The 124,492-nt window shown below is 32.3% G+C and overlaps 1 protein-coding gene across 1 annotated transcript; it reads right to left on the reverse strand.

Annotated features, from left to right (window-relative positions):
* Positions 1–13,593: 13,593 nt before the first annotated feature.
* LOC142318077 (zinc finger-containing ubiquitin peptidase 1-like) lies at positions 13,594–119,613 on the reverse strand. The gene is made up of 10 exons (XM_075354603.1): positions 119,493–119,613; positions 106,287–106,999; positions 78,815–78,938; positions 66,428–66,543; positions 66,140–66,308; positions 45,631–45,754; positions 43,098–43,376; positions 28,476–28,603; positions 22,681–22,904; positions 13,594–14,020 (listed from the first exon to the last, which is right to left on the reverse strand). The coding sequence occupies exons 2-10, from the start codon at positions 106,989–106,991 to the stop codon at positions 13,976–13,978; spliced, it is 1,914 nt and encodes a 637-aa protein (XP_075210718.1). The 5' UTR covers positions 106,992–106,999; positions 119,493–119,613; the 3' UTR covers positions 13,594–13,975.
* Positions 119,614–124,492: the final 4,879 nt, after the last annotated feature.

The following is a 124,492-nucleotide window of genomic DNA, read 5'->3' on the forward strand; positions in this document are numbered from 1 at the left end:
GAACTTTACATGACTGTTAATAAAACAAAGAAAAATGAACAGAATAAAGAAAATGTCTAAACACTTTCTTTTATGTTTGCAGACTCTAAGGTACTTGCCATATTGACAATAAACAAATAATTTAAATATTTTTAAAATACCACAGAAAATGAAATTGTTTGAATACAGACAGAAATTTTGTTAAATAATTTGTAAACAATATAAACGAGACAAAAAATGACCACTGAGGAAATCATTATTTTTTTTAAATTTATGTTACATTTTTTATACATTAATAGTTTGAGCACAATAATATGTTTCATCACACAGGATAGCTTTAGATGACATATTTTTTTCTTTAATAAACATTAATACAATAAGGATTAACTACTTATATATTACTTTGTTTTGTACGTGTTAGTTATTAAACAATATACATTTATCGGTGTATATTTCAATGTTGAAAAGATAAAATTACAGTTAATTGCAAGAATTTTTATGATGCAATTACTGTAGGAGTGAATATTGCCCTCTAACCGGTTTCATATTTTTGATATGTTCCTGCTATTGAGATAATATTCCCCCGCTTTATAAATTAAAAAAAATATATATAATTATTTATTTTATTCTGGCAATTTTATAATGTAAACTTAACTCTTATTTAATTATTAAAATCCTATGTGCTGCTAACTTCAAAACTTATTAAATTTATAAATATTTTTAAAAAACCAGCAATGAATTGCATAACTTTCCTGGCTATGCTGCTGGTCTGGTCAAGTTATGTAACTTTCTGACTACGCCAGTAAGTTTTTTTCAATTCAGTCATTTTAGACTATCTGGGGACTCGTGCATCAAGGGGCTTCTTTTAATTAAAATATTCACTAAAATGATTTTAAATAAATTAAAATCAAAATTAATAAAAACAAACTTTTTTTAATTTTTTTAATTTGGGATGATAGTAAAATATAACTTTATTTCTCAATGTAAACCCCTACTACATTTATCCCAGCATTTCACTAGTGTTTGGATACCCACAGTATAGAAGGATTTGTTGCTATATCAAAACGAAGATAGGACTGACTGCTTCACCTCATCGTTGCTGTTGAAATACTGGCCTCCCAGGAACAATTTCAAGGGCCAGAACAGTTGAAAATCACTGGAAGCAAGGTTCGATCTATACGAGTGATCTGGCAATAACTCCCAGCCTAGATCTTGTATCATGCATGTTGTACAGTGGGGTGTATGCTGTTGTGCATTGTTCCATGGAAACAGAACGTATTTAGTGATCGCACCAGGCCGTTTTTTTTCTTGAGCATTGTGCACATTTTGAAGAACATTGCAGTAGAACTCGCTATTAATACTGACTCCATGGGGTAGAACATGGACATGAATAATGGCCATTTTTATCCAAAAAACTGAGGTCATAAGTTTGGTGGCTCCGAACCTCCTTGAACGGGATTGTCACTCACTGATGTATGGCTTTCTTTAAAACGTTTGTACCACTCAAAATGTTTCACTGCAACTAATAGTCTCATCACCGTACTGTGCAAGGAATCACAAATAAATTTCACTGGGTTTAAACCTTCACTCATGAGAAATTTCATTACAATGCACTGTTCCACATACCCATTAACTAAATTGGACGCCCTGTTGTTACGACTGTCTGTTATTGTTAACATTGCTTCACGCCAGCATGCCGTATGGCTGACACTTGCACCTTACGTGTACAACCAACAGAATATGCAGGAATCTCCATTTATACTCTAGTCTAACAGAAGTCTCAGACTGACATGAATATTTCTCGTAATTTTCTAAGGAAGAGGGTGAAAATTTTGAGATAATCTTTTTTTCAAAAATACTAGAGCAAGAGCTATCAAAAAATTAAATTTTTTACATTTTAAATGCAAATTGTAACTTGAAAGATGGATTTAAATTTAAAATAAAATTAAAATAATATCTTTTTGTTACGAAAGACCATTAGTGTGGGATGGGTAGAAAGGTTTTACAGGATTATTGATTAAAAAAATGTAGATGCAAAAAAAACTCCCATTAACTTATTTTCTGAAGAATTTTTTGGAAGGAAGTGAATATTAAATACATTTTTTTTTGTATTTGATCTCAATAAAAAAAGCTTTACTTTTATATGAAAATTATTTTGCTGAAGTGCCCCAGTAAAGATTTAAAATTTTATTTTAGCAAAAACAACCCCAACCCTTTTTAATTTTTGAAAATATTTAATACATTCTTTCACCTTGAAGGTAGTACCTATCTGTCAAATTTGAAGAAAATCAGCCAACAGGATCCAGAGTTATAAGATCAAATACAGGGTAACATACATTATTATATAATTATACAAATTTATAATATTTTAAAAAACCTTTCCTGGCTACGCCATCGGTCTGGTCAAGTTATGTAAATCATTTGCTTTTTGCAGCTGTGTATCTGCTGACAAAACCATGAAAAACAGGTTTTTTTGGACTGAGGAGTGTTGTAATAAAAATTAAAAAAAAAAATTATTTCAATTTATTTAAATCTTTTTTTTTGAAATTTTATTTTAAATGTCTCAAGTCACAAAACTTAAAAAAAAGCTTAACTTTTTTTAGAGTTTTTTTAAATACACTTTTTATTTATATACTTTCCCACTGTAGCTATAGCAGGATGTATTGCTATAACCAGGAAAGTAAAAATTTCTAACTTCTTTGAAGTTTCTGTTCATTTTGTTAGTTACTCCAAAAGAAATGGTTCACGCATCTGCAAAACTAGAGCCCTGTACATCTCATTTTTATAGAAAACTTACTTTGTAAAGAAAATAGCCGATTTTAAAAAAATATTTAAATGGATAATATTATGTAATTATTAATTACAATAAAAAAAATTTCTTCTCTTGGAGTTTTCAGAGATTTTGTCCTTTATGCTTAAAAAAGTAAAAGCATAATGAAAATAATATTACAAAATTTATGTTCATTATTTTTAAGGTGACTTTTTTCTCCATGCATTGGCTTTCAAGCACCATGCAAATATAATTTTGTGCAGTTTCTTTATTTTCTTCCAGAAGTTCATTATTTTGAATTACTTTGCTCTTCTTTCTTCAGTCCATTCTCCTCTGTTGAGTTTTTTCTTTAAAAAATTTTCTTGCTGTGTTCCTTTTGATTTAAATTCTGTAACTTTTGATTCATTTTCTGTAACGTTGAACTTTTTGAGCTCTTCTTTCATCTGTTTAACATAGCCACCTTGGCCTTTATAATTCCTGAGTTAAATCTGATGATTCCGAAGAAAATCTGTTTTTTAGCTCTGACTGACTCATTTGGACCATGTGTCCATAGAATAACCGGCTTTTATTAATGTAAAATTAAACAAATCGTATTAACTAGTTTAATTTTATCCCTACAGTACATTACTGAAGTGGTAATCTCCTTATGAGATACATCAATGAAAAGGTTCAACTTTAATTTCACATATAAATTAATTTTGTACATTCAAGAACATGTCAAAATAGATCTTATATATTATTTCTTAAAAACTTAAAATTATTATTTTTTTCTTTATTAATTTTTCTAATTTTCTATTTTGTAAATAAATTCTATTTCCATCAGTGAAATGTTTCTTTATTAAATAAAATAACATTATTTTAGAACTTTAATAACTTATTTATACAAATATATAATCATCTTAATAATTAATAGACTTTTATTTAGATATTTGTACTCTGTCAACACCTTTTAGTGCACCCTAAGAAAATGTTATTATTTCTAATCTTACAAAAATTTAATTAAACTTTATTCCAAATTTTGCAAATACCAAATGAAAATGTTGAGTAGTTATTAAGTTCACTAATATATAATGTTATTTATACACAATAAATTTATTTGGCAATTTTTTAATACATTAAATGAATAAACTTCCAAATAGGAAAGTGTTAGTGTATCATTTTATCATTTTTCAAAAGGCAGCTAGTTAACTTAATATTATTTTTTAATTTGCAGATGTTAAAAACAGTATGTATATATATTAAAAAATTATTACAAGAACATAAACAAATTTTGTATTAAGTTAAACAAACTTGTTTATAACATGTTTTTCATTTTAGCTTTTCTCAATTAAATTTCTCAAATTATTAATACATAAATAAAAAAATACTTTTTGTTTATTTTATGTTTTTTTTTATTGCTTTGTCAACTGATTGTTAATTTTTTAGATTAACTTTAAAAATATATATTGCAAATTAATTAATATATCTTAAGAATATATTGCTTTAAATTTTTGAATAGTATTTGTTTAAAATGAGACACCTAATACTTTATATTAATTCTAATATGCTTTATTACTTATTTCTAGGGCAAAATAACTACCTTTACCTCATGTTATGATATTTTGAATTATGCTCAATACAATCATAATACCTCTTTCAAAGAAATATATTAAATTAGATAACGGAGAGTTCTAACCTAAAATAATATATAGGAAATATTTACTGACTTCCTATTTTCTTTAATGATCTAAACTAATAAAAAGTAGCTGACAATATCCATAATTCTCCATAAGTTTTCTTAATTCTGACACCCTTAGCAACAAAAATTGAATTTTTTGTTAAAACTTTTTACAGTTACATGCAAACATGGATTTGTTATTTTAAAACATCAAGAGTTTACCCCACTATAGTCATTTCACTATAGTCATATGATTCAACACAATTGTAGTTGCCTTTACATGTAAGAAATACTGATTAAAAATGATTGACTGACTGATGTGAAGGTGATCCATTTAAGAGCAACAAATCTGGATTATAAAGCAGACTGACATGTAATTGATTTGAATTATTTTTTTGAGCAAACAATATTAAAAATTAAAGCGGAAAGCAAATTGAAGCTTAAAGAAAACTCTGAACACATTAACTGCCCGTTGCAACTCTAACTGAACTTTTTGTGTACAGTTTTCATATTTTTATGAAACATATGGAAGATATGGTTATAGACAAGATCTCAACATGATACCTCTATAATTCAAATAAAAATCCAGCTTTTACAATTAGAAATAACAACAGCTTAGTGGTTTTCCTCACTGGTAAGTAGACAGCCAAATCCGCAAACAGGCTCGGAAGACAAGTGTACCTAGCGTAAGACTGCATAAGGCCACAAACTACCTGGAGAGATGATTTAAAATTAATAACATCATCGAATTAAAAAAGGATCAGAATTACAGTACTGGTTATGAAAAGAGGAATGATTTCTAACTAAATAAAAGAGAAGAAAAAGGACTCAAAAATTTGTGTGCTTTTTATTACTCAATTTTAAGTGAAAAATAATATATTTATTTAAAAAAAAATATATATATTTAATTGTTAACTCATTTTTTGTGATCTGAAAATCTAAGTTTTAAATACTAGTTATGTTCTTACTATTTTGTTAGAAATTTAAAAAAATATAAGCTAATGTATTTCTACTTTAAATTGTCAACAAATCCAAGTTAAATCGCAAATAACAGATAAATTCCACTAAATTTAATCAATGTGATACTAATATAATCATTACACAGCAAACACATAACAAAGAATACCAAAATTTATATACATTGCAAATGAAAGGACAAAAGTAGTAAGGAATTTTTTATACAAAAGTATTAAAACAACTAAAAGAATAAGAAGCACTAAAAGGGATTAACCAGATAGATCAAGAAACAACATTATGTTTTTTTTAAAAACTAAAAAATTTGATATCTACGTTGCTGTAAATGATAAAAACAAAAACTAGACATATTCCACCACATGCACGGACAACATTGCAAATTGCATACATTATTTTTAAAAGAAAATTAGTTAGAAAAGAGGCAAAAGAATTACTTTTTCCTGATAAAAATATGACACTAATTATTATTTTAATTATAATTATTTATTAAAAAATAGATAGATAATTTGATCAGAATCTGAAACTGAGCTCTTAGAAATTAATATAAATACTAAAACAAATCATAAAATTAATTGATGAATATGCAGCTGTTGCAACACCAAACCAAATCATTAAAATAATATCTAACTTTTATTTTATGTTCCTTTTTACAGTTAACACCTCCTATTGTAATTAAGTAAAAATATTATTGTATGTTGAATAAATAAACTTAATAATATATCATACCTGAAAACGAGTTGTGGGGCATCAAGCAAATAAATACTACATAAAATGTAATCATAAATTATTCAATTAGAAATTTTTGTGATCAAGATTCCTTTAATACATTTAAATTCATCTAACACAAATTAACATAAACTAAACATTATGTATCCAATATAAGAAAAAACATCTATAGTTTGTTTTTGTTTTATTATAATAATATAATAAATCATACATAGCAGAAAAACATAACTCTTCAATAAACATTCACATATTATCTAGTTTCCACAAAAACAAGAACTTTCTAGTAACTGCGCATCAAACAAGATAAAACTCTTTTAAATTATTAAAATATTTATCTACTTTTAATATTTACTTAAAAGAAATAAAAATTTAAAATTATTAACCACTAGTAAATAATTTAACTATTCCAGTTACTATCAACAATAATTACTAATATAGTAGATATATACAAAACAAAATTGTTCTCATTTTGGGAACAATAACAATAATTATAGAAATAGTTAGATTTATGTGCACAAAAAATAACAAATTTTAGTAGTAGTTATATCCTCACTTAATATTACTGTTAAGTTCTACAAAGAAGTAATTTTAACTAAAATATATAATTCAGTTGTCATACAAAGAAAGAGGAAATAACATTTAACACAAAACAACAGTAATGTTAGGAAATAACATTACTCAGTTTTATCGAGTGGGATTTCTTTAACTGAGCACTCCAATTATGTGACTAACCAACTTAATCAAAACGATTTAAAAATCCTGTACAAATAATACATTTTGTGTCTTCAGTTAAGCTAAGCTCACATCCACTAAGAGTAAGCTTGTTTATTCTTAGTATGACCAGTTCACTTTTATCTATTTATAGTAAAGCACAGATAAAACTTTTTGCTTGCTTTTCTTTAACTCACAAGGTTTTTTTTCATGTTTGTCCTCAAATCTTGCGTCTTAATTTAACATACTTCCTGATATTGCCGATTGATGAAGTTTTGCACAGTTACTAAGATTGGGTGACAATACAATTACATACATTTCTTTTGCAAACATCCCCCCTGTATAGGGGTAAATTACAGGTGCAGGTGTAATAATTTAACATACTTTCTGACATTGCCTATTGATGAAATTTTGCAGTTACTAAAGTTGGGTGACAATACAATTACATACTTTACTTTTGCAAATATTCCCCCCTCCCTGTATGGGGATAAATTAAGGGTGTGCGGGTGTAAAAAATGGCAAAATCTGCAAAACGGCTATGTGGGGTTTTTGGAGTCACAGATGACAAATCAATACCCATTTGACATAAAAAATGACAAAAATTTGGTGCGGGAATTTTTGTGGTTTCAAATTTGACATTTTGTCATCACTTTTATATATATATACAGAAGGTTTTGGCAGGCAGTATGTTGAGACACAGCTCCTGACGATTTACATACTTCCTGGCAGTTCACTTGGCTTCATATGATAATTTGCAGTGTATGATGATTTGTTCATGCAGTATATGATAATTTGATTTAAAAAGTATAAAGTAAGTTTTTAGAAATGTTGAAAATTTTTTGTAATATTATTAATAATACAGTTACACATTATATTTCAAATAGTTTTCTGGTTAATAATTCAATGTATAAAGAAAAGTAGTAGACAAATTACAAAAATGCTAAAAAGCTCCAATTATATCATTAGAACTGAGCTTATCCGGTCTTTGGCTGACCACTTCTGATAGTGTCTTTAACTGAAACCTGGTTATCAAACACCAGAATACATCAGTATAGGCCAAAATCCAAATACAAAATGTAAAACCCTAACAAGTCTACCAATGCTGATTTGTAATCCATTAGAATAAATTACACCAATCATCTACGTTTTTGTATGAGATTAACATTATTACTGTAGGACCAAATATTCGATTAAGTTTTTAAAATCAACTATGACTGACTTTATTTTAAGGTAAAAAAAACTTTATGTGTGTGTGATCTAGCGTTCACTCAGATCCCCATCTTTGAAGAAACTTTGTTTAGAGTAAAAGCTAGTGCAGTCATAAATAATGTTTTTATATTTTTTTTACCTTAAAGAAACGCATATGTAGTTGATATAAAAAACTGATAACATTTTTTAAGCACGGTCGTCCTCATGGATGTGAAAATTGAAGCTAAAGATTGAGAAAACGGTACATTTATTCTTCTTTTCTTCTTATGTAATCCATGAAAAAATAAATTACTTTGTAAAAGTAATTGGATTTATGACTGAATGATTGTATGCTGAGGTTTTGAGTGGACAGTTGTGGTTTATCTTATGTGATAGTTAAGTTAATATTTATTTAATAATTGTATACCAGTATGTCATAAATTAAATGACATACATAATTAAATAAATTATATTTAATTAAAACAGTTATTCTGTTATAATTATTGTGTTTTTTACCTAATAATTTTTCATGTTGGCCCTTAATAAGTTGTGTTCTTGCCTTAAAACAGTGTGTGGAGTGACGAGTAATATGTGCAACAATGGTCATGGTAATTTTCACACTAATTCTATTAATCTCACTGAAGAAGATCTTTTCATTGAACAATAAAATAAAATTTGGAGATGTACTCTGTGTGAAAAATAAGAATGAAGAGGGTTGGCTTGCAAACTTGCTGCTGAAGAAGGTTCCATTACGATGAAGGATATAGCAGAATTATTGAACAAAATGAAAAATGAAAACTGAGAAATAGAAAGAAATTTAGATTATTCAGTTGTGGTATGTCATAAAGAAGTAGAAGGCACACCGGAAAATTTGAGGCTCAAGAGGAAGAAATACATGTCCTTAATGTCATTAAAGGCATATGATTTGTCAGGTGAGCTAAATGTAATACAGGTACAGTAATAATACTGTAATAGTACTTGTAGTAAGTACTATTACAGTATTATTACTCCTTCAGTTTTACATAGAAACATTTTACTATTTTGTATCCACAAGTATTTAAACCCTTTCTTCTTCAGTTCTCTTGCTATTGAAAACACTAATTTTGTTTTGCAAATTTATATTTTCTATTTTTTCGGCATTTAGCTCACCTGACAAATCCACCGTAGTGGTGGATGATAAAAAAAAACTTGATTAATGACTGACATGTTATGTAAATTATATTAATGCTTAGTTTTATTTTATTTTATGTCTTAATTAAATATGGAAGATAAATTTTTATTCCTAAAACATCAGAATATTAAGAGCATGTGCAGGAATTTTTGTTTTTATTTGAAATTTATAGTTTAAAGTTATTCCCAAAAATCAATGTATTAATTGAGATTTGAATTTACGAGATATTAATGAATAATTATTCAATTGAAGGTTATTACAGTTATAACCAAACTATTGGGCCTGGGGATATTGTTGCTTACATATGAAATGAGATTCCTTGAAAGGTCAAGAAGGTTAAAATACAACCTTCTTATCAATGGATGGTCTTTGTATTTCAATATCTGTTGATAAATGTGCTTGTGGTATTTTCACATTTTATAGATATCACTGGTAGGTAAAAATAAGCCAACAATTGGTTATCAATAAAAGAAGCCATTGGTTATCAAAGAATTAAATAAATTCTAAAAGGATACATCTATAACACTGTTGGTGGGGATATAAATTTAAATCTGTTAGAAGATAATTTGTAAATGATTATAAATTTGTCTTTATTCCCATGATATGGAATCCCTAATTAATACCCCTAAAAGATTAGAAACAAACTTTAATTAACCACTTTTTTAAATATGAAAAAATAAGAAATGCCATTTAAATTTTTCGCTGACATTGTACATACTGGTATTACTGACCCTTCACTTATACTGGTTTGGAATGATAAAAAAATATTAATCTTACAGAAAATTCTGAATGTAGTCCTAAAATTAAATATAATAATTTTAATTTAGTTCAGACATGAAATTTAAAATGATGACTAAAATAGTGTATAATGAAAAAGATACAGACAAAGCATTTAATCTGTTTTATAATTGTTCTGAGAAAAGTAAAGAATTTTAAGAAAAAACAAGAGAAATGTTATTAAAATAAAACCTTAGATTACAAACACAGCTTATTAGGCAAGATTAAAATAAAAAACTATTTTTAAAAATGTTAAAAATCAACCGTATCAAATTAAAAAGATATTGCAGTAGGTACAGGAATAGACTTACTTATGATATAAGGAAGGTTAAAGTATTATATTTTTTTTCTAAAAATGTTGGTAGAACTAGGGAACAGTGGAAAATTAATTGACAGTGAAAAATAATATATTCCTTGAGCCTACACACTATCTACAGATTGAAAACATTCTAAAATCCATGAAATGTGAAACATTATTTGGCTTCTCTTTCCCTTATGTATATAATCATCTTAAATCTTACGTTTTCTGCTTTTGTAAGTAATTTAAGTTTGGAATCAGGAATTTCATAAGCAACAGTTGTTCCAATTTATGAAAAAGGTGATTGCAATTATGTGAGAAATTTCAGACCACAGCCTTACTAGCATAATTTACTAAGGTTCTGGATGTTAACTGTTGAAAAGATAATATAATTTATTTTCTTAATAAAAATAATTTTTTCGATATAAATGAATTTGGTTTTCAGAAAAATTTGGGTACTAAAAATACTATGTTAAAATTTGTTTCACATTGGTAAATGGCCTTATTTATGGTTTTAAGATTACTGCTCTCTTTTTGGATATTCAGAATGTATTTCATGTCATGGATTCATGTATACTAACTACTAAATAAGCTGGAAAAAACAGGTGTGAGAGGTTTAGCTCATGACTGGTTTAAATTCTACTCAAGAAAAAGAAGCTAGAAGGATAAAACTAAAAATATTCTTAGTAAGGAAGGAATAATAGAATTTGGTGTCCCACAGGCTTGGTCTTATGGTTTAATTCTGTTCTTATTTTATATTGATGACTTCTGTTCTGACAAATTTCGAGGTCATCTGAACTCACTTGCAAATGATACTGCCTTTTTTTTCTCTTTCAAAGTAAAAGGTTAGACCAAGTTTTATATTTATTGAAGAAGATCTGTTTCAGATTTGTTTATGGTTAACAAAAAATGCAATTACATTAAACGTTTCTAAAACAAATTACCTAATCTTTCAGTTAAAGAGCAAAATAATTAGTATCTCGCATATCAAATACCACTGGCTCACTTGTTCCAGAAAAGTTGGATGGGGCTGCAAAAAAATCATAATATAAAATATTTAGGTATAACTTTTGATAATCTTTGTTGGGAAATACACATTCTTAGTCTAAAAAATGAAATGTACTGTTATGTGAAGAAATTGTACTATCTTAGATATTTTTGTCCAGCAGGTGTCCTAAAGATGCTTTACATGGCTTTGGTAGATACGCGATTAAGATATGGGATTGAGTGTTGGGGTGGTGTGTACTTTAATAAAATTTGAACCAGTTGTTGGCCAGGAACATCTTATTTGTATTATATGCAGAATGCCAATCATTACACATTCATTCCCACTTTTTTATATTCTAAACTTGCTCCCTTTAAGGCATTTATATTTTTATACGGTGGTTCTAATTTTCTTAGTAGCAGTTCTGGTAATGCACTTAAATATTGACATGTAGTGTGAATTAAGAAGCATGGGAAATTTTGTGCTTGCTAAATCTTATAAAGAGTGTTTTCAGATTCTTATGTATATAGTGCCAAAGATTTTTAACAATCTGCCAAGTTGTTAAAAATTGCAAGAAGATAAATTCATTTAAAATATTTATAAGACGCTGTACATGTTTACACAAATCTGATAATAATTTTTACTTGTGTTTTTTAAAATTATTTATTGAACCCAAAAAACATATGTGTTAACAAGTTACAATAGAAACAAATGAACTATATATTTTCCAATATCAGGTTTGTCACAGACTTTTTGAAATTAGTAATATTTAGGGATTAAGCTTTCAGGGAGTTCATTGTATCATTGTACAGGCATTGAAGTAATTCTTTTCCTGCCGATATTCTTTGCACTAGACAAAATATACCAGTACTGATGTGTCCGTATATAGTAATTGAATGTTACAGTAGTCTCTAAGCAATATCAGTATCTACTGGATTAATTGTAATTTTGTGAACTGGCTTTATACTGTCCAATATAACGATATCACAGACTGGTAGTAACTTAACTTTCTGTAAAGTTCACAAGTCCCATAAGTTTGAGTTTTAAAAAAAAAACACCTTTAGCAGTATGTTCTATGTCATTTTCATATCATTAATGTACCCAAAAGGTACAATTTTCATTTTTGTACCCAAAAGGCAGCAAGATAATTCAAGATAAAGTGAATATAAGCATTATAAATCTTGAATTTGATTTTTTCATTCAGTAGGTGTGAGCACTATACAAGGGATGAATAAATTTGTTAATTTTAATACATACAGCTTCTATGTGTTTATCAAATTGCAAGCTGTATCCAGTGTCAACATTACTAACTTCTTTAATAGTAATGTTGTTAAGATGCAAGCTGTGAGTATGTTAATGTGCTGAAGTTTTAAAAATCATGTAATTGCATTTACCTTGATTGAGCCTAATGTTGCTAGCTTTGGTCCAATCAGGTATAATATCCAGATCCTATTGAGCATCTGTGTAGATAGTATTGATAGATCCAGAATAAAAGATAGCAGTATTATCAGCAAAAAGAGAAAATTTGCATTTAACCTTGTTGTTGTTAGTTGGTTACATGTTAATAATAGAATAGGGCCCAGAACACTAATCTATGGGACGCCACCGATTATCACTTCAGGACTACTTGTAGTATTATTTACTACCACAGATTAAGTTTTGAGATTTAGATAATCTTTAAAAATATTTAGTGATATACAAACAATAGCAATACTAAACAGTCTTTCAATCAATACTCCATGAACAACAACTTCAAAAGCTTTCTGGAGATCCAAAAAGCAATTAATAACAGAGTTTCCATTGTCAACCTTTCTTAGATAAAATTCTACAAGAAAGGCAACGACAATCTGTATATTTTTCTTGTTTAAAAAATCATTTTGTCTTGTGTTAAAAGATGTGAATAACAAAATTATATACTAAAAAATGTACTAAGAATACTATTAAATTAACAAAACTGTGATGTTAAGTGAGGACATATAACATGCTACCATAAATATAAATATATTTTTAAGTATGATTTAGCAAAATATAGCACCCACAGCTAAGTGATAAATAAAAGTGCAATCAATATAAAATTCAATAGATATATAAATTCTAAATATTTAAGTGTAATAAAAAACAATTTATCACTCATTACACAGAACTCTCGTTAGTTCAGTCAAATCCAATGAAAGCAAGAACATCATTCATTAAATGAACTGATGTAATATAAAATGTGTGATGAAAAACAGAAAATGATACGAGAAAAATATTATCATAATCTTTTTCTAATAAAAATTTTTAATTGGAAGAAGTAAACAAATTTAAGTCAAAAATTCAGATTTTTTTTTTCATAATACATATCATAATATACTTATTTTATAATCCTTATATGAAAAAGTTTATTTAAGTCACATGGATAAAATTGAGTTATTAATGACATTTTGAAATCATTAACGTTTACGATTATGTATTTCGGTGAATTTAAAAAAAGAAATTAATTGCTATATAGTATTATGACAGGATATAGGGCTTACAGTCCCTAAGTGAATACACTCCTTTAAAGTAAATGTGAGCAAAGCACTTATTAACTTATTGATAAGCCAACCGGCAAAGTGGCAGTTAACAATATTATAACTTCCATTTAATAAAACTTGTACCAAAACAAATACTGAGCAAAACCAAATAAAATGGTTAATCATTCCGTTTTTACTTGAATGAGAATACAGGACATTAATAACCACATAAAATGTACTCAATCATCGCTCTTGGGGCACTCTGACAGATCGCAGCACTTTACTTTGCTGAAACAAATAATAAAAAACATGTCTGTAGAAATAATATCATCCATTTATTACCATTGCAAATAAAATCTATTACTTATTAAAGACATACTCCATATATTTTTAAAATTAAGCCTTGTAAAAAAAAAAAAGCAATAATGAGTGTGCAGTACATTTATTATTATTACTCATGCTTTCACCTTTCACATATGGTAGAAAACAGGTACTGAATTGATATGCTGCAAGTTCACAACCCTTCATCTCCTTATACCATCCACTCCACATTCTTAAATTATTGTGTTTACCAGTTAACAATGTCAATGTCATAATTATCAATTGATATCAACAACAGCTATTGCACAAAGCCTTTGTTCAAAATTAAGTGAACAGGAATTTTTAACTGGCTTAGAAGCTCATGTAACCGTTCTGCTTTATTTACTGGAGTCAAATAAACAGCATGAAAGAAATAAACATAATGAGAAGCAGTTTCCCCATTTCTTAGAAATGAAAATCTTATTGTACAGGTTGAAACTAGCTTTGCTAAGGAATTGAGTGGTTTAAACAGATACTTAACTTCTACTTCAACCTTCTAAAAAACTCCTTCCTTTAATCCTACTAATTCTTAACAAAAACTAGTTTTAAAGTGAAAAATTTTCACATTATTAAAGGTATGATAAGAAAAAAATTTGTTCACAAGTGATAATATTTATATTAGGGTTGCAGTGACAGAATTAAATTTACTTATTGAGTTTCTGGTATCCATACTACAACTGAGTTGCAGTGGAAATTATATAAAGAAAATAAAGAGGTTTATTAAAATTTTATTTAGTATCAAGAAATAATATTAAAATATAGTAATTAGGAATAACATTTGAATGAAAGCAGTACCCTATAAGAATATATTGTTACATTTTAAAAACGCTAAATTCTAAGTACGTAATAAATGTACGAGTAAATTCACTTAGCAATTACCAGCTGGGGAAGAAAGGTATACCATGTCCTAAGTAGAGGCTATATTAATTCAATAAAGATTGTAAACAGGTATGTGTATATATTATATATATGTATGTGTATGTGTGTGTGTGTGTGTGTGTGTGTGTGTGAGAGAGAGAGAGAAAGATAGAGAGAGAGAGAATTACTCATTTTACCATTTTGACTCATCCATATTATATTTCCTAAAACTATTCAACTTCCTTAAAAAATTCTTGGAACCGTTTTTTTACATGTGAATCAATCATTCTTTCTTTTGTTGTTACAATCTTATGCTTCTATATTAAGCTTATTCATGCACTGCTCTGCTCTTTCTCTCTACTTTTCACAATAACTCCTTAACTCTTTTTCTATATTTTTCCAGAGCACCAAGTTATCAGAAGAAAATTACTCATCTTATTATTTCTTGACAATACGTCTTACCACTTTAAAAATTCAGTATCCATCAACACAACAAATAAAGGTGAGTTTTATTACAGGTCAGCCCCACTATCTATACATGATCATTCAAAGAAAGGCTGCCAGGAAATTTTCCCCAAAATCATAATCCTTTGTTATAACTTCACTGTTAATATGAGAACAAGCTCAATCTGGTGGTCTTTGGAGGTCCAAAGTCACACAAGAGTGCTCCTTTCAGAACTTGGAACCTTCAACGTTTGCCCAAAGTCATCTCTCCAGTATGTGAAACATTTGGCCAAAATGATACATCAGACTAATTTCTTGATATCCTTCAATCTCATTCCTTTCTTGAAAATTCATTTGTGTAAAATGTTTTATGGAATAACCTTTTCCTGGAGTCTCCTTCAGTTCTAACACTCCTTGTCACACTGTCATATGTATTCAGACAGTTTTCATCAATCCTTTCCATTTTTGCTTGATAATCTCATAGAGAACCTTCCTATTTACGCAATACTCACTCATTTCATTTTAAATTATCACACTGAAAACTAGTTTAACTTACAGATGTTACAACAAAAATTTTATTCTTTCAAAATCTGTGAAAAGAAAAATATTAAGAAGCAGTTCAATAATAAATAAATACAGATATTACTCTGTCGACCACAGTAGTGGAGTGTATCTTAGCCTTTCAGCTACAGGTCTTGACTGGGACAAAAAAAACCATGCCTGACTAGACAATACTTTTTCATTTGACATAAAAATTAGTGATCTTCCAAAAAAAAATTCATACATAGGTTTTCCAGGAGTTTTCTGCTAAACTTTAGATATATTCCTCCGATTAAGACAATGAAAAAGATTCAAACAAATTTATTTACTTTATTTTCAAGCGGGGTTCCTACAGATTGCTTTGCATCCCACACCTCAATCTTCATACTTTCCTCTCCATCTAATCACCCTCCACCATTCCTTTCTCTTTCATTGGCCTCTGCACCCTTTTCACCACATCTTTCTGGGTCATCTCTCATCTTTCTTCTGACAGGACAATAATCTAGCACCCTTTTTGGCCACCTCTGCTCACTTATCCATTGAACATATGTCCATACTAAACTAATAGCTTTTCTTCAATTTTTTAATTTTGGAAGTTGTCCTGTCTCTAATTACCTCATTCCTTATTTGCTCCAATTTTGAAAGTCAGCACCGCTCTACAGAAAAATCCATTTTCAAAGCCTCCAAATGCTCCCTATTACTTTTGTTCATTTGCCAGTGCTCTGAGCCATAAGTCACAATAGGTTTAAGTACCACATTATACAACATCTGTTTGGCTCACTAGAGTAAGCTATTCAATTTCCAAATTTTTGCTCTTCCCTGACCAATCCTAGCTCTGATATCAACCTCACACCCTCCATCCTCAGAAATAAGTCTTCTCAGGTACTTAATCTTGTCACAATTTTGCACTCCCTCGACCTCTACAATTAAATCCTACCCTCTCTTACCCACTACAACGTACCCCATTTTCCTTAGATTAATTTTCATGCCCCATTTAAGGTATTCCTCTTTTAATTTCCTTAGCATATACGGGACATCCTCAGCATCATTAGCTAACACCACCTGATTGGCCACAAAGAACAGTATATACAGGCAACTGTTTTCCATGTCTATTCCTACCTTTCTTCTCCATATCTTTAACGCTTCTGTATATTTTAACTGTAAATATATTTTAAACAGAGGGTGACAAACAGCAACCTTGCTTCAAACCCTTAAGGGACACCTTAAAATTTCTTGAAATATTATTTTCCATTTTTCATTAAACATTCATAATTTTTATGCTAATTATATATTGCTCTGACATATACTTCATTTACGTTTATGTTTCCAAGAACAGCAGGATATTGTCATAAACCTTCTTTAAATCAATAAAAAGTATAGGCACCAACAAATTCCTCTCTCTTCTTTTCTCAATCATCTGTCTAAAGTCAAGATATTATCCAGAGATAAATAATGCCATCCCCTAAAACCATTTTGCTCCTCCAGATTAACAATATTGCTTTCAATCCCCTCTATTTATATTCAGCCATACAAACTTGCCAATGAATTAGTAGCATTAATGCCTCTATAATTACTACAGACCTTCTTGTTTCCTTTCTTGTATAGTGAAATAGTATAACAAATATTTCATTCTTTGTTAAGTCATCCCCTTCCATTAAACATTTTACAGATCCATTCTAATAATTCTATAGTCCCATGTTTCACAAATTCAATAGCAATACTTCCAGCTCAGGCACCTTCCCATTTAGTACCTTCACAATTCTTTCACCAGTTCATCCTTAGTCCTCATTTACATTCGGTATTATTTGTGCAAAATTAACTAGGTTATCCTCCTTTACATACTCTCTTTTATCTTCATTCAATAAAACCTTATAGTACTCCTCCCATTCCTTCAAACTGATTTTACTAACTGACTTCTTACATTTTTCTGATCTACCTTTCCTCAAATCTTTAATAAGCTCCCAAGCCCTTGATACCTTTCCACCTTTCTTTCTCCTACATTTGTTTTCCCATGCCTCCTCTTTAACCCTTATAGTTTCTTTCTTAACATCTTCTGTTTATTTGTTAATAAGCCTTCCTATATTCAGTATTCCTTGTCTGAATATATTTCAACTCCTTAAGCTTAACTTTGGTCTCTATATCCTTATTCCACCAACAGGTTGAGATGCACTCCTTTGTTCTAAACTACCCAAAGCTTCCTTTGCAGCTTGAAGTACAATTTGTTAATTCAGACAATAAATGCATTCTACACTTATTTCTTTCACCTACTTAGCTCTTTAGTTAGTTTGAGTTTTTACAAGAATTCCACTGATTCAACCTTCAAACCATCCAAACTGAATCTAGCTTCTCATTGTCCAGATGAATCGCCTCCGACTTTCTTGCTTTCCATGAGGAAATATACACAAGTTTTCGACCAAATGAAGAACTTTAGGTCAATCATAAATTATGTTATTCAGCATCAGAATTCTAATTTAAATGTAATGGACCTTAGGGTATATAGAAGGACGCAGTGTGGTTCAGATCACTTTTTGCTGGGTGTAAAGTGTTTCAAACAAACATATGTTAATAAATGCATTGTTTTTTATTTACCCAGTAAATAAGTTTAGTTATAATTTCTATTCTGATGGTAAAATGAAGCTACACTGAAATTTTTGGAATCCAAAATGTGAGGCAAAATTTATGGTTTGGTACATTTTTGATTTGAAAAAAAAAAAGACTGAAAATACAGTCCCAGAACTGAGACTGTATTTTTAGTATTTTATACGAAACTTGATATAAAGACCAAAATATTGAGCTTATAAGGCACACTTTTTAGATTTTGCATAAATGTTACTTGTTATACTAAAAAAAAAAAAATCACTATTTACACCATGCTCCTAAATTCGTTTATCTTTAATTCTGTATTTTTATTTAATTTAGTTTGGTCACTTTTCAGACATACTGTGTAGTGTTATAATACTTGCATCTGAAAACTTACAAAATTATTCAGCCAAATGGTGATCAGCTGTTAATATTGGCAACTTATGAACTACAAGATTTAACTTTTAAATTAAATTTTCAATATGAAAAGAATTGCATAATTTATATTAAAAAAAAAGTTGAATTGCTTGAAACTGGTCTTTTATAGATTTTGAGTAGTTAATCATGTTTTTACAATCTTTTTGCAGCGACAGAAATACTTTTTTAAAAATTAAAATATTTTTCTGCAACCTTTTGGTATGAAAAATAGTTTTAAATAAGTCTAGTTTTTTAAACCTTTACTTATACGCACTTGACCTAAATTACGCAATTTTCTCAGATTTAAATTCTCTACAAATTTTGTTTCAAGAACTTATTTGCTTATAGGCAACGTAACAAACTAAATTAACAACATACCGTATTTATTCGAGTTCCCCCACACTTTTTTTCTTTGAATTTGAGAGAAAAAATAAGGGTGCGGGGCTTACTTGCAACATAGCCTTTGGCCAGGATAATTTATGTAAATTAAATGTTTTCTTAGAAGTACCTAAATTCAATAACATAAATATAGTTAAGTTACATTAGGCTTTCGTTTATCAATACCAGATGCCGCTTATACAGAATACATCCTTAATTATTAACATCCTGTTCATATTATCAATAGGAACGAAGTTACAGTATTTTTATAAAACTGATTCATTCTGTATAGGCTGCATCCGGTTCTAATGACACTACAGTTACAGTATCAATTACCCATTGTCGTCTTGTCTATTCGCCATAGTCATTGTACTGTTTGTATATGTGGACAGTTATGTGTATTTTATCTGTTTAGTTTATCTTGTAAAGTTTAATACAGTGATTTATTTTAATTACGGCATTAAAATGAGTACAAAAGAACAGTGTCTATGATCTTTTACAGTAAATGAAAAACTGCGCATTATAGAAGAGGCTGAAAAAATTGGAAATCGGGCAGCAGGAAGAAAATTTTACATAGATGAAAGCTGCATTCGAGACTGGCGTAAGAAGAAACAACTTCTGGTGACAGGCACTGGTAATAAAAGGGCTTTTCGTGGCTTAAAACCAAAATACACAGACATAGAATGGAAAAAAGGAAATGCGGTTATGCTGTCACAACAGAAATGTGTTAATTATATGCTTGTGAAATCGCTAAATCATTGAATAAAGTAGATTTTAAAGCAAGACGTGAATACATAACATGATTTTTTGCACGAAATGATTTGTCAATAAGACCATTTCTCAACTTCTTCCAGATGCTTATGAACAAAAAATATTACATTTTCACAAATACATAATAAATCTTAGAAAAGATAAAGGCTATTTGCCTTCTCAAATAGGAAACGCTGATCAAACCGCCGTATATTTTGTAATGCCATTTGACAAATCCGTAAACAAAAAAGGTGAAAAAAAAGTGTTATGATTCGCACTGGTGGTAATGAAAAACAAAGGTGTATTGTTATGCTTTGCATTACTTCTGATTGATCAAAATTACCTCCATACATTGTTTTTAAAAGAAAAACTCTTCCTACCGTACAGGTAAATGGAGTTATTATCAGAGCACAGGAATCAGGTTGGATGGATGAAAACTTGATTTTAGATTGGATCAGGTGTGTTTGGCAAAAGCGATCAGGAGATTTACTTAATAAAAAAAAAATACCGGTATGCTAGAAATGGATAGTTGTTGGAGGCATACGACTGATAAAGTGAAAGACATTTTAAAAAAGGGTATGACAGACCAAGTAATAATTCCAGGCGGATTGACATCTCTATAGCAACCACAAGATGTCTGCATTAATAAACCGTTCAAATCTGCTTTAAAACTGTACAGTAAATGGATGGTTGATGAAAATTTCTTACTCACGCCTACAGGAAGAATCAAACGCCCAGATTTTAACCAGATTTGTGTTTGGATAAAAGATGCTTGGAAAGGTATTTCCACGGAATTAGTAAGGAAAAGTTTAAAAAAATGCAGAATATCTAATGAACTTGATGGTAGTGAAGACGATCACCTTTGGTGGAGTGACGTGGAGACTACCGGTAACTCTTCTACAGACATTGACAGTGACAGTGACTAATTAAAATTAAATCCCATATTTAAAAGTGTATTGAAATCATCCTTTTCAACATGATACTTTATTTTTAGTTTACTGGCCTGCTGATTCTGAACTAAACTAGTACTTACGGTAATTAATTATTAATGTAATATTTATACTAGGGTTATTTTTTTTCAAGGTCCAATCGGTCACAAAATTAAAACCACAGTGAAAATAAAAAATATTTTATTTGTAACAAGTACTTACATAGTTACGCTATTTCTCTACATAGTCGCCACTCCGATTTAGACATTTGTTGTAGCGTGGTACCAACTTTCCAATACCCTCGTCATAGAACGGAGCCGCCTGTGTTTTCAGCCATGTTTCTGTGCTGGTTTGCAGTTCGATGTCTGTGCCAAAAGTTGTCCTCCAGCCAGCATTTCATGTGAGCAAAGAGGTGAAAATCGGATGGAGCCAAGTCCAGGCTGTATGGTGGGCTATCAAGCACTTCCCAACAAAAACGCTGCAGGAGCTTCTTTGTTATAGGTGCAGTGTGTGGCCGAGCATTGTCATGGAGAAAGACAATGCCTGATGACAATATTCCTCTCCGCTTATTCTGAATTGCCCTTCGTAGACGTTGAAGAGTCACACAGTATGAGGCTGCAGTGATGGTTGTGCCACGTTCCATTAATTCCACCAAGAGAACTCCATTCCGGTCCCAGAACACAGTAGCCATACACTTTCTGTTGGAGAAGGTTCGCTTGAACTTCTTTGGTTTACTGGGAGAATGAGAATGCATCCACTGTTTGGATTGTTCTTTTGTTTCTTCAGTTTTGAAATGGACCCATTTCTCGCCCACTGTGACAATTTTGTTCAAAAAATCTTCTCCTTCATTGTGGTGGTAGCGCTGGAGAAACATTAGGGAGGCATCCATTCTCATTCTTTTGTGATGGTCGGACAGCATCTTGGGAACCCATCTCGCACACAGTTTGCGGTACTGAAGTCTCTAACTCACAACGGTATAGAAAGCTGACCTTGAAATTTCAGGAAACTAATCACTCAATACAAAAATTTTTAATCAACGATTTTCTCAAATTGCCTCATCCACTCGCTGATCGGTTGACACTCACTTCCTTCCCTGACTGCCGGCATCATGAACATCTGTACGTCCTGCTTTAAAGTTCTTGCACCATTGTCGCACTTTGCTGTCACTCATTAAAGTTTCACCATACACATTACTTATTCATCGATGAATTTCTGCGGCATTACACCCCTCAGCCAGAACAAATCGAATTACCGCACGCACTTCACACTTGGCAGGAGATGCTATTGTTGTAGACATGCTTATGTTAACTAAATGAAGTGATTGAAGACCATACTAGAGACGCTGCGCAAAGGTTCATCCGAGTTTTCCGCAGGTTTTTATTTCGCGACCGATCGGACCTTGAAAATAAAATAACCCACGTATTGTAATTTGAATGAACAAATTAAATGCTTTACTTTCTGAATATTTTTGTATTTACGTATTTTTTTAACATATCCGTTGCACTTTAAATACCGGTATGTACTCAATTTTATTTTTAAATTTTCGTTCTGGAAAATCGAGGTGCGGGGGCTTATTCGTTGGCGGGGGGTACTCGAATAAATACGGAATCTAAAAATTTTTCATAAGCTGTAACAAAAAAAAAAACAAACCACTTGTATGTATGTGTGTACACAAGTGTTAATGTTCACTACCTGATATTCAGCTTCTGTGTCCATTATACCACAAACTGCAACGACTTGATAATGTCTAGCTTTCATTGCAACTAATGATTTCCTTATAAGCCTCATGGCTCCAATAGCAGTTGATGTACTACGTAGTTCAGACATTTGCTGTGGTGAATGGCTAGGATCAAGGATTAGAAGGAAAACTGTTCCATCTTTTAACTGCTCACATCCTATAATAGTACGACTGTGACCTGTATTTTGAAAAAAAAACAAAAAAAAAACATAATTTATATGTAATTTTACCTATGATTCAATTAATTTTTAACAAAACTAATATTCACTGCATTCAGTAATATGATATACATGTATTTTAGGTGGTCTTTGTTTTGATTCCTGGCAAAGATGTGACATATTTTTACTTAACTTTCCTTGTTAAAAATAAGTGAAAAAGTATGCCCAAGGCTTAATAAAACAAAACACAATATGGAAGATTTTAATACTAATTTTTTTTTTTATTATCTGACCAATAATTATAATTCAACACCAAATAAGATAAATAACAGGCTAGCATAAATACGTTCGTAAGATTGCACTATAATAAATCAGTAAGACAACTCAAAGGTCTATAGATTTTTTTATCTTACCTTTATATAATGATTTTTTTCCAATTAATTAAAGACAAGATTAAAATAATTCCTGTAATATTTAACTAAGGAGTATTTGTGCAGAATGATGGAGAAAGGTGTGCATTAATTGATTGTCACCATATCTTTTTTTTATTTTAGATACATTATATTTTCCTAAAGTAATGTTTTACAATAGAAAAATTTTAACTGCTACATATAGGTATTTGTGCAATAAATAAGGCATGGGGATTAATAAGTAACATATGGAAAAAGTGAAACCAAAGTTTTTGTACTAGTGAATAGTCCAGAAACCCCTACATTAGTTATGATTATAACTTAACAACTATTTATAACAAAATATTTACAAGCCTTCTGCTTATATGGGTAATTGTCTTATCTTGTAATATTGGAGAAAGTATTCATTTTCAATGGATCACAATAATTGTCATCATTCTACATTAAATTATTTTGTTCAATAATGAGATCACATTTTGGATTTGCTATTATGTGAAATTAGAACTCTTTGGATGTCCTCAATTAGACTGATGCTGCAATTTAAATATCTCATTAACTGCTCTTGCTAGAACACTAGCTAACAAATGACAATGAATTAAGAAGTGAAACTGAATAATCAACATCTCCTAAGGCAAAACTTTCTTTTGTTTGTGTGCTACTCACATTTGATTCATCCTCTCATAGTAACTACTACATGCCAACATCAGGTTATTTTACATTTACCTTATAGTAAAATTAAGTTACATCACCTCTGATAACATCACTGTTAATATCACAAAATACTAATTTTTTTTCTTTCAAGGAATTATAACATCCATAAAAAGCAATGAAAGAAAAAAAATTAGTTGCTGAATTGACTTGTTTAACTTAACTCGATTCCCATTTATAACAACAAAAAAAATTAATCAATAATTTAAGAAAAATTATAATCACAAGATTAATATAATTTGATTTCTTAAGAAATGTTCTGACAAAATTTCATGTTATTTGTGTTGATGTCAACCTCAAAGGTGGAGTGATAGTAGGCAACTCAGCCTTTCATCACAAAGATCCTTGGCTTGATTCCAGGTTAGGCTTGGTATTTTTCATATGAAATGAAGTTTTTAAAACATGTTACAATCACAAACTTAGCTAATACAGTGAATTTATCATAAATGAGGGTCATTCAAAAAATAAAGTATGTTTGGCACATGTCTCTGGTCCCAGTGACCATCGTGGGCATTTCATTGAACTCCCTGTACTACAAACTCAGTCTGAACTAAACTGTGATGCTATACAGATGTTTGTATTTTTTTATGCTTTCAAAATGTTTGACAAACTAGAAAATCTGCCCAAATGTGTAGCGAGATTCAGTTTTTGATTGCAACAAAATTTATCTCACTGAAATTTACAGAGAAATAAACAAAGTTTATGGTGACAGTGTGACAAATGAACCATCATTTAGGAAGTGGTAAATTATGTTTTAACAAGGGACAAACAAATGTGCTCAATGATGGACATTTTGCTCAAACATCCATCATCACTGAAGAACTGATAAAAAAAAAGTTGATGACAAATTGCAGGAGGGTAGATGTTTCGGGTTACATGGTTTACAGTTTCTTTCCTGAAATTACTTCATTAAATTGTAACAATGCCTTTTGGTTATAAAAAAAATGTATACCAAATTGGTAACTTTGTTATTGTCAGATCATCACAAAAATTGAAGAATGGAAGCTACTTTGACTTTCTCATTCGTTGTACTCAAGATGGTAATAAACTTTTGGATTACATTTTTACTGGTGATGAAATATGGATTTTTCACAAAGCACTTGAATAAAGCATCAATCAAAGGAGTAGTATCATTCCAAATCACCAAAAAAGCATAACAAGCTCTCAGCATGTGCAAGGTGACGGCAATCATGTTACTCAGAAGCATAATGTTGCCAGTGCACCTTATAGAATAAATGGCACAGTATGTTGTCCAGTGGCATCGTCTATGTCCATTATTATGTTCACCTACACTCAACTACAGCAACTTGAGCTTTGCTTCAATGTTTCAGCAGAGATATTTTTCAGCAACCACCATATAGACCTGACTTGGAAGCAAGTGTTTATCATTTATTCCCTAAGTTGAAAAAATGTTTAGAAGCCAGGCAATTTCAAGTTGATTATGGGCTGAAAGAAGACCGATGAATGGTTTAAGAAGTTGTCGGCAGAAATAAGCAATGAAGATATAAAAAAAATGGTACCATGTTATGAAAAGTGTTTGAATTCATATGATGGCTGTTGAAATGCAGTTTAAGGATTCCTGTAAATATAAAATAAGAAATATTTAATTAATTCTTATCTTGACTTTTCTGTATCAAAATATTCTTTACTTTCTGGATGAGCTACATAATAAAAAATCCTATTGGTTTGAATCTACGAATATTCTAATAAATGAAGCACATTACCTTTTTTAAATGTCAAACTCGGTAAATAAAAGATTAACTTGGCAAAAGTTTTATAGGTATTTAGACAACATAAATTTACAATGACAATGTAATTCTAAGCTTTGATCATTATTATCATTGTTTTTACAAATTAAACAATTTTAATTTAATAAAATATTTTTGTTTCTGGTATTATACAACATTTGTGAGAACCTTTTTTTACATACCTAATGTGATAATTGCACTTAGGCTTACAAGTTGAGAAATCATGAAATAATAAAGCCAGAAAAATATTTTCCTTTCTACAAGCTCTCACCAACATTTGTACCTGTTATAAATAATAAAGTTTTGACTTAAAAGGAGTATTAAGCATCTTTGTTGATGACGATTATTAATGTTTATTTGACTGATTAACTGACACTACATAACAATATGGATGAAGCATAAACTTATTTATAGATACAAAAATAATTTAGAAGGCAAAATTTCCTTGCATATGTAATTCCAAACTATAAAGAAAAATCGATCATGGCCATTTATTATCATCAAACAATAGCACTGCTGTGCAAAAGTTTTGTTAGAGATCATTAGTTTTTCTATAATATTTTTAAGTTTGAAAATGTGTATGTAAAGTTAAAACAGAAAACATTTACTTAATATTTCAACTAATAATTAAAAGCTCAAGTTCCTCATTTCAAATAGTACATATTTTATTTCATAAAATAAAAAATAGTTAAGAAAAAATTAGCTAAATTTCCAAAATTACAAAAAAGGAAAATACAACTGAAGTTTATAAGAATTCAACAATTATAACAGAAGTTTGAAGCCTCCTGTATAAAAACATGAAATTTTAGTAAATTACACTGGAGTGGTTTTCATACAACTGCTTAACTTAAATACTATTGAATAAGTATTTGGTTGAAAGTAATAGTTCAGTGAATACTTTTACATGCCATAAAATTTTTGTATGGGAGAATAATCTTAGTGAAACATGACGTGTTTTTTGGGTGACTTTTAATATCTCTTAAATAAGTACATATTTGTAGAGCAAATATTTTGTGGTCAATACAAAACAGTTGATCAATAATGTATTGGATCTATCCTTAGTAGATTCCTTTGCAAGAACAGTTGAGGGTAGGATAGGCAGACTAGTTGGAAGGTCTTTGGCCCTCTACAATGCATTTTGTTTAATGTTACTGGATCTGTGATAAAATGTGGGAACTGCAAAGTTACTGTGTCCTTGGTATTTATGTACTTTGATGGGGAGTAATTCTGAATATGAAAATGTAGACTTTGTTTGTTTCCTGTACGCGATGGAAGGGAAGTCCCTTTACGCTAGTTATGAAGTTATTAGAATAGGTGCAGTTTACCTTCTATGGATCTAAAACATCTGTGCAGGTTCCACCATGTTCAAAGCACAGCTGTATGCACCTCCATGTCTGGTAGTTCATTTGCAACAGCATATCAGGGTGATCATTTCAAATGCTAAATGAACAGTGTTTTGGAGCTGCTCATTGTTGATGTATCTGCATTTTCAAATCTCTTCTTTTACAAAACCCCAGAGTGTATTGTCAGATGTGGTGAGGCAAGGGCTTCTTGCTGGCTAAGGAAATTTTTCTGACCCATGTCTGATCCAACAATTCAAAAAGATTTCATTGAGGCATCTGTGGACATTAAAAGTAAAATGTGCTGGAGCACCATCTTGTTGAAACGCAATGTCAATGATCCCTTTTGCCATTAATTCTAGAAGCAACAACTTGTCGATCATTCTCAGATAACTGTGTTGATTAACTGCGCCAACAAAAAAATAAGGACCAAGGAGATGTTAGCTGTCATCCCAGCTCAAATCATAACATGAGGCAAATGTTTGATTTCCTCAAAAAATGAGGATTGTCTTTCTCCCACAAAAAAACATTTTGGTTATGACAACTTCAATAAATTACACACTCATCTGAAAACATGATATTTTTTTATAATTTGCTCTCAGAAAGCATTAAAGCAATAACTGAAATGCATGTACACATGCATTTCAGTTATTGACCTTCATGATCGATGAAGGTCATTGTCACTCAACTCATTAACTGTGGCTGGATGAAAACATTTAAATTTCGAGTCATATGTTCTCATATTGTTGATATTGGAATGCCTAACTCTGCAGAACATTTACACGTTGATTTCATCGGTGATTGTTGAATCGATGCCTTCACAGCAGCACAAGTCTCAGCTTGAGTTCTCAGCCTCCCAGTGTATGGTGCATCAAAAACAATTCCCTATCAAAAGCTTTACTCTACCATGACAGTAATGTTTGTCGCGATGGTGATGATCTCCCAAAATGTACAAAGAAGTCATTTATAATGATTTCCACTGTTTTACTAATGTACATTCATAGACATACACAGAAGCTAACAAACGCTCTCTGACAGTAAACATACTTGGAACTACCATCATTCCACATTTGACTATACTAAAGTCATCCCACCATGAATGAACACACGGGGCGATTCCTAACATAGCTTATTCTCCCCACCTTTTTCAGCAGCAGTGAGCGGTATCAGTGGTGAGAATTGGCAGCAGTATAGCCTGATTAAGATAGATTTATTACAGTAAAAAGGGACTTCCTGCCCACCCCCATACAGTGACTGCTGTGGTTTAATAGATAAAGTTGGACCTCTTGCCCCTCCTAACACACAGATACATAATAAAATTAAAGTCAATAATAAAATAAAGATATTATTAATAAATAAAAAAATAAATAATACAAAAAACAAACCTTGGTGCTGAAGGTAAAGAGGAGGTTTGAAATCATCATTTGCTTGGAAATATTCCAAAACCCAATTGAACAGTTCAGGATGACTGCCATTAGGACTTGTAGGACGATGAAAATCAACCAACTGACACCTGAACATTTTTTAATATTATATTTTATATTATAAGAAATATAAACCACCAAAACTCAGTAATTAGATAAGTTAAACTTACCATATTAATTTCAAATAACCAATTTTTGTGGGATCCTGCATCTCCAGTTGGTATTGAATTCTATAACTACATTAAAAAGTATTCAATTATAATTTGTCATTTTTTGGAAATTTTTTTCTATTTTAAAACTTTGAAATTTATTATGAACATATATAGAAATTCTGTTGTTCAGTTACTGGTCAGCAGAATTCAATACCAACTGAAGATGCAGAATCTCGTGAAAATCGATTAATGGAAGGAAATTAATACGGTAAGTTTAACTTATCTAATTACTGAATTCTGGTGGTATACATTTCATATAATATTAAATTTTATTAATCCAGTGGTTAATATGTAAATGAATTATTCAAAGTTTCAAAAAATTAAATTTTATATATATGAAAAACTCAATCTCAATCCACCCAAGTATATTAATAAGACAACTCTTACCTTATTTTTTATTTTTAATATAATTTTTTACGAAGTACTTTTGCAGGATCCTGCATCATCAGTCGTATATAACATATTTATATAAAATTACAATCAAACATAAGAAAAATTAAAATTTTATATACAAAAACATAGGAAGTCAAATAAATAAAACAAAAATATATAATGACATATATATGGCTAGCCAAATACTACAGTACTGTACTATTTAAATAAATATTTCATGTAATATCTCTAAAGGTGCTGCTACCTACTGCACAGCTTTTAAGAGTCTATCTCCTTCAAATTCTGTCTGTAAGTTGATTAAGTTGAATCTTTGTTTATATATATATATATATATAATTTTTCTACAATAGCTAGGTTTTTTATTTATGTCTCCTTTTTTAATTTCTAATATTTCCAAATTAGCATGAGAAATCAATTATTTCCAAATTAACATCAGAAATAGAATGTTTATCTTTTATGAGGTAATCTGGAACATTAGAGAAGCCCAATTTTTTTATTTTTATAGTACCTAAAATGTTCATAAAATCTGGCTTTAATCGATCTATTAGTTTTACCTATATAAATATCCTCACAATCATTACACTTTATCTTATAAACCCTACATAAATTGTATAAATCAGTATTATTGTTTTTAAAATATTTTATTATGTGGTTGTTAGTTTTATATGCAGTTTTAAATTTATCCTTGTCATAAACTTTGGTTATGTATTCAACAACACTGTATTGTATGAATATTTTAGGTAAACATTGTCAATCTTCTGTGTATTATGTATTGGTTTTAAAGTTATTGTACTATTAAGTTTTGATATTTATTTTTTATATAAATTAACAATTAACAAAGTACTACATCCATTTTGAATTGCAGTTTGTTTTATAGTATTTATTTCTGTGTTCAATTTTTCTTTATTATTTTGTACATAATGAATAGCTCTGTTAATCATATTTGTATATATGTTAATTTTATGAGACCAAGGATGATTTGATTTTCTATGAATTGTTATTTTATTGGCTGTAGATTTCCTATATACCAAAGTTACAATTTGGTTATTTTTGTTAATTTCAATACTAAAATCTAGAAAATTTATTGTTTTGTTTATATCTATTTCACAAGTAAATTTTAAATCGTTATAATATGAATTAAGTTTTTTTTTAAAATTACGAAACGTTCATTATTTATAATCGGATCATAAATGACAGAAACATCAACATAACAAATCCATAATAAAACCATGTGTGTAGGAATAACATCATAAACTATTTTATTCTCAAAATTTTGTAAGTATATCTCCGACATAATAGCTGACAAAGGAAATCCCATAGGCAAGGTATTTTCCTGCGTATAACATTTGTCATTAAATTCAAAGTAATTTTGTTGACATATATTCCTAATAATAGTGATGATGTTATCAATAAAGTTATGGTATCATTATTTATTAGTTTATTTTTTATTTTATGAATTGTTTTATTAATAGGTATGCTAGGATATATGTTACTTATATCGTAACTTACCATCCTAGTGTTTTTGCTGACTAAGTTTTTTAATTTATTTACAAATGCATACCCATTTTTTATGTTGTAATTATATAATGTAAATTCATTTTTATCCTAAGGATTTTATCTATTATTTTGGAAATAGTATAAGATGGAGCAGATGTAAAATCAATCAAAGGTTGCATTGGGGTGCCAGGTTTGTATATTTTTGGAAGTCCTGTTAATTTTGAAGCGTCCGGTTCAAAAGGGTATAATCTAGTATGATATCTTAAATTATCGTTATAATTAAAAATAGTTTGATATTTTGATACTAAACTTTTTGTTATTTTTAGAAATTTATTAGTAGGGTCTTTTATTTCTTTGTAGTTATTTTCAATTACATGATGTTTCATCAAAATACATTTTTCAGTGTACATGATAACAGGTGGCATTAGTTTTATTAGATTTTAATACGATACAATTATTTTCATTTAATTTATTCTTTAAATAATGAATTACTTTTTTATTAAAAAGTGGTTTGTTAATAAATAAATTTGTACCTTTAATTCTATGGACATTGTTACTAATAATATTATGTAACTGTTCTTTATCAGAAGGATTAATTTTATTAATATTTATTTCAGAATAAATATTTTTTGATAATACCTACTCTTGTTATTTTCAAATAGATTAAATTTAAAAGCATTAGCAATAAGAGATTGTTCATTATCACCAAAATTAATATTTGTCAAATTTAAAAACTCATTATTAGTATTGAATACGTTTTTAAATTTTCTTGCGTATCAAAGAAACATGAAGCACAGTTTTTATTCACAACATTTTTTTGAAATTTATTATCATACAGATTTCTGTTATTATTATTTCTTACATTTATTAAATTACCAATTTTCATATCTTGAGATTCTTTTAACTTATATTTATGAATTTCAACATTAATGTTAATCAAATTTAGTACATAATCAAAGATACCTGTCCTAACATTTTTAACAATTGCAGATGTGTGTTATATAATCTAATATTTACATAACTCCTTTTGTAATAACTCTATTTAATTTCTAGTTTCATCCTAAATCTTTCTGCAAATTATTTTATTTTCGGTATATTTTTATTGAAATGAGAGTTTTTCTAAAATTATCCTAGCATATATGGAAGTTATTTTTAATCTAAGATATTTTATTAAAATTTATTAATGTATTACATTATAAAATATATAATTTATAAAATTTAAAAGATAATTTTGCTCGGTCAGCATTCACAATTATTTTTCTGTTCTTGGGTGGGCTGAGTTGAGTTATACATATTTAAATTATAGTGCAGGAAGGTTATGGAAGTCTTGTTGAGTGCGGTTGAGTTCTACTACACTCTGTGTTTTGTCACTATTACTGTGGTTTTTTATTATTATTTTTGTTGTTGTTTAGTTATTAGTTGTTTTTCATAGTTCAATTATGATTCGTTGACCGTTTATGTTTGTTAATTGTTATTATATATTTACTAGAGTTTATTTGGTTAATACCTACAGTTGTTATGGAGTATTTATCCGTTGCTAAGGCTTTGTTTATATTTTGACTTTTTTGTGGTTTTACTTGCTCAGTTGGGCTATAAACTAATTAACTTGGGTGCTTTTCACTCTATTAAGTGTGTTTGGATCAATATTTGTGGCTCTTTTATATTTACTGTGGAATTAATTGATTTTGTTGCGATAGCCTACAGTTGCCAAGGCTTGTTTACTTTGGTAGCCTAGTGCCCTATCATTTATTGTTTATGTTTTATGTTCTGTTTGTCTTTTGGTCAATGACCAACCCAACAGAGTCAGGGGGTACGCCCCTGACCTGGAAGCAGGGTTCGTGTAGGAAGAGATTGACTTGAGCGTCTCAGGAGGAGGTTTTGTGAGGGGAGCGAGAGTGACTGGACTGTGGTTATGGATGCAAAGGCACAGAGAATGTTAGAAGCCTTCTGCTTGGAGGCCAAGCGGAAAGAAGAAGAGTTTTTATCTACGTTGGTCAGATGACAACGATCATCGGCAGCCACATCTGCTGTGACTGGTGAAGACAGTGGGGATGCTGACAAATATGAGGTGCATTTTCCACCACTGTAGTCTAGTGACCACAAGAGCAAGGGCTGGCAAACAACGAAACCGATGAAAAACCGGCATCTGCAGTTCTCTCCTCCCATGGAAGGGGGACAAGAAGAAGTTGCAGGCTGACAGTAAGGAATCGCTGATGTCTGCAGGAGTAGTGGTGAAGATGGATAGGAGGGTGAGGATGAGATTGCAGACGTGGACCTAGAGGAGTTTGTCTTTGAACCGGAAGGGTTACAGAGTTATATTGGTGACTTGGTGCAGCTTGTCTCTTCAAATGACAACGAAGACTGAAATTAAAGATTGTTCCAGGATAATGGTCGGTTATGTGTCACGTATCAACGGGCTTTGCGTTGCTCGGCACGGTTTTCCTAACCGGGAGAATAAGGCCACACAGACACCTGTGGTGGGAAGCCGGGGTGATCACTGGGACTCTGGTGGCAAGATGGAGGTGCAGCGGGAAGATGTAGCCACACAGATGTTGCCTGTGAGCCCTGGCCCTGGTCAGGGTGGTCTGTGGACAATCAGGGATGGTGGTCTCCTACGAGCGCTTGAAGATGCGGTATCCAAAGAGGACTTGGTGCAGTCGGTTCACCGTAGTTGGCAAAAGGACATATTTCACTGTACCGAACTGCTGACTGACATCAATAGGTATGATGAGGTTCCTCAGGTGTGGGTGTTGGACTTGGGGATAGGTGTTGGTCACCCTTGCCACTCGCATGTCCTGAGTCGGGTGCCTTGGGTTGAGTACCTGGCACGTGATGGCAGACTTCAAGCAGGAAAAGTGCTTGTCGTAAAATCGAGTGCAGCTGATTTATCTGATAAGTCTATTGCTGTCGGGCAAATTGATTACATTCTAGTCATCGATTTGGCTAAGGGAGAGGATGGGGGTGATCTGCAACCTTATGAAGATCATACCTTAAGTCATTGCAGTGAACCATGACATTTGTTTCTGCAGACCCGCCGGGCAAGTTGGTTGGTATTTATATTGCTTAGAATACACTGCCAGGAGATGTGCTGGGAAGCTACTGGTTTACCTCAGTTGGCAGACGGTTGATGGTATGTCGGCAGATCAACTGAGGAAGGGTGCACTGGAGAAGAGGCCAACGTCATGGTGAAGGCGGAGGGAAGGTCCTATGTAGACCTCCTCTGGCAGGTTAAGAGCAGTGTATCACCAGAAGAGACTGGGGTTCTCTCAGCTCATCAGGGCCAGGGGGAGGACCTCCATATTTGGGTGCTGGCCAAAAGGAGTACCGCCGAAAAACTCAGTCAAGAAATTTTGAAGAAGGTTGAGGGCTTCACAACAGCACTGGTGGGGAGGGGAGTCGGCAAGTCCATATCCTGATTAAGGATGTGTTTGCACTCACTTCTCAAAAGGAATTTGTAACAGACCTTCATCGGGTAATGGGGGGAGGTGATGATGCGCTATGTATTGTTTACACGGTCGGCCTATGGGGCAACACAAGTGCTGACAGAGCCACCCATCCTCACCAAAAAGTTGTTGGCAAATGGTGAGGGGCATATAGGATGGTGGCCTGCAGAGTAGCGTGGTAATCCCTAGAGGACCGCTGCTTTCGCTGCTGGCATTTGGGGCACAAGGCAAAAGCATGTAGTGGCCCAGACTGTACCGGCCAGTTTTAATTACGGGGAGGCTGGCCAAGTCAAAAAGGACTGTCGCTGGGAGACCAGATGTTCTTCCTGTAATGTGCATGGACACACTCCAGGAGGCCGCGGTTGCAAATTGCCCATGCCGTGAGAGGATTGGCTGCTGCTGCACCAGGATACTACACGGTTCTGGTCTGGGAAAGCCCCATCCAGGAGAGGTGGGATGCTCTGGCATCTTACTTTCGATGATTGGGCGGGGACTCCTCCTGGAGCCGCTGGGGGAAAAATTAAGACCGTAGTCCTGGTGGAGGATCTCTTCAGGGATTCCCCATTTGAGGCAAGTTAATATAGAGACTGGAGTCCCAGTGGCGGTACCTCCTCAGGGGTCTCCTTATTTGAGGCATGGCAAGAAAAAAACAGACTGAGTCCCGGCTCCCTGGGTGGGGCCTTGAGAATGGCATAGCAGGGCCCAGAGTTATTGCCCAGGTGATTTGAGGCAATGAAAATGCAAAAAATAAATATCATTATTCCAGTATTTATAAAATTAAATGCAACAATTACGAAAAGATATCTATTAATAAAATGAACAGATCATTTGAAAATAGATTTAACGAACATTTTAGATCATTTAAAAATAGAAAGATGGGTTTCTCAAATGTTACTAAACATTTGATATAAAATAATCATAATATAACTAGTTTAGAAGATAATTTGGAAATAGTTGCAAAAGTTAATGTTGAAGATGAAAATGTAATAAAAAATTGGAAATTTAAAAAATATTGTATATATTTAATTGTGTAGATATAAATGTGAATTCAGCCTTATAAACCTGCAAACAGAATTTGATGGGGAAATTCTTAATAAAATTATTTAAGCTGGTATACAAAGATAAGATATGATAAATTAATAGTTATTGTAATACTTTTTCATTCTTGACTTAAAATATTTGTTCTGAATTTATTTTAAGGTTTTTAAAAATCTTTTAAATTAAAAAAATTTTTTTAATTTATTTTAAACAAACAATTTTTATAAAACGTAAAAAGGTAAAGATTTTATTGTGTAAATGCAAACAGTTTAAAAATTATAAAAACCATCACTGAGGATGAGCTTAGGCCTGAAAGTGCTTTAATGGAGTAAAAGATTAAAGGTAAGAGTATTTCTCTAATTATGTGCTTTGCGGAGGCTGAAAAAATATTATATATTAAAATTGTATATATATATACTTAGTAACATTTGGTCTTTTTTTATTCAAGATAACTTGATGGACACAGGTAAATAAAATTATCTTGATTTAATAATTAATCTTTCATTATAAGTTGTGAACATAATAATATATAGTACTACATAAAATATATAAATTTTATAAAAAAAAATAAATAAAATGAAATAATACTTCAAAATATCATCCATAACTTCACAATTATACTTCCAAGCGTAATCAAAAAGTGTTATTATATACATCAACCAAATTAAATACAAACAGCATGGACCTATTTTTCTAAGGGCACCTGCAACAACCCAATGATATGATTTCTCAACATTTATAGATTTATTATCTTTATATTGTCTTATTTATGGTTCTGTAAAATGACTACTAAAATAAGAAAAATTTTAATATGAAAGCATTATAAAAAAAAAGATAACAAAACATTTCTGTTATAATAATCACTAGATTAATCCACTATAGATCCTTTCAAAGCATATAACTGCAACAAATTTTCAGATTTGTTATGCTGGAGAATTAACCCCATACAACAGATTTCCAGTTCAACATAAATGATTTTTTTAAAGAAAAAGAATAATTACCGTAAAAGTTTGTAGAAAAATATTATATAGAGTTCATGTGGATAGAATTATAAAATCAAGAATTGAATTCAACATAATAGATACTGACATCCTAGCATATAAGATTAATGGAAGGATTTTAAGAAATTCAGCCTTCTGTTATTGCACAATTTGTAATAACAAATAATGAAGAGAGAGTATCGCTTTGGAAAATGCTGCAGATGAAGGCACTATTACCCTGAAAGTTTTAATAGTATTATCGATGAAATCAGAAAAGAGAATTGAGAAACGGTGAAGAATCTGGAAAATTCTTGAGAGATTCATCTGCAATCAAATTGAGATAATTACAAAAAATTTGGTGACAAAGAAACAAAAATACAAGATATACTAAATAGGGAATAGAGTGGAAATCTAACAAGTTAAAAGCAGAAAAATTAAAGAATATAAATTTCGGGAAAAATTAATGAAATGGAGCAAGATTCAAAATAAATTACCTAAATATTCTTGGTACACTGTAACAAAACTATGAAAATCTAGGAGCACTAATATAGATATGGTAAAGGCAATGGACTTTCCAATAACTAAAAATGAGGTTGATGTTTATCACAGAATACTGGATACAACTGGGAAATGTAACCTTGCAGCTTTTATAGTCTGATTTATTTGAAGAACTATCAATGAAGGCATCTTACTATGAAGGTTTGAGAAAAGGAATATTTCTAAAAGATGAAGCTCATGTACCTGCACGGATGAATTTCCTATGGATATCACTGAACTTCTTACTACTAAATGGAAGAAAGTAATCATTGAGAATGGCTAAGAAAAATAAAGACAGAAGAGGTACAAATATTTGTGGTAAAGAAATGGAAAAATTTTCTATGTAAAGCAGACAGTGCTTCTGTAATTGCTCTTAATGCAGTGAATGATAATAAAGAACTTTAAATTCAAGCAAAAACACAGCTTTAAAGTTAATTATTTAAATTTTATTATATTATTATTTTGTAATTGTTCTTAATGCAGTGGATAATAAAGAACTTTAAATTTAATTATTAAATTTTTTCTGTAGAAGTATAGAAGGTAGATCTTTATTTTTAATTTAGTAAAATATTAAGAGGCAATGAAAGAAATTTGTTTGCTTGTAAATGATTAATTAAAAAATCTGTCCAAATATTATTGTACTAATAGAATCGTAGATTTATTAAATAGAATTAAGTAATTATTAAACTGAGGGTTAAAAATGCTTGCTTGTTGCGATTAGACTTCTAAGGCAAGGGAATAATTGTTTAAATAATAATTGAAATTTCTTTTACTGTTGATAAAATTAATCTCTCATCTGTTAATGGTCTCAACATATCACCTCTATTGAAAAATGTATCTGTAATATTTTTGCCTTTTATAGATTTCAAGAACTGTAAAAAAACATATTTATCATTGAATTACATATCTCTTGGAAGATTCAATGTTATACCTATAGTATTCTTAATGGGGAATATAAACATTAACTTAGTAGTAGACAGCAATACTGTAAAAGATTATAAATCTTTACTTTAATATCACAGAATGGAATCTTTAGTAAATAGCCAGAAAAGGCTAGAATCAGACATGTGCATTAATAATGTATTTTTAAAGTATAAAAAAATTTTAATTTATTTTTTATCACTTATTAATGAATTGTGTTTATAAGAATAATGGATTTAAGACAAAAAAAAAATTAGAAAGTCTAAACAGTGGATTATACGGAGTGGTGCATGGAATGATCCAAAACATTTGGTTTTGTTAAAAAATATTTACTTGAATCGCAATACAGAGAAGTAAAATACAGTGTTTATTACATACCTGGAAATTATGTTTTGCTTATCACATATTTAATATGACCACCATCAACTCTAGCAACTTCTCCAACACAAACTCCTATGATGTTAATAACTCGACGACACATATCCTTGGTTATCTCCTTGCATGACTCAATGATCAGTATTTCGTAGTTCCATCACTGTACAAGAATGTTTAGGAAAAACTTTTCCTTCAAAAATCCCCAAAGAAAATAATCACATGGATTCAATCATGACTGTTTGGGGACTAGTTTTCTCCACATACAAAACAATTAGGAAATCGATTTGATATTTGCGTTAAAAGTTTCATGCAGAAAAGTCTAAAGCAACATTAGCTGTGTGCAGTCTGGCTCCAACCTGCATGAACCATTCGTTTTATAATTGAAACCCTTTTGTAAGAAGCTAATGAACAAAATTATTACACAGCATGTTTAGATAACATTCACTGTTTACTGTCTGTTCAAAAAACAATGGCCCTATTACCCCATGACTTGAGATAGCAGCCCACACCGTAATTCTTGGAGCATGATGCACCTTTTCATGAACCATGTATGGATTTTCGGAAGCCCAGAAATGCATATTTTGTTTATTAACAACCCCAATTTGGTGAAATTGTGCCTCATCTGAAAACCAAACATTGCTCAACAATGTCTTGGTTCACAGCCCATTCAGTGAATGCCATTCTTTGGTATTTGTTGTCAACTGTTAATTTAGACAACATTATTTTACGTACGCATACAAATGCAAATCAATTTTTAAAATTCGCTGTACAGATCACCAAGAAATCCCAAGTTGCGCTGCTACTTTTCTTGTTGATTTGCCCAGGCTCCTCAGCAACTCTGCTCTGACAGTTTCAACATTTTCTGGACAACGAACATTGTCAGGCCATTCATGCTTACCCTCAAATACAGAACCATCAATAGTAAATTTTTCATAAAGTTTATGTATTGTTTTAAATGAGGGCAATTAGAGAGTTTGAAAATGTACATGAAACCGTCTTTATGTAAGCACCATACTTTTCGTTTCATTAAAGAACAACATAGTCTTTATGCACTGTTCAACAGTCAGTCTTCTTTTGTCAGTCATCTTGGAATGATACACAAACAGCGCACTCGGAAAGAGAAGAAATTAATCTTCAAACTGCTGTCACTTCCACAAAGATAAAATGTCACATTAATAATTAATAACCTAAAACAATTATTGCCAAAACAAATGTTGGATCATTTGTGCCACCCTGTAGATATGAGGTCTGTTCAGAAAATAACCGAACTTTATTTTTTTAATCTTAATTATCAACTTTACTGATTATTGGTCCTTGTTCCCCACACATTTTTCCCAGCAGTGCTTTCACTTCATGAAGCAGTACTGGGTAGCTGCATTTGAATTTAGTTTAATTTCATCAGTCTCAAACAGCATCCTTTCATTACTGATCTTAATTTCAAAAAAAGAAAAAATTGCAAGTAGCCAAGTCTGGCGAGTAAGGAGGCGGAGGATAGTCATCTGATTTTTGGCACAAAACTGAGTGTGCGAGTGCATTGTTGTGGTGAAGGAACCATGAGTTGTCTCGACATAACTCTGATTTCTTTTTGCGGATTTTTTCACATAACCATTGTAAAACACCTTTATAGAATGCACAGTTTACTGTTTCACCTCGAGGCAAGAATTCAAAATGCACAATTCTATTAAAATTGAAAAAAACAAAGCGCATTACTTTGACACTGAATCGAGATTGACGCGTTTTCTTGGGGTGTGATCATTTGCCAATCCATTGTGATGACTCAACTTTTGTACCAATGTCGTAGCCGTACACCCAGCTTTCATCTACCATTACGATCCTTTGCATGAATGTTTTACTGTCATTGGCTTATTCAAAAAGTTGCTGACTAATGTCCACTCCATGTTCTTTTTGCTATTCGCTCATCAAACGACAAACAAACATTGCTGCAACTACATGGGTGTTCAATTTTTCAATCAAAATATCATGGCATGATACAGTTAAGATGCTAACCTCTTCTGCAAGTTCTCTGAAAGTCAATTGGTGATTTGCATGCATAAGATCATTGATTTTCTGAACATGACTGTCATCAATAATATAATGATGAATTGTCATCAATTGAAGTTGAAGGAATTCCTGGTCAAGGGTCATCTTCAATTGACTGACAACCACTTTTATTCGTAATACTGCGTATGACCAGACCATCATCTCCATAAGGTTGTTTCAAAAGTTGAAATATTTCTGTGAAAGTTTTCTCTATTTTCAAGCAAAATTTTACATTGTATCGTTGCTCCCGAAAATCATAATTATAAAAATCACTAATAACACTTAAAACACATTACACTTAAATAACAGTAACATAAAAACTAACCGAGATATCAACAATTCAAGAAAATGTGGTTTTAGAGGAGGTTATGCGAAACATAATGCTGCCGACTGCATGTCACTATTATCTTCATTGGCGCATATTTAAAAATGTTCAGTTATTTTCTGAACCTGTCCTCGTGTATCCAGGTGTCTAGAAAGTCTGGAAACAGCTTAATTATAGAAAACTGAGTGTGACTATGCTGCCAGAATAAATGTAATTGATTACTGTATCAAAAAAATTACTATGAGTTGTGTTTGAAGTTGTATTCAACTTCATTCAACTTATATTTTTTTCATATTAAACATAATTTCATTAGTTTTGAACAGCAAAAATGTTAGTGAAAATCTTGCATCCATAGCGTAATCAATGTTTTAGATATTGACCATTAAAGGGTAAAGATTGGGGTAAAATGACCATCCCCAACCTTCATTCAAAATAAATATTTTTGGTAGTAAGGGAGGAAAATTAATTACACATTCTGTAAACTGTTTTTCAAAATCTCTTCTCATTACTTAATTATTATTTGAAATTTATCATTGTAATATTTGGTAATAAAATTAGAAATAGCTGATTCAATGAATTTATTTATTTGCTATTTAATTAATTAATTATAAAAAAAATATTTTTTAATTATTTATAAAAAGTATTTTTTCAAGAAAATGAGTAACGTAATAAAACATAAAGAATGTGTACTAAAATCACATCTGATGTTCAATGTGGCCTCCTCCTACTAGTTTAAAAAATCCACATGTGTAAAAATTATGTACAGCACTCTGAATTAATTTCCTTGAGATTTCAGCAGCTTCAGTTAGAATTCTTTGTCTTAGCTCTTCCAGATTCTCCAGATTAGTTTTATAAACTGTCTTTTAAATATCTCCAGAAGAAGTAGTATAATGGACTTAAATCTGGTGATCATGGAGGTCACTTAATTTGTCCTCACCTATCAATCCATCTTACTGGGAAAATATTATTCAAGACAGTGCGAACTTGAAGAGAATAGTGGGCAGGAGTTACAACTTGCTGAAACTATGAATTGTTAAAATTTTGTCTACAATAATTTTCAATAACTGAATAATTTGATTTCGAAGCATATGACTCACCTGTCAAATTTCAATTTCCTTCAATTAAAAAAAGACCCAATTAATGAATCCAATACAAAGGCAGCCCAAACAGTAATTTTTCAAAGATGCTGGGTGTGTACTACTCATAACCAGTGTGGATTCTCAGCCCTCCAGTAATGGCAATTATATCTACTGACATCTCCATTTCAGCATAAAAGTCGCCTCGTCTGAAAAGACAACAACTGTTATGAAGTTTGGGTTCTCGATAATCCTGTTCATCATAATTTCACAAAAGTCAAAATGCCGATCAAAATCATTCTCTAATAATTCTTGATGCAGGTGAATTTTGTAAGGCTTTATGTAGCTTTCAGGCAAGACTTCATGGACAGAGGATGTATTCATATCAAGGTACCTACTAATAACCCAAATTGAGGTATGAGGATTCTCTTTTACCTTTAACATGACATCTAGGTTTACATCTTCACTTAAAGTGGATTTAGGTCTGCCAGATTTGCAACGATCTTTTATAATATTCTACATTCCACAAATCTTCATACTGTTTTGTACACTGTTGATTTTGCAAACAAAACATGATCAGAAAAAATATTATTAAATAAATTTTTTACTTGGTCATACAAGCTTACTCAATTGTCATACCCACACATCATTAGAATTATCCTTTCATATTCACTGAGTTCTATTACCTTAATAAAATAAAGCAAAATGAAAAGAAACATAAATTAGAACATCTGATAAACTAATTAATCAATTAATGAAATAAAAATTAAACATCAGAAACACTAGTTAGAAAACCAGATAAACTAATTAATAAATTCAATGACCAGACAAACTTCACAGAAACTACATTTGCCACTCACTATTCAAAATGAGAGAAAAGGTAAAATTAATTCACACAATTAAGCTGTTGCAAACCAAACAAATAAAATTGTTGAATTTAATTTTAGAAAAAAATATTTATTTAATAAAACCATTTCAATTTTTATTTCTGAAATAATGTTTAATAAAAATTATGATGCATTCTTTCATTAGTTTTACATAAATCACCTATCTAATCTAATTTCAAATAAATAAATTCAATCAATCAGTTGTTTGTAATTTTGTTATTGAATATTGTAAATGATAAATTTTAAATAAGTAACAAGAAGAGATTTTTTGGAAAATGGTTTACAGAATTGCTTCCAGCATGAAATAGCAAAGTTACATGATCTGTAATTATCCCCTTTCAACCAAACGTATTTATCTTGAAAATAGGTTGGGGACAGCCATTTTACCCCAAACTGGACACTTTATTGGTCAATATGTAAAACAAAGATGAAGAACACATAAATGACTATCGATGCAAGGTTTTCACAAAAGTTTTCCCTGTTCAAATCTACACTGAAATCATGTGTAATATGACCATCATGCTGTTTAAAAAACAAAGTTGAATTCAATGTAGAAGATCCAAGATGACCTACAATAATTTCAGACAAAACTCAAAGTAGTTTCTTTGATAAACTATATTTATTCTGGTAATGTAGTCACATTCATTTTTCTTTTCCATAATTAGGCCACTTTCAGACTTTCTGGACACTCTGTTTATTAAATTAAGGCTGAAGAAAATCTGTTGTAAAAAAATCAGTTCTCCAGTATTTTATTAACTAAAGTGGAAAAAATTGAACTATCGAACAATGAGAATTAATCAAATGGGTTTTTGAGGCAAGTACAATTATTCTTAAAAAATAAATATAAATAAAGGTTTACCTTATTCTTAGTGATGATAAAACTGTTACAACTTCTGTAGCTCCAATCCATTTTCGTGTATTAAACAATTTACCTCCTAGCTGATCACAACCCTGTAAATCAAATCCTTGTCTCCAAGCCCACTCTATGTGTTGCTGTAATCGTGATATAGATGGCATAGCACTCCTACTAGGAAGTTCACCTCTAACAGTAAGACTACCTCCCACTACCCATTGCTTATATAACTGTTCATTGTATCCTGTGTGATGAAGTAACGATGAGAGCATCATTTGCATATTCCTGCAAAGTTAAGTTAATCAATACCTTCCATTATTTAACAAAAAGATAAAAATTAATATAATGAAAGAAAATATCTACACATGTAAGTAAAAATATCAAGACCTCATCTTGATGTAATGTCTCACCTCAATTTGTGTAATTAATCTAATTATTCTCTCAAAATAGATATTTTCAAGTAACAAAACACAAATGTTATTTATTTTTATATGAATATAATTTTATATATATAGCACTACACACACACACACACACACACACACACACACACACCCACCCTGCATCAAATTTTGCTTTATGCTTAAAAAACTGGTGCAGAAACCCATCGCATGCTTGTGGAAGCATTTGGTGATAATGCTATGAGTAAAAGTAAAACTTTTTTGTGGAACAAACAATTCAAAGATGGATGAACGACAGTCAATGACGATGAGCGTTCAGGAAGACTATCAACACAGCGCAACACTGGAAAACATCGCGAAAGTGTGAGAGGCTATTGTTGCAGATCGTAGACAAACAATCCATGATGTTTGTGCTATCGTACAAATGTCTTATGGGTCCATGCAACGCATCTTGTCAGACAATTTAAACATGAGACGCATTGCTGCAAAATTCGTACCAAAACTGTTGAACAGTGAGCAGAAACAAAATTGTGTAGCTGTCTGTATTGAATTGAAAAATTCAGCAAGAGATGACCCTAACTTCATCTCCAACATCATAACCGGTGATGAGACATGGGTGTACGGGTATGACCCTGAAATTAAGCAGCAGTCGTCGCAGTGGAAGTCGCCAAGTTCACCGCAGCCAAAAAAAGCACGCCAAGTTCACAGCAACGTGAAGTCCATGATGATTGTTTTTTCAACATCAAAGACATTATCCATAAGGAATTTGTTCCTCTTGGTCAAACTGTCAATGGGATGTTCTATTGTGAAGTTTTGAAGCGGTTACGTGAAAGCATTAGGCGCAAACGTTCAGAACAGCTGGGTTCTGCACCATGACAACATGCCCGTGCACACATCGCTAGCCATTTGTAATTTCTTGGCTTCCAAAGAGACGGTAATGATTCCCCACCCACCCTATTCGCCTGACCTTGCCCTGTGCAACGTTTTTCTCTTTCTGAAAAACTTTTTTCTCTTTCCATGAAATTTTAATTGAAAGACCATCGTTTAACACAATTGAGGAGATTCAGGAAGAAACGCAGAACGTGGTTTGAACACTTACACCTGCAGACTTCCAGGGATGCATGGAATCATGGGAAAAACGCTGGGATCACTGTATCAATGCCGAAGGGGATTACTTTGAAGGAGACAGTAGAAATTATAAGTTATGGTAAGCTATTTTATTTTTATGGTAAAATTCCCCCAACTTTTGGGTAGCACCTTGTATAATACATCTGTGCCAGTGCTTTTTCCAATCTTTGAAGCACTTCTGGAATGCAATTTCCAGTATGGTGTTTAGCTCCTTAAGCGATTCTGTTGTTAACTCTTCAATGTTGGCAAAATTTAATCTTTCATAGTTCTTTTCAGTTTGGGGAGTAGGAAGAAGTCAGAGGGACCATATCTGGCAAATATAGAGGTTGAGACACCATAACGATTTTGTTTTTGGCCAAAAATTCATGAAAAAGCACTGAAGTGTGAGCAGGTGCATTATCATGGTGCAATGTCATAAATTCTTTTGCCAAAAGTTCAGGTATTTTCTTTGAATTGCTCCATGCAAATTGCATAGAACTTCCAGGTAGTAATCCTTATTGACTCTGAGATAGTGATTTCATGATTGTTCATAAACATTCTCTTCACTTTTTTGATGTTGTCATTGGATGTTCGTGTCCTGGGACATCCAGGGCACTCATCATCTTCAAGATCTTCATGGCCCTCTTTGAAACATTTGTATCGCTAGTAAATGCTTATTTTAGTGATAGAAGACTTGTCAAAAGCAACATTCTACATTTGCAATGTACTTTATTCAATTCTTAAAGCAAAATTTAATGCAAATTCTTTGTTACATTTTTTCCACAAGTTAAAAATCACCAACCATTCCAAAACATAGCTACAATATAAACATATCTTAGGGATAAGTTTACCAACACAATTAAAATAAAAAATGTAACAACTGGACTTATACAGTCTGGGAAATTTCAAAATTCTGCATTTTTTTAATCAAATAGTATGTATATACATATCATATATATATATACACTAAGTCATAAATTAAACTAAAAGAATATTTATCAGTTTAAGTTTAAAAAATCGGATAAATATACCTGTATCCACAGCCCCATCCTTTATCACCATAAGTCGAGGCATAATGATCAACAGTAGAACACATAAATACTCTAGCAATATTTGCACAATTATTACTGATTGACATTATAAGTGGTACAATATCTGTAAAAAAAATGAATAATAATTAGAAATTAAAATAAATTTTTAAAGTGATCTACTAATAAAGATGACATAATAAGCAGTATAGTATTAAATTTCATAGGATTACACACATCTAAAATAAATCAGTAGAATAATGCTTATTAAAACATGTTTATTGTTTTATTAAAAACATTAATACAATTAACAAAAAATAAACTGCTTAGGTAATAAAAACCAATCTTTTTTTATTTACACTGACTTTCTTTTATAATAAAATTTATGACAAATTTGTTAACTACATATAAAACTTCTCAGTTTTAAAGGACTTATTCAGCAAGAGAAAATGAAGAGCATGAACATAAAGGAAACAACGGATTTAGCAAATTACCATTAAACATAAATGTATTACATATAAAGTATATTATACTGTTGGAGAAAGTATACTTTTACAAGAGAATACAGAAAAAAAAATTTCCCAGTAATGTTTCATGTGGTACTACCTACATGTATGTTGAAGATTGATAAAATAAATTACTATGATCATTTAAAAAAAAAAAAAAAAATTAAATAAATATAAATAACAGTTTATTATAGAAAATGAGACATACAATTTTGTTGAAATTAGAATAAAAAAAAACAAAAAAAGAAAAATATTAGTTAATAAAATAAAATTTCATAAAATGTTTATAACAATCTCAAATGCTAATAAAAATAATATTAATAAATAGCATCCCTGTCAGCTTCATCCGCACTATATTGTTACTTGTGTTTCACATCATCGTCAGGGGATGTTTAGCCAGTTAGTGCTAAAACACCTTTCCTAACTGGGACATCCATGTGTCCATTAAATTCATGCTTGTGAGAATAATAATGACAAACTAATATTAAACAGTTCAATTTATAAAAACTATCAGCGTTATGTAATTTCTTCAGACCAACAGTTTAGTCAGTATTTGACCCACTAATTGGTTTTTAGATATCCCGTCACGACTTCACTTGCAAAATACGTAATCTGAATTACAAATATAAATTGTAATCACAATTACCGTCTTTATGAGATTCATTACCAAATCTCATAAAGATTCACTCAATAGCAAAGCATAAAATGGTAAAAATGTAAAAAAATAATTTACGGTTTTTACCCCTTAAAATATTGAAAATCTGATAATGATTTTTATATATTTACCTGAAAAGACTTAGCAATCCCAAATCGAACAAATATCTCTCATTTTTACCTTTCTTCACCGCCATTCAAGACCAATTTTAAAAAAAATCAAAAAACTGGTTTTCAGATATTCACATGAAGATTACAACATAATAATCAAGTTTTTATTTTCATTTGTTGGGAGAGATTCAGAAAATAGTAAAATTTAATGTTTCCCATTTTAACATTTCAACTATTAATTTCATAAAATCTAGAAATTGGTTTTACAATATTCACATGAAGATTACGCACACAAGAAATTGATGTCTTCATTTGTTACCAAGAAATTATAATTAAAAAATAATAAAATTTCATGTTACCCCATTTTATCCCTTAAATTTGGAATTTTTCAAAATCAGATATGCTGACGAAAATAATTAGTTGACAATTAATATTTCGAAACATTTAAAGTCTCACAGGTTTACATTCAGACCTTTTTATGTCGTTTTACACCAATGTGATCAAGGTTCGGGAACCTGTCGACAATGTCACGATATTACATGTCGTCCGGAAATAGGCGGCGTTGAAAAACTGACTTTAGAAATTCACGTTACAGAACAGTTAATGAATAACAGCTTCATAACGTATTATAAAACCATTGTAGCTTCCAATCATACACGTTGTTCCTGCCAATCAATTGAGATCCCTATCCGATGAAATGTAAAAAATAAATAAGGTGCGCCTTACGTTATTTATTTTTTTATCACTATAGCGATGAACGTCAAAGCATCAATAGCTAAAGAGCTCCACCGACAGGCTCGACGAAACTATCCTACAAGACGTGTCGAACTCAAGAATTTCTGATCTTTTTCAAGCCGACCTTGTAGAAATGGGACCGTACGCTAGATCAAGCAAAGGCTATCGATACATGTTGACGATGATAAATTGTATTTCTAAACTAGCATTCGCCGTACCGGTTAAAACTAAAACCGGTACGGAGATCGCTAAAGCCCTCAAACCTATTTTGGATAAACACAAGATGCGTCATTTTCAAACCGATTTGGGTAAAGAGTTTTACAATCCGTCGGTTAAACGACTATTACATTCGTACAATATAAATCACTATTCCACACATTCGGATAAAAAAGCGTCGATAGTCTCTTTTACAAAGAGACTACTCTTTTTACTTTGTAAAAAGTTTTCAATAAGCGTATATGGTTAAAGTTTTTAGAAGAATGCGACAAGTACGAGATGCCTATCGAACTGGTGATCTACGATAAAAATATGTTCAATACAACGGTCCGACACGGATCGAACTTTATTTCAAGATTAAGACCCTCTTCGCTCGTGTACAAAAAGCCTTTATTGGAACTTCGAAACCGTCATGCATCTATGGACTACACAAACGTCTGCATGCACATGTTGGAATACGGTAGTCGTCTAGAAGGAGCGAGATGCTGTATAGTGATCACGGAACGAACTATTCCGATCAGGTCGCCAAAAACGTTGTACCGCTTAGCGTTATCATACGGTAGGAAATGTTTTGTGAACACGGCTTACGGAGTACAATTTACCGACGACGTACGGGAAACATTACCGATAAGACGAGGAGGATTACCGTTCGACATCGTGAACAACAAAGCGAGGCGCTCTTTTCCGGTGAGTTTCTAAACGAATCGCTACCCACATTGCGATTATACGCCGATGTATTCGGATTGAGGTATAACGAACGACGCGAACAGTTTGAAATCCAAAACGAAGATTTGCAGCGAAATGGTGCGAATATGCAGGTGCAAAACCGGACGAATTTTGGTTGTTGAATAGCTATCTGTTGCGTTTACATTCGGAAGGCGATCGTCATCCGATCAGACGACTTTCCACACGGTACTTGACAAAGGTCCCGCAGGGCGATCACTCAACGGTTGTGGATATTCCGCTGTGGGTTGGAAATAGAGCTGTCGTCTTTAAAGACACAAACACAAAGCTGTTGTCAATACCGTCTATTGATCAGGGTGTTACGCAATATTACAGCGAATTGTGCAATACCAACCGCCGTCCGACGAGAATGAATGTTTCGTTAATCGATGTTATACGTTTTCTACGCAGAACCAAAAAACATGCAGTGTTTTTTAGATCGGTGGAACTAGTATGGTGATGTGATCGACTGTTTTTCGATCATTCGTAACCACGATGCCGAACAAGAACGAGGTCGATATGCCATCGTCGTCTGCGAAGTTGGTAATATAAATCGATAGAATACGAGATTCGATAAAACGAAAACATCGCGCTATTACGCAAGGAATAACGGAATCGGAACAAGTTATGGAAAAACATTTTAAGCCTATTGTCGATCCGCTTCGCGAACTTAATCGTTTAAACAAAAGTACGATGGTAAAAAAGAAGAAGAGGATGCAAAGGGAGTGGGTGAAAAGGAGGAGGCGGAAGAGACACCGACGGTTATGAGAAGACTCTTTAAAACATCGCCGTCGGAAAAACAGTTTGTCAAACCTGTAGACCCATCGACACCGAAGTCGTTGGGTTTTCGTGCAAAACCATTTCTCGGATCTAGCCGTAACGGATAAAAGTAAGAAAATAGACAACGTCTACGGGGTGAAAAAACATTGACGATTAATGGATGATCGGAACAAAACCACTTGTGTTCAAAGGAAATAAAATAGTTATCGACAACAAAACGTATAGCGGTTCCAAAGGTTTATATCAATTGATTTTTTTGAATGAACCTGTAAATTATACAACCAAAGATTTGAATAATTATAAGAAAATATTAGAAACTACTGAGGCGCATAAAAGTCAAAATACCGGTCGCATAATTTCCAGTCGATCGTTAAAGTACAAGAATATTATCAAAAGACTGTTTCCTCGTACGCATCTTTCGTCGGAGAGCGGACAAGACGACGAAAGTCCAATAACCGGATCGGGTCTGTTAATGAGAGCGAAGAAAACGGTTAGACCGGATTACGTTTACTGAGACGATCCAAATGAACTGTGCGATAGACTGCGACTTTTAGTGGCTTCGAAGCGTGCGGGTCATAACGAGATAGTATCGATCATAGAAGAACTGCAAGAAGGCGGATATATAAAGGAGGGTAGTAGAGGAAACTTATTACTTTAAACAGTCTGATGATGAGTATCGACAAGTTCGAACTTTCACGCGTTGGGAGTGCAATCATCCAACCACCGACTCGGATTGTTGAAACGTTCGAAAAAACCGCCGACGGAGATTTCGATATCAAAAAACGTCGTTTGTGTAATGTTGGTTCGCCTGTTGACGATGACGATGGTACAACATTTGGTTACGTTACGAAGATGTTCGTAAAGCAAAGCTAATTGAATAATAAATACTTACCGATGGTTTCACCGATGGACAACAACGCACTTTCCTTTTCAAAGAGGCGATTGTGCGATATCGCCGATCCAATTGAAAAAACAGACGTCGTAACTGTCGACTATTTACGGAAAAACCTTTTCAATAAAAATGAGATAATTAACGCGAGAGGATGCGTTATCACAAATGCTGGTGCACCAATTAATAGCACGGATCTCACTACAAAGTCATACGTAGACAATGTGGGGTCAAATCATCGAAAGTTATCGTATAAAGTGACAAATGGGATTTTAACGAGTAAAAACGGTGTTGTGGATATCCAAAAAAGTGTTAGAACGAACGCCAAGGCACCTGTACAGTTGACTGACCTCGCGACTAAAGGATATGTCGATATAATGAGGGAAGAGTTGAGGTAAGGGTTGGCGGAAGAGTACGTAATGCATAGTGATCTAAATAATGTATTCTTTGCCAAAGTTTTACCACCAGATGTCAACGCAGTCAGTTGTCAAAATAAGCGAATATGTGGAGTCGGTGATCCTATCTAAAAGACCAACGTCGTTACTCTTAACTATTTACGAACAAACCTTTTCGATGAAAAAAGATAGTCGACGCTACAGAATCTGTTATCACTAACACTGGTATACCTAAGAATAGCACCGATCTTGCAGCAAAGTTCTACGTGGACGATATGGAATTACACATACAAAAATTACTTTTTACGACTAAGGGATATATCGATGACACACTATTTAGGTTTTACAAATTTCTAATAAACTAAGTAGTAAAGATACAAAGGAGGACGAGAATGTGACAAAAAATATGGTGCGCCCTCCGATCGCTGATAAGACAATGAAGAATGAGGATGTGAATAAAAATATGATACGTCCCACGGTCTCGGATTCAAAAACAGATAAAATGACAACGAAAGAGGATGATGTGAATAAGAATACGGTACGATTGCCGAATACGGATCCAATGTAAGATGGTAGAATGTTGTAAACAAGTTCATTATCTGTCCGACATGGCAAGAGTGAGGAGGCCAAAACGTTCTTCTGTTCGAAAGGGTAAGGTGAGAAGATCTAAACGAATAGCCAGTCTTAAACGAGGCGGTGGACTCTTAACAACTCTAACAGAAGGGGCTGCAGGAGCGTTGGGATCTTATATTGGCGATAAAGCATTAAAAGATGTCAAAAAGGGGGTGGGTACGGTTGTAAACAAAGGGATCGATTTATTACCGATAGAGTTACATATTCCGGGATATCAGTACTGCGGACCGGGAACGAATTTAAAAAAAACGATTAAAGAGGGGCGATCCCGGTGTAAACAAGTTGGACGCCGCTTGTAAAGAACACGATATCATGTTCTTTACGCAACGTACAACGATAACGAAAGAAGAGCGGCAGCACATCGTAAATTAGCCGATAGCGCTTGGGAAAGAGTTAAAGCTAAGGATTCGAGTATCATGGAAAAGGCTACGGCATTGGCGGTTACAAACGCGATGAAGTTAAAAGCAAAGTTCGGTGGCGGAAGAGTAAGAAGACGAAGAATACGGTCAAAAAGGAATAATATAAAACGTCTTGTTGAAATGATTAAACGAAAAGCGGGCACTGCAGGGCGGGGATTATACCTTAAGCCCTACCCTTTCACCGGATCGGGGATGGGCGGTAAAAAAAAAATCGTCGCCGTAGTCGTGGTCTTCAATAAAGGGAATACCAGTGCGTCCGCTATCGAATATAGAATTCATGTGGTACGCGAGAAAACTAAATACAGCCGATTTTCGAGGAGTCTTCATGTTGGACGCATTACCCACACAACCGAAGACCAACGAATCTGCGATAGTTAATCTTGACCTCAGTACCGGTCATGGAGTACATTGGGTATGTTATAGAAAACGTGGACGGATGGTGGACTATTTCGATAGTTTCGGTAATTTGCGTCCACCTAACGAATTGATGCGTTATTTTCCACTCGATTCGATTATAAATTTCAATTATAACGCCACACAGAGTATAAACACGGTTATCTGTGGACATTTATGTCTTGAATTTCTCAGTGGTGGTCCGTCAGCCTACAGGTAAACATGTTCTGCATAAGTGGAAATACGTCGTTATTACACGCTACATTCTTTCCACCATTGGATTTGTCCGATGGCGACTGGGAATTAGCGTTGATAAACCTAACTACATACAACTCGATTCCGGATTTCGAAGAGGGAATCAACAACACATTTACCGTTGTTCCAAAGAAACCTCAAAACCCGATTAAGTTGGTACTAGCGACCGGATCGTACAAAGTGGATGATATCGCCAAACGCTTGAGCGATGAACTGAAAGACAAAAGCAAAATAGATTTACTTATGCGTCCGAATAACAATACGTTAAAATGCGAACTTATCGGTTGCAGTGCTGCGACCGATTTGACATCAACAGATAGTTTGGCACCGCTGTTGGGGTTCGAGAAAACGAATCTGACGGCAAATATATGGCACGAGTTATCGAAGCCGGTCGTCATTAACAACGTGAACACGAATGCAACGTTATGAGTTGCATTAACAACGTGGTCGAATGCAACCTTATAAGAGGCTCCTATACGAACGGATCAGAGGGACACGTATTGCACGAATTCACGCTAAGCGTACCGCCTGGTTTCAAAATAATCGAATCGCCGAAGAATATAATCTATCTACCGGTTAATACGAAGAGCTTAGACGAGATCGCTGTAAAGTTAACCGATCAAGACGGAAAACCGATAAATTTCCGCGGTGAAACAATTACGGTGAGATTGCATTTACAAAGGAAAGTCAATAAATGGGATTAATATACAATAGCGGTGGTACTAGTAGCGAAAAGACGCGCAAACCTATCAGTCGACGAGCAAACAGCAAAGCGTTAACATCGCGTAACGTGTTGTTTCTTCGAAAACTTGGTTTTACAGTTTTGGTGAACCGTAATGGATGCGTTAGGAGCGAATATGTTGGACGTCGGTGAAAGTGTTTCATTCGACAACACGATCACACAGTACGAATATCATACCCACCTACCGTACGCTTCGTCGACTTACAACAACAACGATGAAATCCGGATTCCGATACACCAACAAGATGTGTACACGTTACCGCATAAAAGCTATTTGATGGTCGAAGGGACGTTAACTACTAAAGCGGGCGATAAGAAGGCAACGGAATCGTGGTTAAAAAACAACGCGATACCGTTTCTTTTCGAGGAGATACGATACGAAATAAACGGCACGGAGATGTGTCGCGTACAAAAGTTAGGAATAACGACAACGATAAAGCATATTCTTTCGTTGCGTAAAAGCGAAGAAAATACATTGGACAATTTTGGGTGGAAGTTCAAAGCGTCGGATAAGTTCGAATTGGATGAAACCACTGGAAGATTTTGTTTCTACGTACCGCTGCGTATGCTGATGGGTTTCGCCGAAGACTACAAACACATAATATTGAACGTCAAACAAGAATTGGTTTTGCTTAGATCTTCTAGCGACGTGAACGCAATAGTGTCGTCCAAAGGGGCGCCCGATTTGAAGTTGAAAGTGACTAAGTTAGCGTGGAAGATTCCGTATGTTCACGTTGCCGACACGATGCGACTGCGTTTGTTGAAGGTAGTAGAACGAGATAGACGGTTGGCGATAGCCTTTCGTACATGGCAGATCCACGAATATCCAGCTTTACCACAAACAAACAAACATTCATGGACGGTAAAGACATGTGCGCAAACGGAGAAACCGAGATACGTGATATTCGATTTACAGACGGACAGAAAGGATAAAGCTACAAAATCATTGACGCTCTTCGATATGTGTGATTTGGTAAACGTTCGTTTATATTTGAAGTCGCAGTACTATCCGTACGACAATCTACAGGGAGATGTGAATATGATGTATGAAATGTTCGCCAGCTTTCGGTTCGGTTATTACAACAAACCGGAGGACGAGTGTCCCGCTTACAGTTTGGCGGATTTCAAGACCAGTGTTCCGTTAATAGTTATCGACTGTTCCCGTCAGAACGAATCGCTTAAAACAGGAACCGTAGATGTACGTATCGATTTGATACCAAACACAATATACCGGCCAACACGACCGCCTACTGTCTAATTATACATGATAGCATCGTCACATACACTCCGCTCACTGGAATAGTGAAAAAAACTTATGTAATGCGGGAGGTATTTAAAACCGATCAATTAGGCGGTGGTGGTGGAGATGGATGGGGAAAGGAAGGTAAAAAGCAAATATTGGCAACGTGGCGACGGTTTACGAAATGGTTGATAACATTGAGTGTATTTAAAACAGGTATAGCAGTTGGTATAATTGTGACACTATTACTGGGCGACTTTTCGCATGAATCTTGTACAACGATGAAACCGATACGGTGTAGAGTGACTTTTTCTACACAATCGCCGGTTAACATACCGCTAGTATGGTGTAATTCATCGTCCGTGGAGTTGTCCATTTTTTACAATGCTACCGTATCACCATCATCTTCGAAAAACCTGTCTGCTGACGTAGTTAGCAACATCACTACATCGTCACCTTCAGAAAAAGCAATAGTGTTACCTTTGGAGGGGGGTAACCCCCTCCAATACCACAATGGTATAGAAAAAAAAGGTTACGACAGACGACGCAGATCGACAGTTGAGTCAGTCATAGAGGAAGGAGAAGTGTCGAGTTCATCAGACGATCAGCACTTGTTACCGATCGCTGAAGAGGCGTGAATAAGCCGTACGAACGATCGTCGACGAGTGAAAACACTAAAATTAAAAGGACGAAAAAACATAACAATAAGAAGACGATACCGTCAAAGAGGAGCGACGAAAAACAAGAAGACAAAAGGTCGTGCATAACACCGTTGGTGTTAAATAAGGACGAATTAGCCAAACACGGTATTTGCTGTTCCTTTGATGACGTATACGAATCTTTATACGATCGCACGCAGTAAATATTTGGTGCGTTTATGGTGGGGACGTCTAAAGAACTCACGTCGATCCTCATACGCAAGTGAGTTGTCGTCATGGAAGGAGTTATCGAGTATCACGGCTTTCTCGGCAAACGCGGAGAGTTTATAATCATAGAACTCGCTGTTGTCGGAGAAGAATGCTATATGCTTCTTCACTTTCGATCGCCGTATCCAAAGTCTGAGTTACCGTCTAAGTACAAACGGATGGCCGGATGGTTGGAGAAATTTTCACAAAATCAGTTGGGATTACGGTGAGGCAGTATACAGCGATGATATATCATGAAGGCGTTTTGATCACAATTCGGTACGATATACACTAAAGGACTGGAGAAAGCAGATTTTCTTGCGTCGATTTCATTCCGACGTACGTGAGATACCGGAAAACGCACCAAAACCGAAACATAATTACATCTTAAATTGTCCGTACCACAACCTCCATGCTGGTGGAAAATGTGCGTTGCATACCGGTTGTTTCTACATGCAGTGGTTGAAGTACTCGAATAAGTCGTTGGATCTGGCGAGAGAAGCCGATCGACTGCGTACTTTTGAACATACAGACGTTAAAAACAAAGACGAACTGGCTAAAAACGGTTATTACTACTGTTTCGACGACACGCGCATCAAATGTTGTTGGTGCAACGAAACGATTGACTCGTCTCAACACTTGGTGCGATGTCGAAACAGCATAAAGGAAAACGTTCCTCTTTCGTTCGAGTCTATTGTTCCACGAAGAAAGAACAATATGTCGTAATGACATAGCACTCTTATCTTAATGTTTGTAATAAATCAAGTACAAACATTTGTGAGAGAAACTACATACACAAACAAAAAAAAATAAAGTGTTTTATAGTAGGCCTATCGAGGAGAGATTTCACTCGTGTAAAACAAATCTCAACGCGCCGCGGTTACTACCTCCTGGGTGGTGTGGAAATGTAACCGACGAAGACAATGGTAATGTATGTATAGGAAGTTGTATGTAAAGGGAACTAATACTTAATTCCATTAACAGTTTACCGATCGATGTAGATATATCCGCATCGGTTTGGATGGTTAATTTTTCCACGTCGTCGTGTAACATCGTTGCGACATTTAACGAAACTTACATCCGCGTCGTTTCCGCACGCTACAAGTATAAGTGTGGACGTTGAGCGTTTCAATACGGTTAGAGTGCATTTCAATTACGCAGCCACATACGCAAACTTCACAACGGATTACAGGAATATTTAGACAGTTTAAAAATCGATACTGTAGACGGATTGTGTGGACATTATTTTCACTATAGTGGCGAACCGATATAGTAGCGATGAAAACGTTTACAGATTCGGTTAACGAATTGAGATTTATTGCATCGCATATTTGAAATATAGTTTTATGATGCTTGTCGCCCACTCTGTTCACTGTGACGATGAAATAATACATACCGTCGATTGTAAGAAATTTGGTTACAGCGGACGTGGACTACCGAAATCCCTTTGCTCCTGTGAAATGATAATTGAAAACGCAAAAAGGTTATACACTATGGTACGCGCTAATAAATATGAACTGTAATGGAAGAATCAATTCGCTTGTTCAGCGATCGATGATAGCGGGTCTTTATCGATTATTTTGTAAAACTGCCGACAGGAGTAATACGGATGACAAAAGTATGTATACGGTACCGTCATCGTCGTCAACTGATCAGTCGAGTGTAAACTCTGCGAGTGTGAAGATGGATGCCATATCGTTTGTTAACGCTTTCAACGATGACGTTTGTTTTCTCAAGAAACTACCGTGGAAACAACCGACTGATCTTCGTACCGGTGTAGACTACGTAATATTTGATATGAGAAAGGTACTTACATTTTTATATGAGTATCGTATTTGCGCCATATTACACGACACCGTTGCAAACGAACTGGGTTGCTTTCAAATCTATTTACCGACCGGATATACAAACAGATTTACCGATGACGAAATGTCTGTTGTAAGACGACATTCGATGAAATTGACATATTACGGAAAGAAAGACGATGGATTGACCGAAGACTTAAAAGTAAGTTTGTAACATCTTACAGTTGAGAGTGTTTTGTAGGCCTATCTGGGAGAGATTTCACTCAAAAAAAAAAAATCTCAACGCGCCGCTGTTGCTACCTCTTGGGTGATGTGGAAATGCAACTCAATCACAAAAAAAGTATTAGTTTTTTTTTTTGTTTGTAACTATGATCTGGTGTAGTAGCTTTTTTCTTTATACTTCAGTTAATATTATTGTTTCTTTAAATAAAACATTTTTTTTAAGTCGAGTCAGTTGAATGCAAGTGGTAGATAAGCAGGTTCAAATTTGTTCGTTTCCTGTTTAACGAAAAAAACGGTTATTTATTGCATCTGTTCTTAGAATAGCAGATGTGGTAGTTGATAAAAAAAACATACTTATTTATTGCGTTGTTTCTTGGAACACCGGATGCGGGAAATTGATAAGCAGGTTCAGACTTGTTCGTTTGCGGTTAGTTAAGAGGAGGGGGAACATTTTTTTTCATCTAATGAGTATAAATAGCGGTTCCTAAACAGCATAAAGATCGAAACGGGAATTCGATCCTTGGCTTTGTTAGTGGAAGGTCGTCTTTTATTGTGCTCTGTGAATTGTCTGTTGTAACCAGTCCAGCCAGGTGTTCAACAGTGCTTCTACCTGCGTCGCCAGACAATGTGAGAAGGGTCTGCTAGGACATCAGCCGGGCGGCCAGCTACCTGGATTCCGGGCCAGTCACTTAAGAAAAGGATAATTCTTTTCTTAATTTTATTTTATTTTATTTCTATATCTTTCTAACAATGTAAAGTGAACTCTTGTAGTCATTAGTAATACATTAGACTAATAGCCTAACATTATAGACTATATGATACATCTAAAATAATTATTATTTATTTATTTTAACAGGAAATTAAACTTTCCAATTTTATTTCTGTTGTGTATTTTCTTACAGCAAGTGTAGTGATAATATAAGTTTTAATTTTAATTCTAGTCTTATTTTTTCTCCTTCATGGAAGGAAAAATAAGGCCTCCCCCACCCCGTTCTCCCACCCCGGAACTGTCCGTCGGTGGAGAGGAAAGCGGGTCTGGCGCTAGGAAGCGCCAGAAACGCCGGGACTCCGCGCCTCCTATGGAGACGGAGCCCGTAGCGGGCTGCAGCAGCCGCCAACCCGCAGGCTGATGATGGGGCCCCATCACAGCCTGCTACCGTCAGGCGGGAGAAAATCCCGCCGATAATGCTGGACTGCCCGAAAGAGTGGCCAGCATTGGCGAGGGACAGTCGAGGATTGGGGGGCGCCTGGTGGCAAAAAGCACCGGGCTCTCAATAAGTCTGCAGCTGGGCAGCGAGGCAGATTACCGGGCGGTGCAGAGTTTCCTGCACTCGAAGGGAATCGCCTTCCACTCCTTTCAGCTCCCGAAGGACAGGGAGCTGAAGGTAGTTATACGGGGGATCCCCTATGAGGCTACCCCGGAGGAGATAAGGGAGGAACTGACCTCCCTTGGTTTTGAGGTGACTTCGGTCAAGAAGCTCCTCACGAGGGACGGTCGGGAAACCCCGACCTGCCTAGTGGCCCTGAAAAGGACCCCCAGCGCCCCCATAGCGAGAAAAATTTACGACCTCAGCGATATTTTTTATTGCAAGGTCGGAGTGACCGCTTTTGTGTCACGAGGGGGGCCGCCCCAGTGCCACAGATGCCAAAAATTTGGGCACTCATCAAATTATTGCCAGAGAGCCCAGCAATGCGTGAAGTGTGGTGGAAACCACGACACTTCTGCCTGCGTCAAGCCGCGTGAGGAACCAGCCTCATGCGTTAACTGTAAGGGGCCACATCCGGCCAATTACAGGGGCTGCCCCTATTACAAGGAGCAGACAACAAAAGTCAAGGGACTTAAAAAGCCCGCGACTGTAGACGGCCGCAGCTGGGCCCGTGTTGCCGGTGGGGGAAAATCAGCCCCCAAACCGGAGGTGCCGGCACCTGTGGCCAAGGCGGTAGTGAAAAAAGGGGAGGTACCCTCCCCAACACCCGCCAAGCCAATACCGGCGGCAACCACCAAAAAGGTGGTGAAACAAAAGGCGGCGACAAAGCCGGCCCCGGCGAAGAAGGCCAAGCCTTCCTCGACGGGAAAGGCAAAGCCTGCTCCGGCTGGGAAGGCCAAGCAGGCTGTTAAAAACACCGCGGCCCCTGTGGCCCCGCGCCCCACCAAAAGGGCAGCCGCGCCAAAAGGCACCTCCAGCGGCAATCCGAAACCGGCTACCCCGTTGGAGACCACTGGCATGGACTTCCTGTCACAAATGACAGTGAGGGATATCCTGCCAGATATAATGATGGTTTTGCCACGCCTGCTCCAGACAAAATCTCTAAAGGACTGTATCCAGTCCTTAATAGAGTGCCTCATGGCTGTACTGTCCAGGTATGGTTAGGCCCACCCTCAGACTCTTTCAGTGGAACGCCAACTCAGTAGTAGGCCGGACGGAGGAACTAAGCCGTCTGGCCGAGGATCTACTGATAGACGTGATACTGTTGTCTGAGACGTGCTTGAACCCAAACAAGCAACTGACCCTTCGGAACTATTTTACATATAGGACGGATAGGCCAGTTCAACCCGGAATTCGCACCTCTGGTGGAACTGCGGTTTTAGTTCACAGAAGCCACATGCATACGCGCGTTGTTCTTCATACAAACGTGATGGAGCAAACGTGTGTACATGTGGAGCATCTAGGCACGGTGTGTCGGCTGGTTTCGGCTTATAGCAAGCCGAACAATGCGGTAACCGGCGCAGATCTGGATGCCGTGCTGGAAAATTGGGATGGGCCCATGATACTCATGGGCGACCTCAATGCCAAACACGTGTCATGGAACAGCAATCTGACAAATCCGAATGGCAGATTGCTGTACGAAAGGGCGAGAGCCCGCCGCTTGGTCGTCGTAGGCCCTGAGGTGCCCACGTTCGTTCATCGCACAGGCAGGTGTAGGCCTGACGTGCTGGATATCGCAGTAACGATAGAAGACCTCAGCTCGGACCATTCCCCTGTCCTGTTGGAACTAGGTCAGGCAGGGGGTGGCCGAGATCCCCCGCCTATACCCCGAAGGTCAGTTAACTGGAAAAGGTTCTACGAGACCCTCCAGCGGGAGTACAGGCCGGTAAATCCTGAGCTCCTGAACACCCCGGAGGAAATCGACGACACTGTCGGGCGCGTCAAGTCGTCAATGACCGAGGCCCTGGCAGGCAGCTCATCGGCCAACAGTCGAGCAGTTGTTCGAAACGACCTCCCTCCTCATATCTCCGAAGCCATAACGGAGAAACGACGACTGAGGAGGAGATATCGAATCACCCTGTCCCCCGCTGATAAGCGGGCCTTTTATAATCAAACGGACAGGGTAAAACAACTGCTGACAAGCCATCGAGAGGATTCGTGGAACGAATACCTCGCCTCGGTCTCTGACGACATCTCCTCGGTGTGTTCAGGTTGAACAGGAGACTGCGAGAAGGGAAGAAGCCTCGCCATCCGGTTGTGGGGCAGCGGGGTTTTCTTGCCTACTCGGAGGCGGAGAGGGCCGAGGTTTTCGCCGATACCTTGGAGGAGCAGTTCACTCCAAACCCCCCTCCCTCCCCGAACGACGAGCACACAACCGAGGTGGAATCCTTTCTTGTAGATTATTTCTCACAAGTGGAGGACGCCCCTCTAGAGATTGACCAAGTCACTGAAGCGGAAGTTTCCGCAGCCATTAAGGCCACAAACCCCGACAAGGCCCCGGGTGTCGACGGGATCAGCGCCCGTGCATTCCGGAACATACCGGCCTCCGTGATTACAGCAATTTCGGTGATATTCACGTCCATTTTGTACGTTGGATATTTCTCGAATTGTTGGAAAACGGCCAAAGTCGTATGTTTAACCAAACCGGGGAAAAGTTCACTTTCCCACGGAATTATAGGCCAATCTCCCTGTTACCGGTATTGTCTAAGTTGTTCGAGAGAATTTTCCACGAAAAACTGAGGCGATACATGGAGGGAGAAGTGCGGCCCGAGCAATTTGGGTTCAGGGAGGGTCACTCAACTACCCTCCAACTGGTAAAAATAATAGATGACCTTGTCGGAGGCCTGAACAGGAAAGCGGTGACTGCAGCCGTTTTTCTGGATGTGGCCAAGGCCTTTGACAAAGTTTGGCATAGCGGGCTGCTTTATAAGCTATCGCGATCGGGGATCCCTTACCGCTATGTCAGACTGATGCGGTCATATCTGCTAGACCGACATTTTGTCGTGCGCGTAGGGGAAACGATTTCCTCTACCAGAGAAATAGCCGCTGGGGTTCCCCAAGGAGCAGTGCTCTCTCCGTTCTTGTAAACTTTGTACGTGAACGATATGCCGCTGTCGGAAGGGGTCAAAACGGCCCTTTACGCAGACGACACGGCATATTTCTACGAATCCGCAAATGTGGATTACGCGGTCCGGAGGCTCCAAAGGCAGCTGGACTTAGTGGAACCGTGGTTCGACATGTGGAGAATCAGGGTCAACGGTGAAAAATCGGTGGCCGTGATGTTCACATGCAAGGCACGAAAACCGGCCAGACAGCTGGAAATCTCAGGGGAGAAAATCCCATTTGAGAAAACAGTTAAGTACCTGGGGGTGGTGTTGGACAGGCTTACCTTCGGCGAACATGTAAATTATGCGACCCGGAGGGCTAAGGCCGCCAGAGCCTCGCTATACCCAGTGCTGAACAGTGCCAGCCCGTACCCACTGGCAACTAAGCTTCTCATTTTTCGGCTGTACGTACTGCCGATTCTAACATATGCTTACCCGGCATGGGGGGCAGTGTTGAGCTCCTCGCTTCAAAAGAAGATCGAGGCCGTCCAAAACATCGCGTTGCGGACGATCTTTGGAGCTCCGTGGTTCGTCAGGAACGCCACTCTCCGATCTGACGCGAGATTTCAATCCGTGTCCGAGATGGGGGTGGCGCAGGCGCGCAGACTGTTCGGGAGAGCGGCTTTGTCCGAACACAGTCATCTTCGGGACATCTGCCGAGAGGACCCAACTCCGACAGTTGTAAGGAAGCGGCCTCACGCCGTACTGGACGAACCACCGTGATGGTGCGGTGCGGTAGCCGAAAATCGACAAACCAGGCTTACGGGCCTCCATATCGCATGAGCCATAAACGGAATAGTGCGTCAGACGCGTTTCCGGGGTCGCGAGTGAATAGTTTTCGCGAGTTATATAGTCTGAAGACGTCAAATACGGTAAGTCGCGCATAAAACAAAAACGCGGTCAAAAGTTTTAATTTTTTTTTTTTCTGCGTGTGTTTTGTTCTGTTTCTCTTGTTTCAGAAACGGGAGAAACGTGGATGTGGAACGACTCGTCGTGCCGTCTTGGGAAACGGCCTTTCCTTCCTCTCATCCTGCCAGTCCAAAGAAAAGTAAAAATCAAATTTTTATTTTTTATTTTTATTTATTTATTTTTTTACTTCTTTTTCTTCGTGTGTGTGTGTTCTGCTTCTTTTGTTGCAGATACCAACAGCCACCACAAAAACAAATGGTTTCTTCACTGCGGCCACGCGGTCCCCCAACCCCTTCTCAGACACACGTGTGTCTGAAGGTTAATAATTACGTAGAGTGAATAATTTCTGTTTACTTCTTCTAAGAAAATCGCCGCCCCAAAACCGCGATCGCGAATAGGTATCACCAATTTCTAAGTTCCCTATTACCTTCCTTACCTTTCCTTTCAAGAAAGAAGAAAGAGGAAACGAGCCCAGCAGCCATCAGCCCACCAGTCACAAGCCCAGCAGCCACCTGCCCAGCAGCTACGTGCCTAGCAGCCACTGACAGCACGGAAGAAGGAAGAAACGTGCACTTTCCCCCGTTCAGCCCGTCGGGGCCTCGGGAATTTCAAGGTTGACGGTATGTAACTTCGGTTACTGCCAATTCTGGAAAGTGCAGGCCAAAGAAGAATGAAGAGGTCTTTGGAAGAAGAAAACGGAGAAGAAGAAGGTGAAGAAGAAGGAAGACCCACTACTCGTCTCAACATCGCGGACTGGAGTCCGGAACAGAGCCCAGCAGAGATGCGACCTGAAGGGCAGCCACAGCAGAAGCGGACGAAGAGCTTCTACACCACCTCTTCTTTAAAACTTACAAGTAGAGTAAAACAAACCAGCAATTGCGACTCCTCCGGAGTAGGGGTCGCATTGCTCCCTCCTTATAGTCAGTGCCCCGTTGTGGCGTATTCCTGCTAGCCTATTAAGCGTTAGCACCGAAAGGACTTCAGTAGACGGGGAAGGGGAATTGCGTCGGGAGGACAGGCTTTATAATAAGCGCTCGAGGTGTAAACATCATCATCATGATTCCGGTTAGTGAAGAAGATAAACGCGTACGTGTCGGTAACCAACGTCTGACGCCTATGTGTTTTAAATTAAAACACAGTTTTGCATACATTGTCGTTTTATCTGAACACGATTTCGACAAAAACGGTGATAACTTAACCGTGAAGATAATTTTCAATGATGATTTCGCATATGGACAAAAGTATTATTGCGAATTTGAATGCGGCGATAAAGCTATCGGGCTTATTGACAGTAAAGAGGTACTATTTTCCGGATTCGACGGTGACGACGGGAACGTAAAGGCGTTCAAATTAAATCGATCGTCGAATATGAAGTTGTCCGCGTCAGTGTTAAAAGATCTCAATACTTAGCATCGCAAAAGCAACGTACTCGCTGTAAACAATTTTGTCGCGTACGAAAAACGAAATGTAGCCGCTAATGTGGCGACGGACGGAGGACTTTTCTTCAAGACGGACGATGAGGTAGATTGTTCTGCTGGTCGTTGTGACGGGTGTGGAGGTGACGATGATACCCATCCGCTGATGGTCGCGTACGACACGGATGAAAATTCAGAATTCGATTACGTTAAAACCAATCGATATATGAGAGGACGTCATATCGCTTCTCTTTATTTTTTTTTATACAAGACTACGAAACGCAATCAAAATGACAACGAAGAAGAAGAAAACAACAGTCATTCATCAAGAAGAATTTTTTAATTTAACTGATTTTTAAGAAAAGTCCTTTTAAGGACTACAACACATTACACAAACAACATAAAAAAAAAGTTACACTCAAACACAAAACAAAAAACACTTTAGACCCCCATTCAATAAAAACTGTATCTAACTATTGTTTTTTTTTAATGTTTTCTTTTAAAGAAAACAAGGAAGAAAACGATATTTAGTTACGTTTATTGAATACAGTGGTTCCAAGGCCCGCGACACGATCTGGTAATAGATTTATCTACTATCGGATTATGTTGCAAATGGTGAGGAGAGTGTTTAAATATTTTACACAACTTATGTATGCAAAACATTTTTTTTCATGTTACTTCATGGTATTTCTTTAAAAGACCATGATGCGATAAACATCAAACGTAGATGATGGATACTGGTAAACTTGCAATTGTTTCGCATACATAAATGAAAGTTAACGGTTTTTTTCAGATAGATCTGTTGTGCAGGTTTATCGGTATCGATCATTTGCGTTTGATGTTTATCGTATCGCGGTCTTGTAAAGACATATCATGAAGATGTTTTTTTTTTGTTGATGAGTGTTTTGTATGCCTACTGGGGAGAGATTTCACTCAAAAAAAAATCTCAACGCACCGCGGTTGCTACCTCTCGGGTGTTGTGGAATGCAACAATAATATGATCATTATTTTTTTTTTAAACTAATATTTTATTTTTTTTTTTTTGCAGACTTACTACTATCCATCATCTAAGATTACAAAACAAATACAGATCGGAATGAAAACCGTTATCGTTTAAAAAAAAACTAGTTTAACACATATACATTCAGATATATATGGTATATTAGGTGTGACGTCACAAGATGGCGGCTGGACTGCCCGCCGCCGCCGTCGTCGTCGACGACGACTTATATCGCACGATACGTCGGGAAGCCACTGCAGCCGATTGGTTTAAAGCGTCAGTCTTTCGCGTCCCGCCGTGACTCGGCTCGATCCCTAGCCGACCTGGTTTTTTTCACTTTAAATATTATTTATTTATTTAATTCAAATCGACCGGTACACAACAGCTGATCAACAGCGGTACCAACCTTTGAATTAATTATTATAAATAATATTCAAAGCGAACACATATTAACCAAGTAGGCATCCCTGCAGAATTTCAAACATCCCGTTCAGGGAAAAGGGAAATTCCCACAGGGAAAAACCAACATGGCGGATGTGACACTAGCGCTCGGGGAAGGGGAGCGCTAACTGTTATTTTTCTTTTAGCTTTGAATGAAGCTCGAGTTCTCCCTGTGCTACACTCAGGATTTTGAAAAATAATATAAATATCTACAAACTTTACTCTATTCTTATTTTAAAAGCATCCATATTATTTCCTTATTTTATCAATAACCATTTTTCCTTATCTTATTTAACCATCCTTATTAAACCATCTTTATTTTAAAACACAAAATAATTTAATAATTTTATCGGGAACCAGATGACTGAATAGGAGTATATGATAATGACTTGACTGGGAGTACAGGAATTCAGACTCCCACAAGTCACTGAGGGAGATTTTATAAACATAAATGCGAGATAACTATGTGAATGAAGAAGAAATGATTTCTGAGTAAGGTTTTTTAATATACTTACTAGCGGAGATATATTTATTTACCAGCTTATAAGTGGTTTTTACGAAAAGAAAAGGAATTAGCCACTACTCCACTACTCTCATACCTAACAGTACACCTTACTAGTACTCCCTACACTTAGCTACAGCTTATCGTGGCACTGGAAGGATCAAACCGATTTTGAACTGATAATTTACAGTAATGTATTTTCTACTAAACAGTTTAGAAAATTAAGTGTTAACACTGACATTAAAAATGATAAAATACTTAATTCAACAAGTAAAAACAGTTTTTAAACATATTAAACAAAGTAAAACACCTTTAGTACAAGAGCTGCCATCATCAACACCATTGCTTTCAGCCATCCTAAGTTCACTCTGTCTTTCATAATAATCTGCGACAGATAATTCTCCTGAATAAACAGCTCTTTGCATGTTTGTTAAACTCTGTTCACGAAAATTACCCTCATTATCCATTCCATACTGAGCCTGAAATTAAAATAAATACACATGAAAGCCGAATATAAATAGGCTAATAACAAAGAGTAAATAAAAATATTACATGAAATTAAAGAAAATAATAAATATATACAAAAAGCTAAACATACTCTTAATAATTCAAATTCGTGTTGTTCTCTTAATCTACGGGCCTCTTTATCACGTTTTTCCATTTCCTTTGCAAGAAGACGATCACATGATACATCTGGTGTAATAGGAGACACACCTATCAAACAGAATAAAAACATAAAATGCGATAAAACTCTAAAATATAACACATCTATGAAAAGTAACTTTATAATTACTTTACAAGAAAGAAGTGTGGAATTTACACATATTGGGGTAATACAAACTGTCCAAATTAAATAAAATGAATTTCAGATGGTCATAAAAATACGTTATATCTTTTTAAGCGACATCAAAAGATACCCATACAGACATAACATTTATTTACATGATACTGCCAGTAATTGCAAAAGGTTTTTAACATAAAAAAACAATTAGTTTTATCTTCACAAATATTAAAATAGATTTTCCAACATGAATAACAGCAATTCCAAATCAATAGATTGTGAATGGAATCAATCCCATATTCATAACCTACAGTAAACTATATTATGCAAATTATTCTTCATTTTAATAAAACTTACTGTAATATGCATTTATATACAGATTAACTAATCTATTTGAAGAACCTCTTCCAAAATTTTAATGTGAAAATAAACACTCGCAGTTTGAACAAAATTTCTTTATATCATTCTATCTACATTTTGAGTAAAATGTGATGTGCAAACTGCTGTTCATCATTTTTTTTGTCTTCAGTCATTTGACTGGTTTGATGAAGCTCTCCAAGATTCCCTATCTAGTGCTAGTCGTTTCATTTCAGTATACCCTCTACATCCTACATCCCTAACAATTTGTTTTACGTATTCCAAACGTGGCCTGCCTACACAATTTTTCCCTTCTACCTGTCCTTCCAATATTAAAGCGACTATTCCAGGATGCCTTAGTATGTGGCCTATAAGTCTGTCTCTTCTTTTAACTATATTTTTCCAAATGCTTCTTTCTTCATCTATTTGCCGCAATACCTCTTCATTTGTCACTTTATCCACCCATCTGATTTTTAACATTCTCCTATAGCACCGCATTTCAAAAGCTTCTAAACTTTTCTTCTCAGATACTCCGATCGTCCAAGTTTCACTTCCATATAAAGCGACACTCCAAACATACACTTTCAAAAATCTTTTCCTGACATTTAAATTAATTTATGATGTAAACAAATTATATTTCTTACTGAAGGGTCGTTTCGCTTGTGCTACTCGGCATTTTATATCGCTCCTGCTTCGTCATCTTTAGTAATCCTACTTCCCAAACAACAAAATTCTTCTACCTCCATAATCTTTTCTCCTCCTATTTTCACATTCAGCGGTCCATCTTTGTTATTTCTACTACATTTCATTACTTTTGTTTTCTTCTTGTTTATTTTCATGCGATAGTTTCTTGCGTAGGACTTCATCTATGCCGTTCATTGTTTCTTCTAAATCCTTTTTATTCTCGACTAGAATTACTACATCATCAGCAAATCGTAGCATCTTTATCTTTTCACCTTGTACTGTTACTCCGAATCTAAATTGTTCTTTAACATCATTAACTACTAGTTCCATGTAAAGATTAAAAAGTAACGGAGATAGGGAACATCCTTGTCGGAGTCCCTTTCTTATTACGGCTTCTTTCTTATTTTCTTCAATTGTTACTGTTGCTGTTTGGTTCCTGTACATGTTAGCAATTGTTCTTCTATCTCTGTATTTGAACCCTAATTTTTTTAAAATGCTGGACATTTTATTCTAGTCTACGTTATCGAATGCCTTTTCTAGGTCTATAAAAGCCAAGTATGTCGGTTTGTTTTTCTTTAATCTTCCTTCTACTATTAATCTGAGGCCTAAAATTGCTTCCCTTTTCCCTATACTTTTCCTGAAACCAAATTGGTCTTCTCCTAACACTTCTTCCACTCTCCTCTCAATTCTTCTGTATAGAATTCTAGTTAAGATTTTTGATGCACAACTAGTTAAACAAATTGTTCTGTATTCTTCACATTTATCTACCCCTGGTTTCTTTGGTATCATGACTATAACACTTTTTTGAAGTCTGACAGAAATTCCCCTTTTTCATAAATATTACACACCCGTTTGTATAATCTATCAATCGCTTCCTCACCTGCACTGCGCAGTAATTCTACAGGTATTCCGTCTATTCCAGAAGCCTTTCTGCCATTTAAATCTTTTAATGCTCTCTTAAATTCAGATCTCAGTATTGTTTCTCCCATTTCATCCTCCTCAACTTCCTCTATAACACCATTTTCTAATTCATTTCCTCCGTATAACTCTTCAATATATTCCACCCATCGACTTTACCTTTCGTATTATATATTGGTGTACCGTCTTTGTTTAACACATTATTAGATTTTAATTTATATACCCCAAAATTTTCCTTAACTTTCCTGTATGCTCCTTCTATTTTACCAATGTTCATTTCTCTTTCCACTTCTGAACACTTTTCTTTAATCCACTCTTCTTTTGCCAGTTTCCACTTCCTGTTTATAGCATTTCTTAATTGCCAATAGTTCCTTTTACTTTCTTCATCACTAGCATTCTTATATTTTCTACGTTCATCCATCAGCTGCAATATATATTGTCTGAAACCCAAGGTTTTCTACCAGCTCTTTATTCCTCCTCAAAAATCTTCTTTACCTCCTCTTCCTCAAGCTTCTCTAAATTCCACCGATTCATCTGACACCTTTTCTTCAGGTTTTTAAACCCCAATCTACAATTCATTATCACCAAATTATGGTCGCTATCAATGTCTGCTCCAGGGTAAGTTTTGCAGTCAACGAGTTGATTTCTAAATCTTTGCTTAACCATGATATAATCTATCTGATACCTTGCAGTATCTCGCCTGGCTTTTTCCAAGTCTATATTCTTCTATTATGATTTTTAAATTGGGTGTTGGCAATTACTAAATTATACTTCGTGCAAAACTCTATAAGTCGGTCCCCTCTTTCATTCCTTTTGCCCAGCCCGTATTCACCCACTATATTTCCTTCCTTGCCTTTTCCAATGCTTGCATTCCAATCTCCAACTATTATTAAATTTTCATCTCTTTTTACGTGTTTAATTGCTTCATCAATCTCTTCGTATACACACTCTACCACATCATCATCATGGTCGCTTGTAGGCATATAGACGTTAACAATCGTTGTCGGTTTAGGTTTTGATTTTATCCTTATTACAATGACTCTATCGCTATGCGTCCTGAAATACTCCACTCTCCTCCCTATCATCTTGTTTGTTCATCATTACAACCCGTAATTCTAAGTTAGCTCATTTGACTTTATTATTTTATTATCTTAATTCCTTATATCAACAATATTTGTTTATTTACTTAATCGACCATTAATCACTAGCAGTTCAGATTCAGTAATACACATTTGTCCAGTGCTGGCACAGGGGAGAAGCAACATATCAGAATTTGTAATTACAGTGGGTATGATGCCAATTATCCGAATGCTGATTTTCTGGATGCCAACTACTGGTCTGTTTACATCCACACTAAACAATTTGAAAAGATTGATACACTAATCAGATAAAGCTCTATCTCAACAGGAAATATATTTTGTGGACCTTTGTTTTAAACGGGTTTTAATTGAATCTTTGAATTTTGTGTAGCACAAAATTAACTCCTGAAAAGACTAATGGAAACACATTAATCGGTCAAACATGAACTATGATGTACGGATGTTTGTTTTTATTCTGTTGTGCGCATATACTAGGTCCAAACAAATGCCATTATTATATTCTTTGCCTTATCTATGTTTTATAACTTTATTCAGGGTAACTGCATAACCATCGGGTTGGTCTAGTGGTTAACGCATCTTCCCAAATCAGCTGATTTGGAAAGTCGAGAGTTCCAGCGTTCAAGTCCTAGTAAAGCCAGTTATTTTTACACGGATTTGAATACTAGGTCGTGGATACCGGTGTTCTTTGGCGGTTGCGTTTCAATTAACCACACATCTCAGAAATGGGCGAACTGAGAATGTACAAGACTACACACTTCATTTACACTCATACATATCATCCTCAATCATCCTCTGAAGAATTATCGAAACGGTAGTTACCGGAGGCTAAACAGGAAAAAGAGAGGGTAACTGCATAATTTTCATGCAGTTACCTTGCATGTTGTCATATAAAATCATACAGTTTTATTCAGTAAGATATTTTATGCATATATGTTAAATCACTATAAATTCACTGTCTTAAAAGTCCCATATGCAAAGTTAGTTTTAAATGTAGTGTTATTAACATAACCATAATCGCTATGGACTGAAAAGAATGTGATTCTGGAGTATCTTTGTTTAAAGATTACATGATCTTGGAATTCATAAAGATCAAAATAACAGAAAACACAAATTACAGATTTTTAAAAAAGAAATAGTGTTTTTAAAGGTATGTTTTGATTACTGGCTGTAATTAAGTTTTATTCTATTACATGTATTGCAATTTTTTGTAATTTTTACAATATGGTATTTTTTATAACACAGAAACCTAGCTCAACTTCTCTCCAATATGTTTTTTTGTAAGTTTTTTAAATTATATTTTTATAACAGTAGGGTAGTACACTTTAATTCTTTCAGATAATTTTTGTGAATTCTGATTTTTTTTATTAACAAGTAACTTCTACTCACAAAAGTTTAGGCAACGCATTACTATATCTGTTTTGTTTTACATTGTACATATTTTCTGAGTATCTTTTTAATTTTACTGTAATATTTTTTTCTATATTTTGATCTTTTTGTTAAGAACGATACAAACATTTGAATGATATGTTCAGAAAAGGTATGATAAACCAATTTTCAACAAATTTTCCAATCCAGATTCGGCCTTGTCTAAGTTAATCCAGAAAATCTGCGTTTTATTGTATTATAAAACAATATAGAGTAAAAGAAATCATCAAACTGTTCGTTCCGTATAAAAACCAGCAGTTGATGTGAACATTTCTAGCCATTTTTCTCATATGAATAGCAAGCATCACCTTCGCATAGTAGTACAATTGCGTAGAACTATGAAAAGAGGATTGAGATTCTCCTCCAAAAGAACATGTGCACTAAAAAAGAATTTTTTTTATATGATAATCTACTATAATATTGATATATTTATAAAATCATAATGTACTGTCCCATTTTTTCTTAAATTTATTTTTCATTTAATTTTGTAATTAATTTCAAATTCGATGTTTATGAAACTCTACTCAGTTTGTCTTAATTACTATAATTTGAATAAAACAAGATTATAGATCAATTTTTTATTCCAATATCTTACATTAATCATGGTTGTTATCATTAATGAATGCCAATTAAGTTTTTTTTTATTTTTCTATATTTTGAAATGAAAATATCATGTCAAGCCTTTGCTCAATTCACATCACTCAAATTGCTAAATTTCTTAAAAGATTGTTAAAAATTCAACAGCATAACTTATTTTTACATTTTTTAAAACTTGTTTAAATTTTTTTTATAATTTTCATTACTAAAATGACAAAATTATATTTTTCTGATGGTAGATATATACATAATTTCCTTAACTTACCGTATAATTTTCAACTTCTCTGCTAATATTAACATCGCTGATATAAACTGAATAAAATATTCCTTTTTTTCGCAATTCTTATACAAGCGATATTTTTCCAGTATACCTTTTCATGTTTTTCTACTTCGGTTCAGTTATTCTCTACCAGTAGATTGGTAATTTTTCTAATTGTATGATAGTTTAATTTTAATTAACCCATATAGGACATGAATTTAATTATTATACAATTTTTTCAAAGTTTCTTTGAGCCCATTTGTTTTCAGGAAATCAGTCTTTGCCAATATTCCCATTTGAATTTTTTGCTCCTGTGTTCCGTATAATAACATAATAGCAAATGTTAATTCTAGAATGAGGATGGGTGCTATGACCATAAAAACAGCTAAGAAGCACTTAATTTTATGTATTATATAAAATCTCTCAAAAATAAATATGGAAATAAATTCATTACATTCATTTATAATCACTATATCAGAGATTCAGGAATTGCAATTTCAATTTTTATTTAATATATATATAAAAATATGAAATTGAAATGTCTTAAGTTACTAAATGTAATCTCAAATGTATCGCTGATTTTCGTTTATAAATCCTGTCATTCTCCACAATCAGGTAACAAGGAACCCAATGAATGAACCTCGCTGCATTCTTAAAAAATCAAACATTTTTTCCCTTCTAACAATTTGTTTACATTTTCATTTGTTCTCTTTTGTATTAAATATGAGTCGATGCAATACATGAACAATTATTTTTGACTGAGATATCAATTAAACTCCAGAAAACATAAATATTATTACAATTATTCTTATTTTTATCGAATGATTATTTTAAGAAATGTCTAATCGGTTTGATAAAACAAAACAAGAGTAATAAACCCAAAGTAAAATAATTTTTTTTGAAGAATATGCTTACATTTGAGATTACTTCTATTATATGAGCTAAATTTATTTGGTGGTATGAACATTATTTGTGAAAGTCTGTCTTAATTGAGGTTGACAAAAACGACATCAGCTTGGAGCTCACAAGTCCTTATTTATTCGCAAATCACAGAGGAAATTTTACAAAATAGCTTTTTTGAGATACATCAAGTGGCATCATCTTGTTCCAATTAACAGTATTTTCTTGAAATTTAAATTAGACTCACAAATTGGAGCACAATATGCCTGCATACTTCACCATTCACATTCAGTTAAAAAGTATGGGTTTAACTATATGCTGATGAGATAGTGCACAACATACACCATTTTTACAGGGTGGAAAGATGTAAAATGTTATCATTTATGAAAGGCTTAAATTAATGACAGAACTGTAATTGCTTGATTACATCTGGAGGCTGCAGCTCTGAATCTACTCCTACAATTTTAGTAGAAGATACAATTTTACTTAGATGCAATTTTACTTTCTTAACAGCTCAATGAACACTTGAATATGACAAACCGATTTTTAAGGAAAGCTTTCCCAAACTTTTCCTAGGAAAAGTCTCTTTCCACACTACCTTTTTTTTGTCTTCAGTCATTTGATGCAGCTCTCCAAGATTCCAAGATTCGATCAGTGCTAGTCGTTTCATTTCAGTATACCTACATCCTATATCCCTAACAATTTGTTTTACATATTCTAAACGTTGCCTGCCTGGACAATTTTTTCCTTCTACCTGTCCTTCCAATATTAAATATTAAAGGATGTCTTAATATGTGTCCTATAAATCTGTCTTCTTTTAACTATATTTTTCCAAATGCTTCTTTCTTCATTGATTTGCCATAATACCTCTTCATTTGTCACTTTATCCACCCACTTGATTTTTAACATTCTCCTGTAGCACCGCATTTCAAAAGCTTCTAATCTTTTCTTCTCAGGTACTCCAATCATCCAAGTTACACTTCGATATAAAGCTATGCTCCAAACATATACTTTCAAAAATCTTTTCCTGACTTTTAAATTACTTTTTGATGTAAACAAATTATATTTCTGACTGAAGGCTCGTTTCACCTGTGCTATTTGGCATTTTATATAGCTCCTGCTACGTCCATCTTTAGTAATTCTACTTCCCAAATAACGAAATTCTTCTACCTCCATAATCTTTTCTCTTCCCATTTTTATATTCAGTGGTCCATCTTCGTTATTTCTACTACATTTCATTACTTTCGTTTTGTTCTTGTTTATTTTCATGCAGTAGTTCTTGCATAGGACTTATCCATGCCATTCATTGTTTCTTCTAAATCCTTTTTACTCTCAGCTAGAATTACTATATCATCAGCAAATCGTAGCATCTTTATCTTTTCACCTTGTACTGTTACTCCAGATCTAAATTTTTCTTTAACATCATTAACTACTAGTTCTATGTAAAGATTAAAAAGTAACGGGTATAGGGAACATCCTTGTCAGACACCCTTTCTTATTACAGCTTCTTTCTTATGTTCTTCAATTATTACTATTGCTGTTTGGTTTCTGTAAATGTTAGCAATCGTTTTTTTATCTCTGTATTTGAACCCTAATTTTTTTAGAATGCTGAACATTTTATTCCAGTCTAAATTATCGAATGCCTTTTCTAAGTCTATAAATGCAAAGTATGTTGGTTTGTTTTTCTTTAATCTTCCTTCTACTATTAATCTGAGCGCTAAAATTTCTTCTCTTGTCCCTATACTTTTCCTGAAACCAAATTCCTCTTTTCATAACACTTCTTCCACTCTCCTCTCAATTTCTTCTGTACAGAATTCCATTTAAGCTAATTTTTCTGTATTCTTTACATTTATCTGGTCTTGCTTTCTTTGGTATCATTACTAAAACACTCTTTTTAAAGTTTGATGGAACTTCCCTTTTTCATAAATATTACACACCAGTTTGTATAATCTATCAATTGCTTCCTCACCTGCACTGTGCAATAATTCTACACATATTCCGTCTATTCCAGGAGCCTTTCTGCCATTCAAATCTTTTAATGCTCTCTTTAATTCAGATCTCAGTATTGTTTATCCCCTTTCATCCTCCTCAACTTCCTCTTCTTCCTCTATAACACCATTTTCTAATTCATTTCCTCCATATAACTCTTAAATATATTCCACCCATCTATCGACCTTTCCTTTTGTATTATAAATCAGTGTACCATCTTTATTTAACACATTATTTTAATTTATGTACCACAAAATGTTCCTTAACTTTCCTGTACGCTCAGTCTATTTTACTACTGATCATTTCTCTTTCCTCCTGATTATAGTATTTCTTAACTGTCGATAGGTCCTTTTATCTTCTTCATCACTAGCATTCTTATACTTTCTACGCTCATCCATCAGCTGCAATATATCCAAGGTATTCTACCAGTTCTCTTTCTTCCACCTAAGTTCTCTTCTGCTGATTTAAGAATTTCCATTTTAACATTCTCCCATTCTTCTTCTATATTTTCTACCTTATCTTTTTTACTCAGACCTCTTGCAATATCCTCCTCAAAAATCTTCTTACCTCCTCTTCCTCAAGCTTCTCTAAATTCCGTCAATTCATCTGGTACCTTCTCTTCAGGTTTTTAAACCCCCCCTTCAATCTACAATTCATTATCACTAATTATGGTTGTTATCAATGTCTGCTCCTGGATATGCTTTGCCATTGATGAGTTGAATTCTAAATCTTTGCTTAACCATGATGATATAATCTATCTGACACATTGCAGTATTGCCTCGATTTTTCCATGTGTATATTCTTCTATAATGATTTTTAAACTGGGTGTTGGCAATTACTATATTATACTTCATGCAAAACTCAGTAAGTTGGTTCCTCTTTCTTCCTTTTGCCCAGCCTGTATTCACCCACAATATTTCCTTCCTTGCCTTTTCCAATGCTTGTATTCCAATCTTCAACTGTTAATAGATTTTTGTTGCCTTTTCTGTTTAATTGCTTTGTCAATTTCTTCATATATACCTTCTACCTCCTCATCATCATCATCGTTATCATTCGTACTTGTAGGCATGTAGACATTAAAAATCATTGTCAGCTTAGGTTTTGATTTTATCCTGATTACCATAATTCTATCGCTATGCTTTTTTTTTAAATACTCTACTCTCTTCCCTATCTTCTTGTTCATTATGAAATCTACTCTCGCCTGCCCTTTATTTGATGCTGCGTTAATTATTTTAAAATCACCTGACCAAAAGTCATTTCATCTTCTTGCTAATTCCTATTACATCTACATTTAACCTGCCCATTTCCCTCTTTAAATTTTCTAACCTACCAACCTTTTTTACACTTCTAACATTCCATGCTCCAATTCGTAGAATGTTATTTTTTAATTTTCTAGTGGCCCTTTATTAGTAGTACCCCACCTGGAGGTCCGAATAGGGGACTAGTTTACTTCCAGAATATTTTACCAAGGAAGGCGCCTCCACCTTTGTTACATGAAAATGCAGAGAACTACACTTTCTTGGAAAAAATACAGCTGTAGTTTTCCATTGCTTTCAGTTGCACAGTACTCAGAAGATTGAGTGATGTTGATATGGCCGTTTAAGTCCTCCTGAACCTACGCCCTTAACAACTATTGTATTCCTTTTGTGCAAATTAATAAAAGTTCACACAAGTCTACTTCTGGCATTTAATCTACTAATCCAACAATTATATCAATAAGACTTAGGTGTTTTTCATAAGAAAGCTACCTATTGTAATAAGTAACATGATTTGAATTCTGGAAAATTTTGACATATCTTCACGTTTCACATCCCCCAGACCCCAAATCCACCATAAGCTCAAAATTTTATATATTTCATTTTCTTGCGGACACAACAAGTGTCGTAATTTTGCGCCAATTCACTTTCAAATTGTCCTTAAAAATAACTCGTCCCAAAATCTCGGTCGAGTTTGTTTACGGCCAAAATTGTACCATGGGAGTGGTATGGGGTCTTTTTTTGAAAAAAACAAAACATCACTATAACCTTATTAAGTAAAAAAACAAATTCGTTTAAAGTTCTTACTATTCTTTGGATAAGGGCCTAAAACTTACGTAAGTAAAGTTTTTTGATATCATCAATCACTGGCTCAGGGGGTTAGAAAAAATGGGGTTTTGAAGAGAAAAAAAAAAATCATACTTCCCTTAATATGCACAGTATCAAATCGGTTTAAAGTGACTGTTAGTCCTCTAAAAATTACCAAAAGTAAAACTTTTGTCTGAAACAACTTTTGATATGACAAACCCTTATGACAAGGAATGACCAAAATGTTGCTTAAGTACCTTATATACCTTACTTACTAAAGTAAAATACCTTTATTATTAAAATTGATTATCTTGATTATCCAAGAGCGAATTAATTGATTTGTAATTTATGTAAAAGGCCAGAAAAGATATGCTTTTTATCCCTAAAATCCGAAATTTTGTTTTAAATCTATGCTCTGCATACTAGGTTTGTACCTTACAGAAATATAAAACACAGATAATTTAATAAATATGGAAAAATTTAAATAAAACAGACTAGGCCAATATAAGATACAGTTTGTTATTGTGGCAGTGACATAAAATTACCCAAACCAATAACTTAAATTAGGTTTGGCCAACCTGAAAAAGTTATTCTACTTTATGACAAAGAACCCTCTCACATGATCAAATAAATATTTGATTTGAATAATGGAAAAGTATTAACTGCATACTATTTTTGCTTATACATTAACTAATCAATGTGTGATTTTTTTCAATGAACTACCTATTATTCAGATCTATTATAGAAACATACAATTAAACATAGAATCAATTATGTTAATATTCTTTGTACAATGTAAGAAATCACTGATAAGCACAATTAAGTATAATGTACAGGTTATGGAAAAACATAGCAAATATCAACATGGACAATGAATTAGATAAAAATAATAATACTTTCAAACTAAATTACTACAGCTCATTTCATGAAAATAGCAAATAATGATAGCAAATATTTTAATAATAATAGTAATAGCAAATATTTTCACGGCGTGAAAATAAAGAATTCAGTTTAGGAGTATTTTATGAGAGAAGAGAATGAAGTGGTCCAGGCTGAAAAAAAAATGTAATGAAAGTGAAACTGATAATACAAAAAGACATACAGTTCACACAAATTTTGTTGCACAGTTCTATACTGAAAAACAAGAAATTTTAGCTCAAATTACTTTGAATTTTATGAACTAATAAAATTTATTCAGCAATAAGATCACCTATTAAGAAGAAAGAATCTGAAGCGAAAAATAAATGATAGTAACCAATTACTTTTCGCAAGTTTAATTTTAACCTAGCATAAATGCTAAAATTTATTTTTAAACTACCTATAGACTAACTGACACGAACGTTAGTATTTCTAATTCATTTTTAATTTTATTGCTAATTTTTTTTTTTAATTTGAATATGCTTTATTTGAATAAATTATGTACGTAAGGTAAAGAAATAAATTACCGCATTTACTTTTGTTCATAGGGTTTAAGGTTCATACATTATTAAGTATTGTAGACTACCAGTAATTTTTCACTATCCATGAACCTTCACCTAGATTATCATGTAAAATCAAATAGATTGCAGATATTTCTTAACAAGATTGCAGATACTTAACTAATAACAAGATCAGCCATTTGTTTATTCTAATTTAACCTGTCATGTATTGAAGTGTACTAGCAATTTTAACTATAAGATTTGATTATAAATATTTAATCTATCCTAAACTATTTGTGAATATTCCCTAATCAGAAAATCACTCTGTAATTTACGTCTAATGCATTAATACATTTTATTACGTAGAGTAAAATATGCTTCTGTAATTAATACTTCAACACAGAATCTTCATAATCCTATCTCACTAACACATTTAAGAATAGAAGAGTAAAATCTAAAAGAAAAAAAATCAATTTTTCACAAACAGCGATTACCTTTCTGGTTAAAATGATCTTCAATATGTATTGCAAGATCTTCAGTTGTTCTAAAGTTTGACATGCAGCAAATAGGGCAACTTTCATTTGATTTTTCACCATGATTCAATGTTTCCTGGCAAGCCTAAAAACATTTAAGAAATTAATCTTTTTTACAAAAAAAATAATAATAATAATAAAAAATCTATAAACAATGGAATCATTTAAATGTTAAAAATCCATGCTGTAAAGAATATTGTGAAAATTTTGAAAACTATTTAACTTCACCTGTAAAAGGAATCAAAGAACAAAAACTCTATCCTAAAAACATCACTTTTACAAAGCAACATTATTTTTAGAAAACTAAGTTTACTCAAATAACCACTGTAATATTTTTCAAACAATAATTAATTAATGCCTGACCAGAGAATTTAAAAGACAATTATTAAATTAGATAAAACATCTAGTTTAAAACAGTTTAACATTAGCGAATAAAAAACTCTAATATTAGTTATAAATAATTTTTCTTAACGCAGAACCAAGAAACAGAAATGTTAGAATAGGAATAACAAATTAATAATAAAAATTAGACAACTCTTCCCATTCCTCATTCGTATAGCCTCTTCTGGTTTATCCCTCCTGCTCAAATGGGATTTTATCTTTCAAAAAGCAGAAAATAATGATTATCAAAAAGAAATAATAAAAAAACTATCTGGAAAGATAAAAAAACAAAAAAGAAACAACAACAGGCCAAAAGAAGAAAAACGAAAATAAACAAAATTTATGTTCATGGGGAAAAAGCATATATACATAGAATTTTTTTAAAGAATACAACACATAAATATAGCATTTACCACAAATAAAGTCATCAGAAATAAATTTAGAAATTATTATTATTATGCTTTTACGGCCAACATGGGACCACTTAAGTCAATTTTAGTTGGATCTTTTCTGAGAAAAGCGTGTTATTTTACTCTTCCGAGCTGCCCAGTATTTCTTCATCCGTTCAGATCTTGCTTTCTTTTCTTCATCCGTAAACAACCTCTTCGTTGTATTTTGTCTTTTGTCTGTCTTTTGTTTAAATCTAATGCTTTTGTCTTTTAGCTTTGTAATTTTTCCAGTTTTATTCTGTAGGTCAGCCAGGGAAATTCCCAATTCTTTCATATCTTCTCTAATTTCTTTGATCCATCCTACTTTTAGCTTTTGGAACCAGAGCTTTTCAATGATATTTCTTGACAGTCTTGTTTCCGGTGTCCTTATGAGATGACCAAAGAAAGAGATTCTTTTTTTCCGCATAGTATCAGTAACAGGCTCTATTTCTCGATACACCACCTCATTTGGCACAATCCACCATCGGCCTTCTTTTTGGTGTTTTTTATCGATACACGTTCTGACAATTCTCCTCTCTATTTTCAGAATTTTTTCAATTCGGTTTTTATGAGTGATTTTGAAAAGGGTCTCGCTTCCGTAGGTGACTTCTGGCTGTACTACAGTTTTATAATGTTTAAGTTTTGTTTTAGCAGAAAGGCATTTTTTATTATATGTTGACCAAGTTAATTTTTGGGATTTAATCATTTTATTTATCCTGTTTTGCCATGTCACTTTTTCATTTAAATTATAAGTTATTATTTCCCCTAGATATTTAAATTGTTTTACTATTTTAATTTTCTGATTGTTTTCGTACCAGAGGATCTATGGCCATTAGTTCAGTTTTTTCGAAAGAGATATGAAGCCGTATCTTTTGTGCTATGTTTTGAAGGCTCATGATTTGTGTTTTGGCTTCTTGAATATTATTTGCTAAAAGAGCGAGGTCATCTGCAAATCCTAGGCGATTTAGTGTGATGGAGTTTTTCTCAGTACCCATTTTTATATTTTTGGGATTTATTTCATACCATTTTCTCATGACAAATTCGAGAGCGCAGTTAAAAAGGAGTGGTGAGAGGCCGTCTCCTTGCTTCAACCCAGTTTTTATGTAGAAGGGTTGAGAGAGTTCACCTCTGAATTTCACTCTGGACTGGGTATCGATTAAAGTTTATCATGTTAACGAGTTTAGGGTGAAGGCCCAGGTTTCTCAGAATATTCAGCATGGATGGTCGGTGTATACTGTATAATAAATTAAGAAATATATAGAAGAAAAAGTTAATTGCAATAAAAATGGAATACACCAAATAAAATGTGATTGTAACATGATGTATATGGACAAACACGGTAAAAATTTAAAACTAGATCTAATGAACCTATAAGATCATATAAATACAACAGTTACTGGAAGGGCAAAGCAGAAGAGGTCATGGTAGTAGTAGGTATGGGGAGTGGAACGAGCTTAACATTGCTATTTATTTGTTGATCCCAACTTAAGAAGACTCAACTCAATCCTAGGAATGGCAGAAAATAACACTCATATCAATTAACACAATTCTAGCAGAAATATGAAATACTGCGCAACTGTATTTTACAAGTATTGCTCAAAAAATTATATTTAAGTTAGGTCAGATTCAAAGCCCAAAACAAAGACATACAAAGACAGATTGCCTTTTTTAAGGCATACAATTAGATAGTTTATTACTGTCTGAGAAATACAGGCAGGCGTAGAATGTCAAAATTTTAAAAACTTAATGACAAGATTGAAGAAAAGCTACACAGGACACACATAACAAGAAAAATTTAAATATAATACAAAAAACATAATGTAAAAATGGATAGGTATTAATGATCTTGATGCACTCAAACATTTTCATACAATAAAACACATATATTACACTTCAAGTAAATAATATAGGAATTGAACAATGCACATGAAAATCCACGCCACAGAAAATAAACTACATATGAAAGTCATAAAAAAATTATAATGAAAAAAATGTGTAACTGGTTCCCTGAAAAAATTAAAAGTAATAGAAAATAGACTAAAAATCAGATAAAATACTAACCGATTTTAAAAATTTGGTATTTCTCAATACAGGCTAAACTGTTATCAAAATCAACACCAATTCTGTGCTGTGTCCAAACCTATCATACTATTCAGTCATGAGACATAGTTATTGAGCAGTTCCCAAGGGACATATTAGAGCATCATCAGATGTCATGAGGAATCAGTGTGTTATGAGATGCAATCTAAATACAGACAGTAATAGTTAGCTTTATTACTTTGATTATCTTAACTTCTACATTATGTGTTCATTAAAATAAAGAGAGAGACTTATAGGTTTTGGATGTAGTCCCACAAAATTTCTTGTTGATTCAGTGATTAAATGTACTTTTAGTTTGCAAATAAGAAAAAACACACGTGCTGTTTTATTAGGTAAAGATTTAAATCCAAAATTGTCTACCCGACTTTCTAAGGCAATACTGCAAGGTGATATGACAAACTACTCTATCGGTATTTAAGAGAAAGAAAAAGTGTAAAGAGATAAATAATTTATTCAGAAATGTATAAAATTTTAAAATTACAATAATAACTGGAACAGCAATAACGGCGGCATTAGTATACTTTCCTTACTACAAAGTAAAGGAAAGGAAGTACAAGAAAACAGTTGGAAATTAGGGCTCAGAACAGAGAAATGAAAGTGAACCTAGAATTTTGAGATTTTTCACTATCCATAAATGAGCAGAACTGGTAGAAAACCTTCGGTTTCAGACGATATATTGCAGCTGATGGATGAACGTAGAAAATATAAGAATGATAGTGATGAAGAAAGTAAAAGGAACTATCGGCAATTAAGAAATGCTATAAACAGGAAGTGCAAACTGGCGAAACAAGAGTGGATTAAAGGTAAAGTCGATAGATGGGTGGAATATATTGAAAAGTTATACGGAGAAAATGAATTAGAAAATGGTGTTATAGGGGAAGAAGAGGAAGTTGAGGAGGATGAAATGGGAGAAACAATACTAAGATCTGAATTTAAGAGAGCATTAAAAGATTTAAATGGCAGAAAGGCTCCTGGAATAGACGGAATACCTGTAGAATTACTGCGCAGTGCAGGTGAGGAAGCGATTGATAGATTATACAAACTGGTGAGTAATATTTATGAAAAAGGGGAATTTCCATCAGACTTCAAAAAAAGTGTTATACTCATGATACCAAAGAAAGCAGGGGCAGATAAATGTGAAGAATACAGAACAATTAGTTTAACTAGTCGTGCATCAAAAATCTTAACTAGAATTCTATACAGAAGAATTGAGAGGAGAGTGGAGGAAGTGTTAGGAGAAGACCAATTTGGTTTCAGCAAAAGTATAGCGACAAGGGAAACAATTTTAGGCCTCAGATTAATAGTAGAAGGAAGATTAAAGAAAAACAAACCGACATACTTGGTTTTTATAGACCTAGAAAAGGCATTCGATAACGTAGACTGGAATAAAATGTTCAGCATTTTAAAAAAATTAGGGTTCAAATACATAGATAGAAGAACAATTGCTAACATGTACAGGAACCAAACAGCAACAGTAACAATTGAAGAACATAAGAAAGAAGCCGTAATAAGAAAGGGAGTCCGACAAGGATGTTCCCTGTCTCCGTTACTTTTTAATCTTTACATGGAACTAGCAGTTAATGATGTTAAAGAACAATTTAGATTTGGAGTAACAGTACAAGGTGAAAAGATAAAGATGCTACGATTTGCTGATGATATAGTAATTCTAGCCAAGAGTAAAAAGGATTTAGAAGAAACAATGAACGGCATAGATGAAATCCGACGCAAGAACTATCGTGTGAAAATAAACAAGAACAAAACAAAAGTAATGAAATGTAGTAGAAATAACAAAGATGGACCGCTGAATGTGAAAATAGGAGGAGAAAAGATTACGGAGGTAGAAGAATTTTGTTATTTGGGAAGTAGAATTACTAAAGATGGACGAAGCAGGAGCGATATAAAATGACGAATAGCACAAGCGAAACGAGCCTTCAGTAAGAAATATAATTTGTTTACATCAAAAATTAATTTAAATGTCAGGAAAAGATTTTTGAAAGTGTATGTTTGGAGTGTCGCTTTATATGGAAGTGAAACTTGGACGATTGGAGTATCTGAGAAGAAAAGATTAGAAGCTTTTGAAATGAGGTGCTATAGGAGAATGTTAAAAATCAGATGGGTGGATAAAGTTACAAATGAAGAGGTATTGCGGCAAATAGATGAAGAAAGAAGCATTTGGAAAAATATAGTTAAAAGAAGAGACAGACTTATTTATAGGCCACATACTAAGGCATCCTGGAATAGTCGCTTTAATATTGGAAGGACAGGTAGAAGGGAAAAATTGTGTAGGCAGGCCACGTTTGGAATATGTAAAACAAATTGTTAGGGATGTAGGATGTAGAGGGTATACTGAAATGAAACGACTAGCACTAGATAGGGAATCTTGGAGAGCTGCATCAAACCAGTCAAATAACTGAAGACAAAAAAAAAAAAAAAAAATATGAATAGTATAAAGAACATGAGAAAATTTTAAGGAAATGAAGTAATCAATAATCTAATATCAGAAATGGACATGGAATTTATGTTAGGGCAAGGTACAGATTAACAAACAGGGAATAATCAACAGGACTGTAAAGAGAAAGAGCTATATGATGAAATGCTAAATTGATGATTTTATACTACTGAAAACACTAAGAATTAATTATTTTCTATATACAAGCAATTTAGCAAAATAAAAAAAAATGTTACAATTTAAGTCACCATAAAAAAATTAATTAAAATTTTGAAACAATAAAAACAAAATAATGCTAAAGAAAACAACAAACAATCATTAACCCTTCAAGCTGGTATTTAAATTTTTAAAGCCCTACCCTACTGCCGGTAATTTAAATGCCCAACCAGCTGCTGTATTACAGTACTAGAAGTAAAAAATTATAGCTTCAAAACTATTACACCAATTTAAACCAAATTTTCAGCAGAAGAATCATCCACTTTTCCCATCTCTAATCTATGTCTTTTCTTGTACGCTTCACTTGTATATCAATATCGTCATCACTATCGCCACACTACTCTGTTCAGAATCTTCTTTATTTTCATTACGATTTTCTGGCCCAAAATCTTCATCACTTTCGTCACTATCAAATATTCTAATGTTACTGTCACACGTCTCATCTAAACATTCAATAACTTGTTCTGATGTAAGATTGCAACACATGCTTGACCTGGCCACTTTTATTTACTCACAGCTGACACAACTGACTGAAAAATGAGCATTCAACTTCGTAGAACAAAATCGTAATTCATCACCGATATGCAATCCTACGCAGTTATATAAACACGAAGAAGAACGATGCCTCGTGATAACACAGAGCGAGTTGTTCAAATAAACATTCTGAGATGGCAGTGTTATGAAGTTTTGAAGCAAGCACTGCGTGCTGCGAGACTGTCACGTCCATCCGCCAATACATACAACGTAACATGTGCGTGACATTCACATTCTCCCTGCCTGAAGGGTTAAACATTTTTTTAACATATGAAGATGCAAGAATAAGTTCATGAAAAGTACAAAAATCCGATAACTCTACATCAAATAAGAAATCTTACTTCATTAGTTAAGAGTAACACTAAAGATAAATTAATAATAACTTAAAACTGAAACTTATTTTAATATACTACTTGAGCAACAGTATATAAAAAAGATTTTTATCACAACTTGCATCATAAAAAAATAATAATAGAATAGAGAACAAAAACATCACATATACATTATCTAGGCACACCAATAAAATTCTAAATGGAAATAGAAAGCCAAAAACGTAATAGAATTTATAACAAATTTACACGCAGCTAGCATATAAACATGTCTACAACAATAGCATCTCCCGCCAAGTGTGAAGTGCATGGGGTAATTCGATTTCTTCAGGCTGAGGGGCGTAATGCAACTGAAATTCATAGATGAATAAGTAATGTGTACGGTGAAACTTTAATGAGCGACAGCAAAGTGCGACAATGGTGCAGGAACTTTAAAGCAGGATGTACAGATGTTCATGATGCCAGTGATCAGGAAAGGAAGTGAGTGTCAACCGATGATCTCGTTGAGCGAGTGGATGAGGTAATTCGAGAAAATCGTCGGTTCACAATTTTTGTATTGAGTGATTAGTTTCCTGAAATTTCAAGGTGAGCTTTCTACAACATTGTGAGTGAGAAACTTCAGTACCGGGTTCCCAAGATGCTGTCCGACCATCACAAAACAATGAGAATGGACGCCTCCCTAACGTTTTACAACGCTACCACAATGAAGGAGAAGATTTTTTGACCAAAACTGTCGGAGGACAGGGAACGAGACATGGGTCCATTTCGAAACTGAAGAAAGAAAAGAACAATTCAAACAGTGGATGCATTCTCATCCTCCCAGTAAACCAAAGAAGTTCAAGCGAATCTTCTCCAACAGAAAGTGTATGGCTACTGTGTTCTGGGACCGGAATGGAGTTCTCTTGGTGGAATTCATGGAACGTGACACAACCATCATTGCAGCCTCATACTTCGTAGACTCTTCAACGTCTACGAAGGGCAATTCAGAATAAGCGGAGAGGAATATTGTCATCAGGCATTGTCTTTCTCCATGACAATGCTCGGCCACACACTGCAGCTGTAACAAAAAGAAGCTTCTGCAGCGTTTTTGTTGGGAAGTGTTTGATCACCCACCATACAGCCCGGACTTGGCTCCATCTGATTTTCACCTCTTTGCTCCCATGAAATGCTGGCTAGGAGGACAACATTTTGGCACAGACATCGAGCTGCAGACCAGCACAGAAACATGGCTGAAAACACAGGCGGCTCGGTTCTATGACGAGGGTATTGGAAAGTTGGTACCACGCTACAACAAATGTCTAAATCGGAATGGCGACTATGTAGAGAAATATTGTAACTATGTAAGTACTTGTTACAAATAAAATATTTTTTATTTTCACTGTGGTTTTAATTTCATGACCGATCAGACCTTGAAAAAAAAATAACCCTCGTATTAAATAAAACAAAATGCAACAATAATTTTCAGAATTTCTTGGTTTTGTGAATTTATTTACAAGAGATAAACTTCTAAGTAAATTAATTAATTTGAAAACAATCAAAATGTTTTTAAGTATGAAAAACCTAAACACATCAGTAATTTTAAAATTATTTGACTGGTTTTTGCAAAAAAAAAATAATGCTTGTAAAATTACTATTTAATATTTAGGAGTAAATTATTATTACTATATTGTTATTACTAAAATATTTTTTGACTGCAGAAAATTTCTGTAATTTTACACATTTAAAACTGTTTAACATAACTGTTCACACATTCGTCTCAGAACTTGATAACAGATATCACTAAAGTCAATTTACTTAACCCAGGACTAAAATACCAGTGATAAAACTTTTATCACATTTCAAATGTATTTTATGTATATATTTTTTTCTTCAATATATTAAATATATATAGCAATATTCATCTCTTTTATTAATTATATATATTTTCTCAAGAATAAGAGATTTAAGTTTATTGTTATTGACTTCTAATGTCAATAAGATTTTATAACTGAAAGTAAGTGTTTATTTTTCTTAATATAATCAGAGTAATTTGATTATTGAGTGTATATGCTTTTAAATGTTTCCAAAAGCATTTCTAAAGTTTCTGTTCATCATTTCTACATAGAATTCTTTATAACTTTCTTATTATAATTATTATTAACCTTTTTAAATTTTTAACTTTTTATTATTAAACTTTTTTTCATAAACTGCTGCTTTATTATAATTAGATTTATTAATTATTTTATTGATAGCTTTCAAACTGTTTTTATAACTATTTTTTTTAAATGTGTCAGTAAAGGAAAATTATTTTTCTCTCCTTTAAATTAATTTAATTTATACACTTAAATCAATATTTATTAAATTCCTTTACATATCTAGCTAGGGAATATAGGAACTTGATGTTAGTGATAGGGTTTTCACACTTTGTTGATTCTACAAGCTACAAACAGTGGTAGCCGAGTTACTAGTAGGGCCTTACAAGCTAGTCAAATTGAAGGTTAGGAACCAAACCTACATTCGTGTGTATTACAAGTGCAGGTTTGGTCATGGCATAGTCTTCTCCTATTAAATATTCCAGAGTTAAAATCTATTCTAATTTGGATCTCCAGAAAAGGCAACTTGAGAAATTGTGGTATTTGGCTGCTACAAAAACATCAGCCGGAGATAAAAAGTAGATACAAATAGGTAAATGGGATGCAAGAACTCTTCTGAAAGTGGGTAAGTTAAAAATTTAAAAAAGTAATGAAAATAAATAGAATGGATATAATCAGCATAAGGAAAGTGAAATGGAGAGAAAAAGATGTGGTTGACTTTCAATATAAAAAGAAAAAACAAAGCAACTATTTTCAAATTGTCAATTAAAAACAGTATTATTGATTGGAAAGAGGTAGCATTGATTCAAGGAAAGAGGTTTAGAGTACATATTATTTATACATGATAAATTATGTTGTAGAAAATTTATCATCTAATTAATATAATTTAATGACAGTATCTTTTTTTTTATTTTAAAGAAAATCTAATTTTAAATAAACTGTTTTGACTTTTAAATAGTAATGAATTATTAAAAGTAGCATACTGTCATAGGCTTTATTTCTATGCTACATTATATTAAAAAAAGTTTGCCATCTCGTTTGATGAAAGTGGATATTGTAATTTTTTTTGGATTAAGTGATTATTTCGCATAAAGATATCACTTCATTCTATTCTAAGAAATAGAAAGATGTATGCAAAGAAAATTTTTACAAATGATAGGATAAATGCCGTTAGCACAGCAATTAACTCAAAAATTTGTTTTTAGTATGTGTATATGCCAATTAGTCAATATGAAGAGATACAGTTGAAGCAATGCACGAACAGATAGAATAAAATTATGGAAGATTAAGATAAAGATTGAACCAGGATATAAGTGAACGATTGGAATTCTGTAGTAGGAGAAGAATGTAATGAATCAATAGCAGAAAAACAAAAACTGGGCACACAGAATGAAAAGGAGAAAGTTTATAAAGTTTTGCAAGGGAAATAAAATATTCATAACAAATATTTTATTTAAAAACCATAAAAGCTAATTAAGAGTATAAATCAGCAGGATATGAAAACAAATGTCAGATCAATTATGAAACTGCAGAAGAGAGATTCAGAAATGTAATTAAAAAAACATGGAAATCAGACGTACACATCGATAGCAATCATATACTTCTGCTAGTAGAAATAAAAGTCACATTGAAGAGAGTAATAAAGTACGGAAAGAAACTAGATATAATGTTAAAAAAATAACAAATAGAAAGGAGACAATAGAAGAGAAATTAGCTCAAGCAATGAAGAGAAGGAATGCAGAAGGAAATGCAAATTTCAGCTGTATGTGAAAAATTTCGTAAACACAGCAGCAGAACAAACAAACTGGCTTTATTAAGAGAAAAGTCATGGATTACCAGAGAGACAGTTGGAAATATTAAAAAAAAAAAATAAATGAACAAGAGGATGAAGATTGGATGATGTTCTACATTATCGAATAACGAATTAAGAAGAGTAACACAAGAACCAAAAGAGAAATGACTTGCAACTGTTGATAAACAGAAAATTTAGAAAAAAAGGAGTATGAACTTATATATAAAATAGTAAAAACATAAATAAGGATAAGCAGTGGAAGAATATAAATGTTAAAAAAAAATCTGATGTAGACATCACATGACTTCCTTTACGCCTATTAAATTACATATACATATTTTTTGCTGCACTTCATTTAAAATTATTTCATTTGAAAGTGAGGTACGATCTTCCAGTTCTTTAAAGTGGACAGTTACACAATTTCCGAAATGTTAGTTTTTATTAACATCAAATATTTATACAATTATTAATTCAATAATCTTACATGAAATTAGGTTGAAGTAAAAGTCCTTCTTCATTACTCATATTATTAGATCAGTATTATTCTATTTCGTGAGTTGCTGATTAACAAGAGTTTCTGATTTTTGGGGGTGTTGCATAAATAAAACTCAATAATAATTAAACTATTCCGTTTAGTGAACTCCTGCATACTAGTTAAAAATGTTAATTTCGACCTTACAGTGTAAAATATTCTATAGTTTTTATTATTGGATTAATTGGTGATACATACAGGAAAATACATACAGGAAAAAGAAAGATAACATGAAGAAATATAGCTAAAAAAAAACTACAAGAAGATGAATATGAAGAGGAAGAAAGTGTTAAGAACAAGGGGAGAATAAAAAAAATTAAGATAGGATGATAAATATAAAGAGGAAGAAAATGTAAAACCAAAGAAAGAATAAAAAGATTAAGAGAAGATTACAAATATAAAGAGGGAGAAAACGTTAAGACCAAGGAAAGAATAAAAGAGGATGATGAATGTAGAGAGAAAATTTGAAAACTAGAGAATGTGTACACAAATTAAGATCAGAAGAATTACATCAAAGCAAAGAGCGATTAAATGACTGGCAACAAAAAAAAACCAAATAAATGAAATGATCAACTCCGACTTAGGGAGAATATTGTCCGACAATATCAGAAGACTAATGAATTAAAAGATAATAATTTTTTGCAATTTATTAAAGATTGGGCATGAATGCCTCATGTATACGTTGTTATTGTGAGGGTTTATTTTTCAGTCACTCTTTTCAGTAGTTAACTTAAATGTAGATAAAATTAAATAGAAATTAAACTAGAAAATCCAAAAATAATACGATTCTAAATTATAATTTTCAATTAATATTAAATAATCAGATGTTTCATTAAATCTATTACATATACACATATGTAATAATGCCTATTATAAATTACATACAAACATTTTTAAAAGTACATAAAATTTTATTTCACTAATAACTTCTGATTTTTTTTCATATATTTTTTTTATTATTATTGAATAATTATTTATTGTAAAAGTTTTTTTACAATCATGGGTTAATAATTATTAATAAATTAAAATATTTAAATTAAAAAAAAAAGTTAAAAGAAATAAATTAAAAAAAAGGAGATGACTGATTCAAACTGATGTGCCTTCCCTTATATGATCAAAATATTTCATTAATTAAAATTTTTTTTGGCTTTAACTCTGGAACCAATGAAAATAATTACCACTTATGATATATCATTGAAAATGTGGGCTTATTACTGCAGTTAAAAAAAATTCCAATATCCAAATCTTTTGGAATTTTAGGCTTTTTTGGACACTTTGGTTCAGTTGATTGCAATCAAAAGGGAAGGTGCACAACTAGATGTTACAACAGTCCTAAATACAAAATTTCAACATTATACGGCTAATCTTTTTTCGGTTATGAGAGATACATACATATATATGTATGTAAATACAGACACCACGCCAAAACTAGCCAAAATGGATATTTCAATGAAATATTGTTGTTGGTTGAAATCTCAAAACCAAGATTTTTCACGATCATAATACTTCCTTTACTTTGTACAAGGAAGTAAAAATATCACTATAAATAACAAAGTGTTATACAAAAAGGAAGAAATACTTACAAGGTGGAAGGAATAAATAGCAAAAGTATACTTATCTATCAGAAAACCAAACAATCTTTCTACTGAAGACCAAGTTGAAATGGAAGAGGATAAAGTAACAGCCTAACATCCACAAAGGATGTGAAAACGTAGATTCAATAAATATCCATAAAGAATACCCTGTGCTTCATATCCTAAAACATAGTAATCTGTGAATCCAGTACTATGTATTCTACCTCCTCTCTGATTTCTTAATCTTCTAAAGAATTTTTATGACATCTTCAACTTACATATTTTTTTAAAATAAGGTTAATGATAGGCAGCATGAGTATCATTTATCTTTTAACTTTTTCTGATTCAAGTAGAATTATTTATTCTTAATTTATCCAATCTAACTATCAGAGGATTCTTTAAATGTGATTACAATCCCCAAAAAGCATGGTGGAGTAAAGTTTCAAAATCACCAAGGAATGAATTAAAGTTTGGATTCAGCAGAGATTCTTCTACAAATTATAGATCAAATAAAAAAAAATCCTTTTGGCATGCCACAAGTTGGAGGTAGATTTCACTGGGGCAAAATAGGAGTAAGTGATCTTGGATTGTACGAGCTCGTATCAAACATTACTTTCCACGTTTTACGACATGTTTTCTCATTAGACTATAAGCTATTGCTAAAATTATCAAGAATCAAGACACCCTTATAATTTTTCCTGAACTGCTTGACAGTGCACCTATTTGAGAAGTGGAAGATTCTAGGTTTGTCTCTTTGTATTGATAAAAAAGACAATGTTTTCAGAAAGTTTTATTTAAAAGCATGTAATAATAGTGATGTTGAGAAGATGATTTGAAAATATAATAGGGCTGCATTACCCGCATTGAGTATTACAACTTAGGTTAGATACCCTACCTTGTTTAAATATACCAAACTTTTCTTCTTAAATCTATGCATATTTATACACTTTGACATTAAGCACAGATAGCACACAGAAATATCACATTTCTTGGCAATAAAATACTGTCACTTGCAAAAATTAAAATATACACAGTACTAAGTCACAGCAGTTTAAATGCGTTCACTTCAAATTCACTCAGTACAACATTGATTTCATATGTAAACAAGTTTCACATGTTTAGCATAAGGGAGTCTACTTCATAAAATTCCAACAATATTTTAGTCATCCCTTACCGTAAGGGTTGGTCACATCAAAAATTGTTTCAGAGAAAATTTTTAGGAGATATTTAAAGGACTAATGACCACTTTAAATGGATTTGACCCTGTGCCTATTAAGGGAGCTATGATTTTTTTTGTCCTTGCAACACCACTTTTTCTACCCCTTTGCCCTTATCCAAAGAACAGTAGAACTTAAAACGAATTTGATATTTTACTTAATAAGAAATTTATAGCAGTATTTTGTTTTTACAGTTTTTTTTTGTTTTTGGTCATCCCTTGCCGTAAGAGTTGGTCATATCAAAAATTGTTTCAGACAAAATTTTTAGGTAATGTTTACAGAACTAACAACCAATTTAAACCGATTTGATACTGTGCCTAATAAGAGGGGTATGATTTTTTCCACCCCCTGAGCCAATGGCTGGCAATATCCAAAAACTTTACTTAGATAAGTTTTAGCCCCTTATCCAAAGAATAGTAGGACCTTTAAATGAATTTGTTATTTTGCTTAATAAGAAAGTTATAGAGATATTTTGTTTTTTTCAAAAAAGCCCCCCATTTCCATCCTCATGGTCTGAATTTGGCCATTAATGAACTCCAACAGAGATTTTTGGTTGCTGTATTTTATATATCAATTTGAAAGCGATTGGTGCAAAATTACAGCAGTTATGTTCACAAGGGAAATATATATAAAAACTTTTGGACTGACTGTGGTTTTGAGATCTGGGGATGTGAAACGCGAAGATATGTCAAAATTTTCTGGAACTTGAATCATGGTACCAATTACAATAGTTAGTTTTCTTATGAAATCTACCTAAAATGGAGCAAAAGATTAAAAAACAATAAGATGGATTTTGGAGGGGAAGGGGGAAAAGAAATGTATGAATAAGTTACATTTTACAAATTTGAAAAGAAATCGACTAGGTCAAACAGGATAAACTAAATGGAAACATTAAGAACCCAAAGAGTAGATTGGATAAATTAAGAATAAATAGCTCTACTTGAATCAAAAAAAGTTTAAGATAAATGATATTCATGCTGCCTATCATGAACCTTGTTTAAAAAAAATATGTAAGTTAAAGATATGATAAAAGTTCTTTAGAAGATTAAGAAATCAGGGAGGAGGTAGAATACAAAGTACTGGATTCACAGATTACTATGTTTTAGGATACGAAGCACGGTGTATTCTCTATGGATATTCATTGAATATATGTTTAGGGTAGAAGTGGTATTTCATAGATAAGGGTGGAAGTGGTATTTGAAATGTGGTCAGGGAAGAGATCAAAGAAGATTAAACAGATAGGCAAAGTGAAAAATTAAGTAATGAAGAGTATTAATAAAAACAGAAGCTTAATCAGAACAATTCAGAATAGGAAAGAAAGTTAACATATCATGAGAGAAGACGATTTAGAAGAAGTTAGAAGGATAATAATAATGAGCAAAATTGAAAAACTGGAGAAAGATAAAAATTATAGACAATCAGAAAGGAAATGAAAGCAATCAGGATCTTAAAAGTTGAACTGGGAACAGAGGAGGAGAATGGAAAAAGAAATGTGTAATGGATCTGCCTAAGGGCAGTAAACCACATGATGATAATATATCCTTTATATTATAATTATTTTTTAATTTCTATGTATTTTATTACATCAGTTTCTTCATTTAATTCAATATTACATTCTATTTAGCTTAAGGCTCTTAATTATACTACAGAAAATTACTGTTTGTTAGCAGTTTAGGTGTATCAAGTTATTATTAGTTACTAATAATACTGATATACATTTATCTTAATTTATTTTTATCCTTTTTATGTTGCCTAAAATTGGAATATATTTTTGATTTCTATTTATTATTATGTTCATATTTTTTTGAAAACTATTTAGGTCTTTTAAGTATTATATCAAACTCTAAATTGACTCAATTATTGCATATTATCACAATGAAATCTTAAGACACATTATGGATTTATTAAATAAATAATTTACAAACAAGTTCATAATCTTTAAAGTAAAATGCTGAAGAAGCTTCATCCTAAATAACTAATCCAAAGTAAATGACGCAGGATGCTCACAAATAGTATTGTTCCTGTCGATGGCAATACATAGCTCCATTCTATATTCACAAAAAGGCTTCATTTGAACAGGTCAAGTGAAAGATTTGACATTCCTACAGAACCTACACTTGAACTGAATGACTAATTTTTTCTGCAAGATGTAGAAATGAAAGTCATTTTTTATTATCGATTTATCTAATTCATAACTTTACTTTATGGGTATTTATAATACTGGAAACAAATATGCCTTCCATTTATTTTAAAAATACTTCAGACATTACACTACTAAGAGTTGAGCCCACTGTTAATCTCTTTTGTAGTAAATGTGTAATAATGACATTCTTGTTTTCTATAACATTAATGACAAGTACATAAAAATCCCATTAAAAGATACTACATAATCGGAAAATAAATAAATTATTAATAAAGTAATATCATCATTAAAACTACATAAATTGAAACTACTTAAAGGTAACACTACTATTTAGAAGAAGAAAATTCTTCAAGAATATTTAAGTATGTCGGTGGGTGAAATGGTAGACATACCATAATTTTAGACAGTTTTTAATTAAATTTTATACAAAAAAAATCTGATAAAGGAAATATCAGCTAAAGAACTAAACAAGGATAAAAAACAAAACCAGTAAGTGAAAAAAATTAAATCTATAAATAAACAAGTAAACAGTAAAATATACTCTATTAAAAAAACCTAAGATGCTTACACCTATCTAAATTACTTCTCTATCAAGTCTTCACTCAAATTTAGGCACTTATTGTATCATTACACTAGAAAAGACCTTTTATATCATAAAACTAAAGGACCTTTGGGAGGCGTATAGAGTTATTTACCCTATTCATCAATTCCTCATAAGTTTTAAAGCATTATGCAGCTATTACAATATACTATTTAGCAGTCTGCATCATTTTGGATTAACCTGTGAAGCTTATTATATATTTTACATTAAAATCTTACATTACTGTGGTCCCAAGTTCCCTAAATTCAGTCAAAAAAATTTCTTTGTAGTCCCACAACACTAGCCAACATTTTTCAGTCGTGATAATCTTGTTTGAAATCATTTGGTTTTTTAGGAGTGTCTATTCCTAAATTTCAGATTCCAGTTTTTTATAGTTCTATATGCCACATATATATGACAAAGTACTGTCACACGTAACATTATTACAATAAATGACTCAATTATCTACAGGTCTTGGCAGAGCTGTGTTTTTCTGCTTCTAAAATACTACCCACTCACAGCAGGATGGAGTGACAATGAAAGGTTGCATGCTTTATCGAAAGCTGCTTTACCAGCACTGAACAAAACAGACAAAATATAAGTGTGAAACGAGATTATAAACTTCTGATGGCTGCTTTATGTGCACTGTATTGCTAAGACCATCAGCACATTGTCAACAGCTAATCAAAAGGCAAATTGAAAACAATCCTAGTAAGTGCATTTAAATCTGAATACATAGACTGACCTATTTTTATGTGGAACAGTATTGAATATTTTGATTGAATCTCTGCAAGGGTGTAAAATAAATCAGGACAGATGTGGACAGGCAAGAGAAATGACAGTTGACTCAAACTATACATGTAACAGGTAGACAAACTGGCTTTAAATAAGTATATTTATTTACCAGCACCATGGAAATTAGAATTAATTTAGCTTCAGTACTCCATCTAACCAGACATATTGCTCTTGCATATTTTGTGTCCATGTAATTATTCTTATTAATTGTGGGTGATTTTATACAAGGGTTGTCTGAAAGGTTTTGAGCCCAACATAGAAAGACGTATTTTTTCTGTCAAATATAGTTTTATTTTTCAACAGTCTCCTTACAAGTCTATACACTTTTTCCAGCGATGTTATAACCTCTTTAACCCTTCCAAATAGTAGCTGGCATCTTTCTCCACAAAGTAGGCATTTATGTATGCAATAAGTTCCAATGAAAATCTCTTTCCACCAAGCAAAACTTTAAGGTTAGGAAACTGGAAAAAGTCGCTTGGGACCAGATCAATATGATGAGTGGTCAACCAATTCAAAGTGCAATTCATGAATTTTAACCATGGCAACCATCGAAGTGTGAGTAGGCACATTGTCTTGATGGAAAAGCACTTTCTTCTTCTTCTTCAAACCTGGTTGTTTTTTTTGCAATTTCTGTCTTCACCTTGTCAAATTATGATCCATAATACTGTCCTGTTATTGTTTTACTTTTTTGAAGGTAGTCAATAAACAAAATTCCATTACTATCCCAAAAAAAAAAAACAGACGCCATCACATTCCCGGCTGAGGGAACCATCTTTGCCTTTTTTGGAGCAGGTTCACCCTTTGCAGTCCACTGTTATTTTATCTCAGGAGTGCTGTAGTGATCCATGTTTCATCTAAAGTCATGAATTGACGCAAAAAATCGAACTCATTTTGCTTAAACTGCTCCAGCAGGGTCTTGGAAATATTCATTCGAATGCGTTTTTAATCCAAAGTGAGCAAATACAGCACTCAACGCATGGATAACTTACGCATATCCAATTCTTCAGTTAACATATGACAAACATGTTTTTTCGATATCCCCATAGCCTCTGCTAACTCTCTAACCTTAATCTGTTGGTTGTCTAGTACAATTTGGTGAACTTTTTCAATATCTGTGATGGTTGCAGTTTTTGGCCATCCCAAATGCTCATCATCAACCAAGTTGGTATGACCATGTTTAAATTCAGCTGCCCATCTTTTCACGGTGGAAAATGATGGGACAGAGTCCCTGTACACAGCGTCCAACTCGGTTTTAATTTGTGTAGACATATTGCCTTTCAAATGCAAGTATTTAATCACAGCACAATATTAAATTTTTTCCGTTTTCACAATAACACCCACAATGACTTACTCAAACGATTATCAAACAACAACTGAGCATTCAAAATGGCTGAAATTTTAGTGAGTACCTTTCAACGCATGCGCAAATACATTCCCTAACTTTTGTTGACGAGTGCTGCCATCTTCATGTTGAGGCTCAAAACTTTTCAGACAACCCTCGTATTCTTCTGTAAACAATATAATAACAGATGTAGATATTCTGATTTTAATTATAACTTATATTGAGTTCATAGGATAAATATTTATTGCATATAATCTTATAATCTACTTTATTTACAAAATAACAGCTATGACATTTATGAAAAAAGAACTCATTTTAATTCATATATTCTTTAAAACACAATATGAGGAAAATCAAGGCATTAGAATAATTCCATTAAATAAACATGGTAAACTGCAAAAATAAAATGTAATAAACAGGCAGAATGAAATTGAAATGCTAATAATAATGTTACAAAACAATATAAGCATAAGTATACTTTTAAAAACAAGAATGAATAAAAAAATTTAACTAAATTCTGGCCATTTTAAAGCTATATTTAATTAACTCATATCTTTATTTATATCATTTACTAACTAAAAATATTATAGAGCAAAAACTCAGAAACAGTGAGACAAAGTCATAATATTCTCACCACTCAGACTTCCTTAAACTTAGCCACCAGTAAAAAAAAACTTTCTTTAAAATACAGCAGATCAGGAGATGGAAAACAAAATCTGTATGACTAAGTTATCTAATAAAAATAAAACTAAAAAATAAGATTAAAATAAAAATGACCTACTTTTTTGTGAGGAATATATGAAACAAAGCACTGTACAATACTGTGTAGTAGGACAGAATGATAATATCTTCTCACAAGTCTCCTAAAATAAAAAAAAAGTTTAATGAACCCAAAACAAATTCTAACAAATAAAAAAAAATTAAAATAAACAAAAAAAAAAAACTGTGAATGAATAATCATAAAATCTGCTAAATTAATTGTCAAAGCTTTAAACTGAATAAAATGATGTGAAAAAAGTAAGTCTTTAATATTTAATACAGTGAAAATATTTTTACTTTTTAACTCAAAATTAATTTTTGCTGAGTTCAACTTTACTAACAAGTAAAAAATTTATTTCCTGAAACCAATCTGGCTACAAATGTACAGACAGATTTTAAATAAAATCAAGTTCTTTATAAAAAAGAAAAAAAAAATTAATTAAAAAGACAAGGCATAGAAAATAATCATTTGTACTTATTTTACATGTATCCGTCACCACTGGCTTCAAAGCTGACCCTAGGTTTACATAATAATTCTTACTTTATTTTGTACATAAATTCAGATTTTTGGTTTATTAGAATACTATAACTTAATTTTTACATATTTATTTTATTAAACACTTTGAGTATCTATTTCTAACATGGAGCATGTTCTATTTACTTTTGAGCTTAAATGTCAAAATGATTTGCAGATGGACTTATTTTATAAGAACTTGCACAATGTCAAATGTTATATATATATAACTTAGAAAAAGCATTATATTAAGGCACATTGACAACAATAAAATACTAGTCTAACACTCATATAGAACAATACACATACTGCTAATTACTGCGCGTATAGAACAGAGAAAAGATATTTTATTTATAACTGCCCACAATATATTATACAGAACACACGAAGAATGGGTAAGTTATTCCATGGATAACAAAGTAACTGAGCCAGTACTTGTTTAGCAAGTTCAAATTAACTATGATCAGAATGATATCATAATATGTAAAATTAATAAATAAAAAAGGGAAGTAATTAAATTTCGTACAAACGTACAAAACTAATAAATACTCAAAATAGTAATAATAAAAAAAAATAATGTGAAGGGAATAAATAACATCACCACTGAACAAAGCAACTATTTTCAAATTGTTAATTAAAAACATTATTATTTAAATAGCACTGATCCAAGGAAAGAAGTTCTCAACACATATTTGTACACGATAAACTAGGTTGACTAGGTTGTATTGGCACATAATGTAGGGCTGAAAACCTATATACTAGCATTTTGCATGCTCTGGCCTCTGTTACAAGCAAATTAAAAAAATTGTCATTTTCTATATGTCTTATATGATATGGTAATATATAAAAAACCAGGTTACATAAACTTACGCTGTGGCATATGTAATTATTGAGTTTTATTCTAAATTATATATTGAAGTGATCTAGGCCTACTTCCTGTTGTATAGAAACTACTAATTGTAGAATCGTTCATGATTAATGTGCTATTTATGAATTGTTGTAAACACAACACGCAATTCTAAGAATTTAATTTACTTATTTTTAATCTATTCTAATAATTCCGCTGTGAAGAATCATATGTCACACATTGCTTGTAATTAAGTTCTACAAGTGGTTATTAAAAAAACATTTATTGCGGTGAATAGCTATTAGTGAATTGCTGAATATGGCTGTTCAAGCGACAAAAGTATCAAAATGAACATGCCAAAGAATTAGCAGAAGGGAAATCAACTGAGAAACCATTCATGTTCATTTCGCCAAGAAAACGTGTAAATCGCCCCAGTGCAGTGTGCAATTTAGATTCATTTGACATGGATGTTTTGAGATATTTAATAAATAAATTTTATATAACCGAAAAATGAGTTCCTATTGTGAAGAGAATTAGATAAAAATCCCATTAACATGAAATTAATGGAGAATATTATGTAAAATGGGATTTAGATGGAAAAAAACAGAAGACAACTGGAAAATACTGATAGAACAGCATGACATTAAAATGCAAAGAATGAAATTTCTATGACAAAATTTGTTTTGCAAATATGGAAGACCAATTATTTATACAAAGATGAAACTTACATTCACAGTATTAATGTGACACCAAAATCAGGGGGATAGAGATAACAAACCTAAATGAGGGACTGAAAACACCAGTATCCAAGGGCTCACTATTAATACTTGTTCATGCCAGCTGTAATAAAGGATTCATTAACAATCTTTACTTATGTATGAGTCAAATAAGAAAGGAGATTATCACGAATCTTATGGATTCTGAAAAGTACACAGAATGGTTATCGGAAAAATGTATTCCCAACTTGCCACCTTGGTCGGTCATTGTACTAGATAATGCATCATATCACAACGTTCTGCTACAAAAGCAACCAAATTCTAACTCTTTAAAAAACAATATGATAAAATGGTTAGTTGAACAACAAATTAACCATTCTCCTGCTATGATGAAGACTGAATTATACAATATAAAATTACACAAAAAATCAAAAGAAATTTCTGATAGATGACATTTTTGGAAATTATGGTCACACAGTTCTATGGTTGCCATCTTATTAAATTTAAATGCCATTGAAATGATTTGGAGTCAAGTGAAAAGGTAAGTAGCTAAAAGAAATACAATTTTTAACAAGTCAGACGTTCTTCGGTTAGCTGAAGAGGAACTTCATAAATTGTCTGAAGCTGAGTGGAACAATGTCTACAAGCACTTTGTCAATGTTGAAAAAAAATTCAATGAAGATGAACATTTATAAGATGTGCATATTGACAATTTTGTGAAAAATGTGATTTCAGAATTGGACATGAGCTCTTTAGAATCTACTGATGACAGTGACTTTGGAATTTGCAAGCTACAGCAATAAAGTGAGTACAAAAAAAAAATTGTTGAAAGTACTTTAAAATAATAATATTAACTGAGATATTAAACTAGTTTTAATTAAATATCATCGTATGTATGTTTTGTTATAAATATCACCTATATTAACTGACAATGTTTTCAATCAGTCTAGTACTGTGCCAAATGTTTGATGAATGCTTGTAGTTTTTTGTGTCAACTTACATGCCAATAGTTCTAAAAAATTTATCCTCTCTAATCAATATAATTTAATGGCATTAGTATCGTTTTTTTTTATAAAGAAAATCTACTTGTAAATAAATTGTTTTGAAGGTCTTTTAGGTAGTCATGAAATTTATTAGAAGTAGCATAATGAAGACCTTTTCTCCTAAGCCTTATTTCTATGCTGTATTATATAAAAAAAGTTATATCATTTCGTTTGATAGAAGCAGATATTGTAATATTTTTTGGATTAAATTTCTATTTTATATAACATACCACTTTTATTACTTAAAGATATGATTTTATTATCTAAATTGGATTCTAAATTTACTAAACACTGATAAATATGATTCATACCTAAAAATGTTAGAGGTTTTTACAAAGTTTTGTTTGCCACAATTCTTATGAGTAACTTTTTTCTGTATATTTTATATTATATAAAAACTTTATACCACGATAAGAAAATTCAAAACTTACAAAACTAAATAATTAAAGATAATCCAAAATTAAAACAAAACACTACTAAATTATCATGAACTCCACAAGAGTGTAAGAAAACAATTTCAGAGGAGAATCACATTTAAAAATATGAATTTATTTAGAAGTGATTCATCTAAATATCCTGTGTTGATAAAAGGGTATTAAGTATTGATTAGGAGACAAGGTTTTATACAATTATGTTTTATATTTTGTTCACTAATTGTTTTATTTTTATCTAAAAATGTTGAAAGAATATGTAGCAAAATTATGAAAGGTAACTGTGGGAAGTAACAGTGCTGTTTTTATGATGATGCAGTGCACAAGTAATATAGAACGAGGTAAATCAAATTACTTTTATATTACTTTTTATATAACTGCATACATATCCAATCAGATTTAACCTTGGTTAAACATTTATTTCATAAGATGCTACATGTTCTATTTATTAATGTTTGGCATGGAAGCCTGAATTCTAAATTTAGCCGCTTTAAAAAAAATTACTTTTAGAAATTGAATTACTGATAGCTTTTGAGAATGCTGCAGACACAATCAGAAATATAGAGGTATTTAGAAGAATAAGGAAGGAGGAAGAAGCAATATATATCCACAGTATATAACACAGGAAAAAGGTACAATTTTTTAAAAATGATCAAGTGTTAGAGAATATTTTGATTATATAACCTAAGAAAATAGTTAGGGTCCAGTTCTTATTAACCGCATCAAGAAGCTTTTTCAAAAGCAAGTAAACTATTATGACTTCCAACTTTTGTAATGGACACGGCACATGAAGCCAACTTTTGTAATGGACACGGCACATGAAGAAGTATTCTCACTCCTCCGGTTACTTCGATCAAGTTGAGATTCAGTTAATGTTACAATTTAAGAGTTCATGGCTTCTTTTTATGTTATAAAAGACAATTTAATTTATATGAACTTATAACTTGTCATTAAGGAGAAGCTAGGAAATCTTGGTACTCAGCACAGGTAGAAAGCAATGATTATAAAAGCTTGATTTTAATTAAAAGTTACAATTTTAAATTAACTACCACAACATAGGAACTGATTCATCTTCATGCAATTTCAATGGAAAATCCACTACTACTATTACTACTACCAATTGAAAAAAAGATAAGAACTAAAATCCATAAATGAAATTGTATAAAAATGAAAAATTCTACTCAAATATAAAGAAAAGTTAAGTATTTATTAAAATCATGCTGTAGAAATTAATTTGGTTGCAAAACATCACAAAAATTTTATAATTATGATAACTATTTTTAACAGTTAGGATATTAAAAAGAACTATGAAAAACACAGTTACAGTACAGTCTACCTTTACTAAAGTATGACAGCATCTCTTTTACAGTAAATAAATATTTAGTATAAAACAACAGAAGAAAATCAGATATCTGATCTGGTATGATTTTTCAAAAATTTTTATTTTTCCGATTGCAAAACAAGTCTTCCAATAAAATTTATTATTTTAATCTATTGAGTATGCACTCACTTTCACTAGCATAATCAATACAAAGAAATTAATGTTTAACTAATAAAAATTTGTGCGAATATTTTTAAGTGAAATAAATATACAAAAGTATCAAACATTTCCAGTAGGATAAAGTGTGATGCATGGAAAATATAAATGCTTTTTTCTCTTTGAATGATGAAATTTATATTCAAAGATTTTAATGAGATGTAGGTGTATTCAGAAAAAAACCACTGATCATATAAATTTAATTTCTGTAAGGAGACACTGAGCAAAACAGGTACAAATCAGAGCTGCAACTCTTTTTTTAAATATCTGATTAAATAAAATCACTCAGCAGTTTATATATATATATATATATATATGTATATATATATATCAAATCCTAAGGACCCACCAAAAAAATTGGCTATAAAACATTCTTTAAAAATATGAAATATTACAAAAAAAAATAGGCCTCCATGCCAATGTGTCATAATTTTCAAAAAACCAAAGACCATTAATTGAAAACCTCAATTAAATTTTTCTATAGGCACAACTCATAAATTTGTACAGTACATCATAATAGCTAATAGTACATGCAGTAAAAAAATTACAATGTGGCCACTCATTAAAGCAGAAAGAAACTCTTAACTTTCAATTGTGAAGCAATTGCTTCACACAGTGAGAAAAGTTTTCTGATAAGGAAGTGGAAAGTCTTTTCCATTATAAACAATTTGCCAATTAAAAAATCTGAATTAATTCACCGAACACAAAATTTAAGTGATTTTTATATATTTTTCGAATTCTAAAAAATATTAACACTCCATTCATTTAACTTTATTTTGGTTACTTATTTTCAATATGATGCCTGAAAATGATATTAAAATTAATTAAAAAAAAAAAAAAAAAAAATGGTAGAGGATTACAATAAGTACAAATTTCTAAGCAAACAGAGTTTTAAATTATCACCTCAGTTAAGTGCAATATGTACACTGTACTGCAAAAAATAAATTAAGATGCAATTATCTGAGAATGGTTGCACAGAAAAAGTAGAATAAAGTAAACAAATAATTTTCAGTAACGATAAACTGCCATTCAGGAGTAATTTATTAAGTAGATAAGTTAGGGAAATGTCTATATCAGTTCCAGTTACTCAAGGTCACGCTTTCCAAGGGACAAAAATGTTGGGGAAAAATCAATTCACAGGATCAAATGGTTAGCTTGAATGCTTAAATAACATATGCAATCATAATGAATTCTATTGTGGTGAAGCTAATAATGTTGATGCAATGACAGTAAGTAAAAGAATAGAAGAGCTGACTATTATTGCAGTTTAAGACACACATTAAGAACATACTCGCATGCAATGGTGATGACAGAATTATTTTCGGATTATTGCCATCAAAATCAATCCTTGGCTAAACATGGTAATAAATGTATAGGTTATAATGACTTTTATGTTCATTACAACTCTTTACAAACCCTTAATTAAATTTTAATCAGTAATTTCTACTAAAAAATTTATTAAACTGTATGAGGGTTGTTCAGAAAGTTCTCAGCCTGACACAGAGATGATGCAAGTATGACCAAATGACATACTGTAAAGTATGATCAGATGGAACATGTTGAGTTGTTTGTTTGTGGCCATCAAAGTAACGTATGCAAGTTTTGACATTCCTGAGAAATTGAAGTTCAAGCTACAATAAAGTACTTACTTTTAAAAGGTTTAACCCTGAAAAATTTACAAAAAGAGTTGAGATTACACTTTAGATGATTCCCCTTTGATGAAGAAAGTTAATTGGTAAATTTAAACACAGTTATATAAGCATCTATAATGAAGACTCTGGAAACCCATAAACCATAAGATCAACAAAACTGTCACAAAAATCCAAAATGCTGTATAAAATTATCACCATTTTAAGGTATGTGAGCTTGCTGGCATTGCAAACATCCTAATAGACTGTGTCCACTACATTTTATACAAAACTTTGGGTAAGAAAAAGCTTTCCATTTTGATGGGTTCCGCATTTGTTAACAGTCGACCAAAAGCACATTCGACTGAATACTTCTTGACCACCTAGAAAAGGCAGGATAGCACCAAAGAAAATTAAACTTCACTACTGGTCCAAAGCATCCTATTTAAACAGAATGTACACCTGGCAAAAAAGAAAGTGCTCTTTCATGTGCCTGCACATACATCTTGGGTTACTGCTGAAAAACTCCATGACCTTAACTTCAAAAATCTTCTGCATGTGCTGTATTTCCCAGGTTTGATTCCTGGTGATTACTTCCTCTTCTCAAAACTGAAGAAATGGCTTGCTGGATTAAGATTCACTTCAAATGATAGCTATTCACTTCAAAGTCAATAGCTAAGCTAACCACTTATTTTGCAGTTTAACAAATCAGATAATACTGAGAGTATTAAAATGTTGGAGAGATGTTGGTCTAAATGAATCGTATTTCAAGGCGATTACATTCAAAAAATCTTTTTTTTTGTCAGGCAGAGAACTTCCCGAACGGCCCTAGTAGTAATTTTATCTTTTTTATTATCCCATACAAACAAATAAATTTATTATTCATGTTAAAATAAAAACGAGCAAAAGTGGATTTTTTCTTTGATATACTGATGGTTCCCATATTAGAAAGGTTTAACTGTAAATACTGTGATATGAAGCAATTTACATGCAACTATCCTTTCTGATTTGTATAAATGTTTAAATTTAATAAAAAGTTTAATTTAATACATTATCTTTTTCACTATAGTACTTTTAATTTTGGAAGGATCCATTCAGTTTGTAAATCCTCTTGTCAATGCACTGCAGTTCAAATAATATACAAAGGAAATTGGTGAAAAAAAGTTAAGATCTCACTACATACAATAAGCCTTATATCATTAACTGTAATATTATGTACAAAAACAAGTGGTGATATGATCACTACTATATAATTATATTTTTTAAAGACACAAGATAAAATTTCATATAATTATAATAGAACATTGTTATACAAACACCAACTATTTAAATATAAAAATATAACATGCAGATAATGCACAGCAAAAAAACACATGCTTATACCTTACAATATTTACATAAAACTGTACATAAAATGTAATACCATTTAATGTATAACTACTATAATTAAAAAGAAAAATATTAAAGGAATCACCTTTGCTGGACTTAGAATATCTTTGTGTTCTATATTTACGTGAAGTTCTAAATCTGGACTGTTTTGAAAAGTTTGAATACATAATGGACAGCTATAAACTGGTTCATAAGTACTTGATGGAGAATCTGCTGGAAACGATGGACTGGTCAAGTCAAAATGTTGCCTATTAATATGTTCTTCTAGCTGAACAGCACTTTCATTGGTATAAGAACACATTGGGCACTTCTGTAATGAAGATTTTGTAAATGAAGCTGTCGTGCTGCTTCTTAAATTTAAAGCTAACTGAGATCTTTGAGGAGAACCCCAACCAGCAGCGCCTTCACTGCTTACAGGGTGAGGTTTAGAATCGCAGCAATCATTGTTATTATTGTTATTAATGTTATCACTACTATTGCTTAAACCATTAATGAATGGTTTTGAAGGTACGGGTGACCATTCAGATAAACCATCCTGCCTACACGTAACAACTTCTTCATCATCAATAAATGTAAGTATTTCTTGTTCTGGTGTTAAATAATCAAGATGTGCGGTGTTAACATGCACTAACATTTCTTCGGGTACAACATCTTCCAGATCACAAAAAGGACATGAAGTTGCACCTTTTAAATGGCACATTAAAATATGTACTCTCATTTCATCATCAGTTAAACCATCAGCTCCACAAATCTCACACGAGTAATTTAACTCTGGCATCTTTGCAGCCATACCACGACCTGTAAAACAATAATCACAAAACCAATATTTAATAAAAAAGTACTAAATAACTAAAAATTAAAATAAATGATATCATTTTTTGTCAATGACCTATAATATGCAACACATTTAAAATTAGTATAGATATAGTCTACAGTATATCAAAGTTAATATAATGTTCATTATACATAATGAACCAGGAGTACTACCTGGCTTCAACCAGAGGGTGGTGGTTTTACCTCAACAATTTATTCTTACAGCATTAAATAATAACATAAATACAATTTTGTAATGCAAACAAATTAAAAATAGAATTCTGAATTAATTTTATTAAGCACAGAAGCTCAGAATTAAGAAAAACAATTCCACATAATCATTCCAAATTTTATTTCCATTAATTTTTTTTCTAAAATGAAGCCTAGTTACAAACACAAAAAAAAATGGTTTTGTTTAAAGGGAGAGTATGAGACCTTTTTGAAATTCTAAAAATTGTTTCTGTAAAGTATACAATTGCAAGTTTTAAATCTTACTTTGTTTTTTTTTTTTAATTTTTTGTTTAAATGCATTACAAGAAAATTTCAAAAGAGAAAAACATTTATGGGCCTTTCTCCATTCATATAGTTTCATTTATGGTTTAGAAGAACTTTATCAGCAAGTTTAGTTAAAATCAGTTTCACTCTTGTTCTGGATGGTGGAAATTACACTAACTAAATGGGTTAGTTTGAGTTTCACTAGCCAACTGAAGAGCAAACGTCATAAAATTCTTGTAAAACTTTCTATTCTAGCTGAAAGCAGAACAATTTTTAACAAAAAGGTTTAAATATCTGAATACTTGAATTTTTGTTAACTGAAGGTAATAGGCATCTGGGAAAGCAAGGTGTACTGTTGAATCTAAAAAACTAAAAAAAAAAAAAAAAAAATACTCAAATTAACAATATTCCAATTTTTGGCAATTAAGCTGGCAATGTGGCTTAAGTTACTTCTCACATTATAACTTATCTTTGAATAAATATAGCTCAGTTTTAAATGACCAAGTGAATTTAGGATGTGTTTGAAATAAAATAATACAAATACCAGAATATTTCTTATTTTCATTATTAGAAGGGGCTAAGAGCTAGATAGTCTATGATGCCTTAACAAGGAAAGGAGCCTGAATTGATGACATATGATTATTTTAGTTTAAGGCATTTCCATAACAGATCAAATATAGCAATATTTACATTTTGTTAACTGAGGAGGGTTACAGAGGCTAAAATATGGGGGATAAGTGGCTATCCGAAATTTAATGGTTCTACAGATCAACTAACAAAAATAGTCTACGCTGCTCAAATTGTAAAAGTTAATATACAATAAACAAACAAAGATTAAATTTTGTGTCTAAAATGAGAACCTGGGTGTTCTTAGATACATCTGGAAAATAACAGTAGTTAATACAAATACTTTCTTGTAATGTTAGTTTTAACCCTTGTAAACTGCAAAACAAAATTTAAACCCCAAATTTATATAAAACAAAATGTTATTAACTTTTACTTTATATAAGAAAACTGTTTGGTCATGTTTTTTAACTAATTTAAAATTATTATACATTTTACTGATCTTATAAGGCTCAAAATTATATGATTTGTATCTTTGTGAATGTATGGTAAAAAAAAAAAAAACTATGTGTGATCAATTTAATTAAAATCATACAATATTGTTCGTTCTATAAATATATTATTTTCAAATTCATTTTTTTATATGAAGTAATATTTTAATAATGGGATTGTTTATTTATTTATTTTATTCTATTAAATGTAATAGTACAGAACTTTGGTTTATATAAATCGGTCTTTTTTGAGTTATTAAATTCTAAACTGGGAAAAATGCATATTTAAAGCTTTTCTTTAAAGACAATTTTTGTATTCTGAATGAAACACATCAGAACATGTAATAAAATCAATGTGTAGCTCATAATTTTTTAAATAAAGTGAACAGCTAAAAAACTGCGTAAGGTATAAAGAGAAGCAGAGACCTAAATGCTTGTAGGCCTATAGATGCTATTCAGTTATATCTTTCTTGACTACAATATGTAACAAAATTAAATGAATATTTAACTAATCTCTACAGATATATGAACATTTATGATAAAAAAATGGATTTTTTAACAATGGTGATAATACAAATTTAATTCAAATCCTGTGAAATTTTATGGAATAACTTGACCCTAAATTATTTCAGTAAAACCTTCATGAAAATTAATTCTGGGCAAGTAATTTTTTTGTGAGGAGACTAGAGACTAACTTTTGGAAATGAAGAATAACTTAAAAAATGAAGAATTTTGTTTTATCCTAAAACAAAAAATCTGACAACAAAGTTTTAATACTTTCCTGGCACTGGTTATTTATTCTTATATGGAAAAATAATTGTACATGAAAAAAAGTAATTTAAAAGAATTTACTAAAATAAGATTTTTTTCTGGATGGGAATAATTTATGAAGAAGTTTTATTCTAAAATTACAATTACATGTTTAAATAAACCAAAAGTTAAAAAAAGGTAATATTTATTTTTTTGCTCCCCCACCTTCAAAATCACCTTCCAATAAATATTTTTAATCTTTCTACATTTACTATGTTAAATGGAAGAAAATAAAAAAAAATTCCACATGCACAACCAATAAAAAGTTACCTATGATTCCTTTTTTGAGTATACAAATGAATTATGATGAGATATTATTGTAATATTTTTGGTAAAAGTTTAATACTATTACAAGTTTAAATAAAAAGTTTTGAAAAATAAAAAAAAATCAACATTTTTAAACTTTGATCGGCTCTTCCACTTTTAATGCTGCTGCCAAAGTATTATTTTGTTTTTGGTCAGTTGCACTGTTAGTAATACCAAGGAAGGCATTAAATTTGGTTCAAAAATAAACAATAAATGAAAAAGTTTTTTTTTTTAATTTTGTGGAAGAGAGAATTTTGGGGCAAATTTTTTTTATTTTTATAAATGGTAAGGTAAGCATGTACTGAACTTATATAAAGTGGGATTATATTTGCAAAATTTTGGGAAAATTAATCCCCAAACCTGCAGCCCCTGGAGATATTGACCCCAAAATTTAATCAAAAAAATTACCTGATACATGAGTTTCTGTACAAAAATTTCAACAAAATTGGTTTACCCGGTCAAAAGTTATTAAGCTTCAAACACACCTATGCACATTCATACATATGTATAAACATTACCCCCTCCCACTCTTTTTTTGTTGTTTGGGATCCCTGGGTCATGAAATGGGTCAAGAAATGCAGAAAACCCATACTCCATTTTTGACTGATTGCAATACTTTCTTTCTTATAGCATAGTTCTAGAGCTATGATGTAAACTTTCACAACTTAAATTTTTTTCTTTTTTTTATCTAAATGCAAGCAAAATAAAAACCATTAAAAGCGGAAATAATTAAATTTAATTCTACTGCAATTTTTGTTTAAATCACTTTTATTTAGGTGATAAAAAATAAGAATGACACAATTGGAGATGATGGACTTCGGCTACAATAAACAAAAAGATACTATAAAAATAATATATTCTCAGCAATTTAAAAAAAATTATTTAAATTTATAAATATTTTAGTTTTAGAGGGTTTTGAGTAAGTCATTAAGCCAATGAACTCATTAAAATCTGTGATTAAGTCCCTTCTTACAATATGAGAACTATATCTCAGAATTTGGTGAAACTGTGATGAATGACTTCTTGCAACCAAACACAAGAAAAAATTAATAATTGACTGATATTTAGTAGTTTAACATGTTAAATACAATTATACTTGTATTTTTCTGTGTAATAACAAGGGAAAAAATTGGATACTATAAAAGAGGTAACAATGGGGAAACTGTACAAGGAGTATCTTAATGATCTGCAGGATAATTTGTTTTTGCTAAGGGGATTAATTTGTAAAAAAAAAAAAAAAAAAAATGAAACATGTTAGCAACAGTCAATATTTTTGATAATTTTTGTCTTCAGTCATTTGACTGGTTTGATGCAGCTCTCCAAGATTCCCTATCTAGTGCTAGTCGTTTCATTTCAGTATACCCTCTACATCCTACATCCCTAACAATTTGTTTTACATATTCCAAACGTGGCCTGCCTACACAATTTTTCCCTTCTACCTGTCCTTCCAATATTAAAGCGACTATTCCAGGATACCTTAGTATGTGGTCTATAAGTCTGTCTCTTCTTTTAACTATATTTTTCCAAATGCTTCTTTCTTCATCTATTTGCCGCAATACCTCTTCATTTGCCACTTTATCCACCCGTCTGATTTTTAACATTCTCCTATAGCACCGCATTTCAGAAGCTTCTAATCTTTTCTTCTCAGATACTCCGATCGTCCAAGTTTCACTTCCATATAAAGCGACACTCCACACATACACTTTCAAAAATCTTTTCCTGACATTTAAATTAATTTTTGATGTAAACAAATTATATTTCTTACTGAAGGCTCGTTTAGCTTGTGCTATTCGGCATTTTATATCGCTCCTGCTTCGTCCATCTTTAGTAATTCTACTTCCCAAATAACAAAATTCTTCTACCTCCATAATCTTTTCTCCTCCTATTTTCACATTCAGCGGTCCATCTCTGTTATTTCTACTACATTTCATTACTTTTGTTTTGTTCTTGTTTATTTTCATGCGATAGTTCTTGCGTAGGACTTCATCTATGCCGTTCATTGTTTCTTCTAAATCCTTTTTACTCTCGGCTAGAATTGCTATATCATCAGCAAATCGTAGCATCTATCTTTTCACCTTGTACTGTTACTCCGAATCTAAATTGTTCTTTAACATCATTAACTGCTAGTTCCACGTAAAGATTAAAAAGTAACGGAGATAGGGAACATCCTTGTCGGACTCCCTTCCTTATTACGGCTTCTTTCTTATGTTCTTCGATTATTACTGTTGCTGTTTGTGGTTCCTGAACATGTTAGCAATTGTTATTCTATCTCTGTATTTGAACCCTAATTTTTTTTAAAATGCTGAACATTTTATTCCAGTCTACGTTATCGAATCCCTTTTCTAGGTCTATAAACGCCAAGTATGTTGGTTTGTATAATTATCAATTATATGCTGCAAATTTTAAAAAGAATTAAATACAAGCAAATTATTTGCATCTGTACCCAGGGCATGCACAATTGTTAATGTACCTACTACACACTCACACTAGATATTGTAATATTACTCATGTTTAATCTATTCAATCACTAAATCAAAATGGATAAAGTTGCTTTAATCATTTATTTATACATAATTTATTACATTATCATGAAAACATATCAACAATGTAATTAGGAGGAAAGGTGGGGTGATATAACTATTAATGTATTTCACAGAATTAGCATTTTTAGTGACAAACTTTAAAATTAAAATTTACATTTTACCTTTTTTGCTGTCATAACTCTGTTAACACTTGTAAAAATGTGATGTGACAGTGCTGTTTTAATGTACTTGTGATGTGTTTACTTTATGAAATTCATTAGTCAAAACACAACTGTAAATGTATTACTTTTTAAAGTTTAAAAAGCGTAAACATACAAATGTGCAACAGTTCTACCTAGGGTGTCTGCAGTATTAGAACTGCTAATAGTACAGTAGAGAGGATGATAATATACTATAACAGGATGTCACAGATAGAAAGAACCCAAAGAATCCAGTCCAACAATTCATCCTCACTCTGAACATCGTGTGAGCTTTCTAAACGTTGACAGGACTGATACAAAACTCTCTAACTTCCTATGCAGTAAATGACAACAATTAGAATAATTGTAATATTATTATACATTATACAAACTTTAATATACTATTATTATATCAATTTTTCTTCAGTAAAATAAATGGATGTTTCCTCTTGGGTAATACAAAAGTTTTATAAAATTTATTATTCCTAACAATTATATTTTTTTTAATTCACGTAACAGTAAAATAGTACATAATATAAATATGAAATCATATATAATTTCTTATGATTTATAAAAAAAAAATAAAAAAGGTGATAAAATAGTCGTGTAAAACTTGTTTGTTTCAGAAGTAGTTTTTCAAATATATTTTGTCAGTTCATATATGAAATTATTCTTTTGTTTACATTCATATGAATAAAATATAATACCACATCACTACTGTTTAATGATAAGTAAATTTTTATTACTTTGGCATTTGAATATTTACAAGGGTTTTTATGAATTTATCATAAATGTATGTGCTTGTTTAAGATTTAGTATAATAGACTTAGCACATATACAGTCCTGCTTTTCCTAATTTAACAACAAATGAGTTAAATATCTCTTTGCTTATGTTAAATATTATAAGTTAGTTTTGTGGTTTAAGGCACTAACATAGCTAATATATAATGTGTAGCTAGTGCTATGCTTTTTCATGATAGTTCAATCTCAAAAATTACTTCAATTTTTGTCACACTGGATAATTTTTGGAATCCACTTTAAAAATATCAGCTATAACTAAACTGTTCATCCAAAATTAACAAATGGGGGGGGTGTCAATTTGTTTGCAATAAAAGGTTTAAGATTTTATCTAATAAACCATAATTTTATACAAGTAATACTTACTCGGCTATTAACAATTAAACATTTTTAATGGCTGCCATTTCAGAATTTCAAAGGTGAAATTTTGAAACTTATTTATTTTACAGAAGATGTTAGGTACATAAATACAAAATTTCAGTCCATTCTTTAGATATAGATTTTATTGAAAAAATAAAAAATAGCCAACAGAGGGAAAATGACGAGAAATAAGGCATTTGTCTACATGAACGCTTTTATTTTTATGTTCTGAATCTACCCATAAATTTGGCCTACATCTCCCACAGGGCCTGTATGTGTGTGTGTGTGTGTGTGTGTGTGTGTGTGTGTGTGTGTATGTGCGTGTGTGAGTGAGTGTGTGTGTGTGTGTTGTGCGTGTTATGTGTGTGTGTTGTGCGTGTTATGTGTGTGTGTTTTGTGTGTGTGTGTGTGTGTGTGTGTGTGTGTGTGTGTGTATGTGTATAATAAATAAATATTACAAATTTACAATTAACTAAAACAGGATTACTGACATCATAAACAAGAACAGTGATGGAAAACAATTAGGTTAGTTGGGACAAAAGTCTAACAGATTTTGGAAATTTAAATAATCTGTCAATTTCAACCAAATCACTAAAAATATCAATTCTATATACTAATTTAAATTTATAACACAATGCCACACAATCAAGGTTATGCTGTAGTTATCAAAGGGCATATCGGAGTATCACTGATGAGATGAACTTGTATCCAAACATGTAAACAAAAACAAAAGCTACTTCAAGGCAACTATTTAACACTGATGACTTTGACAATCTTTAATGTGATGTACCATAGTTGAAAATATATACTGAACCACTCATTTTGCTAAACTGCCTACAATCTGCATTTCACAAAGCAGACAATCAGAACAAGTATCATGATCCACACACTTCAGTTGAGAGCAAACTTTCTTTAGCAGTACATCAGCTCATGTCTGGGACTCATACACAGCTTGTAATCAAGCAGAAATAAAACCTTGTATTGTGGTTCTCAGAAGAGAGATGCATGAATGTCAATAATTATTGGGTTGATTTGACAAGCAGTACATATGTCAGTTAGTGATTGAGAGCCCCTACTGAATCAAAATATTACAATGGAATCACTTTTATACATAAAAAAAAAAACTCATAAATGTGTTATACAATTCACCAGTAATTATAGCATTAGTGAGCCATACCAAATGAACACAAACAGAATCACCCTGCTTAAATCCACTAAAGTAAATACTACATCTGGATTTTCTTGTCAAAGAATTTTGTAACATTTCTGTTGAAACATTATGTGATCAATTTCACTTATCTTATAGTTGTTTGCTAGTTAAAGTACAAATAAGGACCTTGCAGCTTGTGTGTCACTGCAATCATAAAAAGCATTATCTCTCAGACCCAAGAAGAGAAAGGAAATGAGGATGGAGATAAAACCAAACCAGATACTGTCAACATCAAGTAGTCATGCATTGGATGGTATATATATTTTTTTTAACCTTCAGGACCACCGTAAGGTATCGCTTCAGAGAATGAGATGAATGACAATTTTCGTAGCATGTGAAAATGCCATGGATGGCATTTATGTGGCTTATTTCCACACATGTTTTCATACTAATTTTCACAAGTTCCAAATACCAAAATTGAAAAAAGTAACTGCAGTTACACACGTTATAAGTTTCTTTTCTTTATAAATTATTAACCGGGGTAAAATTTATTTTTAGACTTATTTTATTTTTACAAGTTTATTAAATTATATAATTAATTAAAAATAGACTTCTTACATAAACATATCTATGGTTCTATCCATATTTTTTATCTTTATAACAATAATTGCCGGCCCCTCTTATGTTGTTAGATTTAGATAAATATGGCTAAACATGTTTGATGTACATTTGCTTGAAGCTGTGACCTATTTATTAATATAGAACTTTGTAGTCAAGGAAGTATACATAATCCTAAAAAACTATAATATTACTTTGTGAATTCATGGTGTAATATTATGCTTTAACTATTTTATGTTTTAAAGATTACCTCTTTGAAATATCCAATATTTTTAAATTTATGAATTGTAGTATAAAGCAGTTATATTCTGTGATTATCAAATGAGTATTATGCCACATAGTGGATTATTAGATGAATAATTTAATTAAAATTTTTTTACCTACAGGACCAGCGTTAGGTATTCCTTCAAAGGAAGAGATAAAATGGCAATTTTATAGCATGCTAAACCTCACTGGGATCTCTAAATGAAAGGCCAAGATGCTACCACTCTCGCCACAGAGGCCAGCACACTTTTGAGCTTAACAAATTAAAGATACATTAATCAACAATCTAAAAACTTCAGCATCTCAAAAAAAAATGAAATCCAGATCGCATTTAGATCTTTGCACATAATTTTGTATCATTCCAAAACAGTTCAGGGATGTAGAGTTAAAATTTTAGAAGCTTTATTTACAACATAATTTTAAATTTTGGCAGAAGAATAATGTTCACTTTGGGAGATGCTGTGAATGAAATACAGGATGATTAAAAATGAAATATACACTTTTGATAGCTTATAAAAGATTAAACTAGTGTGTGTGTGAATACAGTAAATATGCTTTCATAGGGAATTTTTTAAAGTTTACGTTGGTATATCTGCCTTGCTGCTAATGTCACTGACTGATATGTCATGTTACTAGTCTGGCAAGATGGCCGCTACTGCAATAGAGAAAGCTTTTTGTGTCCTCAAATTAGCCAAAACAAACTCGATTGCTGTCGTGCAGAGATATTTCAGAACAAAATATGGTAAATCACCACCCACAAGAAAATTAAACTACGACTATAATAAACAGTTTCAAAACACAGGGTGTCTGATCATGTTTGTGATGTGTATCAACATAGTCAAGGCAAATCGACTAGATTAGCAAGTTTAGAATTGCAAATTGCTCAACCAACTGTGTGGAAAATTCTGTGGAAATGTTTGAAAATGACACCTTATAAATTACAGTTAGTACAAAGCTTAAAAGTTAATTATAAAATCTTCATTTTTGTGTGGCGTTGCGGAAATGTTGAAAATGACAATGGCTTTTTTCATTGCCTAATTTCCAGTAATGAATGTAAATTTCACTTTAATGTGACATGTTAATAGACATAATATAAGAATGTGGGGAACAAAACCCAAGAGAAAGTTTAAAACATATATGCAATTCCCCTAAATGAATGTGTTTTGTGCTGTATCTTGTGAAAGGGTGTACAGGCTGTTTTTTTATCATTAAGTGACAGTAACCAGAGTAATTTATCTGGACATGTTAAGTGAATGGCTAATGGTTTTTATACAATATGGACCTCTGCCTCATTGGCACTTACAGATCAGAAATTATCTGGATGAACGCTTTCCCTGACAAGGATTGGCTGTACAAATAAGGAAAACATTGTGTTTAAGCATTGGCCACAATCTAGTCCAGACTTAACGTCTTGCGACTAACTTTTTTATGGGGTTATGTAAAAGACAAAGTTTTTGTACCGCCCCTTCCTGTTGATATTGACGACTTATAACAACATGTCAAAAATGCTGTTGCTACCATTGACCGGCATACGCTTGCATGTGTTTGGGATGAATTCAACTACCATGTTGATATCTGCCATGTTACAAACAGTGCACACATTGAACATTTATAAATAAAAACTTAAAGAATTCTTCTATATAATCATGTACATAATCATCTCAACTCTTAAAAAATAAATTTTTAATAAGCTATTGAAAGTGTATATTTCATTTATAATTACCATGTAGATTATTTTACTTAATGATGATCTATACTTCCGAATGCCAATTCTCAGTCTGCTCACACAACACAGATTAACAGACGTCATTAAAGCAATACCTCTCAATAATTTACATTTTTCTAAATTATGTCAAAAATCATATGATATAAAAAACATCTATTTTTTTTTTAATCTGACATTAAGAAACAATAAAAAAAAAGTTAATTAATATTTTCCAAAACAGCAGTTCCAGGGCTAACTTCATCACATTGTCACTATTATCCATCAATACTCATTTCAGTAGTGAAAACATACATATATATATTACATATTTTTTTCCCTGTTAATGTTGCGATTCATTCCTAAACTTCCAATGAAAGGTTAAAATTATGATAGAAATAAGTGCTATCCAATTTATTCTGTTCCTGTGAACTAGTAAACCAGTGGTAAATAACTACAGTTTTCTGATTTAAACCTTCCTTCATTATTAATATAGCATTAAAAAAGGAAAAAAAATCATCGTAGTCTTAAAATATAACCAACGAGATACTAAATTATAAGGTCCAGTTTAAAGTTATAAATGATCCATCATTCAAATTATGTGGAAGGTAATTCTGAACAATACTTGATTCAGTTTTGTCCATACTTTAATATACCATAGTAGATATGCTTAGGATCAGGAAAATACATGATCTAAATGTCAGAAAACAGATAACCCATAAAAGGTCAAAGTCTACGCTGCCTTATCAATACTCCAGTCAATTAGCTAGCAGTTTTGTGAGTTACTGAGATCCAATTTGTTCTATGGTGGAGAAAGGTTAGGGTAAAGGCTAAAAATACAGTTAAGTTAGACTTTTGCAGAGAGGTTAGGGATAAATTACCAAGGTATGGCAGTACCTAACACTACCTCTAGGTCCTTTGTCCAAATCATGTATGTTTAAATGATAATACAGTCACTGCAGAGAGTGACTACATGTTCTGTGATATTAATCATGTGAAAAATGGATAATCTACTTATGAAGAGTACTGTCAGTCACCTTCAACGGCTAACTCTTGACGACAATCAAGTTTATTCCTCTCTCTCCACACAACTTTATTTAACCACTCTTCACAAACTGGACTACCATCTGAAGAGGTGCTCTTATAACTCACTTAATTGGCAATTGACTAGAACACTGATAATGCAGTCCAGACTTTGACCTTGTACATGTTACCTGCTTTCCAATGTTTAAATCTTGTGTTTTCCTGACCCTAAGCATATATATTATGGTATAATAAAGTATGAAAAAAATTTAAGTTGATAAATAATCGGTCAGAATTACTGGAAACTGTTTTAGTTTCCAATGTAGATCATATCTAATTGTGTACTTCCTTTCTCAGTATAATTACCAAGGCACTGTGTCTTAAAATGGTTAGAAAACCTCTTTGGTATGTAATCAAACAATATATTTTATTACAAATATGCCATAATTGTTAATTTAATATGTTTTTAACAAACAACCACTATTATTAAACAAATTTGGTTAACCACTTTAACATACACTCAAATTATATGAATTATTTGAATATATGCTAAAGTGGTTAACAGTTTGGATGAGACCATAAATATTACCAACAATTCCTCCTAAGGAATTGCATTGATTAGCTCTAGAAAATACACTGAAAGAATAATTTCCATGTTAATTTGAAAGATTATTCTTTTTTAGTGCATTTCATGTTTCAGCACCCTTATTTCAGAAGCAAGTTTTGATAACACTTTAATCATTATCTTTCAGAAGCAGACAAACTTTTTCTTTGAAACCTACTTGATAAATTATTCTGAATTTAAGTAATATTAAGTATTTTCCCTTACCTAAAAAATAAAGGTTTCACAAAACAATAACTAAGGTTTATTCAAATCTTAGAATAACATTTAAAAATTCAGTTAATTGAGATCTTCTCTTTAGAATGCTTTATTAGATTATATAAAATCAATGCAAATAGAAACAGTTACCTCGATTATATTTTAACCAACACACAGCGTTATTAATAACAAACAACCAAATAACATTTAAGTTATGCAATTTCTACATAATTACGTATAACAGCTTAAACTTTCTAAAAACAAAATTATCCAAATTTTGTTGGCTGAGGAACAACTTTTACAACGGTAAACAATACTACGTTAAATTAATAAAAAGAAGGTTATAAGCTATTACCAAGTTAGACACTTATTTCAATTACAGTAGGAATTATTCAATACAATTTATCCCAACTACAAGTAATAATAAAATAAACAAATAATAATTTTACAATAACCGATACATAATTTAGTCTATGGTCATTTACCTGCTCAGCACTATAAAAAAAAATCGTACTTGGAACAGATGCTTTCAAATCAGCTGTTTGAATTTGAATTCGAAGAAATTTTCTGGATTCTCGTACCAGTTCTTTAGAAAGTTACGGATGTAGAAATTTAACAAATTTAAAAAAAAACCTTAATTTTTGACATCATATTCTACCATTAGGATCATTTTTGTTTATTTACTTTTATTTTTAATAATTATTTTTTTCAGTATATCTTTTTCTACAAGAATCTAGTTTTAAATGAAAAAAAACTTCAGGAATGATTCACGATTAATATCAGTCATTACTTTTTAAATGAGTAATTAATAAAAACGCCAATAAGAAATTCATAATTTTATAGTAAGCTTAACGTTTGCTGAACTGATTAAAGCGGGAAACTGGATGCGCTACGAAAACAATAACGACCTTTTTTAACATCAGCAGTTTACAATGAAATTATGATTAAAAAAAGTAAATTTCCATCCCTGATATGTTTTCTGTAAAAATAATACTTATCTACAACAGAATTCTTGTCAATTACCTTTTAATATTATTTAATGGAAGAAAGTTACGAATACAGCTGTATGATTGACTGGATTAAGATCACCAAAGCTGCATAAGATTTTATAGAATGGTAGATAAAGTTCTGAAACTTTTGTAGTAGTATGTTAGTTATACAATCCAAAGCATGGTTGGGAACATATTATGATAAAAATTAAATGAAGAACAGTTGAAAAGTTGTCAGAATAAATGAATCACATGAAGGATGTGGGCATGATCTGCTAGAATATGAACACATACTTCCCACTTTCAAATTTTTTATAGTTTTTTACTTTTATTTTATATTTTTTGGGGGGTTTCATCTTATTATTTTTTAAGGATTTTTGTCCTTTAGGAAATACAGACTCTTAGTCATCTATCTCCATAAAAACAAGTCAAACAGAAAATTTGGGCTTGTGATGTATCATTTTGCTATAAGTTCTTGTTAGCATCCAATCTAATTTTTTCTTAATAAAAAAAACGACTGCAATTATTGGGACTCAAAAGCCATTGATTATTATATTTGTTACTAATTTCTAATATAAAATTACAATGTTTAAAAATTTATTTCTGAAAGAAATAATTTACTTTGTTTACTATTAATAATAAAATTAACACCGTTTTGATTTATATTACAAAGCATGTCATAAATTTTTTTTCATCCATAAACAGTATATCTGTCAGGGTATTAATGTAGTATGCAATCTACCATAGTAGTTAGTAAGTTCTTAGGTGGGATCACTGAAATAAAAAAGTAAAATTATAAATATAATCTAACCAAACTTAACCTATGCTCACTTCACTTGAACTTTGGTTAGATTATATTTATAATTTTATTTATTTATTTTATTATATCAATATAGCTTTTCAGCGGTGACATCTAAGAACTAACTAACTAACTGCAGCGGTGGATTGTCTACTACATTAATATCTCTATTGAATTTAATTATATGTCACCGAGTTTGGCTAAGCATCCACGTGTGGTAAGTACAGGTAAAATTATCTCTAGGACATGGTTTCTGTTGAGCATATCCTGGTTGAATGACCCTACTAATACAACTGACTTTAATTTTCATTCAGAAGTTATTAATCTCCATGATAGTGCTACATTGGGCCTCATACAATTGTTAGTAACATACAGATGAATTATTGAATAATTTTTGCAATCATATCAATCAAATGGTGAAAAATATGTCTTAATGTGTAAAGAGATTTACTCTTAAAAGATGGAAAGGGAAACAGAATACCTAAGCTACAAGTGGCTAAGAAGTAAGAAGGGATCTTTATATTGCGCAGTAAATGATAATACCTGAGTGAAAATTAAAATGTTAAAAAATCAGCATAATTTCATAGATTAAACAAATAACATTGTTGAATGTATAGATTTAATTTCTAATTGCCAGGATATGGTTTCAAATAAATCTAATTTAGGCTGTTTAGTAAAGAGAAGCTTAAATATATTATACCTCTTCCTGATTTAAATTATTTAACTAGCTACCAATTCAATGTAGAATATTATATTTTGATAATTTTTCTAATTCACTTGAATTCTAATTGTATTTCTCCATAACATGAAGATTATTTGGTCTGTAGTGAAAAAACACCCTATAAAAATTTAGTGGTAATACTGAGTTTCCAAATTAATATGGAACCAAAATACCAACACAGGATTGAATACAAGGATATTTCTGACTAAGAAGATTTGTAGATAGGTAAAACATAACTAAAGGTAAGATAAGATCACACATGACTCAAGTGGGTCATATTAGGGTTTTCTCACTTAAAAAAAAAATAAATAAAAGTACTGCTTTTGAAGACAGATAGGGATTGCAAAGTATCAGAAACACCTTGGAGACATTATGTAATGTTTACCATATTTAAAATAGATATAACATTTAAAGTAGTTGCACAGAACTTACCCAAATTAACACAAGATAAGAGCTAGAGTTTATCATTGTGATTATGGTAAAAGACAATAGTACCAAAACAGAAAGTAATTTAGAACAATTAAAAAAATGTTGCAAGTAAAAGTGAATGTAATTATTTCTTCTATATTGTAATGAAATAGAAATTCCTCTTCTGAATGATGAAGTATGTTAAATAAATAGATCAATTTTTAAATAACTCAGTTAATCATATCTAACATGATTAGACATTTTGACAAGAAAAAGTTATTGAAGAATCAAGTTTGTTTTAAGTAACCAGTAGATTGTATCAATTATCAGTGATTCTCTATCAGTAAATTTACAAGTAGTTAATTGCACACAATTACCTGGTAGAAAAAACAGTACATTTGAACATTAATTCCCAGATGATGGTAGTCAGTAAATATTAGAACCAACAGATGGTTTCTTGCTATTAGGATGGTCTAAACCAAACAATAAGGTCTTGTATGCATGTTGGCATACTTCCCAAAATTCAACTTAGAAAATCTGCAAAGTGTCTTCAGAAGATAAAATAGAAAATTACATAACTAAATTACTGCATAAAGATAACATTTTTAACTATACCTTAAAATAGTAAAAATTACATGGTTTTTTGTGAAAAAATCATTGATGATAATTAGTTCTTTGAGAGTAGTAAGAATGTTATAATGTTTAATTTGAATGCTCAAAGTGTAGCTTCTAAATGAATTGGAAACACTTTTTTATTCAAAAGAATTCTTTTTTTTAGTGAGCATTTGTTAAACTCTTATAATTATGAATTTGTCAATAAACTCTAAGTATTATGAAAAAACGTTTTTTACTGGTTGGAAATGAAAATTGAAGGCGGAATTTGAATTTTAGTGTGTAATGATTTATTTTTTAAAACTAGACTTTGATATTGATAGAGGATCAATTTAGAAAATTTCTGTGTATACAACTGTTGAAGTAAGTAATAATAAACATACCTGATAAGCTCTAAATATCTATCATAGTTTAGAGCCTCTAATCAAAGCTTTATACTGGTTGTGTTAAAATTGGAATGCATTTTAACAAAATTGGAGATCTTATTAAAAAAATAAGTATTTATTTGTGCAGACTTCAGTATCAAAACAAATAACACCACTAAGGTAATAAATATTTAAAAATATTAAGAGCTTTGTATTGACAAATATTGATATTAAATTTATGGGAAATATGTAATATAGGATTGTCAGATCATACAGCATAGTTATGTTGCAGGCTAGTTAAATTAGTTAGTTTATTATAGTATTAGCTTATAAATTAGCATTAATTATGGATATTTTTAAAATTAGACAAACCTATAATGAAGACAATATAAATTACTTTTATTCCTACTGAAGAATGATCCACAATGCAATGTTACTCAGTGGCTGGATCACTGGTGTAGCAAAGGCCGTGCCAGTGGTTTAGGTAGGTGATACACCACTTGTATTCTGTTCACCAGTGGTGAGGGCTGAAGATTTCTGTTTCTTACCAAGCTCTGAAACTGTGGGGGTTAGCAATGCGACTTGATTAGGTAGCACCTAACTAACTTCTTCACAGGATCTTCATCCTTGATTTCCTTTTTTTAATAGATCCTTGACTGGATGTTGGTGCTCTAAATGAAAATCTTTGGATTCATGAGTTTAAGTTTTTATATTCTTTAGCACAGACAAAAAGTTAACTTTTGCTCAGTTGTAACTTTAACTGCTTTCCTTCCTTCTTTAAAGGAAGGGCAATCTCAAACTGAGAAGAATGACTTCCATTGCAAATTATGCACTTTAACTCCTCTTGGCATTCAGTATCATTATGTCCTTGAGTCTCTCACTATGCACAAACTGCTGGTGTATGATAGATTGCCATATTATGCTCATAGTGATATTTTAGGTATCAAGTACCTTTTCAGATTTAGAATGAAAAGTTGTACCCAAAACGGATTATTCATTCCTTATTTGCTCTGGCAGAACAAGGAGGCTAAACATAAGGATAGGATCTTCCACTCCAGTCCAACGCCTTGTAATTACTCCTTAATCCTTGTGAACCAAGCTCATAAGAGATCTCTTTAGTTTTAACCACCTTATTTGGTACACAGAAAATTACACCATTTCAAGAGTTCAGCATCTTATGGCTGTACTTCTGAGGAAGTTTAGGTGTAACAGGGTCTTACTTTGATCATCTGAAAACAATTCACTCAAATCATTCAACAACTCCTTCAGTTTACGCACATTGTTTGGTGCTCCACATGCACCAGTCAATACTTAATGTATCAGGAAAGGAGAGATCTTTAAAAGGTATCCTTTTGAAGATCTCTCTCTCAAAAGGTATCCATCTTCCTAGTAATTTTGAATCATAGCAAATATAATATTTTTATACGAGTATGATGGGTTGTACACCTCTACATGATTATC

This window comes from Lycorma delicatula, chromosome 1, assembly GCF_047948215.1.
Source record: "Lycorma delicatula isolate Av1 chromosome 1, ASM4794821v1, whole genome shotgun sequence".
Classification (NCBI taxonomy): domain Eukaryota; kingdom Metazoa; phylum Arthropoda; class Insecta; order Hemiptera; family Fulgoridae; genus Lycorma; species Lycorma delicatula.

Bases quoted from the DNA above. Each gene is read 5' to 3' on its own strand.
- LOC142318077 (XM_075354603.1), bottom strand. From the start codon at position 106,991: ATGGCTGCAAAGATGCCAGAGTTAAATTACTCGTGTGAGATTTGTGGA. The intron at 28,604-43,097 runs GTAAACCTTTAT...AAAAATGTTCAG, and splicing joins TTATCATCACTAAGAATAAG to GTGTCAGTTGGTTGATTTTC. The intron at 14,021-22,680 runs GTAGTGAACATT...TATTTGTTTCAG, and splicing joins ACACAGAAGCTGAATATCAG to CAAAGTAAAGTGCTGCGATC.